Source organism: Trichomycterus rosablanca, chromosome 14 (genome assembly GCF_030014385.1).
Source record: "Trichomycterus rosablanca isolate fTriRos1 chromosome 14, fTriRos1.hap1, whole genome shotgun sequence".
In the NCBI taxonomy this organism is placed as follows: Eukaryota; Metazoa; Chordata; class Actinopteri; order Siluriformes; family Trichomycteridae; genus Trichomycterus; species Trichomycterus rosablanca.
Genome location: NC_086001.1, coordinates 2,357,644 through 2,501,822, shown reverse-complemented (window position 1 = coordinate 2,501,822; position 144,179 = coordinate 2,357,644). Strand labels below are relative to the sequence as shown.

Genomic DNA, 144,179 nt, shown 5'->3' with positions numbered 1-144,179 from the left:
ACAGCATTTAGTAGACGCTTTTATCCAAAGTGACTTTTGTGACAGTATACATTGCAAGCAATTTAGGGTTAAGGGCCATGCTCAAGGGCCCAACAGTGCAACCTGGCTAATGTGGGACTTGAACCAGTGACCTTCCAGTTACTAGTCCAGTACCTTAACCGCTGAGCTACCACTGCCCTGTTTGAACCTCAGTGGTGGCATCAGCGTGGCCGGGCACTCAACACACATTACAGGCGGTGTCTGAGGAACAGAAAGCTGGATAGGGTTACACACTTCCTTACCTCATTGCTTCTACAACAGTGTGGTCTGGTCCAGGCACTGGAACAAGAGCTGTAGGAATACAGAGAGCAGCTTGGTCCACTGTATGCACCGGGACTCTCTGTAAAAACTCACCCTGACCAGTTTAAAGAACCAGAAGGCAGTTTCATGTGGCCTTTTTTGACCAGCAAGGGTGATGTGCACAAGCACCTTTTTGGTATTTTCCTCTCAGCATGGGTTAACAGTTGGGATTTTCTTTCCAACCTTGGCAGGAGCTCACTGTTTCATGTACTTTTTAATAGGATTTGATTGGTGTGCTAAATAAGTATGTGGACACCTGACCATGAGCTTGTTATACATCTTGTTATTGTAAGGTGTCTGCGGCATCAGTGGAACCTACCACTCGTTCCTGACGTCGCAGGCTTTACAGAGCAATTAAGAGCTTGGCCTCAAATAGGCGGCCAGCTCGTTAGGGCGAACGACCTGCAGCTGCGGTTCCCCTATTTAAGGGGGCATCGCCAGGCTGCAGGCGCCGCACCTTTTGTTTCATTTCCTTATCTCTTGTTTTGTACTTTTGTTGTTTGTTTGATGACCGGCTGCACAGCGCCAGCCATTCCTTTTTTTTATCAGGGCAAGAACGGTTACCCCAGGCGCTTCGCAGAGCGATTGGGTGTGTAAGCTGAAAGGCTGAGGTAACTAGGTTTTTGTTTCAACTGATTAGGGAAAGCTGGTGCGATTTGGTGCAGTCCTCGAGCTGCAGTTGCTTTGGCTTTGCCGTTTATCCCCCGCTTGCAAAACTAGCAGCGGGTTAGCCTTGGGCTAATGGCCATTCTTTGCAGCCTTCTAAAGGTGTGTGTTTTTCCCCAGGGTATTCACTGTTGAGTTGGTTGAGCGGTAAGTCTCCGCTCCTCCACCTGGGAAACCCCAGTTCGAATCCACTTGTCTGAACTCTTTTGATAAATTATTCATCGATTTCTTCCCAGTCGCTTAAGGCTGGTGACACAACCGATTTAATAGCTGGTGCGATTGCGTCAGCATCCGGCTCCTTCCCAGCCAGATCGGGTTGGTGACATGGCCGGAGCGGCTTTTATAAGTCGATTTTTGCTTTTCTTTCATTGCATTACCCGGGTTTTAATTTCGAGGTTTTGTCTCGCTGTGCTATTTACAAGCGCACAGGCTTCAGGTAACTCTGGCCCCGCTACAGCGCAACGAGGCTAGCGAACACCTCGCTCCTGAGCGATCCGGGTTCGTGCCCTGCGCTTCCCTTTTTCCTTGTGTGTTTTTTCCTTTTCAGTTGCCTGCGGCGCCAGCGGCTTCATTCGGGGTTCACCGCCCCGTTCCCGTTATTTTTGTCCTTTTTTATGTTGTCATTTGTTAACTGTTATTTATTGTTTAATAAAAATTATAATTTATTCTCTGCATCTTTGCGTCCTTCCTTTCCCCACATAAGTTATACATCTATATATCCAATTTTATATATTCACTTTTTAAGGAAGACCTTCCACAAGGTCCTGTAGTGTGACAGCTCAGACAAGGTGAACAACAAGGTCTGGCTTGCAATTTGAATTCCAGTTCATCCTAATGATGTTTAATTAGGTTGAATTTAGGGCTATGTTGAGGCAACTGAAGTTCCTCCATGCCAAACTTGTCAAAGACACGCCATGTCTTTTTGAATCATTGCTACACATTTAGAGGAATATAAGATGGTAATGAAGTCATGTCCACTTAATTTTGTCCACATAACGTGTATTTTTACCCAGAATATAGACCTAGAAGAACATGAATATGTTTTGTTTGGAGTGGTCAAATCATTTAGTCTCAGAAAAAGAACAGTTGCAGCAATCACTGATATAAGTGTACGTAAGCATCTGACCTCAGTGAACTTGATTTAACCCATGCAGATGAAGTGTTTCTGAAGGGATGGATGAAGTTCAAGTCCAGCTGGTACTTTGTCCCTGACACCATGAAGAACTGGTCTGAGAGCAGACAGGACTGTAGAGACAGAGGAGCAGATCTGGTGATCATCAATAGCAGAGAGGAACAGGTGAGATCACGCCAAGTCATTTGCAAAATATGAGCAAATTCCCCCAATGTAACATATCCAATTATCCATGTACTAACCAAGGTCCTTGAACAGCATCAAAGACACCCCCCCCCCCCCCCTTTTTTTGTAATCTGGTCTTTTCCCATTCAGAAGACTAATGGCCTATTTTATACTAATTGTGCCTGCTAGGGGGCGCCCAGACGATCGGTAGCAGAGCAGAGATTAAAACTCGGAGAGCTCAGAATCCCAGTGCTGGCACCACACTGCTGGTTTTTGAGTAGGAAATGCTCATAGTTTTATCAGCTCTACTTGCCATAGAAGCACTTTGTATTTCTACAATTACTGGCTGTAGTCCATCTATTTCTCTACATACTTTTTTCCACCCTGTTCTTTAATGGTCAGGACCCCCACAGATCAGGTATTATTTAGGTGGTGGATCATTCTCAGCACTGCAGTGACACTGACATGGTGGTGGTGTGTTAGTGTGTGTTGTGCTGGTATGAGTGGATCAGACACAGCAGCGCTGCTGGAGTTTTTAAATACTGTGTCCACTCACTGTCCACTCTATTAGACACTCCTACCTAGTTGGTCCACCTTGTAGATGTAAAGTCAGAGATGGTCGCTCATCTATTGCTGCTGTTTGAGTCGGTCGTCTTCTAAACCTTCATCAGTGGTCACAGGACACTGCCCACAGGGCGCTGTTGGCTGAATATTTTTGGTTGGTGGACGATTCTCAGTCCAGCAGTGACAGTGAGGTGTTTAAAAACTCCAGCAGCGCTGCTGTGTCTGATCCACTCGTACCAGCACAACACACACTAACACACCACCACCATGTCAGTGTCACTGCCTAAATAATACCTGCTCTGTGGTGGTCCTGACCATTGAAGAACAGCATGAAAGGGGGTAACAAAGCATGTAGAGAAACAGATGGACTACAGTCAGTAATTGTAGAACTACAAAGTGCTTCTATATGGTAAGTAGAGGTGATAAAATGGACGGTGAGTGTAGAACAAGGGGGTGGTTTTAATGTTATGGCTGATCTGTGTATATTAAAACATAATGTACAGTATATTGCTTAAAGATTAATTCATGTTTTACCATCAGCACTTTGTTTCTGGACTTGGAAAGAGTTTATGGATTGGTCTGACTGACTCTGATGTTGAGGGACGGTGGAAATGGGTGGATAACACACCACTGCAAACTGGGTGAGAAACAGTCACTATTTATTTAGAGCTTTTAATTCAGAATAGACAAGCGACAAGTAACATCATTGTTTCATTCATCACTGTCACTGTTGTTTTTCAGGTACTGGAGGGCGGGTGAGCCTAACAATGTTAAATATGTATCAGTGGATGAGGACTGTGCCCAGGTGGTTGCTAATTCTATCCGTGGTAACACAATAGTCAGCTGGAATGATCATTCTTGCTCACAAACATGTAATTGGATTTGTGAAAAGCGTAACAAGTTGAGTCCAGAATAAAAGCCTCAAAAACATCACAGTGAATGTTTATTTTCAGATCCTCCTCTTGATCTTTTATATCCATGAAAAAGAAGGACACCAAACTTTTAAAATCACCTGTAGCTCACAGATTTTAGTTATTACTCACACAGGAATGTGCTCAGTTAAAACTCTGTATGATCAAAAGTATGTGAACACCTGGCAAAGTGCTGGTTGAACAGCCCATTTCAACCAAAACCGTACAAATGAGGTTGCTATGGAAGTAAATCTGTCTCATCAGATTTTGAAATTTAAAAGCCTTTGAATTTTGATTACTGAACTTTAAGCCTTTGAATTTTGATTACTGAACTTTTTTTGCCTTAGAATTCAACCCACACATTTTACAATAACTCATTTTCACTTTCATTTTTCGATGTTAACAAATTCAAAATCAAAAATTCAAGTTTATAAAATTCAAATAATATATTCAGGTTGCTCAAATTCGATAGGTCAAATTCAGATCACAAAATTCAGATTAAAAAATTCAGACTAAACATCCGGGACACGCAGGATGAGCAATCGATTCCAGAGCCGTAGAGAGAACAGAGCAGCGACACTCCCATAGAGAACCGCTGTGTATTTCTCTGCACAGCTCCGGGTGGAGCTCTGTTCATTTCCACTACTGAGCAGCTTTTTCAGCTGTATGTTGCTTTGTTTTAAAAAAATAATGAATTTGATGTCATTAATATACTTAATACTGTTATTGTTTAGCATTTGCTCAGCACTAAATGTTACATGTTTATCTTAATTAATAGGTATAACTGAATTTAGCTCAGTCAGTTAAACTAAATTAATGACACGAGTCTTTTCACCTTAAATGAGTTGATTAATCAAGAGTCTTGTTACAGAAATGATCATAAAACATCAGAGCCATAATAAATCATCATACTTTTACTTTCATACTTAAGTACATTTGAAGGTAAATACTTTAGTACTTGTACTCAGTGAAGTGGAGGTAAAGAGTATTTTACTTTTACTACTACTTTTACTGGAGTAATATTTTACCTTGGCTATCTCTACTTTAACTGACCTACATGGTTTGTGTACTTTGTCCACCACTTACATTAGACAAAATGAACTTGTGCATATTCATAATGAATTCATTAATGTATTACATGTAGGAATTAATTATTAATCACTCATGAAATAAGAGATGAATGAAGCTATGTCATGTACCTGCACTATAATGTTAAAGATACAGTAGTGTGTTTATTAATCTGTTCATTCAGTGCAGGTAAACCTTATGAATCCAGCCACATGGCTTAGTGTTTAACCAAAATGATTATTATTATTATGAATCCTCAGGAAAGTGAAGGGAGATTATAGTTTATGCAAAAAAATAAATAAAAATAAATAAAATCTCTGTACTGTATATTGTCTCTACTACTTAATGATATCGCATTATGTAATGTATGCTAATATAATGTACTGTGTTAACAAGAACGACCTAATAACACGTCATTATACATCAATCTTCCACTTCATATACCAAACTGACATTAAAGCAGATGCAGTAAATGTAAAGGTACTTGAAAATACCCAGAAATTGTACAAATGTTTATTATTTAGCGTTTAATATTTCATTCACTGCTGCTTGTCCCATCCCAGCTAGCCTTGTAATTGTGGCCCACTTCCGGCGCAGCTGGGCCAGAATTGCCCCCAAAACACTACGATACCATTTATTTCCCGTTTTCTTCTCCTTTCACATCCTCATAGATAAAATAATACATTTATTCTACAGATTAACTTCAGATTGTGCAGCAGAAAGTATTTTATTAAGATAATTGCAGCAAGTATAAAAATAATAATAATAATCAGAATATTAAAAATAAGACAAATTATAAAAGTGAAACAAAATTACAACTATATTAATATTATATATAGAAAATAACATATAATTGCATCTGTTCTCTCTACGGCTCTGCAATCAATTGCTCATCCTGCGTGTCCCGGATGTTTAGTCTGAATTTTTTAATCTGAATTTTGTGATCTGAATTTGACCTATCGAATTTGAGCAACCTGAATATATTATTTGAATTTTATAAACTTGAATTTTTGATTTTGAATTTGTTAACATCGAAAAATGAAAGTGAAAATGAGTTATTGTAAAATGTGTGGGTTGAATTCTAAGGCAAAAAAAGTTCAGTAATCAAAATTCAAAGGCTTAAAGTTCAGTAATCAAAATTCAAAGGCTTTTAAATTTCAAAATCTGATGAGACAGATTTACTTCCATAGGTTGCCCTCCTCTTTCTTGGCAGCTACACTTTGAGAATGCTAACGACATTATTGTTGTGGGAATTTGTGCCAAATTAGTCAAAAGAGCATTTAGAGGTCATGAAAAGTCTTTAAAGTCCATCCCAAATGCATAAAAATGTCTGACTGTCCTTTTAATAAATAAAGAAGTTGTGATGAAGCTGTGATGAAGTCGTGATATGACACCCATATTACCCTTATTAATAAGTTTATATAATCATGTAATTAGTAAACTGATTTAGCTAATTAAACACAGTAGAAGAAAAATCTCACTGTTCTTAAACCTCACATAACATCAAAACATTAGAACCTGCAGTTTGTGTATTTGTCCAACCATCAACCATAATCACATTTGTCATCGAGTCCCACCGGCATTCAGTCTCCACCCCGATTCAACCTCAGCTTCCTGAATCTATCACACTCATGAGTTCCTGCACTCGTTACAATATGAGGACGAGTTCTCAGACTCAGCGATGGAGTTTTATTTTCTTTTGTTTATTAGGTAAGAGTTTCTAAATATGCCTTCTGTTTTTCAGTACAGTTCAGTTTTTTTTATTAAAGAAGTTTAAAGATTCACACAAGCAGCCAAATTGAAACAGTTTTTAACTTTTAGTTCTAGATGGAAATGTTTCACTGTTCGCAGGGTCTGTTTTTGTAAACTGACTAAATAGGAAAAAAATTGAACTCATTTTAATTTCATGAATAATTGATTCTATTCAAACAAACTTTATTTGCTTAATACAAAAATGTAATGTATGACCATTTTATTTTTTTATGTTCAGTGCAGTGGAGCTGAGGTCTAAAGTTTAGAATTTAAGTCTGTGTGAAATCACACTATTAAGTTATAAAATAACAACATTAGTAGTTTAATGGTGAGAACTGGGTTAAGACAGTGCTGATACAGGATATCCTGTTACAGTGTGGTCAGTCTGTTTAAGCTGCAGCAGTGTCTCTGAGGTCAGAGGTGTTAGACAAATACTTAGCAGATTATCGTGACCCACATTGTATTGCATTACTAGCAGATATTCAGAACACAGTTTGGAGTGTGTCTGTGTTTATTCAATCAAGCAAGCATTAGTAAGGTCAGCCACTGAGGTTAAACAAGAAAGCCTGGTCTGCAATCAGTGTTCCAGTTCATCCCAGAGGTGTTCAGTAGGGTTGAGGACCAGGCTCTTAACAGGTCACCACACCAAATTCACCAAACCAAGTGATTTTATACACCTGTTAGCAATGAATGTGACACATGCTTTGTGAAGACTTTATTTTTAAGCAAAAGCAGCTACAGCACCCCAACACTGTTTTTTTTTTACATTAAATTGGGTTACTTCTGCTGATTGTCTATATTTACAAGTTTAATGTTTAATAATAATCAGACTAATTTTATACTAATATTAAAGGAGCACTGGCCAATATTTAACAGTTCATCCTATTACTAATAATATAAAAATATCTGAAAAATTTCATAAATCAGAATAAACCAAGTGTTTCTTAATTGTGTTGCTTTATTTAATAAAAAAATAAAGCAGATTGTGTAAGTTTAGATTCTTTCTTTTGTTCTTCCTTATATTTAAACATGCGGTAGGTGGATTGGCTGCTCTGAACATGTGAGTAAATATGTAAGTGCTTGATGCCTTACAATTGACTAATATGTTCTCCTTTTAGAGATCTTCAGCTTTATGGAAGGATCCACCACTTCAGGTCAGGAGGTGTTTGGCGCTGTAGGAGAGTCTTTTACATTCAAGACTGGGGTACCTGAATATGGCTCCATTTTATATGGAAAAGATATGATTGGTCAGCTGTTTAATAAACTGAGTGCTACAGAACAGGACGAGAGGTTTAAGAATCGTCTCCACTGGGACAGTCAGACTGGATTCTTTACTCTCACTCATCTGAGAATAAATGATTCAGGGATTTACACAATGCAGAGCACAAGAGGAGAGAAGAGAATACAAGAATATCAGCTGGAGATTTACGGTCAGTTTGTACTTATAAAAAAAAAATCATATAACTCTCTCAGAATGGAATTAAAACTTTGTTAACGTGATTATTTATATGCAGAGAGAGTATCGGCTCCTCAAGTGACAAAGACACCCTACAGTTCATCAGAGAATGAAGTGTGTACATTATCATGCTCAGTGAAGAATGTGAGTGGACTGAAGCTTTACTGGTATAAAGACAACGTCCTGTTCAATGAAACCAGTAGCTCCAGTTCTCTCATACTGGATCTTCCTCTGGAAATAAAGAAGACAGACAATCACGTTATCTGTGTGGCTTCCAACCCGGTCAGCAACCGGTCAACCACAGTTGACATTACAGAGTTCTGCCCTTATAACAAAGGTACAAAAATAAACATGTATTTAAAAGCATAAACACTCAGGTGCACAGCAGGTAATTACACTAACCTACGACTGCTGACATCTGGATTTGAATCTCAGTGGATGAAACTGAAATGAAAAACCAGCTGTTGAGATAAATAAACAGTAGAGCCACACTAAACCTCATGATGATAATTTCTCTTGGTTATGTTACGTTTCTGTTGTTGTGAGAATTCAGCCAAAAATACGTTTCGAACCCTGAATCTCAGCGGTGATGGGCTAGCGTAATACAGTCATCAGAGGAAAGCTAGACTGATTCTTCCTGCAGCTTGCTCTACTGTATACCAGTTTTCTTTTTATCATAAAAAGACTATAATGTATATTGTTACACATCTAGGATACAAGATGTTGTAGCAGATATATCCTGTGAAAACAGGAGAAATAAAGACACAGGAGAACAGTAGTTGTGCTTCGTTTAGTGTCTCTTCTGGAATCACCTGACATTCTCCTAACAGGAGTACAGTACATTTGTTATTTGTAAATGAAATAAATATTTGTGTATAAACTAATCAAATGTTTTAAATAACTTTTAAAGTTGACAATTCTTGTCTGAGTTACATTTGTGACATACACACTGCATTCTGGCTTCAGTAAGAATTACTAAGAAATACTACAAAAATACAAATTCAATATACTCAAAAATAACACTCTCTTTAACAAATACGTCAATCTCTGACTGAGGTTTATGTGATATACACATTTCATTTAGTGAGATGAAGAGACTAAAGACCACAAGCTTATAATTTACATGACAAATCAAATATGCCAGCTAAACAAAACATTTAAACTTTTAACTATAGCACTGGTTATCTAATATGAGGTTTAAATTAACCAGCTAGACTCTAGTAGTATGGAAAAATACTGATTATATATTTTTTTAGAACAGTGGAGCCATTAAATGCTCCCTTGTTTCTTAGAATCTAACTAACAGCTTCAAAATGAACTCTTACAGAAATATAAACATCAATTAGCCCTTTAGTCTAATGTGCTCAACCAAACAAATGAAATCCATTAATAACCCCTTAAACCCCTTTAGCATCTCATTCCGGTTAACAATTAGCATAAACCCATTCATTTCAATGGCTGAAGCTAGCATACATTTCACTCGGTTTAAACTCCACATTTCTCTCACCAAAATGGCAATGTAAAACCACATTTTACACCCTGAATGATGTATTTCACGATTATTAGGTTATTTGTGCACTTTTAATGTTTACCAAACTGTGAAAACAGGAGAAATAAAGACACAGGAGAACAGTAGTTGTGCTTCGTTTAGTGTCTCTTCTGGAATGAGCCAGAGAGAGCAACTTCCCGGTGAGCTAGAACATGTTCTCCTGTACAAGAGTGTCCTCTAACGGCCATAGCTGGAGTGAACTTACAAGGGTTTTTTTCTTTTAGATTTGAAGAATGAGTGACCCTAATAATTACATGCATAAAAAAAAGAATTATTGTGACCATGTATGAATTTCTTTATATAGGGGTCACAATATTATAAAAACAATTCTAGTAGAGAAAACTGTTTAGATTAAAATTTAACACACGATTACTTCTTGTTTTAGTCCCACTAGAATTTCACAATCATTTTTAAACTGAAATATCTTTTTTACAGCTGATGAAGTAAGAGTTTCTGTTGGCTGGATTAGGATTGTTGCTGTTGTGTGTGCTGTGATTGTGTTGGCAGTAATAATAATGGCTGTAAGTCTGATGTGCACAAAAGGTGAGTAAATCCTCACTACTGTTTGTAGTTTTTAACTTAAAGTGTTGCTCTTATTTAGCTTTGCACCGAGTGGCACACATACTACAGTATATACAGTATATACAGTATATATCATATGCAGAGAATGCAAAGAAATGCTAATTTGTACATTCTGTAGCACTGTAGTGTAGTGTAGAGTTTCAAACGTCTTAGTTGTTGCGATGTTTTACCAAAGAGGTAAAGGACCATCTCAAAGTTACCTGTCATGGTAAATTGCTCATCTGTAAAGCCACCATCCATAAGGGGGCACACAAGTATTTCAAAGCAACATATGCTGCCATCTAGAGGACACTGTGTTGCATCACACCAGCAGTTTGTACCATACCAGACACTTAAAACGACGATTAAAAGTGCAAACTAATAACATATTTTATACTCACTGTTTTGCAAAATGTGATGTTTCTGTTTCTTTTTACTCGTTTTTGTGATTTTTAATCTTCCTGGTCTGTTTGTGGTTGAACATGTTTCTGTGGTTTATGTGCATAAGCTGTTATGCTATTTCAAATATTTGCATTATGATATTTGTATTTTATTTCTGGAGTGTTATTTACACTGATCTTTATTTATTTCTCTTTACAGTCTGGTGTTCAGATGACGAACTGTTTACTGAAGTTCAATATTCAGGGATACCTTATAAAATCGTTTAAGCAGGTCAGTTATATCTGATGGACAGTAAAAAGCTTTTAGTGTTGCAAGAACACCACAGAATGCAGAAAGAGAATCTACAGTGTGCAACAAGATCCATGTATTATGGCAAAGTTTTGAAATATGTTGATTATTGAAGATGCTGTGTAATAAAAACATGACTTTTTATTTTCAGGTTGGCTGTGTGAGCGTAGAAAGAATTTTTTGTTTAATGTAAATGACATTTTGGCATTCATATATGTGTTAGTGTTTGTATTGTATATTAAATCTATATTCTGTTTTCAGTTTGCTTATTCCTTTTTACACACCAAACTGAAAGTGCCTTGTAATTTTGTAAAATATTAAAGTTTTGCTGTAGGCTAAATCTTTACTCATCCATTCTGTTGTACTTACTATGGGGATTTTGCTTGCACTGCTGAGTGAATGTGTTGTTTTTTGTTGATGGATTGACGAGAGTGGCAAAAGTGACAACCCACTCCCAGTGGTTCCAGAAGGTGGTGGACCTACCATGGCCCTGACCAGGACGTAGTGTTTATTAAAGATAAATAGTGAATTAGACTGAATCAGTTCCTTCTCAATAAAAAACACATTACAATTTTGTGAAATGTGTCTACATCTCATTTTAGTGATGTGTTTACAATGTCATAACAGCCGTTTGATCGGTGTAAATGTTTGATCTGTGGCTTTTTGATATAGGAGAGTCCACTTAACATAAAGGCCATCCCCGAACAGTTAGGTCGAAAGGTTGGAAACATAGTGCTGCTGTTATATTAGATGCCACACAGCTAAATTAGTATTGGGGACTTGAGTTGAGTACTCATCTTTGCTTGCTGTTTGTGAACCGTTTGGAAGGTTCTCCCTGTATCCGTGTGTTTGAGAGAGTTTTCCTGTGATGAATTAGTTCTATATCAAGAGTGTATTCTTTCCATGTTCCACGTGGATTCGAATGGTAATGAGCTCAATATGACCTTGACCAGGATTAACAAGTTATCTGTTTATTTGCTAAGTTATTTTATTCAACCTTCATTTTGTTCAAGGTCGTGGCGGGTCCAGTGCCACATTAACTAAATAGGAAACCCATAACATGACAAACTGCTTACAGACAGTGACCAGAGGTGAGACCAGGTCCCAAGGATCCATTTACTCTTATTATGGGGGTGCGGTTGTTAAATCCACCTTCTGCATGTTTTACAAGGTGGTAGGAAACTGGAGTACCTAAAAAACACTCGGAACAAGAAAACTGTCGGGAACGAGCTTTTTAGCTAATAGCTCCCGTTACAAATCAGCGCCATCACGTGTCACACAATTCAGTGGTCACACAGTTTCATGTAACACCTTCCCTTGAGCGTCGCTGTCTTTTTATTATGTAGTTGGACTGTTAGATAATAGCTTTGGAAGGGGAGTCGTATAAAGCGTATGCAATAACCGAATACAAACAAAACAAAGTGAGATCGTGCAGCGTTGAAACAATGTGTTTATAATAAAAAATACTCAGAAAAGCTCATATTTAATGTATTTGGGTTACAATTTATTAATGTATAACTAGTGTCTCCCCTTCTAAAAATGGTTCAGTCCATATATTGGTCCTCGCGGTAGATTGTTTGGATTTGAATTTCAGGTGTAACGGACGACAGAAGCTGACGACCGTTAGTGAGTGATGCGAAAGAACAATATTGGCTAAATAAACAATAATAATAATAATAAAAACTATGTATGTTTCCAGAGGCAAGAGAGAAAGCAAATGAGGATTCACGGTAATTCAGAAGTGTTTATGAGAAAAGTAGGTTTTATTTCAACTTTAGTCAAGCTAAACAAAGTAATATCAGATCACAGTGTTTTGTTTTATTCCATATATATCAGTGTTTACTATATATTTTCTGTTTGTCTTGCCATTACATGCATAATACGTGCATCTGCCCCCCCTGTAGTTACGCCACTGGTTTTTAATTGCCGATACACCTGAATGTTTTTTTTAAGGGGAACTGACCAAGAAAATAATAACTGACCAAGGGGTAGGATTCAACCTTGGACCCACGTTGCTTTGTGGGTCAAACAAGAATTTTTACAGTTGGATATTTAAAGATTTATAATCAGCTAAATGAAATGTAATCTCATTTTTATTAGCCCATAATAAATTGCACTTATAAAAATGACAAATAATAATAATAAAGATGAAAAAAATAAACATTTATGCCCTTTAGCCAATGCTTTTATTCAAAGCGACTTACACTTGTTACTAAATACAATCTAAGTAATAAAATAATTCATGTTAGGATAAAGGGCCTTGTTCAGGGGCCCACCAGTGCTACTGTACCGAGGCACTAGATGGCAGCAGAGGCTGTCAGTATTATTTAACTGTATGGTATGCCCAGAGCCGTAGATAGAGAGAGTTGCGACACTCCTTGATCTCGCCGCTACGCGGTCACGTGGTTCATGTAACCCTCCAATAGTTCCAAACAAACCCGGCGCTGTCATGTTCTCATATGGGACCGGCAGCAGTAAATGAAATATTAAACGGCAAATAATAAACATTTGTACAATTTCTGGGTATTTTGAACTGCGTTTACATTTACTGCATCTGCTTTAATGTCAATTTGGTATATAAAGTGTAAGATTGATGTTTATAATGACTTGTTAATAGGTCGTTCTTGTTAACACACAGTACATTATATTAACATACATTACATAATGCCATATCATTAAGTAGTAGAGACAATATACAGTACAGAGATTAAAGTTTTTTTATGTTTTGTTTTTTTACATAAACTAATCTCCCTTCACTTTCCTGAGGATTCATAATAATAATCATTTTGGCTAAACACTCATAGTAAGTAAGTAAGTAAACCTTTATTTATATAGCACTTTTTTAAGGCAATGCTACAAAGTGCTTCACAATCAATAAGATCAATAAGATATGGTCTAATTAAAAGAAATAAAACACATAAAATACATATAAAACAAGAAAAACAACCCAAATACATCCATGGGTGAACTAAAAACAGACATAAATTATCCAAACAGTGCAGCTTCCTCTAATAAACAATAAGACAGGAAACATCATTTAAAGTCCATTCTCAAAGTCTAGGGTATAAAGATATGTCTCATGTCACTCAGTCATGTGCTGGATTCATAAGGTTTACCTGCACTGAATGAACAGATTGATAAACACACTACCGTACCTTTAAGGTACATGAAAAAGCATTCATTCATCTCTTATTTCATGAGTGATTAATAAATGATTCCTACATGTAATACATGAATGAATTCATTATGAATATGCACTAGTTCATTTTGTCTAATGTAAGTGGTGGACAAGGTGCACAAACCATGTAGTTGAGTTAAAGTAGAGATATCCAGGGTAACATATTACTCCAGTAAAAGTAAAAATACTCTTTACCTCCACTAAAGTACTAAACTAAATTTACCTTCAAATGTACTTAAGTATGAAAGTAAAAGTATAATGAGTTATTGTGGTTCTAATGTTTTATGATCATTTCTGTAACAAGACTCTTGATTAATCAACTCATTTTAGGTGAAAAGACTCGTGTGTCATTAATTAAGCTAAACTGACTAAGCTAAATTCAGTTATACCTATTAATTAAGATAAACATGTAACATTTAGTGCTGAGCAAATGCTAAACAATAACAGTATTAAGTATATTAATGACATCAAATTCATAATTTTTTTTAAAACAAAGCAACAAACAGCTAAAAATGCTTGATAAGTGGTGGAAATGAATGGGGCTCTATGGGATGTTTGGAACTATACAGAGCTCCACAACCCGGAAGCTGCGCTCCAACAGTTCCCTATGGGAGTGTCTCTGTTCTCTCTACCGCTCTGGTTATGCCCTCCCCAACCCAATGTACTCTAAATTGCTCCTTGATGTGAATAAGTGAGTGTATAATGCCCTTTACTGTATTCTAGCCCGGTGCCAAGTGTTCCCAGAATACACTGCAGATCCTCTGGACCAGTAAAAGCATTTACTGAAGATGAATGATTTAGGTTCTTGAGCTGCACTGTGGGTGTTTTTCCTGTATTGACGTGATTTAATTGTTATTGCCCCTTGGTGAAAGTGAGTGTGAATAAATAAACTACTCAAGCAATAATTGTATAAAATTTAATTTCTAAAGTGCACACAAAGTTAAAAAATGTTTTATATGAACCACAACAATTAAACAGCCTTAACAAAATAATGTAACAAATTATAGATCATTTAAGGGCAGCAACTAAATGTTAAGATTAAAATCTGATGGTAGAGAGGAGCAGATTATATTAAATAAAATGTATTTTATAACACGCCTGGTGTTTGTCAATGCATTCAAATGTGAGATTGTGAGTCAATAATCTTAATTAGCTTGTGTATAATTACCGTTAGTAGTAGTTGTGAGTGTGACAGGACTATTAGATTGTAGAATAAAGCATGTTTGTACTTAAATTGCACACGCTGTGTCTGCTACATACTCAGATAAAGGAAGCTCTGAATCATTTGATTTGATAAAAATAACGTTGTACTTCAGAATGCTTTACAAAGTCCTCAATATTAATTAGAAGTAATATAATGATTAAAATATATGAATAGTAATTAAAGGAAGTGCAGTAATTCAGGAATAGAGCAAAGAGCAAGTTTACAATACTGTTCAATACAGTGCACCTTTTGTATGGAATGATTTACAGAAACATTTTAAATTGAAGCAGCTTATTTCTTTGACTGAATTTAAAGTAAAAGTCAAACATTTTTATACATATGCTTGTTCTTGTTAAACGTACACATGTGCATATATCCTCCTTATGTTGCTGATTGTGTCATTTTTGTGTTATATGCTGCTGTCTTGGCCAGGGCTCACTCATAAAAGAGAATGGTGATATTGGAGAATGGAGAATTTTTTTAATGTCAATGTGCATTCCCTGGTTAAATAAAGGTTAATAATAATAATAATAATAATAATAAATAATAATAATAATAATAATAAATAATAATAATAATAATAATAATAATAATAATAATAATAATAATAATAATAATAATAATAATAATAATAATAATAATAATAATAATAATAATAATAATAATAATAATAATAATAATAATAATAATAATAATAATAATAATAATAATAATAATAATAATAATAATAATAAATAAATAATTGGTTCTAATACCAGAAATCACTGTGTACGTTCATTACAAAATAAAACCAGAGGAACGTGAACCAGTGATGTCATAGTGTCACACAAATTCCACATATGGAAACACAATTAATCAGTGAAAATGTATAATTATAAACAATTAAGTACTTCCTTTGCTTTATACATGCATGATGAGTAACTATAAAACTACTTTCTGTGTGGAGTTTGCATGTTCTCCCTGTGTCCGAGTGGGTTTCCTCCAGATGCTGCAGTTTCAAGTGAGGTGAATTGGAGACACTAAATTGTCCATGACTGTGTTCTATATACCCTTGTAAACTGATTAACCTTGTGTAATGAGTAACTACCGTTCCTGTCATGAATGTAACCAAAGTGTAAAACATGACGTTATAATCCTAATAAACAAACAAACAAACTATAACACTACATGGTCCCTCTTTTTAACATTTATGTTTTTTTTTGTTTTTAATTTTTCTGAGGATGTGTGAAGCCCTGCAAAAGATTGGTGCCTTATCCGAGACGAATTTCTTTCTGTGCTGACTATAAACCTGACCAGAAGTTTGAAGCAAGGTAAAGTTACTCAATAGGAAAGCATTTTTCTGAGACCCCACATTCACTTATTTAAATAATCATTTTCAGTTAATTATGGGTTATTTAGTGAATAAAAACCATTAGAAGTCACAATTTGCCTGATTTACCCAATTAAAAACCTAATTTTATTTAAATTAAGTAAAAAAAGCAAAGCTCTGCAGTTCAGAACTAACATCAGTTTTAAAGAGTTTATAAATAACGTTATTAAATAATAAAATCATTCATGTAAAGCGTTCGTATGTTAATATAAAATAGAAAAGAGTGGGGAAATGTTGGTCTTGAGCAGAAAACATGTGACGTGCCGGATTATTACTATGTGGACAGTAATAGACCTCGTTCATATTTAATTTATATCTTTAGTGTCACCTGTTCAGTACACACCTGTCTATTTCATCTCTATAGAGGAACTGAACTATAACAGCAGCCGTTTATTGAACCCTCTGTTCTCACATATCAGATACCAGATAGACAAAGGAGCAGCTGCACTCAGGGTTGGTTATAAATGGTACTTTGCATACAGGTGTGTTTACAGTAGTAGCGCCCATTTAACCACATTAGAAAAAAAAAAAAAAAACTTGGAAAATAAAACCAACTGAAATGGTTTAGAGCATTTTTTAGTCTGTAAGCAAAGTGAGAATTTGCATATTTTTCCTTCAGCAATAAACTGCAAAACTTCAAAAGAAATGGATAAATTCCATCATATCAAACATTAGTCGCTGTTGCTGGGTGTGATACATTTAATTATTCAAATAATTAACTGACTTCATATCGGGGATTATTGAAATTAAGGACTTTGTATTTTATAAATACACACAAACACAAATGTATTAAAATAACTTAGTTATATACTGATGTCTTCATGCATGTAAAGACGAACAGTTTATATAAAACAGTGCAATAAAAAGCAATTTTCTTGAAATGTTTTAGGTTTTTGTGTTACTATTAACATTTACAAAGTTCCACTTTCCTGTTCGTGTCTACGCTGTTGCAACATCAGTGGAGTTTACATAATCTCGTGGTCGAATTTTGTCATAAATAGTTGTTAGCTGGTGCGTTTCCTCAGCTGCAGAACATTCTCGTATATTCGCCTGTTTATCAGAGAGAGAGAGAGAGAGAGAGAGAAGCAATAAGTGCATTTATCTGAGAATAAAGATGATACTGTTACTGGATACTGTAGCACTTCAGTAGGGACTTTCCTATCATGGCTGTGGACTGTAATACAAACGCTGACTTTCATCTTAGTTTCAAAGACAGTGCTATAAGGCGTGAGAGTTAGAACTAGCATTGCTTTCACACAGACCACAGCGTGTAAATCACATGTTGTACATGTGAAACCAGAGTGTCGTGTGAGGAACTGATCTTGTGGTGTTTCTGCACTGTAAAGTCTTTCACTGTCTGTCAGTCCATCAGATGTTACTGACCTGTGAATGTTTTTTATGAGTTATCTCAGAATAATGTACTTCATCGGTGGGTCCTTCAGTTGCAGAGAAGTCTGCAAACATAAACAAAGCAAACCAACCAATGAGACTGACAGACACTGAATAATACTGAATATTACACACATACAACTGTCTTACTGTTATAATGAATACAGAGTGTATCTACCCCAGATATTGTCTGACCATAAACTGGTCAGGCAGACAATGAAACAATAAATAAGGGATTGTTTTGTTTTACTAATAACTTTATCCTGGCCAGGTCACCCAAAAACACTACAGGGCAGAAAGACACCCTGAACAGGGTACTTGTCAGGGTGTCTTTCTGCCCTGTAGTGTTTTTGGGTGCTCGTCAATTCACTCACTCACCCCTTTTGGGCAATTTAAAGTAACCAGTACACCTTCCGCATGTTACTTGAGTGAAATAAAAGTACTCTGGGGAAACTTATGTGCACATGAGGAGAACATGTGAAACTCCTTACAGACAGTGTTCTGACTTCAAACCCTGGTCCTTAGGAGCCATGCTGTTTTGTGGCACCCACTTAAGCTGTAACAAGCTGTAAGCCATAATCATGCTGGAAATTAAAAGGGCCTTCCCAAACTCTTGTCACCAGATTGAAAGCATATAGTAGAATTCAGCCAAAGGTTTAGCTGTATTTAAAAATGAGGAGGATAAATACCTGCCTTCTGTACGTTGACTGGTGAGATTTTGCTGCCTTTTCTTGAGACACACAGCCATTATTAGTATCACCACAGTAAACAGCACAGCACACACAGGAATGATCCACACACTTAGTTTTGTACCTTCAGCTGGTGATTAATATGCAAAATAAAATTAATCAATCAGCTTAATTCCAATTTTTAACAAATACTAGTAACAATAGTACAAAGCACAAACTTTACAAAAACAAATGCACACAGCCAATGATATTTTATTGCTAGGATTTAGGTGTCTATGACCAGCTAATTGTAAATCAAAAAGTCCACTCACAATATGTTCTCTCTTTGTTATAAGGGCAGAACTCTGTAATGTCGACTGTGGTTGAGCGGTTCCTGACCGGGTTGGAAGCCACACAGATAACATGGTTGTCAGTCTTCTTTATTTCCAGAGGAAGATCCAGTATAAGAGAACTGGAGTTACTGGTTTCATTGAACAGGACATTGTTTTTATACCAGTAAAGCTTCAGTCCCCTCACATTCTTTACTGAGCACAATAACGTACACACTTCATTCTCTGATGAACTGAAGGATGTATTTCTCACCAGAGGAGCCGATACTCTCTCTGCATAAAATAATCATGTTAACAAAGTTTTAATTCCATTCTGAGAGAGTTATATAATTTTTTTTATGAGTACAAACTTACCGTAAATCTCCAGCGGATACTCTTGTTTTCTAATCTCTCCTTTGATGCTCTGCACTGTGTAAATCCCTGAATCATTTATTCTCAGATCAGTGAGAGTAAAGAATCCAGTCTGACTGTCCCAGTGGAGATGATTCTTAAACCTCTCATCCTGGTCTGTAGCACTCAGTTTATTTAACACTATTCCAATATTATCAGTTCCATAATTAATAGAGCCAGATTCAAGTACCCCAGTCTTGAATGTAAAAGACTCGCCTACAATGCCAAACACCTTCTGACCTGAAGTGGTGGATCCTCCTATAAAGCTGAAGATCTCTGAAAGGAAAAACAACAAATGTGACCCACCTGAGGAATCACCAATAAAGCACATTTATAGAAACAACATTTACAGTTGCAGCTTTACCAAAGCATATTTTTATTAGATTATTTTTTTTTAGGTTTTTATAGACTTATTGACAAGACGTTTAGTTTAAAGCTATGAAGTAAATATTGCAATTGTATATCAAAGGACAAAGTCAAACAGAGGACACAGGGATTGTATGATCTATGACAAAGATCTACTTTTTTTAAGTACTTTTCTTAAATGACCCTTTAACATTATGGCACATTTAATAATATATGTTCATCGAACTTCCACAATGCACAGCCACTTTCTATTATTCTATTATTATTATTATATTTTGGTCTACTTACCTACCTATCTATCTATTTATCTATCTGTCCACACCCCAGAAGCTTCCTGAGGCAAATTCTGGAAGCCTGGAATTAACTAATCAGAAGCAAAATCACTCTCACACACAATGTAGATGCCTATTTTATGGATTAAGCTATTTAAACTACACCTACTGCTAACTTAAATAAAATATAATGTACATATGTGTGTTTTATATACACACATGGAGTAATGAGGAGGGAAGTCAGGCTTTAGTGGATAAACAGGAAAACAATACATTTAGCTGTTACTGAGACAGTTTTACAGTTTGGTTTTGGAGGAATAACAATATGTGACTTAGAGAAAAAAGGAACCTGAATGCTGTACATTACAGACAAGTTCTAGTGAATTGTAGGGTGTTTTGTAAACAGTTTGGGACTTTTTCTTATTTGTGTGTATGAGTGAAAGTGAATTTATGTACTTAAGTTAAAAATGTAGGGGGAAATCCAGCAGAGTTGAGACTGATTAGTGATGTGTAAATTAGGTTGGACCAGGTTTTGAACATTAAACATTTTAGCCAAGATATTACATATTTTATTTAGTGGTTTATTAGCACGGACGTGTCGAGACCTGCTATTTTTAAAAACTCTTTCTCATCAAGCAGCTACAAGGTTTTTAGGTGCACTATACTGACAGAAGTATGTGGACACCTGACCTCGAGCTTGTTGGACGTCCCATTTCAAAACCGTGTGCATTTATATAGAATTACACCCCCCACACCCATTTTTCCTGCTGACTCTTCTTGGGTCAATATTACCTGAAATGGAAAAAATGAGCTGTGAAAATGCACATTGTGGTCTGATGATTCCACCTCTTAGATTGATTGTGGAAATAAAAGGTAACTTGTTCTCTGTGCCGGAAAAGAAAAAAAAACATCCAGATTGTTACAGTAGAAAGTTTTAAAGGTCAGGGTTTGTCATGGTATGAGGATGTTTAATTGTCCTGGTCATAAACAACTTGCACATCTGTGAGAGCAAAATCAACACCTGCAACATTAATGTCTTTTCAGAGACTTATATTTATTTTAGCACAATGATGCGAAGCCACATCCTGTACATGTTACAACAGCATCTGAGAGTGTTACATTAATGTTTTTGTTGAGACTGGATCATAGCTCCTGGTTATTTTTTTGTAATAATATCTTTTTATAACAACCCTGTAAAGTGGTGTCTATATCTTGTCAGTGAGCTTTTAGCATGTTCCTTGTTTCTATGTGCTAATTGTCTATTTTTAATATTAGTTGCCCAGCTTTCAGACCCTTGCAACATTCATTCATACATTTATTTACCGTAACTCTTTCGTCTTGTTCATGGTCGTGGTGGATCTGGTGCCACCCCAAAACACTAGACGCTACACAAAAATACGCCCTGAAACTCACACAGGCACACTAAGTGGTAAATATGAACAGACAATCTACTTTCTGCATATTTTTTGGAGATGGAAAGGAACAAATTCACCCGGAGGAAAGTTATTGGGAGAGCGTTGTGCCTGCCCAGTCACAGGTTCCTTATTTATTTTGCTTCTACTATAAATTTGTTTTGGAAAAACCCCAGTATCATCATCATCTACACCACAATGCTGTACAGAATTCCCCAGTCTTTTTTAAAACTGAATGTCAACAAATCTGGGTTTTTCAGCTACTTCAAACAAACCTAATTTTCCACCTAAGCTAATTACCAAACCCTTCATACGCTGTAACCTGTCTGTGATAGACAGCAGTTAAAACTTAAAATCCTTTATAAAACAAAATGTAATTGAATGTAATTGGCTGATACCATCTGTTTTTAAGCTCTTGTAAACCACCTTTATTTTAGTTAGAGTTTACCCATAGCAACTAGTCAGAATTGTTTTTTAAATGTTTTTCAAAAGATTTTTAAATGTATTATTTAACTAAACCAAACTTCATTATTTAAATAAGACTTAATGTAAAAAAATGATGTATTTTTTAGAATTAACAAATTAAGATGAAATGCTTTTAGAAACTTAATAACAGTGGTAAATTATCCCAGATGTAGTCAGTCTACCAGAATTCTGCCAAGAGCACATGAATGACAACTAATGAACTGCAGGTCCTGTTCACCACATATTCAAGCATTCAGGATTTCACTTCTAGAAGCAGAGTGGGCACAACATGATATCCATGGGGAGCCAGTGCAAGAACCTGTGCTAACAAAAGTGTAACATAAAGCCTTGTCTCAGATTTGTCTTGATGTTAACCAATAATGTATAATGTGCTGATGAGTCAAATGTGGTAATGTCTGGAAGACTTAATTCCCCTTTACAGCTGATGTAAAGCTAACACTGCATACCACAATAAGAACATCATACCAGCAGTCACATATGATGAGGGTTGCGTAATGGTCTGGAAATGCTTGGATATTTTTAGAGCCTGAATGACTTAATCAGCATAACCAGGAGTGACAGTAAATGCTTTTTGTGTGGATGGCTGCAGATGTTGCTGCCAAATGTGAGACAAACATTAATTGAGTTTAGGGGGCAAATACTTAATAACACTTATGTGTTATTATAAAAAAAAAGAGATAGTTATGTAAAAGCTGTTTTATGTTAGCTTGTGTTTTCCTCGTCTTATTGCATTTTGTATGAAGATATATTAAAAACAACAACAGAGGGAATCACAGAAGGGGGCACATACTTTTAAATGTCTCTTCTCCAAGTGTTTTGAGCATATTAGTAATGTTGCCTGAAATCTAGTTCAAATAGAAAATAATAGAACATTGGTGAAATTGTAAATACCTTAAAATGTCAGTGTGTGTGATTTTAAAATACTGTAAAATGTTCTGACTTTCTATTAAGTTGCCGCTCAGGCCATGCGAGCCTTCACTTACACCTCATTAGCTTCACATATTCTGTCCACCCCCTGTATAACGTCATGTGTTTGTATTGCTCTAATGTCTGAAACCATAAAATATAACCATTTTTAAATAAATAAAATATATTAACCGTGTTCCTAATTGCTTAACACTGTTCTGTTTCAGTTCAGATCACTCTGACCACTGGAAAATAGCATCTGTGCTTCCTTACATGATCACAATGCCTCTGCATGCAGAACAATAACTTCTGCAGCCGTTTTGTACTTCCGGAGTGGTTTACTGGTCAAAAGCCCCCATGTCTGCTCTCCTACTTGGTTTCCTCTAGAGCAAAAACCATAGTGCTCACTCACGCACAGTGCAACAGAAGCTTTTACTCAACTGTCCATTTTACAACATGCATGTTTAGAGACCGAATACGGTGAATTCAGAGAGTATTTCATCTCCACTATTTGAAACTTCATTAAAAATTAAACTAAAGCTAGCACAGTAGGAAGAATGTAAATAAAAAGAGCAGTTCTTAATGAAATACCTGTAAAACACAGAGTATAAATCATTGTTTGCCATTTTCAATTGCATTTTGTAGCAGTTGTAGCCTAGCGGTTAAGGTACTGGACTAGTAATTAAAAGGTTGCAGGTTCAAACTCCACCACTGCCAGGTTGTCACTATTGGGCCCTTGAGCATGGCCCTTAACACTGAATTGCTTTGACTGTATAATGTATGTCGCTTTGCATCAGGGGTGTCAAACTCATTTTCACCGAGGGCCACATCAGCATTATTGTGGCCCTCAAAGGGCCGATTGTAACGTATCCTGCTGTGATTGCAGTCTGCTGTTTTTCTTGGAGGCTGAATTCTGCATTTATATTGTTCTACTTTACCACAGACACGGCCTCATAACACAAGAGACGCACCGGTTTCTGTTCCTGAAGCACAAACTTGTTTTCACTTTCATTAGATTTCCTCCATATGCTTAATTTTCTTACTCATCATCTTGTACATTTTAGGATCATGTGTAAATATGTGTAACATCATCTACTGGCGGGATGCGTCACTTTGCAGGTCACAAAATCAGCCTGCATTGTGAGAGATGCAGTTTGTTTAGGATTTTACAGTGTATTTTAAGACAATTGTTCTGCCCTCACTAATAGTTTATCCCCCTTTCTCAGCTAGACAGACAGACAGACAGACAGACAGCTCTCCTCAGAATACAGTCGCTTTATTTGCTCCCCAGCTGTGTGATACACTGTGTGCACCAGAATGAAGTAAAAATACAAACAATAAAAACAATAAAGAACTTAATACAGTAAAAGCACACAGCTGTAGTCAAGTGTTACATCTGGTACAATATGAGATTTAACCAAACGTAAAATAGCGCTAAAAAGTTAGCATTTTGTGTAAAGATACTAATTGCTATAGTAACGGTAACGATTGTATTTAATTACGGTAAATTTGTAACTAAAACGCTGTGATATACTCACTAAACATTTACTAACAACTGAGAATATAAACGCCACGACTTACAGACGATGCTTCTGTATTATATTACGAGATAATTATTTATATTTATTATTATTGTTTACATTACTACCCGCGTTCTTTTGCCGTAAAAGTCACATGGCTTCTCAGCGAAGGTCAAAGTTAGTTGCCATGACTACCCATTAAATTATAAGTGCGTCTCTGTAACGACTCCATCACAACAATCATACAGTTGTTTAAGCTCTCGAATCTGGCCCGCGGGCCGGGAGTTTGACACCCCTGCTTTGGATAAAAGCATCTGCTAAATGCCAAAAAAGTACATTTTACATACTGTCCCAACTTTTTGGGAATTGGGTTAGTAAGGAAGTGTGAACAAATCATAAATTCATTTGCTAGGTCACAAAGCTAGTAAGTAACAGGTGTAGTTAGTCAGGTGAACACAAAAAACTCAATAAATTGCATTAAGAGGTTATAAAGAACATGTATTTGATAACAACAGTGCATGTGAGTGTAGGACTCTGGTAAGTACTTCCACATAGTTCATGTGTTGAATGTAGCTGATATATGCAGCATAAAGATCTAAGTAACTGATAAGGATCAAATCATCATGGCCAGACGACTAGATCAAAGTATCTCCAAAACAGTGATGGGTGGACATAGGATAGTGGTCAAGTAAGGGGCAAGCAAAAAATGCTGACGGTGCTGGGAGGCCAAGAACCGTTGATGCCAGGGAACAATAATCACTATGGCATCTGGCACGAACTGACAGAAGAGCTACTGGGGCTCAAATTACAGATTTGCATTTTAATCCTGGTGATGGAGTGACCGTCACAACACACAGTGCATCAAACCCTTCTGTTTACAAGGTTACGTAGTTACAGAGTGGTTATAGTGCGTACATGTCTTTTACATGCTGAGGAAGTGACACAAGGATGCACTGTAGGACGACCTACTTTAAAAACATACAGAAGTTTAATGACCTGCTGGTAATGTCCAGGTACCTGATACCACAGGACACCCTAGAAGGTCTTGAGGAGTCCATGTCTCCACAAGCCAGAACTGTTTTTACAGCCACTTAGGCAAGTGGGTATAATGTTTACATTTACATTTTCAGCATTTATCAGACGCTGTCAAGGGCCTTGCTAAAGGGCCCAACAGTGGCAACCTGGCAGTGGTGGGGCTTGAACCAGCAACCCTTGGATCACTAGTCCAGTATCTTAACCACTAAGCCACAACTAATGTTAATGTCTCAATGCCTTTAATAGGAAGGCGAAAACAGTCTCAGTCTTTAAAGTTAATGCTTCTAAAGCTTCAGAGCAAAATAGCCACTGTGTAGGATTATACACATTCATTATAAAGTCTTAAGTGGACAAAACAAAGTGCTAATGGCACAGTGTGACCACTGTACTGAACCAGTTTAATCCAGCCTCTCTCTCTCGAACACACTCGACAGGAGAAAGCTGCACTCTGGTTTTGCTATTAAATTTTTTTTCAATCATGTTCTATATGTGTTCTATATGTGTTCTATATGTGTTCTGTGCTTTTGCTTGTTTCGGTGGTAGATGGGGTTGATAGAGTACAGTTGTAACCCCATTTATTTGCTCTTGTTATATTTTCTATATCCAGAATGTGTAGTTAAGGTTGTGTGTTTAAGGATGAGTGAAGTGTCAACACAAGACCTGGGAACATTCCAAATTACACAACAGCATCCTGTTCATGTTGTTTACCTGCTTCTTATAAATAATTTTTATTTTATAAATTATTCTGTACCTAAAAACGCCAGCATGTACATAACTGGGGATGCTTTAAGTCATTTGGTAATTTATCCAGCACAACACACCGATCAGGCATAATATTATCACCACCTACCTAATATTGTGTTGGTTCCCCTTTTGCAGCCCTGACCCATCGAGGCATGGAGTCTGACACCTTTCTATCAGAACCAGCATGAACTTCTTCAGCAGTTTGAGCTACAGTAGCTTATCTGTTGGATCGGACCACACGGGTCAGCCTTCGCTCCCCACGTGCATTGATGAGCCTTGGCCGCCCATGACCCTGTCCGCCGGTTTACCACTGTTACTTCCTTGGATAACTTTTAATAGATACTAACCACTGCAGACACATCCCACAAGAGCTGCAGTTTTGGAGATGCTCTGACCCAGTCGTCTAGCATCACAATTCTCAAAAACTCACTCAAATCATCATACTCGCCCATTTTTCCTGCTTCTAACATCAGCTTTGGGGATAAAATGTTCACCTGCTGCCTAATATACCCCCCCCCCCCCCCCCCCCCACTAACAAAACGGTGCCGTGATGAAGAGATAATCAGTGTTATTCACTTCACCTGTCAGTGGTCATAATGTTATGCCTAGTCGGTGTAAATGTGTGTAACTATTACTATTTTAAACTTATATAACACGGATTGTAGACCATTATATACAGCTCTACTAGTTGTTGTTGTTACCTTTGCCCTCAAACAATAAGGTTTTATCATTTTATTAAGGTCACTGTGCTGTTTTTGTGTACGTTTCCTACATTCAAACAAGAATCCAAAAATTCATTTTAATCAGTATTTGTCTGGGCCTGAGGATCCTTTCTGTGTAGAGTTTGCATGTTCTCCCTGTGTCTGTGTGGGTTTTTGTGTGGGTAAAAAGACCTGCAGTCAGGTTAAATGGAGGTACTAAAATGGCCCCGAGTGTGTGTGTGTGTCTACCCTGTGATGGACTGGTGATCTTTCTAGTCTCTTCCGCAGTTCTGACCAGGATAGATTGGTGGTAAAATTAGACAGTGAGTAAGTAAAACATTTGACGTACTGGGCACCTTTTTACCACACGTTCACACAAGGTTGTGTTTAGGACCGAGCTTTCCTATTTTTAGTAGATTGATATAAAGTTTGAGATTCACTGATGTTTATGATGTAAAAGATAAATATTTTGGAGTTTTAAAGGTAAAGTGAAAGGCTTTAACTTACAATAGAAACCACAATGTGTATTTACCGCCCGCCTTTATTTATATAAAAACATAAAATATTTTCTCAAGGTCATTTCACATCATCATGATTAGGTAAACTAGTAATTATCATCAGCTCAACTACAGGATTCACAGGAAATGTTATGAAGACTCCAAACTATAATCTATTAAATATGTTGGTATTAAACTGGAGATTAGATTTATACCTGTTATTATCAGTGTAGCTTCAGAGCAAAACTAACATGTGAGGTCAGACATGCTGAGCTCAGTCAGTACAACATATTTTGCCAGCATGGTTTTATTTATTTTCAAAACAAACCAGGGGGATTTTATTATGAATATTTTTCCATTAAGAGGATGAATCATGGGTCATATTTGGATTTTGGAAAATGAAAGTACTGTAGTTTAATAAAAGTTTTAGAATAGTAGAATAGTTATTCATAAACATCGTATTGCAATTAAAATAAAATAAATTTTTTAATCTACAGCAAATTCATATTTGCTTTATGTTTAATGTAAGGCTTAATATCCCGGGGTCAGAACATGTCGCATTTTGAGTAAATAACCTTTGACTCTTAGTTTATTTTTTTCTTTATTATTTTGGTGAAGGCCCTGCAGTGGATTGACATCCTGTCTGGTGTGTGTTACTTTATTACTTTGTTACTTGACATTTTTATTTTACAGTTCACAATATATGTTTGAACAGAGAAGAGAGAAAATGGTTTTCTTTGTCTCCGGTTGTAAAACTGTTGGTAAATTGTTACCATGTGTTCCTTTGTTTGAAGAACATAAAACATAGAAACAGGTTTCAGAAGCAAACATTATAAAGCGCAGCGTGTTTTGTTACCTTGATCATGTTCCCTTGGCTTCTCCTGGTGACATTTGCATGTAATTTAAAAGTCAAACACAAATACACAAAGACAAAAAATCCCCTAAAAACCAGAAGCTTCTTCAACTGCTCTGCTGTAACCATATAATATAAAAGATACTTCATTTTATTCAGTAAATTCAGGCTAATGTAAATGCATCCTTTTTTATAAAGAGATTCAAACAGTTAACTGTTTTGCTCATATTTTGTTTTTTATTTAACTTTATTCTGTTTTTTTTACATCTAATTATGTGGTAGTGAATCAGAATGAGTTGATTATAAAGTATTTAAAGAAGCATTTACAGGATCTGTTTCACTGACTGATCACTCACATCAGTTCAGCAGATTTAATAGAGATGAATAAATAACACATGATGTAACATGTAATAAACTATAAACACTGTATAAAACAAGTCATGTGAGAAAAGCTTACCTGTTAAACACAAGAAAACCAGAATCCATTGCTGATGAAACCATGTCCTCATTTTTATTTAGTTCACCGAGTAAAACAAAAGCGTCGCATCTCTACTGTTTTTTTTTCTCCCCCCCCCTGTTTCAAAGCAGAGAGCCGATTGGTCTCAGAGTGTTTTACACACTCACACACACACACACAATGCAAATTCATCTGTTCATTGCTAGGCTAAAGAACTCTGCTTGCAGCTCTGAGTTCTCTGAAAATATAAAGCCAACTTATACTCCTGAATGTTTTGCCTAATCCCTCCTCTCATGTCACTCACATGTTTATATACACCAATTAGGCAAAACATTATGACCACCTTTCTAATATTGTGTTGGTCCCCCTCTTGCTGCCCCATACACAACAAACTGTGATGCTCTGTGTATTCTGACACCTTTCTATCAGAACCAGCATGAACTTCTTCAGCAGTTTGAGCTACAGGAGCTCGTCTGTTGGATCGGACCACACGGGCCGGCCTTCGCTCCCCATGTGCATCAGTGAGACTTGGCTGCCCATGACCCTGTCGCTGGTTTACCACTGTTCCTTCCTTGGAGCACTTTTGATAGATACTGACCACTGCAGACCGGGACACACCCCACAAGAGCTGCAGTTTTGGAGATGCTCTGACCATCACTTTGAGGATAAAACGTTTACTTGCTGGGCCCCCCCCCCCCCCCCCCCCCCACTAACAGGTGCCGTGATGAAGAGATAATCAGTGTTATTCACTTCACCTGTCAGTGGTCATAATGTTATGCCTTGTCGGTGTACATGTTAATGTGACATGTATATTATATGACCAAAAAGAATGTGGACACCTAACCCTAAGCTTGTTGGACATGCTATTCCAAAACCGCTCGCTTAAACTGTTGTTACATAGATGGAAGCATTTCAGTTATTTTATATGACAAGATGACACACACGCCTTACAAATGTGTGTAAACTTTAACTCTTAAGTGTGATTTTAAAGGGCTTCATGTGGTCAGACGTTAAAAACAGAGCCAGTAAATCACGTGATTAAACAGGAAGACTGTAATGAGGAGTCATGACGACCACCCTAGAGAGCTCATTAAACCAGGGCTCGGCCTAAACATTAAACAGAGTGGCGTCTGTCTGCAGACCTTATCATTAGGACAACATCATCAACACAAAACTCACACAGAAATCACTACAACAGCTCTCTAACAGGAACAGACTCTTCTTTACAGGGTCGTAACTAAATACACTAAACGTACACACAGAATTAAACAGACTAGTGGTGTGCGATACTGCAAAATTTGGAATCGATCCAATACCCAGTAAATACAGGGCCAGTATCGCCAATATCAATACTGATACCGATGCGTGGGTGGCACGGTGGCTAAGTGGGTAGCACTGTCGCCTCACAGCAAGAAGGTCCGGGTTCGATCCCCAGATGGAGCGGTCCAGGTCCATTCTGTGTGTGGTTTGCATGTTCTCCCCGTGTCTGTGTGGGTTTCCTCCGGGAGCTCCGGTTTCCTCCCACTGTCCAAAGACGTGCAAGTGAGGTGAATTGGAGACACTGAATTGTCCATGACTGTGTTCGATATAAACTTGTGTAATGAGTAACTACCGTTCCTGTCATGATTGTAACCAAAGTGTAAAACATGACGTTAAAATCCTAATAAACAAACATAATAATTAAGGTAGATGCATCATTAAATTGCTAAATCTGAATGAATTTTCATGACCTTTAAGTGTATTATTGTAATACATAAATTTTTTGTAAGTAGCTGCTCTCAGCAGGGTTGTAAATAAATTCTTTCTGCTGTACTTTCTCACAATGTTACCATCATGACCTATAACCACAAAGCAGCTAACTCATAACTCATATATACCACATAGTTGTGTTTGCTGGGTGAATAAATTTTTACATATTTAATAGTGACCGAATACATGTGTCCTTGTTAATGTAAAATAAAAAAATCGATGCTATTGTGTTTACATTTATAAGCACAAAGTAAAATGAAAAGAGCTCTCATTCACCCAAATACAAATAAAAGCCTCACTGCACATGCTCCAATTTATTTGCGTAGGGTGTGCAAGGTGCGTTTGTACTTTACGTACGTGTAATTTACACTATTATTTCCATAAAATTGAAATAATTTCTGTATCTGCAAAGCAAAGTATTCCAAACTTAAATCTTCCAATGGCTACCAATGTACTGATGTCTGTTAGGATTTTAACAACATAACAACGTGACAGTTCCACAACAAAACACAGCAGAGCAGGAGCGGAGGAGCGAGGTGAGCATGTAAGATGTGAGAGGAGCGAGTGTGTACACACATGGGGTGTGTTCGAAAAGCTAGCTCTGTCTCTACATAGACACATTTGACGTCATCCTGTGCTGCGCTCCCGAGAAGGAGGCTGTTCCAAATCCTAGATGCCTTAATATCCTCACTACTGAGGCATCTTAATATTTCATTGTTATTTTGACTCAGAAACGAGTGAGCATCCGATGCTGCCTTAGTGATCAAGGCAATCCCAGAATTCACTGCGGATCGGGTGCTCTTCTCTCACAGAAAAATAAACATGGCTGACGGAGTGGAGAAACGAATGGAGTTATTTTCAAACGTAAATAAAATATTACTGATTTTTAACTTGTATAAACTTGTACCGAGTGTTTTTATTTGCAAGTTCGGGCTTGTCAGGAAATGTAACCGTTATCGTTACATGAAGGGAGGTGTTATATTGACGTTAGCGTGCAAGATGCTAAATGCTAAACCCGATGGAATCGCTGTCTAAGTAGCGCGTTCGAATAACCTGACTTATAAGTCGATGACTTATTAGAATCCTCTCTTCTGAGGCAGCTGCCTATGTAGACAGTAAGACAGCAAGGCAGCTCCCTAGGTTTTCGAACACACCCCATGGTCTTTACTTTCTGCCGAAATTGGAGAAACTTGCTGAATGTAGCGGAGAAAAAGTAAAACTAAAGTATCAATCCGATACCAATACCAACGTTGGTATCGATAACATCGATATTTGGATTGATTTGCCCACCACTAAAACAGACACCTCTATCAGCCAGTCTTACTTCTGCATTTTCTAACTTCCTTCATTATCTTGTCAATCCCAGTTCCCCATTGCGATTCCTCTACCGGTGAGGAGAGTTGGCACTCGGTGGATTCTCACAGAGAGCTGTACAGTGCACAAGTCTTAACGTACTTGGCGCCGTGGAGGTGGCTGCCTGTTGCAACAGCTCCTGGTCAGGTATATGCTCACGTTTGAGTTTTTTCTTACTTTTTCCTTTCTTGTTGTGAATTTCCCCACTGTGGGACTAATAAAGGATTATCTTATCTTATTTTATCTTATCTTAAGTCATAAAGGCACACTACGCTGCAAGTGAACCCCCCAACACTTGTGCCGGTGCCTCGACCACAAGCGGAGGTCGCATTTGCAGCAGCTAGAAGGAAAATCCTATTCAAATTGTCCAGGGATAGTTTTGTTACAGCCAACTTACATGATCACTCTACTGTTCCTCTTTTATTTTTTAAGGAATTAAGACATGTTAATAGCAGGATCTTTCTGCCACATGGCGGCCATATTGGTACACGTTTTAATCCCAGACCATGTAGAATTAAAATGCTTATGTGTAACACATGGTTATAATTGAAAGTTGCTTTGGATGAAAGTGTCTTATACATGCCAAAAAGTAAAGCACCCATTTATTTATTTTACATTTAGTACACAATGTATACAGTGTTTTTAATAATGACACTTCTTGTAGCATTTGAGCCAAAAATCACTGGACACTGTAAAACCCTTTAAACTTTCCATGCTGGTTCAATTGAACTGTGGTCAGGTATATGAACACAATAAAGCTGCTGTGTTGTGTTTATAAATCCACACTGAGATGCAGAAACACTAAACACCGTCAATTTTATTAGTTTAAAATATTAAGTAAAAATGAAGATAAAAAAACCAAGCTTGAATATTTAATATGGTTTTAATCCTGTGTTGTTTTTGTTTTTGTGTTGGTTTGCAAACTAGTTTATTGTGCATTGCTGCCACCACCTGGTTTGGGTACCAATAAAAGCTTCTTTTTTTGAAACCCTTTTATTGTTACGAAGTTTAACAATACACTGTATAATTTAAATTACTCTGCGATTGATTTTTACACCCCCACTTTTCTTGTGGTTTCTGTTTTACTGTTTGAATTATTCATTTTTGGCTTTTTTTCTACTAATCTGAAAGGTAATTTTTAGGTGCTTTCTTCTAGGGCTCATCCAATGTCAGCGCTAGACCACATTAATGCACTTTTGATGAAATGGGTACAAATTCCCCCAGACGCAGTCTAAAATCATGTGTTTGGTCTTCCTTAGAAATAATTGACAAGAGTCATGGTTTAAAAAGAACCTTGGTACTCAGCCTGACTCAGGCTTCTCATAACACAAAACAAGTGGCCAGATGTTACACAGATATACAGGAAGGGGATGCACAGACAAACATGCAGAGAGGCAGGAACACACACACACAGGCAACAAAGGAGCATAATGGATACAAGCAGGCATTCTCTTTGGTCAGAAAATGGATTTGGTCCCCAGGCAGCATTGATTCATGTCTCACATTACTGAAAGACTAAAGAACAAAGTCTCCTCAGAAGCTAGAATGTCCGGCAGCATATCAGTTACAAAAATACTGTCTCCACTTTGCTAAAAAGGCTTGTCACAAGTTGTGGGAATTCAGCCCACGCAATCAGAGAACATATGTGAGATCAGGCACTAATGTAGGACAAGCTGGCCTGGCTCGCAATGGACGAGACACTTTATCCCAAAAGTTTTCATTAGGGTCGAGGTCATGGCTGATCCTAATGTCTCTAGTGATTTTACTTTAGCTAGAACTGCAAAATAACTCCCCAAAATGTTGTCACAGATTTAAAAGTGTATAATTTATGGCAAGTAAGTGATTTTATACACTTCTTATCATAGAGGTTGTTAAAATATCATTTTAGGCACATAGAATGGGGCACATACTTTTGGCCATATAGTTTAAGTTATCAAGGTCTCCTTTTATTTCTGCGTGTTTATATTACAGAGTTAAATGAGATCTAATATTTGCATACGGTTTTACTAGAGCCTAGATGATTCCATTGCAGACTGAAGTCAGAGAATTACTGTCTCGAAACGAATCCTCATTGACCAAGAGTAGTTACGTTGCTGGATGATTATAGTTATCAGACAGCTTACTCGTGTCTGCAAAAACAACTATTTACGTAACAGCTGTTGCACAAAGCTCAACTGCACCCACAACAGTGCAATAATGTCTGTGATGCAAACCTCTCAATCAAAATATCTCAATCTTATAATAATCTGTATTAGTTACCATTCAGTAATCATTCAGTGTAATAAATCTAGCAGTTATCTATAATTTAGTGTGAGTATGTTTGTTGACACTCTAGTGGTGCAGTGATAAAGAATGCTAGCTCACTACCTACTCACCAGTTGGGTGTCACATGAACATGATTGGTTAATTTCTGAGCAGGGGGGAATATTTTCCACATCAAAACATTTTCACTTGAACAGACCAAACTCTTCATCTCTGTGTTCATGTGGGATTCCTCCAGATATACTAGTTTCCCACCACGTCTCAAAAATATGCAGTAGGTGGACTGGCGACACTAAATTACTTCAAGGTGTATGTGGGAGAGCAAGTGTGTGTTCTGTTCTGTTCTGTTGCCCTGTGATACATTGGCACAGCTGTTGCACAAAGCTCAACTGCACCCACAACAGTGCAATAATGTCTGTGATGTAAACCTCTCCGTCAAAATATCTCAATCTTACAATAATCTGTATTAGTTAACATTCAGTAATCATCCAATTAAATACATCTAGCATTTATTTATAATAAAGAGTACGTTTGTTGGCGAAGCGATAATGTATGCTAGCTCACTACCTACTCGCCAGATGGGAGTACAAACATGATTTGTTCATTTCTGACCAGGGGGGAATATTTTCCACATCAAAACATTTTCACTTGAATGCACCGAACTTTAAAGGTACAAAATAGATGCCACAAAGTAGTGGGTGCCACAGAGTAGCTTGTGCCATGCAAACCAGGGTTTGTTCCTCTCCTCCAGCTACCTCTCCGTCTCTCTGTGTTCATGTGGTATTCCTACAAATATACTGGTTTCCCACCACGTCTCAAAAACATGCAGTAGGTGAACTGGCGATACTAAATCAGTCCAGGTGTGTGTTCTGATCTGTTCAGGGTGTGTTCTGGTTTTGCCAGTTTCCTCCCACTTCGTCAGTGAGCACAGATGTCATGATTTGATATTTTTAGTCTTGACTTAAAAACCATAATAATGGGAGCAGACCTGTCACTCAGGGGTCTTTTTCACAGCCATCAAAAATCAGGCATCACCGCTTACCTGTTCAGGTGCATTAACCTCTACACCCTCCAGAGGGGGACATTGGAGTTATTATACAGGTAAGATCAAATATTTTTATATTAATCATAAAATGACATAATTATCTGATGTTCTTACTGTGTCTACTTGAGGTTCCTCTGTTGTTTTATGCCACCTCCCAGGAGAGACACTTAATTGGCTACTTTTGGCTGTAAAACACAGTCGGAGTATTACTGATGATGCAAACATTCTGTTGTGATGTGCAGAATTTGGATAAGAACTGATGTTATCTCTAAGGCAGGATGTAACATGGGAAGTAGGCGGACTCTAGTCAATGTTAACCCTTTCATGCCAGTGATATTCCGGAATGACCCCTTTAACATTGGTTAGGAACACTGGCGAGGAACAGGACAAAGAGATTAAGGTGTTGACACAGACTCCAAAATCCCCACATCTGGCAGTGAGTGTTTTAACCAGAGACAGACAAGCTTGTGAGATTGTGTAGTCTACTGCTGTATGACTAAGCTGTTGTTGCTCCTAGATGTTTCCTAAAATAACCGATGGCAGTTTCATGTTGAAAGTCACTAAGTTCATGGCTGTCTAGATACCTGATGCCATGAAGTGTAATGTTACCTCGTGAACTTCACAGTTCTCCAGGTTAATTGAAGTCTGTATGTTGGCATTAACTAAGAGCTTTGGTAAAGTACTCTTGTTGCCTAACCTATAATTTCTCCACCATGTTTGTACTTTAGAAACCTTTACTTAAAAAAAAAAAAAAGGTTTCATGTACATACACGCAGTTAGCTTGGATACTTTTTAAACATCATCATGTTGACAGGTTATGTCACTGTAATGCTGGAACACAGAGGATTTTATATAATAGGTTTCATATATCTTTTAGCATTGTGTGTGAGTGTGTTTGTGTGTGTGTATGTGTATGTGTGAAAGGCAATAATTAGGAGGGGTGTCAACATTATTTTTGCCAAATTATGTATATACACCAGTCAGGCATAACATTATGACCACCTTCCTAATATTGTGTTGGTCCCCCTTTTGCTGCCAAAACAGCCCTGTAACTGTGATGCTCTGTGTATTCTGACACCTTTCTATCAGAACCAGCAAGAACTTTGGGCTACAGCAGCTCGTCTGTTGGATCGGACCACACGGGCCAGCCTTTGCATCCCACGTGCTTCAATGAGCCTTGGCCGCCCATGACCCTGTCGCTGGTTTACCACTGTTTCTTTCTTGGACCACTTTTGATAGATACTGACCCCACAAGAGCTGCAGTTTTAAAAATGCTCTGACCCAAAACTTCTGTGCTTCTAACATCAACTTATAAAAAATAAAATGTTAAAATGTTCTCTTGCTGCCTAATATATCCCCCCCACTAACAGGTGCTGTGATGACGAGATAATCAGTGTTATTCACTTCACCTGTCTGTGGTCATAATGTTATGCCTGTTCGGTGTACACAATCTTCTGTAATAATCACTGGCATCAGAATGGGTCAGACTGAGCTCTGTGACATTAACATAATACTGCTAAGTGATGCTACAGTTTTTAACCATGTAATACTCACCACTGAGTTCCAAACTCTGTTAACTCTCTGCAGCGTTGGCACAAGAACTGTCCATCAGAAGCTTAACAGAATGGCTGTCAGTGGCTGTGCAGCCTCTCAAAATCTGCAGATCATCATGGTCAATGTCAAGCATCAGCTGGAGTGGTGTAAAGTACCCACAACTGCACTCTGTGGCAGTGGAAACACTTTTACCTGTGGTAAACCATACTTCATCTGGGAGGCTGACAAACAAGAAGGATTCCATCTGAATGAATAGCACCACGTATGATGGAGGAGGAATAATGGTCTCGACTTTCAGTTTGAGTAATGGTATAAATAGATTTCACAGAGGTTTGACCCTAAACCCCTTACGTCCTAACATCTTTTGAATAGGTGTGCTGACTGACAGCTAAGCCTATATACTGCACATATTAGTGTCCTGTTATTGTTTTAGTTGCTAATAAGCAAATAAAGCTAATGACTTCTGTGCTGGTCTAAAACTTGGAAAATTCTGGAATTTACATCATTAATCAGATGGTACTCTTGTTTTCCTTCCAGTGACGATAACTCGCTGTCTGTTTTGTCTTAGGTGGTTTCCAGATTACCGCTCTTGGTTCTTTATTATCTATTAATGAGTGATTCATCCTGCTCAGGCTAACAGAAGGGGCTAGAGCATACACGAAAACACTGACCACAGTACCTGGACACACCTAGAACTCGGCACCAGTCTGTCACCGGGCATTAAACAATCAATTACTTTCCCACTAACACAAAGAGGCCACTTAGAGTAGCGTATCCACCTGGCAAATGATTAAAAGTTAGGAGGAAACAGGATTACCACCAGGAAACTAAAACAGACAAAGGGAGATCATGCCAAATTCTTCACAACCCTAGAGCTGTGCGGCACCCGTACTCCCTGCTGCGCCAGCTTGCTGCCCTCACTCCTGTTTCTGTTCTATTATTAATAGCTACTACTCATAGTTTCCAGGTGTAGCTGTGACACCAGCTGAGTTGTTGACCTTTTTTCTAGCTATAATGGCTGATTCTTCTGTTACTGTGGCTTGTTAGAAAGGAGAGCAGATCACGTCACATAAACTCAATACCCTCATTTTAGAATGACACTTTAAACCCGACGTTTCTTGCACAAATCTGAAGGATGTGGTAAGTAACTGGTGGCCAACATGCAAAAAATGTAATGAAGGTGTGAAAGAGGTGACACAGATGTGGTCAATATGAAGTTTGCTTTTGTTTATTTACTATTTAAAGGGTTCTGGCTCAGATTTATATGGTGCACAAATAACAGTTTATGCATCTTCTTCAGGTCCATATTAGAGCGGTAACAACATTCCCCCATCACAGATAGAAACCTGCAAACTACCGGCTTTGGGTTTTGTGTGAAAGAGCTCTAGAGTTTACATGCTAATTAAACTGACACAACGATTTACTGGCTCGAGACCTAGTACAATTACCAGGTAAATACAGGGTCTGTATAGGGCTCATAAATACGAAGGCTGGTACACGACTTTCCAAATGTCAGGTTGCTGGACAGTTCACACTACACGACTGGATCTCTTGTAGTCGGGAGTCTTTCAAGTCGATGTGGCTTGATCGGTAAAAGGGGGTTTCACACTACACCATCTATCACCAACTGGAATCACAGGCGAGCTTCTCTGGTCTCCCAAACTACATTTTGTCATAAAAACAAACACGAGAAGTGACGAGGGGTTTAATGATACCACGTCCAAAAATGCACGTCAACAAGTAGCGAGCGATCAAAGTTTGTGTGCTGATGTGCAGCGTAAAATCAAAGAGAAATAATAAATGAATCTGAGTGGATTTGGCAACGCGAGCAGTATGGATAGTTCTATAGTGAGTTGGAGATTAATAAATATTGTTTGCAATGCAGCGTGGGTGTTTTGTAGAGAACAATAAGATCAGAAATACTGAAAGGCTGTGTGTGTGCTGATGTATTCTGATATAAACAATATTACGCCCCTGTTCCACCTTTTTACACTCCTCTCCTGCGTTTCCCCTCACACCGTATCTTGCGTTCTGATTGGCTGTTCGACACTCATTGCCAGTCGGGCAACTCAGATCCAGGTATTTGACAAGCTAGAAAACTCTTTTTGGTTGCTGAGTGGATCGAGTTGTTGAGTAGTTCACACGTAGCGATTGAGAGCCGAGTTTCGATCGCCGAGCGAATGCCGAGTTGCTCCCGAGCCGGCAAATCTAGCGCCAACCAGTTGCCGAGCAAAAATCAGGGCAGAGATTGTGTAGTGTGAACTAGGCATTAGCAAAAACACCAGGAGTAGACATAAACACGAGCTGTTCAGGTGAGTTTTTTCAGGTGAGTATTTGTTCTTCTAGCTACATCATATCTGTATTTTAATATTAGTGTAATGATTATTATTATTATAATATTATTATTATTATTATTATTATACCTCTTTACCAAGTTACTGGCTCACAGCAAGAAGGTCCTGGGTTCAATCCCCAGGTAGGGCAGTCTGGGTCCTTTCTGTGTGGAGTTTGCATGTTCTCCCCATGTCCATGTGCGTTTCCTCCGGGTGCTCCAGTTTCCTCCCACAGTCCAAAGACATGCAAGTAAGGTGAACTGGAGACATTAAATTGTCCACGACTGTGTTCGATATAACCTTGTGAACTGATGGATCTTGTGTAATGAGTAACTACCAAAGTGTAAAACATGACGTTACAATCCTAATAGACAAACAAACAAACCAAGTTGCCACTACATGAACAACATGCAGGCTGAAACTTGATGTAAAAGCACTATATATATATATATATACTCCTCCTGATAATGCTTTTAAAAAGCCATTCATAATTTATTACTCTGCTGTTTAAACTCAGCCTTGTTCTGTTTATGAACAAAACAAAAAATACAGACAAATACCTTGAGTCTAGAGTTACCTGGAGTTTCTTTATGCTCAGAATACCACAAAAATCTTTACTAACTTACTTTACACAAAATATGTATTAGGATCGTATTTACTTATTTATCTTATTTTATATGTATTAGGATCATTACCTTATTTTATAAAAGGGAATAAAGGAAAAAGGTTGCTGTGACATTTATCCTTTCAGGCCCAGATCAACCCTGATCAGGATGAAGCAGTTACTGAAGGTTATCTTTTTATTGACCCCTCTGATTTAGATTTAGTTTGAGCCTGAACTGTTAGTACCTAGAACCTCTGGGGTGAGAGCGAGGGTAAGTGAAGTATATAACAGAAGACGAAAGCATGAGCCCTTAAATAAAGTAGGTGAGATAAGATTGCACGAGTGTACATGAGTAGGTAGTTACAGCGAGAATTATTGTCTGTGTGGTTTAACATGCATTTGCATGCACGGTGTAAAGGCCTTCAGCACAGTTTCTACTGCCACTCAATAGAACCTGTGGCTTTTTATCTAGGGCACGTATGGTAAAGATACCTACACATATTTAAAGATGCGGTTTGTGCTGTTCAGTGGAACGAGGGCACAAAAGTTTGCGGGTCAAACTGTGTGAAAGTTTTATGGGCTGCTTTTCTGCTGCAGCTTCTCATGCTACAAAATTAATCAAAAACTGACATATTGCCTAAACGCAAATATAATACAATTTCGTCCTGATGCGCAATACACCAGAACATCTTATATAAAAAATAAGTATTAGTCCCACACCAATCTCAAGGATTCAGAACACGACAGTAAGGATTTACTATGCAGCTATTATGGCATCATGGTTAAATGGTCACAACATTCATATTCATCTCAACAAACTAAAAAAGCCATTTCTTTTTAGTGAAATCACATAATCTAATCAAAACATATGTATCATTTCATTCTCTAGGACAGTGATGTACTGTATGTCTGAGCATTGAAATGTAACTTTACTGAAATGAAGGTGCCTGAACCATTAGAAAGAGTCCCAGGATGCTTCTTCACCACCAAACTGTAAGTTGATCTTGCGATAGCCCATATTCATATATTAGAGATATTCATTTCTCTAGCAAACCTGATTCTGCTTATCTAGAGTCCAACAGTTGTGTGCTTAATCACTTCATTCAAACCTAGACGTTGTCATAGGGTTTTTTGAGCCCAGGAAACCTGCTACATAAAGCTTTGAAAGAACACGTCCTGTGATGGTGTTGCTTCAAAAACTTAATATTTAGTGTTGAAACCAAGGACAGACAATTTTATGTACTGTGGTTCTGTTCCTGTACGTCTAGCACTTCTCATAGTTGACCTGTACAAGCTCGGTCAAGTGAATTTATCAACTGATTTGTTGAAAATGTGCTTTTGATGACAGCAGCACACTGCCATCGAGGTTCTCATATAATCCATTCACCTGCCTCTGTTTATACATGAGGATTCACCCTAGAAATACACCCTGGACTGGGATCAAGTCCAATTTTAGGCATCACAGTCTTTTATTTGTATTCATACCAAGAGGCATTGTCAGGTAAGATTAAAGGTTTTTCATCCCATGTAATCATGCATAGTCATCATAATCTTTGGGTCTTCTCCCAAAACCTAGTAAACTCTACATAAAAAGCCTAAGGCATGAACAGCTCAAGTAAGCTTAAACTACAGTGGTGAGCCAAGACAGCCGATGACGCAGTCACTGTCTTAACTACAGCTTCACAATAATCTGCCTTCTAGGATGTTGGTTAGAATCCTCTGTAATTAGCAAGGCAGCTCACTAGGTTTTGAGACAGACCCAATGTGAAGTCATCGTGTACTGACATGCCACTGACTATTCAGATTATGCAATATTTTTTTCTTTCACAGGTCGCATGCCACAGTCGTACAGCAGGTAGTGTGGGTGCTGCACGGTACCAGGTTACAGTTATTCAATATAAGAAGTTTGCTGTACTCTCCCAGTGTCTGTGTAAATATTCTCCTGTTCCTCCAGGTACCCAGCACCTCACAAAAACACGCAGAAGGCAGATCGGCTCCACTAAATTACTCCTAGGTGTAAGTAAGTGATTAAGTGAGTAAACAGGTGATTGTCTCGTATGCTGTAATGGACTGCTGCCCTGTCCGGGCTGTATTTCTGCCTCACACAGTTTTGGATAATAAGTATTGTTTTGGCAAAGAGTAACCTGAAATTTCAGTATGGTATCTAGTTCAGGCCTCTGAAATACACAGTATTATTACTCAGTAAACAGTAACTCACGTGATGATGGTTAACAGGATGTGTGGTGATGACTGATTTAGAATAAAGGGGCCTCACAGACAGAGAAACAGGAAGTAGCCGACCAATACTCAAAATATTAAAAAAAGAAACACATCAAGAAAGCAGGAATGATATTCTACAAAACAAAGCTGTGTTTAAAAGTGACTCACACATTTATGTACTTTTCATTTACAGTGTATCACAAAAGTGAGTACACCCCTCACATTTCTGCAGATATTTAAGTATATCTTTTCATGGGACAACACTGACAAAATGACACTTTGACACAATGAAAAGTAGTCTGTGTGCAGCTTATATAACAGTGTAAATTTATTCTTCCCTCAAAATAACTCAATATACAGCCATTAATGTCTAAACCACCGGCAACAAAAGTGAGTACACCCCTAAGAGACTACACCCCTAAATGTCCAAATTGAGCACTGCTTGTCATTTTCCCTCCAAAATGTCATGTGATTTGTTAGTGTTACTAGGTCTCAGGTGTGCATAGGGAGCAGGTGTGTTCAATTTAGTAGTACAGCTCTCACACTCTCTCATACTGGTCACTGAAAGTTCCAACATGGCACCTCATGGCAAAGAACTCTCTGAGGATCTTAAAAGACGAATTGTTGCGCTACATGAAGATGGCCAAGGCTACAAGAAGATTGCCAACACCCTGAAACTGAGCTGCAGCACAGTGGCCAAGATCATCCAGCGTTTTAAAAGAGCAGGGTCCACTCAGAACAGACCTCGCGTTGGTCGTCCAAAGAAGCTGAGTGCACGTGCTCAGCGTCACATCCAACTGCTGTCTTTGAAAGATAGGCGCAGGAGTGCTGTCAGCATTGCTGCAGAGATTGAAAAGGTGGGGGGTCAGCCTGTCAGTGCTCAGACCATACGCCGCACACTACATCAAATTGGTCTGCATGGCTGTCACCCCAGAAGGAAGCCTCTTCTGAAGTCTCTACACAAGAAAGCCCGCAAACAGTTTGCTGAAGACATGTCAACAAAGGACATGGATTACTGGAACCATGTCCTATGGTCTGATGAGACCAAGATTAATTTGTTTGGTTCAGATGGTCTCAAGCATGTGTGGCGGCAATCAGGTGAGGAGTACAAAGATAAGTGTGTCATGCCTACAGTCAAGCATGGTGGTGGGAATGCCATGGTCTGGGGCTGCATGAGTGCAGCAGGTGTTGGGCAGTTACATTTCATTGAGGGACACATGAACTCCAATATGTACTGTGAAATACTGAAGCAGAGCATGATCCCCTCCCTCCGGAAACTGGGTCGCAGAGCAGTGTTCCAGCATGATAATGACCCCAAACACACCTCTAAGACGACCACTGCTTTATTGAAGAGGCTGAGGGTAAAGGTGATGGACTGGCCAAGCATGTCTCCAGACCTAAACCCAATAGAACATCTTTGTGGCATCCTCAAGCGGAAGGTGGAGGAGCACAAAGTCTCGAATATCCGCCAGCTCCGTGATGTCGTCATGGAGGAGTGGAAAAGCATTCCAGTGGCAACCTGTGAAGCTCTGGTAAACTCCATGCCCAGGAGAGTTAAGGCAGTTCTGGGAAATAATGGTGGCCACACAAAATATTGACACTTCAGGAACTTTCACTAAGGGGTGTACTCACTTTTGTTGCCGGTGGTTTAGACATTAATGGCTGTATATTGAGTTATTTTGAGGGAAGAATAAATTTACACTGTTATATAAGCTGCACACAGACTACTTTTCATTGTGTCAAAGTGTCATTTTGTCAGTGTTGTCCCATGAAAAGATATACTTAAATATCTGCAGAAATGTGAGGGGTGTACTCACTTTTGTGATACACTGTATGTTTTTAGTAACCAAAATCATTCACTGTGTTTTCTATGAGATCCAGTCAGACGGCAAACAGCTGCTGTATTCACTGTAACATCACGCAGGGTTCAGAGTTTAGGCTTGTTCTAGATCACATTTAGGGTCTGAACAGACCTTTAATGATCATGACATTTTAGCTGATAATTTTTTCTATGCTTTGCTTTTTTCTGTACTTCGGGGTCATTACAGCATAGTTTTTACGCTGGATGCCCTATGATGCAGCCCTCGTTATTGTTATCTTGGCTTGGGACCAGCACTAAATGTACCTACCTAAGGCTAGGCTGTTCCAGCCACCTCCTCCTTCCAAGATATAGCCAATCATGTCAGCCAACACTGGAGCTCAGTGATACCGACACTTTACAGGCCGATTACTAAAAATCCCCAAAATTCACAAAAATACCAAGAGAATTAAATGATCTCCACTGTGAACTTGGTGTAACTCAGTCCCGATTCCCTGATGTCATTGTACCCAAAACTTGTATCACCTGTTTCACAAAGAAATCTGGACCCCTAAAAAGTAAATAAATAAAAAGTTAGTCTTCTGTCATCTGTGATGTTTACTTTCTGATAGATGTGCAGACACTTGCAGTGGAAAAATACAGTGGTACAGAGCTCTCTGTAAGAATCTACAGCTGGGTGTTATGTAACAGATAGAGGTTGCCAAAGTACACTGGGAATTAAGCATTTCCAAAAATAGGAGCAAAGGAGGAAAATATTTTAATGATATACTTTGTACACATTAAATTTGTTTTACAGTTTACAGACCCCTAAAAAATAAATAAATAAAAAGTTAGTCTTCTGTCATTGGGGGGTTGCTGGAGCCTATCCCAGCTTTTCAATGGGTGTAAGGCACACAGTAACACCCTGGACGGGACGCCAGTCCATCGCAGGGCACACACACACACACATACACACACATTCACCAATATGCCTGTCAAATTTTCCATCTTATATGGATGCAGTATCTGTACTGGCCACCATTAAGACCATTATTGACAAATCCCTAACTGATTACGTTTGGGCTCAGAGACTTTAGTTAGTATTAATGACCTTGTGATTGTGGTCCTGTTTAAGCAGGTCATAATTACTGAAACTCCACCTGGACCTAAAGGCAGCATTAAAGCACCAGACCCTGTGCGGAATTGAACCGCATCTCAGTTGAGAGTGCCACCACCAGAGTCGCTAGTAGGTCCAGTTGAATTGCAGCAGTAATGAATATAAGAGTCATTTTGAACATAAAAATGGGCAGGAACTCACCCTGGACAGACAGGAAGGAGACCAGAGTACCTAAAGTTTACCCTCAGAAAAAATATACAGCGCTCCTCACAGACAGTGACTGGGCGTGAGGATCAAACCTAGGCCTTCAAATTGACCCTTTCATGTTGAATGACATTGTATGAAGAAACTTACTGGTAGGCAGAATCATGGCTGCTTACTAGCATTAGCACACTAGCTGTGGGGGGAAAAGTCACGAAGCCTGGGTAAATGAGGATGTTGTGGTTAACACTTACAACCAAATGTAGCACGATGTGAGAGACACGAGTCTGTCGAGTCAGTGAGTCAAAAACCAGATGAAAAGTTTTACACTAAATTCTGTTTAACGATGGTCTGTTAGTACATAGTGCTGGAGGGCTAAAAGAACTTGTTATAAATATATAAAATGTTTCAGTAAAATGTTTATAACATACTGTATACAGGGGGATTCATTATGCTTTCTGTCATAACCATGAACAAAGGCTCTGTGGTTAGGAAACATCTGACACATTAAAAGCATTAAATACACAATCCAGTATGCAATTTTAGATCCAAAGAGACTAGAAATCAAGAGCACCTGGGTGGGGCAGCAGTGAAATACACTAACCCACCATCACATGGATGCTCGCAGACACTGTTGCGTCTGAGAGAGGGGGAAGTGTTTAAGGAATCACAACAGTGATGTTTCCTCTCTGATAGACTTGCAGACACTTGCAGTGGAAAAATACAGCGGTACAGTGCTCTCTGTAAGAATCTACAGCTGGGTGTTATGTAACAGATAGAGGTTGCCAAAGTACACTGAGAATTAAGCATTTCCAAATACGGGAGCAAAGGAGGAAAATATTTTGATGATTTACTTTGTACACATTAAATTATTTCTACAGTTTTAACATCTGTGATTTATGGTGCACATGCATGTAACTCACACCCAGTCCTTCACAACAGATAGATTTAAAACTCCTCCTTCAACGTTTCAAAGCGCGCTAAAACCCACCTTTCTTATCTTGAAAAAATGGCGGGAACTGGCTAAGATCCAGAATGTATTGTTGTTTTATTAGTCCTGCACAAAGGAAGGTTTTTTTAGACCTAAAGAAGGGCGGGATCTCCATGCGGGAAAATTTGAATTAGCCAACTGCCACCACAGCGTGGGTGCTCACTTTATACAAAGGGATTGTGTTTTACTTTCAGTTTCATCAACTGAAAAATTTAAACAATTCCAATCAAAACAATAAAATCAAACCTTAAATGAATAGTGAAATAAATAGAAATAAGTGCACAGCAACTGTGTACTACAGCAACAGGCGGCTTGGTGGGTAGCACTGTCGCCTCACAGCAAAAAGGTCCTGGGTTCGAATCCTAGGTGGAGTTTGTGTGGAGTTTGCATGTTCTCCCCGTGTCTGGGTGGGTTTCCTCCGGGAGCTCCGGTTTCCTCCCTGCTGGTGACTGGGAAAGAATGGACAGTACATTAATTGAATATTTTTACTACCTGCTTAACTCAGAACCCCATTGTGCTATTAAACTGACTCTTTAATGTTAAGACACTCATAAAATAGCAAGTTGGCAAAATTGTGGTTACTAGCATTAGCACATGTGCTATGGGGAAGAGTCACAAAGGCTGAGTAAATGAGGATGAGGATGTTGTGGTTGCACCATGTATGAGACATGAGTCTGTCAGTGAGTCAAAAACCAAAAGTTTTACACTCAATTCTGTTTAATGGTGGAAAAAGAACTTTTGTTTCTCACAATTTCCAACCATGTTACTGAGATAAATTTATGTAATGTCTCAGTTACATTTTTATAATATACTGTATACAGGGGGATTCATTATGCTTTCTGTCATAACCATGAACAAAGGCTCTGTGGTTAGGAAACATCTGACACATTAACTGCATTAAATGTCTAATCCAGTATGCATTTTTAGATCCAAAGAGACTAGAAATCAAGAGCACCTGGGTGGGGCTTATACACTAGCTTTCAGTTTTGTCTGAAAAGTTTAAATAATTCCAACCAAAACAATAAAATCTAAACTTTAATTCATAGCAAAATAAATAGAAATAAGTGAGCAATCTTTATTATGGTAAAGAGGAAAACATGGACCTGCTGGTGAATATAAATTAAAATGAATGTACTGTCCATGCTTAATACACCCTTAATACACCCTGGACTTTGCCATAAAATACATTCTTTAAAAGTGTATGTAAACTTTTGACTTGAACATTAAAGGAGATAAAGGTCCACACTAAAGGAGTGTTTGGTATATCAACATGTTCCAGCTTGACCTGTTTGCTTTTCCAGTTGAAACTCCTCCCTCACTGGCTCATCCCACAGTGTTTACTGTTATGTACTCATTTTCATCAACCGTTTATCCTAGTTTAGTTTCACATTTAGTCTGACGCCACCTAACAGCTCCACATGTATCTGTGTTTAGCTGGATTAACTTCACGTGTGTTTAGGCAGCTCGGGGTTCTGAATCAGCAAAAAGCTTCACCTAAATAAAGGGTAACGTGGCTTACACTGAACTTCTCTGTGTTCTTACTGGTAATAAGTGTCTCTGTTCTGCCCAAATTTATCAGTCATTGTTTTAAGCCACATTACGCTTTATTTTTCACGTTAAGCGTTTTTACTGTCCAAGTCACTTTTACCACGTCATATTACATACTGTAGTTCAGTGCTTTGAAAATATCCACGAAAATCAGCAACAAACTTGCTCAAATTTTAACCAGGTGAACTTAATCAGGTGGAAAAGGGGTATGAGTGACTGCACAAACCACATAGTAAATACACAATGTTTACTTACAGGTAACTGAACCATTTTGTTGCACAGAGCTCACAGTAATGGTGTCTGGCTGTTAATTTTAAATAAAAAATAGGTTTTAAAGGAACAATAAAAATGGTTTGTATGGTGTGGTGTGCACGGTGTTCCCAACTAAACCAAAATCTTTATTCAGTATGCATAAACAATCTTTTCAATCATTATCTCTGTCTCTACTGTGTTTACTATTTCGGCACCACTTGGCCTTAAAAGCAGAATTTCTGTAGAAGACATCATACCAGTCAGTGAATTGTGCAGATGACCACAGAGATTTTTGGCACCAACACTAACTGCTGTGCCACTGATCTGCTCTACATGTTACAGTCTACTTCTGGACATTAAAGTACTGTTCCTTTTTTTAAGAATTACTATTTTCATCTGGTTTCCAAGGTTCGTTTTGCTTACTGGACAAATACCTTCATCAGCATCTCTAGTAAGCTGGCTACATCCATGCAGAGCTCTGTTTTGGCTTTCGGGACTGAGGATGCATTAGACAGCAAAAGCACATTATATCCTGGACGTATTGATCTGTGGATTATGTGGTTTAAAGAGACGGTGCATTAGATGGTGATTTGGATCATCCAGCACACAGAGACTAGGGGGCTGCAGAAACACTGGGTGCAAGACACAAATACAAACTGGACACAAAGTACTACACAGTTGCATGTATTTATCTTATTATAAATAAAAAAAACCAATACAGAGTACAACACTCAGTATAAAAGTACACTTATTCCCAATTTGATGCCTGCAATACATTCCAAAAAGTTAGAGCCAGTAGTATTGAATGACTGGGAGGTTTGTCAAATAATCCAAAACAGCTCATTTACACAGGTCTGTAGGTCAGTAGGTAACAGGTGATTTTGTTATTGTCTTGTGTCCATGTGTGTTCCTGTGCTCCTGGCACTCACTGTGATTGGTCTCTGACTAATTACCCACAGCTATTTAAGAGGACAGCTGTGGGTCTGCCAGGTGGAGACTATTTTGCCTTGCACTCTGTCTTGAATCTTGCGTCGGTACTCTGTATTTTGATCTGGTTTGTCCTTGCTTTTGTCTTTTGCCCAAGTCTGTTTTGTCCTGTTTAGCCTTTGTCTCTGTTCATTAGCCTTTGTCTCTGTTCATTAGCCTTAGCCTTTTGTTCGTTTAGCCTTTGTCTGTTAGCCTTGTTTGTCTAACATGTTTGTCTTAATGTATGTTCAGGTTAGCATTAGCATTTCTTGTATGTTTAGATTAGCTTAGCTTAGGTTCTTGGTTCATGTTTAGATAAGCATTTAGCTTAGTTCATGTGTGTTTAGTTTAGTAGTTAGCTTGGCTGTTAGCCTTGTTCATGTTTATTTAGCATTTAGCTTGGCAAAGGTTACATGTGTTCATATCTGATATTGTCTTGTTATAATCTGATCTGTGTAATCCTGTTTCTCATCATAATTAAATACTTTTGTTAACATCTCTGCATGTGTCCGCCCCTCTTGTCTGTTATAGCCCACAGTGTTAGTTATTGGGTTTATGAGAAGCATTAACAATAAGTTTAGTCTTTTATGGGCAAAGAAAGGTTGAGAGAGTTCTTAAGAATTAAGGGATTTTGCCTTCTACAGTCCATAACATTATTAAAAGATACTCTGGTAGATTTTGAAGACAAAGTAAACTGTAAGGCTGGACCTCTAACAATGTTAAAATTTGGTCTTTTTAGATTATTGTAGGGTAGACTTGTTTTATTGCAGAAATATACATTTTTACAGTAAATTCGGTTTAATCTGACTCGGGTTAATCTGAGTAACTCGTGATCCGATTCACTTGAGATTCGGTACAAAGATTCAAATTAACCCGGGTGATTCAGGAACCGCCCAGTACTACTGTTGGGGCGCAGAAGTGCGGAACGTTTCGCGAATATTTTAAATAAAAATGGTGGAGGTTGCGGTGCTTGTTTATCTGTTTTGCTGTAAGTTTACTTTTCATTCTTGTTGTATTTAACCAAAACTGTGTAAATATGAATGAATTTAAGTATGAACATAAGTAGCTCATAACGCGGCTCGCTATAGGTTGTATTTACGGCGGATTAACTGAAAACATAATTATTCAATATTGTTTATCAGTCCCACAGAAAAATTAAATCAGAGATCCGATAAAATATAAAGTAAGGTAAAATGTTCATTTCTTAACCCTTTCCGCACAGTCTATTTGGCTTTAACTGGCTATGTACAGTTCAGTTCATGTTGTTCAGTTTATATTGTATTTGTTTTGTTATAATTTACATATACAAAACTAGAGGAAATTGAGTTACTTGGGCATAATATCCATGTCTTTATACACACATGGTATAGAAAATGTATTTGTATAGAAAATGTAAACAATAATCTCAAATCTACAGTGGTGGAAGTAAGCATTCTAAGTATGCATATTCTGCCACACATATATTTCAGATCATCAAACTACTTTTAATTTTAAGACCCAAGAAACACAAACACATTAAAAATGATTTTATTTTCTGAGGTAAAAATGGTCTCTTAGCTACTAAATCAATCAGTTAACTAAGTTCAATTGACAATGAAGTTTAATTTCACTAGTCACACTACTAACTGCCAGACTTACCTAAACAAAAAACTGTCTGGCATTGTGAAGCATGATAAAGGTTTTAAAAACCTGATGATGATGCCTTGTTTGAAAGGAATTCAAAAATCACCTTTTTCATAAGAATTACATATTTTGACCACTGAGTTTTAGATTAATACGAGTAAAAGTTTGTACTTTTTTCTTGTATTTATTATTATGTATTGTTTTTTTGTGTTGCCCTGCAGATCAAGTAATATGAACCTCAATTCTACATTGTAGCTTTACAGAGCGCTGATGTTTAGAACACTGTGAGTTTAAGATAGTTCATGGACTGCTTGATCAAAAGGGCAATTAATTCTGCTGTTGGTTTTATATCATTTGACACAAGTACTTTATTAAATTCTTATTTTGTATCATAAAAAGCTTATAAAAGTTTGGACAGTATAATAAATCATCTATTGTGTCAGCTCAGTTACTAAGTTATTAAGTTAATGTGATGCTGATCTGATCTCAATAACAATCACCCACAACTAAATCCTGATAAAACTGAAGTTTTGCTTGTTGGTCCCAAATCTTTTTCAGTATTACTGTGAATGTAGATTTGTGTATTTGTCAAACATTTTAGATCAGTTAAAAACCATCAGAATAACCAAACAATTAACATCCATCTCTAAGACTTCTATCACTTGTGCAGTATTGCACACCTTCACCATGTGCTAAATTGCTGGTTAACACCTTCATCTTTTCATGTCTGGATTATTGCACCTCCCTTTTTTAACTGTCTTGCTTGGTAAGCTGGTGAACCAGTTTCAGCTCATTCAGAATTTATCAGAATTCAAAAACAATTCCTTTCATGGCATACTAGAGTCTAAACTTGCCTCTGTAGATGTAGAGATGAACTTCACCCACAACAGTTTTCTGAAGTATTTTCAATATATGTGGTTACAATAATAAATCATGTTGGTATTTAATGCACTTAATGTTTTCTGAAGCATCACAGGCCGTGTGCATTCCATGTAGTTTTTTGCCCTTTGCCCTTTACACACATAGATGGCATTCGATTTTCTGAATCTTTTAGTAATGTTATGAACTCTAGACAGTAATACCCCATAATTCCATTTGAAGAAAAATGTTGTTCATAAAATGTTGATCTATTCGTACTTGTGCACTTCTTTGCAAGTGGCAAAACCAATCGTTCATAAACAACTGAGCTTTTGATAATACTTCTTGTATACCTAACCATGACATTTTACATTACATTTACATTTTACATTTAGCAGACGCCTTTATCCAAAGCGACTTACGTTACAGGTACAGTATACAGTCTGAGCAACTGAGGGTTAAGGACCTTTCTCAAGGGCCCAACAGCACCAACCTAGCAGTGGTGGGGCTTGAACCAGCAACCTTTGAATTACTAGTCCTGTGCCTTAACCACTAGGCTACGGTTTGCCATCATAACTTGTTAACCTGTGATTTTTAAATGGGTGTTTTTGATTATTTTACGAAATTCCCTTGAAATTCCACATTGTTTCTGTCCCAGTTTTTAATAAATGTATTAGAAGGCATCAAATTAGGAATAAGTGTATATCTACAATAATCAATAAATTTAAAGGTAAAACATCACATATTGTTTTTTTGCAGTCAGTTTTAATAAATATTTACTTTAATTTAAGAGTGACTAACTATGTGTGTTTAAATTTGTATTAAATTTGACTTTGAAGGACATTTTTCTGGAAACAGCAAACTTTACCTGTTGCTACATTACCTGTTGTAGCAAAGCGTTCAGGTCTAAAGTCAAATTCGATGCAAATTTCTGTCCTTCTGGAGCTGCCAGATCAATTAAAGTGCTGTAGGCCATACAAGCTAACATCACTAAGTGCTGAAACATGTACAGCGCTGTGGAAAATAATTCACTTGATTTCTTCTATTTTTGCTCATTGTTACATCAATTACTCTCAAAATAATTGTAATATTCGATAAAAACAACATGAGTTAACACAAAGTGTAACTTTTAAATAATCATTATTAAAGATAAACATTTATTTAAAATGGAGATTACTCATGTAAAAAAGTAACTGCCCCCTTAAACAAAATAACTAGTTGTGCCAGACTTGATAACTTGATAACTTGTGATGAGTCTTGTGATAACTCAGGGATGGCCAGAGGTGCACTTGTCAATCCTCTCTCAGTGCTGGTCCCAAACCCAGATATAGGGTTGTGTCAGGGAGGGCATCCAGCCTAAAGACTGTGCCAAACCAGGTATGTGGACCAGAGTGATCCACTGTGGTTGGCAGTTCGTCTTTCCACAGTATCTCGATTGTGTTTAAGTCAGGACTTCAAAACCTTCAGTTTGTTTCTTTTGAGCCATTCAGAAGTTGACTTGCTTGTGGGCTTCATTTCAACGTCCTGCCACGTAACCCAACTGCGCTTCAGATTTAAGGTTACAAACTGATGACTGGACACTCTCCTTCAGGATTTTCTGATGGAGAGCAGAATTCATGGTTCCATCAGTTATGATAAGCCTGGTCCTGTAAAAGCAAGGCAGCCCCTGACCGTCATACACCATCTCCAAGTTTGGCTCCTGGTTTGGTGTTCTTAGTGGAATGCATTGTCAGCATTACACCAGATGTAACAGGGCCCTTGGTTTCCAGAAAGTTCCACATTTGACTCATCGGTCCACAGAATATTATGCCAAAAGACTTTGGGGTCATCCAGATTTTTGGGAGATGTGAGTTGAGCCTGTAGGGTTCTTCTGTGGATGTAATTTGTGTCTTTCTTATTGTGGAATCATGTACATTGACCAGGCAAGTCAGGCCTGCAGGTCTTTAGCTTTCGTGACCTTCTGGATAAATCGTCAGTGTGTACTAGTGAAATTTTGGACGGCCGGTCACTCCTGAGAAGGTTCACCACTGTTCCAGGTTTTCTCTGTTTGTGAGTAATGGCTCCCACTGTGGTTTGCTGGAGTCCCAGAGCCTTAGCAATGGCTTTGTAATGCTTTTAAGACTGGTGGTTTTTAGTGACTTTGTTTTGCATCTGGATTTGAATCTCATTAGAATGTGACACCAGGTGCTGATTTTTTAGCAGTAGGTCTGTCAGTAATCATGACTTGGTGTGGCGTGTAAAACCCAACAGTCAATTAATTGAATTTGGTTAAATGGTTCAATTAGTAGAAAAGGGGCAATTACTCTTTTTACATTAAAAAATTATAAATAAAAATATGTTTTAGGCTTGTTTTTTTTTTTCAAATGTTTTGCTTTAAGTGAGCTTTTCTATCATCCAGAAATCAATGTATTCCCGGTCTGTTCTGCTATAATATAATATTATAGCAATATGTAATATAATATTATAGCAATATATAATATAATATTATAGCAATATATAATATAATGTTATAGGGTTCTAATATGCTTATGCACTCACACACAGGTTAGCTTTTTAAACAGACAAAATCAAAAAGGTAATTAAAACTAAAATGTGTGGTTATGTTTAATAATTATTATTTTTGCATAATTGGAACACCAACTGTGAACTAGTGTAATTGGCCACAGAAACATGCTCACATAATGCTCTTGACATGAGTCCCTTTTGGTCAATAAGTCTATTGTGGAAATCAAAATCAAATTCTTAACTGTTTGTGACTGATCTGATGAATCTGATCCTGATTTACCTGTTTTTCAGGTGTGCAGAATACAGCTGGAGATGAGAGCATCATCCTGCAGGAAGTGAAAGGATCTGATCTAACTATCAGTACTGGTATCACTGGTGTTAAGAGTAATGCTCGTATACAGTGGTTCTATGGACCTGAGAAAGTAAAAGAAGAAATATTGATTAGTCAGGTCTTTATGGGAATTGCTGGTACAGAAATCAGCAGTGAGAGATTTAAAGGTCGAGTTCAGCTGGACAGAAGCAGTGGAGATTTAACCATCAACAACATCAGCATCAGTGATTCTGGACTTTATACAACACACATCACTGCTGGACGTCTCATATCTAGAACTTTTAATCTCAGTGTTTATGGTGAGTGTGATTACAAGGCTTCCTTTCTTTATATGTCTGTTCTTATAACTTATTATTACTCAGAAGGCTGAGCAGAACTGAGTGTAATCAATCTGCATCAGAAATATGATTTATATTTATAAATCTTCTTTTTGTTGATATTTTTTAGATTTGCATGAATAATAATAATAATAATGTAAAAGTCTTTCTGTCTGTAATACTGTTTTAAATCGGCTGTATGTGATTAAATTTAAAATTTCACTCTTTCAAATTATTATACTCTCAGGCTCAAGAATTTTGGCACCTTTGGCATATTTTCATGTTATTTTCATTTAACATTTTGTTGATAATGAATCTTTTAATAGTCTTTTTCAGACTTTTTGCAACTTTAATTTACCAACATAACCGCATTAAGGACCTGATCAGCTATTAGCACCTGCATTGGCATTAACAAATGCCAATAAATCTATAATAAAGACACTGGTTATAAAATAAGTAAAAGGTGTTGAGGGAGTCACTATGATTGATAAACCGTTCACTTCAGGTAACTAATTTTATCCTGGTGAAAATAAACTCTTGTCATATAAAAGCTTGTTTTCTGGGGAAAAAATGGACCTCCAGTTCTCTGTGCCAAAGACAAAAAGAACCTCCAGACTGTTATCAGTGGAAGGTGCAAAAGCCAATTGTCATGGTATGAGAGTGTATCAGTGTGTGGACAGAGTGCATGTGCTTGACTGGCCTACCTGCAGTCCAAATCTGTCTCCTATTAAAAATATATGGCGCATCATGATGAGAATCAGATGACGGTTGAGCCGCTGAAGTCTCATATTAAACAAGAATGGAGAAAAATTCCACTCGCAAAGCAATTAGTGTCTTTTGTTCCCAAAGTATTAAAAAGTCTAATTAATAGGAAAGTTGATGGAAGACTTTCAGTACAGTTTCACTGAGAGTTTATTAATTAACAAACACTAAAGTTCAAGAGAAATTATTATAATTTTGACTTAAATTAGATGTTTGTACATGCAATTTTTTGCTTGAAAGAAAAGATTTAAAGATTTATGATTAAATTTTTTGAGTTTTTCACTCCTGCAGTATTTACATTGTTTACGGTTACGTGACGCCTTTCTTCTGAACTGATCGTTTTAAATCATTTTAATGTTTCTGTGTGTTTAGCTCCAGTATCTACTCCAGAAGTAACAAGAATGAATCAAACAAGAAATAATCAAACAAGAAATTATCAAAAAAAAGCTCGCACCATGATACTTGGAGAGTTTTGTTCCTTTATGTGCTCTGTGAGGAATGGAAGAGACGTGAACTTGTCCTGGTCTGAAGAGAACAAGATCATTAAGGTCACCAGTAACCCTGATCTCAGAGCCTCTCTTAATCTTCCACTTATAATTAATCCTGCAAACAGTAAAACGTTCATCTGTGTGGCTGCAAACCCAGTCAGTAAAGAAACAGTTTCTATTAACATTGCAGAGATCTGCTCTTCTAAACCAGGTACATTAGAGTCTAATTTACTCTTTATGTTTTTCTGAATAATAAATTTTCATGAGTTTTTTCTGGCCTGATGAGTGTAAAAGCATTTAAGAGACAAAATTAACAATACAGTTTGTTTGTTGGTGCTGCATAAATTATTAAAAACATAAAATAAGGTTTAATAAAACTTTGTGAACTTGTAATTTAGCAGTGAGAAGATTTTTATGTTGATTATAAACTAACAATCATTCCATCCCAAATAGGCACAAGATAATTATTTTTATGTTTTAACCTTAGATTAGAGACAGAGAAAAAATGAAGCACCGGACAGAATAATCAAAAGTAATAGTTATAATTAGTGTGATTGCAGTAGGCAAGCACACTATTGTTATCCGAAAGTCATATTATTATTTTTATTTTTATTTTTATTATTATTCTGCCCGTTTTTGTCCGCGTTTCTTCGTCCGCAGTTTTCGAGATATCAACCCCGTTCCAACGCCAGATCGTCCGGCCCATACGGGAATAGATCGCTTGTATACAGGTTTTCGATTCGCCCGCCCGGTCGCCCGCCACGCCCGTTTTTCCGGAAATTTTTTCCCATAGACTTCCATTCATTTTTGAAAAAATGTTGAGATATCGACGCCGTTCCAACTCTAAATCGTCCGGCCCGTTATTGACGTCACTTCTTGTTTTTTGCGTTTCGATCCGCCCGCCCGTTCACCCGCCACGCCCTCTTTTTTACAGTTTTTTGGTCCCATTGACTTCCATTCATTTTTTCTGAATGGTTGTTGAATGGTTACTTCTATAACCTTTATTTAACCTATAAGAGTCCCATTCACTTCCATTCATTTTTTGAAAGTTCGAGATATCAACGCCGTTCCAACTCTAAATCGTAAAGCTCACTGATGTAACCCCGACTCAGATACAGCATGGGGATTCGAACCCACGCCCACCTGCCACGCCCGGTTTTTGTCCCCATTCACTTCCATTCATTTTTTGAAAGTTCGAGATATCAACGCCGTTCCAACTCTATATCGTAAAGCCCACTGATGTAACCCCGACTCAGATACAGCATGGGGATTCGAACCCACACCCACCTGCCACGCCCGGTTTTTGTCCCCATTCACTTCCATTCATTTTTTGAAAGTTCGAGATATCAACGCCGTTCCAACTCTATATCGTAAAGCCCACTGATGTAACCCCGACTCAGATACAGCATGGGGATTCGAACCCACACCCACCTGCCACGCCCGGTTTTTGTCCCCATTCACTTCCATTCATTTTTTGAAAGTTCGAGATATCAACGCCGTTCCAACTCTATATCGTAAAGCTCACTGATGTAACCCCGACTCAGGTACAGCATGGGGATTCGAACCCACGCCCACCTGCCACGCCCGGTTTTTGTCCCCATTCACTTCCATTCATTTTTTGAAAGTTCGAGATATCAACGCCGTTCCAACTCTAAATCGTAAAGCTCACTGATGTAACCCCGACTCAGGTACAGCATGGGGATTCGAACTCACACCCACCTGCCACGCCCGGTTTTTGTCCCCATTCACTTCCATTCATTTTTTGAAAGTTCGAGATATCAACGCCGTTCCAACTCTATATTGTAAAGCCCACTGATGTAACCCCGACTCAGATACAGCATGGGGATTCGAACTCACACCCACCTGCCACGCCCGGTTTTTGTCCCCATTCACTTCCATTCATTTTTTGAAAGTTTGAGATATTGACGCCGTTCCAACTCTATATCGTAAAGCCCACTGATGTAACCCCGACTCAGATACAGCATGGGGATTCGACCCCACGCCCACCTGCCACGCCCGGTTTTTGTCCCCATTCACTTCCATTCATTTTTTGAAAGTTCGAGATATCGACGCCGTTCCAACTCTATATCGTGAAGCTCACTGATGTAACCCCGACTCAGATACAGCATGGGGATTCGACCCCACGCCCACCTGCCACGCCCGGTTTTTGTCCCCATTCACTTCCATTCATTTTTTGAAAGTTCGAGATATCGACGCCGTTCCAACTCTATATCGTGAAGCTCACTGATGTAACCCCGACTCAGATACAGCATGGGGATTCGAACCCACACCCACCTGCCACGCCCGGTTTTTGTCCCGATTCACTTCCATTCATTTTTTGAAAGTTCGAGATATCGACGCCGTTCCAATTCTAAATCGTAAAGCCCACTGATGACAGCCCGAGTTGGATACAGCATTAGAATACGCGCCCGCCCGACCGGCACACGGCAATCACACTCGCATTTTCTCCGGAAATGCACTCTCTAGTTTCTCTTATTCTGTGTGTTTATTGGTTTTGCCAAAAATCTAAATGATATTAGTTGTGTATCTAGATTCTTGCTGATGCATCAATAAATAAGTTCAATAAAAGATTGTACATATAATTTAATTAGTGGATATTTGTAGTTAATCTTGTTAATTTAAAGTTGTTTAGTGTGGTTAATTGTTAAGGTCTTCCCTAAGACCACCTATTAATTACACACAGTGTTTTTATAGAACATATTTACACTGCACCAGTATAAACTGGACTTTTATTTGAAGGTTGCAGTATTTATTATTATTACTGGATGAATATTATTTAGTTACTCTGGTGATTTTAGCATCTTAAAGTTACTGCAGATTTTTTTCTCTTGTAGAGAAAGTGATTTGAGATGTCATCTTTCACCTGCTGCTTTATTACTAATAAAAAACATTTTTATGTTTACAGATGTTCCAGATTACCGGTGGATTCCAATCCTACTATCAGTACTAATATTATTAATACTAGCTGCAGGTGCAGCTGGAGCTGGATTTTGGGTTTGGAGGAAAAAAAAGAAAAAGCAAGAAGGTAAGAAATTGTAATTACTTCAGTTTTTCTTTACTTTTCCAGTTCTATAAAAATGTGTGATGTGAAAAATACAGACAGAATTAAAAATAACACCAAGTGTATCACCAGAAATCCTGCAGTGCTACACTGTTATACCCTTGTGTTAATGATAACGATTTGTATTTTGGGCTGCTCTTATTAATTAATGCTTTTATTAATTAAGTGACGAGATGTTTTAATAGTTTTTAAAAAATCGAGGCTTTTGCATTTATTAAAGGTTTTAAAAAAACATTTTTCTTTCAGAACCTGAAACCACACACACACTGACTTATGCTGAGGTGAATTTACAATCTCATCAAGCAGTTAAAAAGGTAAAAGATCTGAATTTAACTGAGATTTAAAATCTTTCAAACTACCTTTAATGTTAAAGATAAATTTATTAATGATGATTTGATGTACTGAAGGAAAAATGCTGTTCAGCACTAGCTGCCCCTCTGTCCCGAATCTAAACATCACTTAAATAGAACCTGTCTGGCAATGTGAAGCAAGTTAGAAGGTCATTAAATGACCTAAAGCTCGAGCACAGTTGGGTTATACAGCAGGACGAGGAACCAAAGCAAACACCTCTGAATGACTCAAAAGAAGCAAAATCAGGGTTTTGGAGGTCGAGTAAAAGTCCTGACCTGAATTTGAGAGAGATGCTGTGACGAAACCTTAAACATGCTGGAAATACGTCCAATGTAGCCAAATTACAACAATTCTGCAATTCAGTTAGTAAGATTAGAGGGGCAGTTACTTTTTCACATGGGTGATATAGGTCTTGAATAAATTAAATGATCATTTAAAAGCATCATTTGTGTTTACTCGTGTCGTCTTTATCTTATATTACAATTAGTTGGATGAGCTGACATTTTAGCTTCAGTAATATTTAAATGTTGAACCTTTTAGATATTGTAAGTAAAAAAAACAGCCTTGTTAATGCTAACTGCTAACATTAGTCATGTCAGAGAGCAAGTGAGCAGGAAATACTTTCACAGGTTCCTTCTGCAGGATGTTTATTTACTTTATAGCATGGTCACAAAACATACTGGTTTCTGGTTTCAGGTATGTGTTATGTATGTTTACATTTGCAGCATTTAGCAGACATTTATCCACAGCGACTTATAATTATGATTGAACTAGATTTGAGCAATTAAGGGTTAAGGGCCGTGCTCGGGGCCCCAACAGTGGCAACTTGGTTTGTGTGCATGGTATAGTAAGTGTGTACAGTAGTAATATAATCGATTGTAATTACAATCTTTATCAGTTCATTTCTTACTGATATTACATGTCAATATTTCATCCTGCCTCTCATGTTGTAGCTCATTTAGTTTTTACTGTTTATATTACAGGAAGAAAATTCCAGTGTAACAGACCAAGAGCAACAAGTGCTGTATGCATCAGTGAAAAAATCTTCCTAATTTGGTAAATTTTTTCCACATCTGCCTGTTTAATGTAACAACTGATTATTTTAAACAGCGTTCATTTACAGCAGGGGTCACCAACCCGCACCAGGTCGCCGCAGGGCATGTTCTAAACACTAGTGACCGTAGAGCTCCATCTAAACATTATATGTGCATTGCTGATATTTTTTAATCAATAACACGACTTACAGGGGTTGGACAAAATAACTGAAACACCTAGTTTTAGACCACAATAATTTATTAGTATGGTGTAGGGCCTCCTTTTGCGGCCAATACAGCATCAATTGGTCTTGGAAATGACATATACAAGTCCTGCACAGTGGTCAGAGGGATTTTAAACAATTTTTCTTGCAGGATAGTGGCCAGGTCACTACGTGATGCTGGTGGAGGAAAACGTTTCCTGACTCGCTTCTCCAAAACACCCCAAAGTGGCTCAATAATATTTAGATCTGGTGACTGTGCAGGCCATGGAAGATGTTCAACTTCACTTTCATGTTCATCAAACCAATCTTTCACCAGTCTTGCTGTGTGTATTGGTGCATTGTCATCCTGATACACGGCACCGCCATTGGATGCACATGGTCCTCCAGAATGGTTCGGTAGTCCTTGGCAGTGACGCGCCCATCTAGCACGAGTATTGGGCCAAGGGAATGGCATGATATGGCAGCCCAAACCATCACTGATCCACCCCCATGCTTCACTCTGGGCATGCAACAGTCTGGGTGGTACGCTTCTTTGGGGCTTCTCCACACCGTAACTCTCCCGGATGTGGGGAAAACAGTAAAGGTGGACTCATCAGAGAACAATACCACATTGTCCACAGCCCAAGATTTGCGCTCCTTGCACCATTGAAACCGACGTTTGGCATTGGCACGAGTGACCAAAGGTTTGGCTATAGCAGCCCGGCCGTGTATATCGACCCTGTGGAGCTCCCGACGGACAGTTCTGGTGGAAACAGGAGAGTCGAGGTGCACATTTAATTCTGCCGTGATTTGGGCAGCCGTGGTTTTATGTTTTTAGGATACAATCCGGGTTAGCACCCGAACATCCCTTTCAGACAGCTTCCTCTTGCGTCCACAGTTAATCCTGTTGGATGTGGTTTGTCCTTCTTGGTGGTATGCTGACATTACCCTGGATACCGTGGCTCTTGATACATCACAAAGACTTGCTGTCTTGGTCACAGATGCGCCAGCAAGACGTGCACCAACAATTTGTCCTCTTTTGAACTCTGGTATGTCACCCATAATGTTGTGTGCATTGCAATATTTTGAGCAAAACTGTGCTCTTACCCTGCTAATTGAACCTTCACACTCTGCTCTTACTGGTGCAATGTGCAATTAATGAAGATTGGCCACCAGACTGGTCCAATTTAGCCATGAAACCTCCCACACTAAAATGACAGGTGTTTCAGTTATTTTGTCCAACCCCTGTATATTGATGTGGATTTGAAAAAGACAATACTGAATATAACATTTTAAAAACAAACATGTTTGATGTTTAAATGAGCTCTGATCTTGGTCTGGGTGCGGAGGTTTATATCCTGCGCATAACGCTGAGAAAAGCAAGTTATGCATGCGCAGCTATGATGGGGAGCGAGATGCGGGTTTTACCCCGAAAAATAATAATGAAAACATGTCAGAAAAGCGAAAGAAAATGTAATATTTTCACAATGATTGGGAGAAAAGTGTGTGTTTCATTCGCGGGGCGACTGGCGACGGTAGAGAGCGGCACAATGTGGAGAGAGGCTTCAGTGTCACAAAAACGTTCATTTAAGTTGTAGCTTTTTTCTCCCCTTTTTCTCCCTATTTAACTCAATTGCTCAATTGCATCATGCTTCCTCTCCGCCTATGCCGATCCCTGCTCTGACCGAGGAGATCGAAGCCAACCCACGCCCAGAGATCCCAGCTCTGGTTCCAGCGTGTGTTTTTACCGCGGCCTAAATCGCAGCTTTAAAAAAAATAAAAATCTTACTTAACTGATAATTTGTACAAACATGGGACAGAGTTTATGATTTGTTCTAAAACGTTACAAAGGTAGTGATAAGTACAAACGGGACATGATTTGTACAAACGGGATAAGTACAAACGGGACATGATTTGAAGATGTGACTGTTAATGATCCTAAAAAACATTGTGTGATTTTGATCAAAATGCTACAAATGTGCTCATTCATGCAAAACTGTCAGGAACAATATTTACAAAAATATCGGGGATGTAATGACTCTGACTTTCAAATATTGAAACTCATTGAGATGAACAGAAATAAATAATAAATAATAATAAATAAATAATAAACATGTCTGTGTTTCCTGCCATGGCAAATCATTGTTAATAATTATTGTGAGGAATGATTAACATGTGATCAGACCGTCTCTTCACATACATGAATATTTATTATTATTATTATTATTATTAATAATAATAATAATAATAATCATAATATTATCATTAAAGGTGAACCATGCCCTTCAGCGTACTCAGTACCCTTAAAGTAGCCCTCTGTTTCGAAGGTTGGTGACCCCTGATTTACAGTGTTCATTTACAGTTGGTAACAGATATTCAGTAAGATTCTAACTGGTTTCATGTTTTACTCAACTGGTTTCTGGACAATATATTTCTCAGGATTATTACTGATGTTTGAGATAAACTGGTGTGTGTTGTGCTTAAGAGTTAACAACCCCAAATCAGAAAAAGTTGGGACAGTATGGAAAATGCTAATAAAAAAACACAGTATCATCAGAGGATTTAATGAATCAGGAGGAATTTCAGTGTGTGAAGGGTAAAGAGCACAAGCTTAACCTGAACACTCATTATCTCTGATCCCTCAGACGTGCTGCATCAAGAACCATCATTCATCAATAACTGATATATTCACATACTGTAGGTGTTTACTTCGGCAAACAACTGTCAAGCACCAAAAGTATTCGGACACCACCAACTGCATGAGCAAAAGTATTCAACCCCCTCATACTGTACCACTACTGAGCTGCAATCACTCCTCTCTAGTTTAGTTTGCATTTTCCATACGGTCCCAACTGTTTCTGATTTGGGGTTGTAGTTTGCAAACTGATTGTTGATGGAGTTGGGAAACCTGAACTGGTTGTCATCAGTCATTGATGTTCTGCAGACTCAGTTTTTCTGTTGCATTTATGTTTATGGTATTTAGCCAAATACAGCTTAAACAATTGAGTGTTAAGGGTTTTGCTCAGAAGTCTACCAGTGGCAACTTGGCAGGAGGGCTTAAACTGGAACCATTCTGATCACTAGTCCAGTATTTTAACCACTAAACCAATGCTGCCCTTTTATTGCCATTACTAATGTAGCAAGCTTTATTGTGGTATTTAGTTAAATACTAGTATTATTCAGGAAGCTCTGTACTTGCTTGTTTTTAAAATGAGATCAGTTATTAATAAATCATTAAAACCAGTAACAGTGCAGCAGTTTAACATTTTCTGCCGTAGAGTGTTTCTACATCACACATTTCAAGAAACTGTCCAGACATTGGGGGATGAATTTGAGGGTTAATTAGAGATTACACCTGCACAAGGTATTTACTTTGTTTATTTAACCCAGTTTTGTTCTCTCTTTGGGGGCTTCCTCTTGAGCAGAGCTAAGTGTTATCGTTTTGTTGTCAGTATGGTGCACCAGGGTTTTCCTTACAGGCTCAAAGTTATTATACAGGCAGTTCAATCATATTTTTATGCCCAAAATGCACGATATACTGAATTTCTGCCTAGTGTTTTGTGTTACACTTTTAGGTGCTTTATCTGAGCTTGTATTGTTTTTTTGCACCAGGTTTTGCTGTTTTTTAAATGTGGAATTGTAAACTTTTTTGTGTTATTGTTGTATTTGGTTATTGTGTATAGAAGAGATGAGAATATGCAATGAGCAGACGAGGTTTAGTCCACTTGAATGAACTTATATATTTTCACTGAAGAAAAACTACTAGTTTAATGTTCCTTTATGTAGTTGACGCTGTAACTGTATTTATGTAACAAAATGTGACATCACTGTGGATGTTTAAGGGAACATTAAACTGCTGTATTTCGAAAAAAGCTAAAAACCCAACTGTTGTCATTAATCACTTCAATATTTGTACACTCCATATTTTTATTATTATTGTTCATGCTTTATCATGGTATTCCGTTTAGCTTATTATTCACAAAAGTAGATCAGAGAATAAAAGACTAAAACTGTACATTCAGAAAGTAAATAAGATATTTCAGTTTCAATTCTAAAAACATGTTTTCACTTATCATGGGTAATGAATGTAGATTCATGATAAAAAAAAATGTATTACATCAATTTGAATAAAATGTGCAAATGTGAATCTACTGTGTATCAAAATGTTAAATAAAAATGTAATAATTTTAACCTTTTGTCCTAAATTTGATCAGTGTTATCCATCTTAAAATAGAAACATAAAGGAGTTCACCTACCATAATGCACGAGCTCCATACACGTAGCAGGTGGAATAATGTTAAAACTATCCTCACTGACTGGTCTATAGAGCAGGATGACATTTTTATTTTTAGGTTTGACCGGATTGTGTACATTGTTTTGAATGCGACACTAACAGAGGCTACACCCAGAAACATGTGATTCTGTTTGCTCTTTCAACATGGTGGCACAACAAAATAATAGACATAGTAGACCAAGATGCTAATGCTAAATTCAAGATGATACAATTATATCGGGACGGTCAAAGAATCAAAAGTAAAGAGCTAAACAGAGTTGCACCTCATTTTGCAGCAATCTTCACCAATATGAGTATTATAATATTTTATAAAAAATTAATTTGTTTATGAAGTTTATTGTTTAATGAAGCCAAAATGTTTCACTCACCACTTGGTTTCACTTTGTCGACCTTGTACAGAATTGACGACAGGAGTCCTGTTTTCAGATCTCACATAAATAATCAATTTAAATTAAAATAAAACTGATTACAAGTTAAAAGTTGATCAGCTATTTGTTTTATTTCCTTATGATATGACTCTACGCTGTATTCCTTTACACCTTACTCAAACAACAAACAGAACAGGAAGAGTTTCGCTGTAGACCTTTGCATACGTTGTGTGTTGGCTTTAATATACAAATACTGGGTTGGACTTCATTGGTTTTCAGAACAGCCCTAATTCTTCACATTCTTTTATGATTTCAGTCTAAGTTAACATAATTGTATAATGTAATCACTGCACATTTGAGAAGAATGTTGCTGTGTGGCATTCATCTAGCTGTGCCATGTTACCATTCCACAAATCACATAAGTACATTTTGACATTTAAAAAGTTGGTGTGACTTTCTGACTGTATATGCGAATAAAGGTTTTAGATTTGTGTCTAAATACATTGTAAAATGGGACAAGTGTTAAGTTCCTATTATTGTCACATGGATCAACCAAAGAAAACTCATTCTGGTATTTATTTTTAACTTTTTAAATGAAAGGTTTAGCATGTTTCTGTGTTGGTAAATAAAAGTTTGGTTGTGGTTGTTTTAAAAATAAATTATATGTTATAAGATTAATACAGAACTCCAAACCCCAAAAATGTATCTAAGTGTACTTTAAAACTTATGGATGGATGGACGGATGAATTCATAGCCATAGACTTTATTTATTCATTCATTCATTCATCCCAAGTCTTAAACCTTTTTGGAACGTGTTCCAGGCATCAATTTCGGAAAGTATACCAGGAAATTGCAAATACAGAATAACAAAGATGAAGCCAAAAACAATTTTTTTTTATTTTCATACATAAAATCTGAGCATAAATGACAACATTTGTATAGATTTCATGGAAATGTTAGAAACTGGGAGATGGGGAAACAATACATTTTACATTTTTTTTTACATTTTCAGCATTTAGCAGACACCTTTATCCAAAGCGACTTACATTACTGTGACAGTATACAGTCTGAGCAATTGAGGGTTAAGGGCCTTGCTCAAGGGCCCAACAGCAGCAACCTGGCAATAGTGAGGCTTGAACCAGTGACCCTCGGTTCACTGGTCCAGTACCCTAACCACTAGGCTACAGCTTGAACACAAGAAATAATAACATGGCTTAAAGCCGGACAGGGGGGAAAAAATAATAGCCGTAACAAGGCAGAACAAACTTTGGCCCTCTGGTGTCACAGTTTGAACTCAAGTTCAGGTCTCAGCAGTGCTACAGACCTGGTCAGGCATTGAATACACACAATTGGTCATGTTGGAAGAAGGTAAGTTTGGATTGTATTTTTTCCCCACTTTGCTGTTGTGAAAATGCAACCTCCACATCTGGCTGAGGCGCTGGTCTAGGAGTGTTGGGGGATTTACACAGAGCATAGCAAGACTCTCCACAATACGGCTCTGTGTTAGAACCCATTGTTCGTGAAGAGACGTGGCCGGTGACTGCATGTGTGTGGTGGAAGTGGAAGTATATAAACATATTCCACTCAAAACCCCCTTTCATGTCCAGTACATGGTTACGGCCTTAAATTAAGTAAATACATTAATAGGGACTTTAAAGGTCCTACAGTTCTATAATGGGTCCTAGAGATGTATAATGTAAAAGTATTATTAGTTTAAATGGACATTAGGGTGTCCATACATCCTCTATTCACCGGACAATGTCGTTTTAGAGTTAAAAACGTGTCTGGAGGGTTTAAAAGGTCCTGGATTTGAGTTTCGCTTTCATTTTTCCAGTCACCATATTGTGTTAGAGTTGTTGTTATGCTTTTCCCTCTCTGTAGGTCCCGCCTTCTCTAACATGATGATTGGTCGATCAGGTACAGCTCTACACAACTATAGGTCAAACTGCTTGTCAATCATTCACCTCAGCGCCCATCAGCTTAGTGACAGTAGTACATGGTGAAGGAAGAAATGGCCAAACGGGAATGTAAATAACCAATTTAATTACATAAAGTTAAAAACAGGAGGACTGTGACCAACAACACCACCACTCCTCCTGACCACATACAAACACACAGAATACCATGGTACCAAATTAATTTAATTATCCACTTCAGTTCATAATATAATTCATAATAATTCAGTTCAGTAGGTGGAGGTAAAACACCTTAAGCTGATCTGCTAACCGCCATTAAACACAGAGGAAAATACCAAAAAAGACTAAAACGATGAGAAACTGTGTAAAATAATAACAGTACAGTCTTTATAAATGATGTGATGGTTTAAAATAACATGTTTAGCTTCCTGTAGTTAAAGTTCCTTCAGTATATCAGACATGATTCATGTTAATGAGTTCTGACTGGCGAATGCTAATGAAGGTTATTTTAAATAAATATTAATTGTGATTCTTAATGTTTCTGTTACTTTACTTTCTTTATTCTACTTCTTATAAGTCATGTTAATATAATGATTTAAATAAAAGGACGGATGGCGGTTAAACTACATTTATCTGTTTTATCTTTTTTACTCCCAATTCCACCATCTTATTGATTAGCTTTTTATAAGCTTCAAATAATACAGTTTAAATAATCAGGTAAGTTAAAAGCAGAAAGAATCTGTAAGTATTTGGGTTAGGTAGCCTACATTAGCACTGTGTAATGTTTTCCATTTCTTTTTGATGTCTGATGGAGGTTTTATAATAAAACCCTGCTGTAATAGATGCTGTTTACTCTTTGCTTGCTAATATTTGTTCACCTTTTATCCTTGTGTTTATGAATGTACATCGATTATGCATAACATTATGACCACATTCCCAATATTGTGTTGGTCCCCCTTTTGCTGCCAAAACAGTCCTGACCCGTCGAGGCATGGAGTCTGACATCTTTCTATCAGAACCAGCATTAAGTTCTTCAGCAGTTTGAGCTACAGTAGCTTGTCTGTTGGATCGGACCACACAGGCCAGCCTTCAGCCCCCACCTGCATCAATGAGCCTTGGCCGCCCATGACCCTGTCGCCGGTTTACCACTGTTCCTTCCTTGGAGCACTTTTGATAGATACTGACCACTGCAGACCTGAACACCCCACAAGAGCTGCAGTTTTGGAGATGCTCTGACCCAGTCGTCTAGCCATCACAATCTGGCCCTCGTCAAACTGGCGTTTTTTCTGCTTCTAACATCAACCTTGAGGATAAAATGTTCACTTGCTGCCTAATATATCCCCCCCACTAACAGGTGCCGTGATGAAGAGATAATCAGTGTTATTCACTTCACCTGTCAGTGGTCATAATGTTATGCCTTGTCGGTGTATTTGTCTTATATAACAGACTATTAATGCAAAGATCCAGGTCATTACAGTGTTTACAACCAAACATCTAGTTTCTATCTTTATAGTCTAATAAGTATAATATGTTTTAATAGAAGAGAAGAACGTCATTTAAAACTGTCCTGCAAATTATGAAATGTTTGAAAAATTATACTGAATTACAACTATCTGCCTCCATCTGCTGGTGGATTTCACCTAAAAACCAACTATCGTAATCAGTGTTTCTTCCTCACTGAAGCTTCTTTTCAGATCTACTGATTCTGGTCCACACACTGAACCCACTGTTCCACTGTACAGCTTTCAGAGAGTCTTCAGTATCCTCCATCATGAAGAGTTTCGTTCTTCTCTGGTTCTTCATCTGTGCTACAGGTAACATCTTTTACTCTGAGATATTAGATTCATCTTTACATTAGATCCGTCTTTATATAAATATAGTAGTTTTAGTGTAAGGGTCTTTAGCAAAAGATACTACAAATAATTTTGTTGTTAAACAATTTATTTGTTTGTTGTTAACGACCGCCTAGCAAAATCTTTGGTAAAATAATAAAATGAAAAAGTAGCTGTAACTGGGTTTAATTAAGTTTACAGTTATTAAACATATAAGAGGACTTCATGTAGAAATACATAATAACTAATATTTATTTTGTAATGCAGTTGAAGATATTTGTAAAATGTGTTTAATGACAATAAGAGATGAAATAAAGAGAATGCTGCTTCCTAAAGCTACTGGTCTTTTCCTGTGTGGGTTCTGTGGTTCATGCACTAACAGTAAAGCCTGAACAATACTTCCTTATATTCAACTCATCTACTGCTAGATAAAGTTACTAGCTGATTTGAGATTTGAGACTAGTGAGGAAAAGTTCATATATACTTACCGTACAGTGAAAAAAGTATTTGCCTCTTTTTGGTTCTGTTGTTGTTTTAAATAGATTTTTTGGAAGATCTAAAACACTTATGATATTAACACTCATGATATTATAGGAGTGAACAAAATTGTTTGGCTAGAAGTGTTTGCAGCTCTTCCATGGATATTATTTTTGTCCAGTCTTCTCCTTATGCAGGAGTACTGAACACTGTACAAGTACATGATGTGGCACTGTAGCAGCAAATACAAACCAGCAGCATATTCATGAAGAATGATTGCCATTTTTAGTTGGGTGAAAATCTTTTCCTCTCAAATTAAGCTCTGATTGAGATTTTTGGGTTTGTAACTGACCTGATGAATCGGGTCCTAATTTACCTGTTTTTCAGGTGTGCAGAATACAGCTGGAGATGAGAGCATCATCCAGCAGGAAGGATCTGATCTAACTATCTGTACTGGTATCACTGGTGTTCAGAGTGATGCTCGTATACAGTGGACCTGAGAAAGTGAAAGAAGAAATATTGTTTAGTCAGATCATTGATGGAGGAACTCGTACAGACATCAGCAGTGAGAGATTTAAAGGTCGAGTTCAGTGGAAATGTAACCATCAACAACATCTACATCAATGATTCTGGACTTTATACAACACACATCACTGCTGGACGTCTCATATCTAAAACTTTTAATCTCAGTGTTTATGGTGTGTGATTACAAAGCTTCCTTTCTTTATATGTCTGTTCTCTTAGTATTACAATGGATTGGCACATGGTCCAGGGTATTTCTGTCTTACACCCAGTGTTCCTGGTGGGAAAATGATAAAAATGAAATACAATTTCATAACTATAGCCACTAATAAGCCAGCTTAAACAAGTCTATGTGTTTAGGGTGTAGTTACGGTCACTTTAGAACAGGCCACATATGGGAACAAGTATTTGAGTGCACTTTTTCCTTGTGCAGTATTTGCATTATCTACAGTCATGTGGCTTTTTCTGTAATGTTTGTTTCTATTCATGTTTTTATATTGTTGAATGTTTTAGCTCCAGTTTCTACTCCAGAAGTAACAAGACATAACCAAACAGCAACTCGTACCAGGACGCTTGGAGAGTTTTGTTTCTTTATGTGCTCTGTAAGGAATGGAAGAGACGTGAACTTGTCCTGGTATGAAGAGGAAAAGATCATTAAGGTCACCAGTAACCCTGATCTCAGAGCCTCTCTTAATCTTTCACTTATAATTAATCCTCCAAACAATAAAACGTTCATCTGTGTGGCTGAAAACCCAGTCAGTAAAGAAACAGTTTCTATTAACATTGCAGAGATCTGCTCTTCTAAACCAGGTACTTATGATTTATACTGCAATGTAAGAAGCAACATTTATTTGTGTTGGCTGCAAAATATTAACTAACAATAGTTTATAGTAAGTGACTGGTTATCTTTTTAATCTCATATTTAAACCAACCAACATTGTTTTAAAAAGAGTCTGATAATTTATTTACTGTAACATAAAATACAGAGAAAACTTCAGAATTGGATTTTTAGTTGCTCACATATTTAGTATTGAAATACCTAACACTAAATTATATGACTGAAGTGAAGTGTACTTGAGCTTTGTTGTATATATTTTACCTGCTGCTTTATCACTAAAGAAATTTTGTTTTTTTTGTGTTTACAGATGTTACAGATAAGCGGATGGTTCCAGTCATAATATTAGCTGCACTATTTTTCTTATTCTTTGTTATTATTATTAGCTGTTCTAACTTTATTAAATGTCAGTGAAATGTGAGTTTAGGTTACACACAGACCTACAAACATGATAGATAGACCTACAAACAGATACATTAAATAAAAACAGACACAGTTTATTGATTCAGTACAATAATGACAAATCATTTTGTTGAACTGTATTTACCACTTGCAACCATATGTAGCACAATGTGAGAGACACGAGTCTGTCGAGTCAGAGAGTCAAAAACCAGATGAAAAGTTTTACACTAAATTCTGTTTAACGATGGTCTGTTAGTACATAGTGCTCGAGGCCAAAAAGAATGTGTTATAAATATATAAAATGTTTCAGTTACATTTTTGTAAACACACCTTGTTTTTTTTTTAAGAAATGGTGGGAACTGGCTGAGATCCAGAATGTATTGTTGTTTAGTCCTGCACAAAGGAAGGTTCATTCAAGTCGGCTACCTTATCATCTATCACAGGGATTTATTATCACATTACTTGATCACATTACTAAATTGCAAAGCATTTTCCAGCTGTCTGTGGGTTCTTAATCTTCGCTCTTTCCTAATAAGTCAGTAATAAATCCAGACTCTGTGGTCTTTGATGCCAAAACTATATTCTATTTGCACTGCATTCATTCACTGCCTGTGTTACAAACGCTTTATCCCTGCCAGGTCACCATCATGCTGGGTCTGATTCATTGGGGAGGAAAACAGAAAACAGGCTGGATCAGCTAACTGTCACCGCTTGGGTGCTCACATTTCACAAAGGGATTGTGCTTTACTTTCAGTTTTGTCAAATGAAAAGTTAAAATAATTCCAACCAAATAAAAACCAATAAAAAACCCAAAACTTAAATGAATAGTGAAATAAATAGAAATAAGTAAGCAGTCTATATTATGGTAAAGGGGAAAACATGGACCTGCTGGTGACCAGAAAGTCAATTACAATAAATGTACTGTTTATGCTTAATCCAATAATTTGGGTATGAGGCAGAAATACACCCTGGATCCTGCCATTAAAATAAGTTCTTGTGAGTGTATGTAAACTTTTGACTTGAACAGTAGAGGAGGAAAAGGTCACACTAAAGGTGGAGTGTTTGGTATCTATCAACATGTTCCAGCTCGCCTGTTTGCTTGTTGAAACACATTTTTCAGTGGCTACAGCATTTCCCATCAACCTTTATTCTGGTTTAACGGTTAGTCTGCCGCCTGCAAGTGGAATGAGGAAAAAATCAAGAATAAGGGAAAAAGAAACTGTTAGGGTGTGTTTCTGAGAACATTGTTTACAGATAATTTCTTGTCAATCCCAAATGGATTAAAAAAATACACTTAATAGAAAAACTATTTATACAGTATCATGTAATTTGGGACACAGCCACTTCTTTGAGTTTTGCCTTCAGGAGGCTTATACAGTTCAGAATGACTTTGTTCCCTTTCAAATGAGGCTTTGTTTACACCCATCTTTAGATTAACATGGAAAGGCAAGAAAAGAAGCACTGATCTGCTCTACATGTTACAGTCTACTTCTGGATAAAGTACTGTTCCTTTTTTTAAGAATTACTATCTTCATCTGGTTTCCAAGGTTCCTTTTGCTTACTTTCTGCATTTAGCAGACACTCTTATCCAGAGCAACGTACAGAAGAGCTTCTATAGTAAAACATTTCATAACTCTAGTTTAAGTAAACAACAGTCCAAGAACACAAATCTGCTAAAACCTGTTAGAATCAAAGTTCTAGTAGAGGTACCCTTCCTTAATATTTGGTTACTAGAGCTTTGCGGTTCCTGAATCACCCGGGTTAATGATTCGAATCTTTGTACTGAATCAGGAATCACGAGTCCAAAATCTCAATTAAACTGGATCCTATGAGTCCTCTAAGCCATGGGTGTAACTACCGGGGGTGAACTGGGGCCCAAGCCGTGTTATTATATTACAATATTGTAGCGGCGTTATGATGCGGTTGTTCAGCGTGCAGGGCATGGTACATGTTGAAACCATCGCTCCAGATCTCTTCAGCTCAGCCCGAAGCTCTTTGGATGTTTGGCCAGCATGGTATCAGTGGGAGGTTTGTAAAATGACCAAAAACACCTGATTTGGAACTTTTCACTGGTCTATAGGTCATTTGGTAATTGGGTTTTTAAGAAGAATTAACAATAAGTTTAGTCATTCATGGACAAAGAAGGGTTGAGGATTGAGAGATTTCTCAAACAACAAAGGTAAGGAATTTATTTTATCATCTACAGTCCATATCATTATTAAGCATATATACCCAGGTACTCAGAATTCATTTAGCTGTGCAGGCTTCGATAACTGATTCACTTGGAATTCACTAAGGGAGACAGTTCAAACAAACAAACAATATAATACAAAACAATGTAATTATGAGTGATGGAGTCTGTAGTGATGTTTATGGCATCACTATTTGTGTTATTATATAGTAGTATGTAATTTAGGATGCAGCAAAAAATGGTCCTGATTTATTTTATGTTATTAACTCTGCATACGTTGCCAAATTTACCTTTTTTGGCATTATTGTACAAATTAATCTAAATATAACAATGAATGTGATATTTAGCAGTATGACGTCACACAAGCTCGCTTCCTGTACGTTTTTGTTCAGTTCGTGAGAACAGGCTAAACCGTCAACTGTGATCTTTAGGTCCCAAACAATTGAGACTGTGTCTGTTTACCGTGTCAGTTGTAAGCAAAAACAATGTATTTAACAATAGTAAAGTTAAACTAAAGATAGGACTATTAAACATTAAATTGCTTGCGTGTAAAACTGTAATTGTAAATGAGATTAGCACACATAACTGTGTTAGTGCACTTTGTTTAACTGAGACCTGGGCTAGACCTGATGAGTATCTAAGTTTAAATGAAGCAGCTCCTCTGGGATACAGTTATAAACATAATAGTCTTCGTGTAGGAGGAGTAACCACAGTTTATGACACAGCCTTACTGTAAAACAAACTTGTATAACTAACTCATTTGAAGTCCTTGTTTCTGACATAGCCAATAAATCTTTGTTTGATTAAACTGCTATGTTTAAGCTGGTTACTATTTATCGACGCCCTGGTCCTTATTCTGCATTTCTTTATGCATTTGCTGATTTTTTCTCCAAATTAGTCTTATCAACTGAAAAGGCTTTAATTGTTGGAGATTTTAATATTCCTTAGGAAAACAAGCATGATCCGCTTTAACTGTGTTTGATTCTATTTTAGAATCTATAGGTATTACCCAAAATGTAACAGGACTCACTCGCCGCGTAATCATACCTTTGACTTAATACTAACTTACGATATTGGCAGGGTGGCACAATGGCTCAGTGGGTAGCACTGTCGCCTCACAGCAAGAAGGTCCTGGGTTCGATCCCCAGGTGGGGCGGTCCGCGTCCTTTCTGTGTGGAGTTTGCATGTTCTCCCCGTGTCTGCGTGGATTTCCTCCGGGAGCTCCGGTTTCCTCCCACAGTCCAAAGACATGCAAGCGAGGTGAATTGGAGATACAAAATTGTCCATGACTGTGTTCGATATAATCTTGTGAACTGATGAATCTTGTGTAATGAGTAACTACCGTTGCTGTCATGAATGTAACCAAAGTGTGAAACATGACGTTAAAATCCCAATAAAACAAAAACAAAAACGGTGTTGACATTCTACCACAGAAAGACTTGATTTCCGATCACTCCCTACTAATGTATGAAGTGTCCCTATCTAATAATATACAGTGACCACATTGTTTTAAATCTAAGCACACTATTACGTCTGCAACTGCAGCAGCTTTTATAAACTTTATGTCACCATCAGAGCCCAAAGAGCTACAACAGGCAACTAAACATTTAGAGTCCGTATTCCGCACAACTTTAGACAGTGTAGCCCCGGTTAAAACTAAAGTGATTAGGGAGAAAAAGCTGCTCCATGGTACAATGACAACACGTGTCCTGTAGATCATATCATTTTACTGGATAGGCTAGAAGTAGGGGCTACAAGTGTTAAAGAACTCACACTATCTTCATTTAAATCCTATTTGACTGATCACTCTCAATTTGTCTATAATAATAATGATAAATAATGATAAAAATAAAATAAAATGCACAGAAACTACAAAAGTAAAGTATGGTGTTCCACAGGGGTCAGTATTGTGATTTCTATTCTATTTTTTACACTCTATATGCTACCACTAGGAAAAATGATTCATAAGCATGCATCAATTTTCACTGCTATGCAGAGGACACACAGCTGTATATATCAGCCAAACCAAATGATACTGACACAATCAGTAAGATTGAAGATTGTGTAAACGACATAAAAGACTGGATATTGTGTAATTTTCTTTTACTTAATTCAGATAAAACAAAGGTATTACCTTGGATCTTTGGATCTAAGTCTGCGAGAGACAAGTTGTCTAGCCTGGTGCTAAACCTAAACACTTTCTCTGTTACTCCCAGCTCAGATAGTATAGTATATGTAGAATAGATTTAGCAGTCTGGTGCTCTCATGTTTGTCTCTCATGTTTGCCAGATTTGCTGGTGCTGTGTGTTGGCTTCTGGCTGCGCCTGATCTCTGACCCCTAGGACCCGAGCTGCCCACCCTGAATATAGACAAAGGCGCAGAGTTTGGAGGTTCTTGGTCATAGAAACTTGTGTTGATCAGGGAGGTTGGGTTGCTGTCGTTCTGCCTCTCTTGTCCGATCACTCAGGTTTGATGACGGTGGGGGAGGTGGGCGCTGATGTCCTGTGAAAGCCGTCATGACCTTGTTACCTGCTTGCTCTCCCTTTTAGTTATGCTGTAATAATCAGGGCTGCCGGAGTCTAAAGCTACTCTCTGTAAAACTGATATTTTACTCTTAATTATTCACATTTTAATTCCATTTTCTGTTGTTTTACCCCGAGGTGGTTCTGACGGAAACCTGCTTCCCCACCTAAAGTTGAAGCCTGCAAGTCGAGACTGCCATGCCAACAATGCTGCTCCTGCTAGATGTGATGGGTACCTGACGTGTTTGCACCAAAATTGTCCAGAACTCACTACAGACTTTCATTACAGACTGGACTGAATAATGAACTTTAATTGTTTACATTATTATTTTTTTTATTTTTTTTGATAGTTATACCTTTTAGTTCAATTTAATTTCGTTTATTTAGGATTTGTATAAATTTGTTTTTGTGCCACTGTTGCCCTTGGCTTGCTCAACAAGAGGTTTTTATTCTGTCGGTCCTGGATTCTTAAAGTTGCTTTAAGACAATTGTAAAATTGTAAAAAGTGCTCTAAAAATAAATTTGACTTGACAAACAAACAATTAAATAAATAAATACAAATTCTAGTCTAAATATAAAAAATACACAGATTAGCTATAGAGTTTGTACTGATGGTTATGTCATCACTGTTAGTGTTATTATATAGTAGTATGTAATTTAGGATGCAGCAAAAAATGGTCCTGATTTATTTTATGTTATTAGATCTGAATATGTTGCTAAATTTACCTTTTTGCATTATTATATACAGTATATTACAATGAGTGTGATCAATCAATTTCCTCTGCTTCTTCCCGTTAGGGGTCGAACCCAGGACCTTCTTGTTGTGAGGTGACAGTGCCTACGTCACACGAGGTCTCTTCCTGTAAGTTTTCATTCAGATCGGGTGAGACCGCCGAACGTGTCGGATGTGATTATGATGATAAACAAGCATGAGGATTATTGTAATTAATCATGGTGGTGGTCGCGGTGTTTCTTTACCTGGTTTGCTGTAAGTTTACTTCTTTTCTTGTTGTACTGAAGTTAAACCGTGTAAACAGGAATGATTTTAATCCATTTAATCGGGCTGGCAAAAACACAGACAGTATTGTTCAGTGTGTTTTTATCAGTCTGGTAGAATAATAAAATAAGAGATCAGATGCATCTTCACATTTGTAAAAATATTTATTTCTTAATCGTTATTTGAACAGAAATTCTGCACGGATGTGTTTTAGGCTGGAACTGACCCGGTTCATTTACACGTTCTGTAGTTCAGTAACTAATGTTGTAATGCGTTACTTGGGCATAACACGGTTCATACCCAAGTTTTATATGTTTAGACAAAGACCCAAGTAAACACAAAAAAATGAGAGGCTTCCAGAACCACTGCTAATGCTCTGGGTCTCCAGCTGAACCACAGTAAGAGCCATTACCTACATATGGAGATAAACTGGATCAGTGGTGAACCTTCACAAAGTTTCACCAATAACTCATCCAGAGGGTCACAAAAGAACCCAGATGAACTTACTTATTCAGTGGTTAAAGAACTGGAGTAGTGATCAGAATCAGGCTTTATTGGCCAAGTTTGCTTACACATACAAGGAATTTGTTTTTGGTTACACACATGCTCACAGTGCATGAAAAATACAATAAAGAAAGAAAGTCTTATACACTCACATTCATACCTGTAAACATTACATGTGCAATTAACATTATGCGTTAAAAGGTGCAGTGTTTATGCAATATAGAAAGTACCTTAATAAAAAAATATATAAATAAGAAATGATAGTGAACATGAGATCCAGCATATGCAATGTTGTGTGCCATCATATAAATTTGAAAGTCACTGGTTTAAGCCCCACCACTACCAGGTTGCCAGTTTTGGGCCCCGTAACCCTCAGTTGCTTGGATTGTATTTAGATAAAAGTGCCTGCAAAATGCCATAAACAAAGTGTGACACAGGTACTTAAATTGTACTTTTGTATCATAAAAAAGCTTGGGACAGTATAAATGCAGTGTTTCTGACTTTGACTTTTATTTAATGTCAGACAGCATGAACCTGAGATATTTCATGTTTTATCTGTTCAACTTCATTTCATTTGTTAATAAACATCCATTCCTGCATTTCATTTCAACACATTTCAGTAAAAGTTGGGACAGGAGCAATTTATGAGTCTTAACTGTTTATTACTCAGCTGATGAATCTGATCCTGATTTACCTGTTTTTCAGGTGTGCAGAATACAGCTGGAGATGAGAGCATCATCCTGCAGGAAGTGGAAGGATCTGATCTAACTATCCGTACTGGTATCACTGGTGTTCAGAGTGATGCTCGTATACAGTGGTTCTATGGACCTGAGAAAGTAAAAGAAGAAATATTGATTAGTCAGGTCTTTATGGGAAACTCTGGTACAGAAATCAGCAGTGAGAGATTTAAAGGTCGAGTTCTGCTGGACAGAATCAGTGGAGATTTAACCATCAACAACATCAGCATCAGTGATTCTGGACTTTATACAACACAGATCACTACTGGACGTCTCATATCTAGAACTTTTAATCTCAGTGTTTATGGTGAGTGTGATTACAAAGCTTCCTTTCTTTATATGTCTGTTCTCTTAACTTATTACACAAAAGGCCGAGCAGAAGTGTAATCAGTAATTCAGCTCAGCCAATCAGAATGCAGCACCCGGTTTATACACGCGCGTTCGGACGTTCTGCAGTAAGTTTAGTTTTGTATATGAGACTTGCCGAATGTCCCCAGAATGGAAGTTCGGGTTCTGGAGCTCGGCGGTGTAAAGTGTTGTAACGCTCACTGAAGTCCTGACTAAACAGTTAAAGTGACTCTACCCTGTCGTGTGCCTTTATTCCCACACCTCCACCACCGCACAGCAAAAGACCCGCAGCATCCCCACCGGACAGCGGCTAGGTGAGCCGACCCTCTACAGTAGCAAGGGGCTAATGCTAGCGGTAAAGTGCGGCGATAGTAAAGGAAGTAAAAACACGACAATATTTTCGTTAAGTAAAATATAAAAATAACTAAAAGACCAAAATATATTACAATACATGTAGTCAAAATACACAGTGAGTGCACCGCAAGCGATTTTGGGAATCTGTGTAAAAGATCCAGTAAAGCCGATAATATAATGCACTGCATTTAAGATTACACTCTAACACACACACAAACATATACATATAATTTTAAATATACACACACATATAAATAGATATACACACATACATACATATTTACTGTATTATTATTTTTATAATTTTTATAAGTGTACTATAATTAGACTATAATACTATAATTAACTGTAAAGAGCATGGGAAGACCATGGCCGGCAATAGTATATTTGTAACTGTTTCTAATACATTTCAAATTGAAAGGCTGAAAAAGCCCAATGCATCTATAAAACACATTACATGCCGCGATAAATGCACTGCCCGAGTGTCCCCCCCCCCCCCCCCTCTCCCCACTGCCTTTCAGCGGCAGGCAGCAGCAAACAGATCATCAGACGAGGCCATGTTGACCAGATTGTTAGTTATTTACAAGTCAATATTGCCTGTATGGACAGTGATAAAAAAAAAAAAAAGTGAACCTGTAAAACTGCGGTGTTAAATGCGATGCGGTCGAAAATTTGGGTGCACCTAACTTTTGTGCCTAAGTTCTCTGTCAAAGTCATTGGTCGTCCTTGGTGACTTTAATATTCATATTGACTCTGTATCTCCTGGTTCGACTGGTTTTTTGTCACTCTTAAACTGCTTTGACTTGTATCAACATGTGGATTTTTCAACTCATAAACATGGTCACATTTTAGACCTGATTTGCTCCTCAGCCGGAACTATCACTAATGTATCAGGTCATGATATTGGCATATCCGATCATCTGTTTATTACATCATGCATTTCACTACACACTGCTAACCCCCCCCCTCTAGGACCCTTCTCTCTTACCGTAATATCTCCTCTGTTGATCCATTAGCTTTCTCCTCTGTCCTGGAATCTTCCAGTTTACCTCTTATTACCTCACTATGCGACATTGATGAGGCCATCTTTGTTTACAATCAGTCTATGGCCGATACCCTTAACACCCTTGCTCCAGTTATAACTCGGTCTGTGCCCTCCTTGCATTCCTCACCCTGGTTTACTGCAGAACTTCGTGGTTTAAAAACAGCTGGTAGGCGTCTTGAACGTCTATATAGGAAAACAAGCTTATAAGCTTATTTAATCACCATGGGTTAAATTTTCACTGCTATGCTGACGACACCCAGGTTTATCTAAACCTTATACCATCTGATCCTTTTCCACCCCCATCCCTCACCGAGTGCATCTGTGATCTCAACTCATGGCTGTGTGCAAACTTTCTTCTATTGAATGCCCATAAGACGGAGTATCTCATTATTGGCTCCAAATTGGCTGTCTCTTCTCTCACTAACACATCCCTCACTATTGCTGGTATCTCTGTTCAGTCTTCGGCTAAGGCACGTAATCTCGGGGTGCTGCTCGACCCTCCCCTGTCATTGGAGCCACATATCAATTCATTGGCAAAGTCTGCCTTCTTCCAGCTTCGAAAGGTCACCCGTTTGCGTCCGTTCCTTTCGTTTAAAGCTGCTGAGACCCTGGTACATGCCTTTGTCACTTCAAAACTTGACTATTGCAATTCTCTCCTTTATGGACTCCCTTCAAAATCCCTCCGACCCTTGCAGATTGCTCAGAATGCTGCTGCCCGAGTACTGACCCGGTCAAAAAAACATGAACATATCACCCCGGCACTTGAACAACTCCACTGGCTCCCTGTCAAAAAACGTATCCAATATAAAATTTTAGTGCTCGCTTTCAAGGCACTTCATGGTCTGGCTCCCTTGTATCTGGCTGATCTTTTACATCGCTATGTCCCTTCCCGCAGGCTAAGATCGTTTGATGCTGGTCTCCTTGTTAGACTCAGGTTTAGGTTGACCATCATGGGTGGTAGATCATTTAGTGTTGCTGCCCCGACACTGTGGAACTCTCTTCCTCTCCCTCTTCGTCTCTCTTCCTCTCTCTCTGAGTTTAAATCTCTTCTTAAAACGTTTTTGTTTACTTAACACTTTCATTCTCGTGTTTTTATTTGATTGTTGTTCTTGACTGTAACTACTATGTAAAGCGTCCTTGGGTATTATGAAAGGCACTATATAAGTTGAATGTATTATTATTATTATTATTATTCTCTCACTCCCAGCCAACACCCCCTTTTTCATTGGTCCTTTTGGCTAATTAGCTCCAGCTGCTGGAGAACAGACATTGGAGACCATTGCTTGTGACTCTGTTTGTTTGCTTAGGATTCCTGGTAACGCTGTCTGTTTGGTTTGGATTTTCCTTGCACTCTGCTTGTCTTTTGCCCTTGTCTTTTGCCCTTGTCTTTTGCCCTTGTCTTTTGCCCTTGTCAGGTTCCTGTTCAGTGTTAGCATTTAGCTTAGGTCTTGTGTTTGTTTGTCTTGTTTTGTGTGATATGTTTTGTCTTTATTGTTAATAAATATATAGTTGGCCGCTCAGGTGGCGCAGCGGTAAAGTACGCTAGTGCACCAGAGTTGGGTTTCTAGATGCATCGTATCGAAACTCAGCTCTACCTTTCTGACTGGGTTGGGCGGCAGTATGAACAACGTTTGGCTGTTGTTCATGGGCTTAGCGGGTAGAGTCGGAGCATAGGTCCTCATAACTGGTAAAACTGCGGCCCCTGCTGGTTGGCTGACGGCGCCTGCACAGGGCTGAGGAATAACATTGAGGGGGGTGTGACCCTCCGTGCGCAGTGTCTCTCGGTGTATGAACTCGGCTCGTGCGGGTGTAAAATGCAAGTCTGTACCGATTGCGTGCCGGAGGGGGCGCAATTCGGTTGAGTGGCGTCCTCAGTCAGCGGCAAGGGGTTGAACCAGTATAGAGTACATAATCAGGGTAATTGGATATGACTAGAATGGGGATAAAAAATTGGGGGAAAAAAGTGGGAAAAAATATAAATGATTAAAAAAAATATATATATATAGTTCATTACATCTCTGTGAGTGTGTCCGCCCCTCTTGTCCTGTCTTAGCCCAATAGCGTTACATGTTGCTTCTGAACTGATTGCTTCTAATCATGTTTTAATGTTTCTGTGTGTTTTAGCTCCAGTATCTACGCCAGCAGTAACAATAATTAATCAAACAAGAAATAATGAAACAAAAACTGACACCAGGACACTCGGAGAGTTTTGTTCCCTTCTGTGCTCTGTGAGGAATGGAAGAGATGTAAACTTGACCTGGTATGAAGATGACAAGATCATCAGTGTCACCAGTAACCCTGATCTCAGTGTCTCTCTTAATCTTTCACTTGAAATTAATCCTACAAACAGTAAAACGTTCATCTGTGTGGCTGCAAACCCAGTCAGTAAAGAAACGGTTTCTATTAACATTGCAGAGATCTGCTCTTCTAAACCAGGTACGTTAGAGTCTAATTTACTCTTTATTTATTACTTAATGATAAATTACTTAATACTACATTTTCATGCCTTTTCTGGCCTGATGAGTGTAAATGCCAAAAAGCTTTTAAATTGCAGAAGTATCAAATGTTTTTCTGCAGTGTAATGAGGAACATTTAAGAGACACAATTAACATTATAATTGGGGTGACACGGTGGCTCGGTGGGTAGCACTGTCGCCTCACAGCAAGAAGGTCCTGGGTTCGATCCCCAGGCGGAGCGGTCCGGTTCCTTTCTGTGCAGATTTTGCATGTTCTCCCCATGTCTGTGGGTTTCCTCCGGGAGCTCCAGTTTCCTCCCACAGTCCAAAAACATGGTCAGGTTAATTGGAGACAATGAATGTGTGTCAGAGTCAGAGTCAGAGAGGTTTTATTGTCATTTCAGCTACATACAAGTACATATTGAAACGAAACAGCGTTCCTCTAGGATCACGGTGTAACACGGTACAAAAAGTGCAAGACAATACAAAACAGTGCAATTACAACAATAATACAAAAAATCTATAATAAATAACTACAAAAGATATTCCTAATTATCCCTAATCTAAACAAGTAATTAGAAGACAGGACTAAAGACAAGTGTTAGTACATGATGGTGAATAGATGGTACAATGGTTCATGAGGTAGTGACATGTTGTACATTAGCAGCGTAAAATTGGCAATGCCGATAAGGTGCCTAAAAAGTAAATAAGGTGCAAAAATACAAGTAAGGTGCAGAAATTGCTAGTTCAGTTCCAGGAGGTGTGCAAAAAAATGCCAGTAACATAGTCAATACAGTTCAGTGTGTGGCAGCAGACTTGTTATAGTATTGTATATAGTATATAGTATTGTTATAGAGTGTGTCTGTCTCCCCCCGTGCGTCCCTAATTGGATAAGCGGATAAGAAAATCAATGAATGACTTAACAATTAGTTTGTTTGTGGGTGCTGCATAAAAAATATATATATATATAAGGTTTTTAAAAATTGTGAGCATGCATTATAACAGTGGGAGGATCCTTATGTTGGTTGTAAACTATCAACTATTCCATCCCACCTCGGCACAAATTATTATTTTCATGTTTTAACTTTAGATTAGATACAGAGAAAAAAAATGAAAGACAGAATAATCAAAATTATTTAATATTTCTTGTATTCTGTGCGTTTACTGGTTTTGATGCTCTGTTAAAGCCAAACATCTGAATGCTATTAGTTGTGTATTTAGATTCTTGATGATGGTTTAATAAACAAGTTCAATAAAAGATTGTACACATGTACATTGTGGTAAATCCTGTTAATTTACATTTTACATTTACATTTTCAGCATTTAGCAGATGCTTTTATCCAAAGCGACTTACACAATGAGCTGAACACAATGAGCAATTGAGGGTTAAGGGCCTTGCTCAGGGACCCAACAGTGGCAACTTGGTGGTGGCGGGGCTTGAACCGGCAACCTTCTGTTTACTAGTCCAGTACCTTAACCACTGAGCTATCGCTGGCCCAATTTAAAGCTGTTTAAAGCATCATAATGTTTAGGACTTCCTTACAATCACCTTTTAACTATACACAGTGTTTTAAAGTATTTACACTGCATTGGTATAAACTGGACTTTTATTTGAAGGTTGCCGTATTTATTAATATTACTGGATGAATATTATTGTTATTTTTGCATCTTAAAGTTCTGTATAATTTGTTCTACTGTAGAGAAAGTGATTTGAGATGTGTCGTCTTTCACCTGCTGCTGTATTACTGAAGAAATTAATCTTTATGTTTACAGCTGTTCCAGTTTACCGGTGGATTCCAATCCTAGTATCATTACTAATATTATTAATAGTAGCGGGAGCTGGATTTTGGGTTTGGAAAGAAAACACAAGAAGGTAAGATTGTAATTACTTCAGTTTTCTTTACTTTTCCAGTTCTATAAAAATGTGTGATGTGAAGGATACAGACAGAATTAAAAATAACACCAAGTGTATCACCAGAAATCCTGCAGTGCTACATTGTTATACCCTCGTGTTAATGATAATGAATTGTCTCTTGTCTGCTCTTATCAATTAAGTGACAATATGTTTTAATAGTTTGATATCGAGGCTTTTGCATTTATTAAAGGTTTTAAAGATTTTTTTTCTTTCAGAACCGACACAAGGTGAATTTACAATTTCATCATGCAGATAAAAAGGTGAAAGTTCTAAATTTAACTGAGATTTAAAATATATTTAAAACTACCTTTAATGTTAAAGACCAATTTATTAATGATTTCATGTACTGAAGTTAAAATGCTGTTCAGCTCTAGCTGTTTCTCTGTCCCAAATCTAAACATGACTTAAATAGAACCTGTCTGGCAATGTGAAGCAAGTTATAAGTTGGGTTATACAGCAGGATGAGGAACCAAAGCACAAAAGCAAACCCACCTCTGAATGGCTCAAAAGAAGAAAAATCAGGGTTTTGGAGGTCGAGTAAAAGTCCTGACCTGAATCTTATTGAGTTGTTGTGACAAAACATTAAACATGCTGGAAATACGTCCAATGTAGCCCAGTTACAATAATTCTGCAAATAAGAGTGGGACAGAATTCCTCCACACTGCAATTTATTACAAATAGTGATTGTAGTTGGCACTGCCAAGGGAGGCACAACCAGTAGATTTGAGCAGTTGAGGTTTAGGGGTCTTGCTCGGGGCCCCAACAGTGGCAACTTGGTTTGTGTGCATGGTATAGTGAGTGTGTACAGTAGTAATACAACCCCTGGCAAAAATTATGGAATCACTCTTGGAAGATGTTCTGTCAATTGTTTAATTTTGTAGAAAAAAAATTAATCACAGACATGCCACAAAACTATAATTTTTCAAAATGTCAACCTTCTGGCATTAAGAAACAATAAAAAAAAGAAACAAATATAATAGTTGTGGTCAGTCACAATTGCTTTTTTTAGATCAAGTAGAGGAAAAAAATATGGAATCACTCAAATCTGAGGAAAGAATTATGGAATCACTCTGTAATTTGCAGTTTAAAAACAAAACATCTGCAGCAGATTAGATTTGCTAATTATTCTTCAGTTTAAAAAGAGTGCTTACACCTCGGAGAGCTGTTGCACAAAGCAGATTGTCATGAATCATGGTTCCAACACAAGATATGTCAGTTGAAACAAATGAGAGGATTATAAAACTCCTTCAAGAAGATAAATCATTGTGGAATGTCACAAAAGATGTTGGTTGTTCCCAGTAAGCTGTGTTTAAAATCTGGACCAAGTACAAACAAAATGGGAAGGTTGTAAAAGGGAAGCACTGGTAGACCAAGTAAGACATCAAAGCATCAAGATAGAAAACTTAAAGCAATATGTCTTGAAAACAGAAAATGCACAACAAAACAAATGAGAAACAAGTGGCCGGAAAGTGGAGTCAATGTCTGTGACTGAACTGTAAGAAATCACCTAAAAGAAATGGGATTTACATACAGAAAAGCCAAACAAAAGCCATCATTAACACCTAAAAAGAAAAGAACAAGGTTAAAGTAGGCTAAAGAAAAGCAATCGTGGACTGTGGGTGACTGGATAAAAGTGATCTTCAGTGATGAATCGCGAATCTGCATTGGGCAAGGTGATGATGCTGGAACTTTAGTTTGGTGTCTGTCCAATGAAATTTATGAAGATAACTGCCTAAAGAAAACATGTTAATTTCCACAGTTGTTGATGATATGGGCCTGCATGTCGGGTAAAGGCACAGGGGAGATGGTCTTCAATAAATGCCAAAGTCCACATTGAAATTTTGGACGCTTTTCTTATTCCATCAGTTGAAAGGATGTTTGGTGATGATGACTTCATTTTTCAAGATGATAATGCATCTTGCCATAGGGCAAAGGACGTGAAAACTTTCCTTCAAGAAAACATATAATGTCAATGGCGTGGCCTGCAAATAGTCCGGATCTCAATCCATTTGAAAATCTCTGGTGGAAATTGAAGAAAATGGTCAATGACAAGGTTCCAACCTGCAAAGCTGATCTGGCAACAGCAAGAGACAGTTGAAGGCAGATTGATGAAGAATACTGTTTGTCATTAGTTAACTCCATGCCTCAGAGAGTTTAAACCATTATAAAAGCCAGAGGTGGTGCAACAAAGTAATAATGGTGCAGTGTTTTCTAATGATTCCATAATTTTTTCCTCAGATTTGAGTGATTCCATATTTTTTTCCTCTACTTGATCTAAAAAAAAGCAATTGTGACTGACCACAACTATTATATTTGTTTCTTTTTTTATTGTTTCTTAATGCCAGAGGGTTGACAGTTTGAGAAATGATAGTTTTGTGGCATGTCTGTGATTTATTTTTTTTCTACAAAATTAAACAATTGAAAGAACATCTTCCAAGAGTGGTGATTCCATAATTTTTGCCAGGGGTTGTATAATCGATTGTAATTACAATCTTTATCATTTCAATTCATACCAACATCACATGTTAATGTTTCATCCTGTTTCTCATGTTGTATCTGAGGGACAGATATGGCCTAGTGGTTAAGGTACTGGACTAGTAAGCGAAAGGTCCTTGGTTCAAGCCCCACCACTGCCAGGCTGACACTGTTGGGCCCCTGAGCAAGGCCCTTAACCCTCAATTGCTTAGACTGTATACTGTGACAGTACTGTAAGTCGCTTTGGATAAAAGCGTCTGCTGTTAATGTTAAAATGTAGCTCATTTAGTTTTTACTGTTTATATTACAGGAAGATAATTCCAGTGTAACAGACCAAGAGGAACCAGTGGTGTATTCAGTCGTGAACCACAAAAAATCTTCCTAATGTGGTACATTTTCTACACATCTGCCTGTTTTAATCTGTCACCACTCAGTGTTCATTTACAGCTGGTAACAGATATTCAGTAAGATTCTAACTAGTTTAATGTTTCACTTAGCACTGAATTCTAAAATATATTTATCAGCATTATTACTGATGATTGAGATAAACTGTTGTGTTGTGTCAATTCAAGAACTAACAACCCCAAATCTGAAAGTTTGGAAGTGCAAATAAAAAAACTGGAGGAATTTCAGTGTGTAAAGGGTAAAGGGCACAAGCTTAAGCTGAACACTGATCTCTCTCTGATCCCTCTGGCTGCACTGCAAGAACTGTCATTCATCAACAGCTGATAAAACCACATGGGTGTTTAAATCGGCAAACATTTATCAAGCACCAAAAGCTGACACCACCACCAATTGCATGACAAAGTATTTGAACACCAACAGCATGAGCAGAAGTATTCGCACACCCCCAACCACATGAGCAGAAGTGAGCAAGTACTCAACCCCCTCATACTGTACCACTCCTGAGCTGCAATCACACTCACATTTTCATCAGGAATTGCACTTCTCTAGTTTAGTTTGCATTTTCCATACTGTCCCAACTTTTTCTGATTGGGGTTGTAGTTTGTAAACTGATTGTTGATGGAGTTGGGAAACCTCCCCTGGTTGTCTGATTATTATTTAATATCTGCAAGCTCAGTATTTCTGTTGCCTTTATGTTTATAGTATTGAGCAGACATTTTTATTTACAGTGACTAACAAATGAGTTAAATAAGTGCAGTTTAAGCATTTGAGGGTTAAGGGTCACTTGCTCAGAAGTCTGACAGTGGTAACTTGGCAGGAGGGCTTAAACTAGAACCATTCTGATTACTGAGTACCGTAACCACTGAGCTACTTGTATAAATGCTAGTATTATTTAGGAAGTTCTGTGCTAACTTGTCTTTACAAAATTAGATCAGTTATCAAAACGACCATTAGAACCACCAACAGTGTAGAAGTTCCACATTTTCTGATGTTTCTTCATCACACTTCATAAAACTGTCCAGATAAGGAATCACATACAAACTGTTTCCTCAGTTTGTGCACGGTATACTGAATTTCTGCCTAGTGATTTGTTTTCCATTTTTATGTGCTTTATCTGAGGTTGTATTGTTTTTATTGGGTTTTTGTTTTGTTTTGCTGTTTTTTAAATAAATGGGGAATTGTAAACTTGTTTTGTGTTGTATTTGGTTATTGTGTATAGAAAAGATGAGAATTTGCAATGAGCAGATGAGATTTAGTCAACAGACCAACTACAAATGAACTTTCACAGTTTTCACTGCAGAAAAATGTACAACTAGTTTAATCTTCCTTTATGAAGCCTTAGCTTATTAGCTTATTTGACTAGTATTAAACAAGAAGCTCTGTTTTATAGTCGTCACAAAAGTAGATCAGAAAATGAAAGGCTAATAATATACATTCAGAAATTATTCAGTGTTGATAGCAAATGACCTGAATAATGGTTGTAAATAAGAGATTTCAGTTGTAATTGTCTATCTTAAAACAAACATAAAGGAGTTCACCTACCATAGTACATGAGCTCAATTAACGTAGCAGGTGGAATTAATCAGGCGACTTGTTTGTGTCATGTTGAAAGTATCCTGACTGACTGGTCTATGGAGGATGACCTTTTTATTTTAAATTTAAAGTTTGACCAGATTCTCTACACTGACACTGATAAAGGCTTCACCCAGATCCATGTGACTTTGTTTGCTCTTGGTGGCACAACAATGTTCATTTCTCTTTCACTCAGAGAATTAATAATGGAGGATTCATGTTGAATATGTAATAAACCTAAAGTACTGTACATTTTACCTGGTCATTTTAAACCATTAAAATCATGTAGAATGACCATCATTTCTTAAATGACCTAAAAAATAATAGACATATAAAATACCAAGATGCTAATGCTATATTCAAGATGATACGATTATATCGGGACGGAAAAAGAAACAAGTGCAAAGAGCTAAACAGAGTTGCACCTCAATTTGCAGCAATCTACACCAATATGAGTATTATAATATTTCATAAAAAATTTATTTGTTTATGAAGTATAAACAATGACCAATTTAAACCTAATTTTAGTTTAAACCTGTTTTACTCACCACTTGGTTTCACTTTGTCGACCTTGTACAGAATTGACGACAGGAATCCTGGTTTCAGATCTCACATAAATATTCAATTTAAATTAAAATAAAACTGATTACAAGTTAAAAGTTGATCAACTATTTGTTTTATTTCCTTATGATATGACTATTCGCTGTATTCTGTACACACCTTACTCAAACAACAAACAGGTACAAGAAGTGCATATGTTGTGTGTTTGCCTTAATATACAAATACTGGGTTGGACTTCATTGGTTTTCAGAACAGCCCTAATTCTTCACATTCTTTCATGATTTCAGTCTAAGTTAACGTAATTGTATAATGTAATCACTGCACAGTTGAGAAGAATGTTGCTAAGTGACATTCATCTAGCTGTGCCATGTTACCATTCCACAAATCACATAAGTACATTTTGGCATTTTAAAAAGGTGGTGTGACTCCAACTGTACGAAAATAAAGGTTTTGTGTCTAAAATCAACCAAAGAAAACTCATTCTGGTATTATTTTTAACTTTAAATAAAAGATTAAACATGTTTTTGTAGTGGTAAAAGGTTGGCTGGACCTGTTTTTACCATGAAGCTGTCAAAGAAAGATTGATACAGAACTCTGAACCCAAAAATCATGGGATGAATTCTTCAGCCATTTTCAGTGTTTAATTCTTAGTCTTAACTCTTTTTGGAATGTGTTCCAGGCATCAATTTTAGAGAAAATATACCAAGAAATTGCAAATACAGATTAACAAAGCAGACTCCAAAACATTTTGACACAAAATCTTTCTGGCAAGAACTGAGCATAAATGACAACATTTGTATAGTTTTGTTAGAAATGGAGAGATGGGGAAACAATAGAAGACAAGAAATAATAATAACATGGCTTGAAGCAGGACAGGGATAAATGAATAGCCATACAAGACAGTACAAACTTGGGGATAACTGTCCATGTTGGAGGGATGGAAGTTTGGATTGTATTTTTTCCCCACTTTGCTGTTGAGAAAATGCAACCTCCACATCTGGCAGAGGCGCTGGTCAAGGTGTGGTGGAGGATTTACACAGAGCATAGCAAGACTCTCCACAATACTGCTCTGTGTTAGAACTAGGGTTGGGCGGTATGACAGTTATTTATAAATGGTGAAGCGCCAAATTTCTGCTTCAGGTCTACCTTGAAAACTGAGACCTTAAGACATTCGTGCATCCACAGGGAGGGGTGGGAGTGGTAGGCAGTTGGAGCACACTGACTGGTTGTGGGGGTGCTCACTGTTTGAGGTGATAACACAGAGAGGCAAGTAGTGTTGCCAACTTAGCGACTTTGTCCAAGTATGTATCTCTGCAGACTGGAGAACGGTAAGTAGGAGGGGCTTATACCGCAAGTGGGAGGGTACCCACAAGTGGGAGGGGCTTATACAAAAAGTGGGTGGATATCAGCAAAAGAACGTCTTTGCAAGCCAGGGTCCTAAAGGAGCAGTATTAGATGATTTTCCGGTCTTAACCCACTACTTAATATGCAACTTTGACACTGTATATCTTTTCATTTGTTAAACTTTTTTATTTACAGACATAATAAAAATACAATAAAAATAGTATGTATTACCTGTTATTGTTCATTGTCAGGTACAAGTTACAGGTACAAGTTAAATAAAATGCATTTAAATTCTGATTTTGGATAAGAGGTATTACTAAACAATATTTAGTAATTAATAATAGCATACACCAATCAGGCATAACATTATACCCCCCCCCCCCCTTGTAAATCTAAAACCCAAATAATTAAGTTGGACTAGGGTTTGCAGTGTGTTAAATTATTATATAACTTTTGTATAAATAATAGATTATTATATCTCTACTTGATATTAAATAGTGAGTCCAGTGTGCTTTCATTAGAGAAAACAAGTGTTCACTGTTACACTTCCACATAAATTCCCATGGGTTCCTCACTACCCATATTAACTTTCAGATCTTTTTATAGATCTGAAAGTGCTTGTAACTTCCATTGTGTTCATTTGTATTCCTGAGTAAGGTAGGCTTCTGGTTGAAGTATATACTTTGTTGTAACTTGTTTTAGAATCTATCTTTGTAACTTTGACCATTAACTTGCTTAACTGTGCTAGAATTCAACTATTTGTAAGAAGCTATAGCTAGTCTGTTGCTGCATTAATCTGTGTTTTGCTGATTGGTTAAAGTGGTTCCAGGTGTCTGTTGTTAGAGGCCTAGGTGTGAATTGAGGGGCAGGGCTAAGCTTAGTATAAAATTAAATCTCGCGGCCAGTCTTTACTGTCACCAGGTTTTTATGTCTGTCTGAACTGTTTAATCTATCTAACTTTTACTACTAATCTAAACTAAACTAACTTTGGGTAAGTACTATCAGTCTCTGACATTGTTTCATTTACCAAACTTTTCTCAGCATGTGCTACTCAATTATTCCTGTGCTCCAGTGGCGATTTCTCTAAGACTGCAAGGGAAGCTCCGCTTCCCCTAAAATGTCAAAAATTAAATGGTCAAATATGTACAGTGATTTAACATTTCATTGACTACAAATGCGTTAGAACACGTTCATCTTAAAGACGAGTTCGTTCAGAATCAGCTACTTATCACAAATCGACTCGATTTTGTTAACTTAACTCATACATTCCCGGAGTGTCAATGCATTTACCCGCAGACGCTGAGCGTCTCTTTGCTTCTATGGGGCTGCATGGGCGGGACTTCGAAACTCGCCGGTCATTGGATAAATGCCACGATTTTGTCCCGCCCCCGGACGCTGAGCGTCTCTGGGGGTCAATGGGGCTGTGGGCGGGTCTGGACGCTGAGCTTCTGCAAGATGATTGGAGGATCAGTCGAAAGACTGAATCCTGTTTTGATTGACAGCTGTCACTGGGAGCTTCAGTACCATCGCGGATTTTGCGAGTGAAGTCGGAAGACAAACTGCAACCCATTTCATGCCATTTTCTTGAAAACTAACAAAGGGGAGAATTTATACATTTATATATAAATAAATTGACAAATTTTATGATGTAAGCCGACAATGAGCTTCCCCTCTTTGAAAGACCAGCAGCCGCCACTGCTGTGCTCATATCTCACAGACCCTGCAGACATCAGAAGTCACATTACAGGAGCAGCAACGCCAGCAACCTCATCTACCCCCAACTGTTGCAACAGTCTCAAACAGTGTTGGTAGGTGGGGTCTGGAACTGTCAATCAGCCGTCCAAAAAGCTGACTTCATCTCAGCTTTTGCACTTTCTCACAGCCTTGACTTCCTGGCACTGACTGAGACGTGGATCACCACCGAGAACTCAGCAACACCAGCAGCCTTATCCTCTGCCTACACCTTCTCTCATACACCGAGAGGATCTGGTAGGGGTGGTGGTACAGGTTTGCTCTTGACCAGGAAATGGCACTTCACTCCTGTGAATGTTTCTCACCTGAACATTTCATCCTTTGAATTTCATGCTATTACTGTTACTTTTCCAATTACTCTTCATATCGTTGTCATCTACAGACCACCAGGCTCATTCGGAGACTTCATAGAAGAGCTGGATGTTCTTCTGAGTTTCTTCCCTTCAGATGGAACTCCTCTGACTCTTCTTGGTGACTTTAATTTCCCTACACTTCAGTCCTCCTGTCTTCTTCCTCTTCTTTCATCTTTCGACCTCCTCTTTAACCACAGCCCTCAGACACACAAAAGAGGCAATCTTCTGGACCTGGTCTTCAGCCGTCCAGCTTCTGTTCTGGACCTCACCGTCACCCCACTTCACCTCTCCGACCATCACTTTGTGTCCTTCTCTCTCCATCTCCCAATTTTATCTACCTCCAACCACACATACACCCTTAAAACACGCCCCAATCTTCACTCTTTATCTTCCTCCCAGCTGATCTCCAACATCCTAACTTCACTACCTAACCCTGACATGCTTGCTACCTTTCCACTCAACTCCGCAACTAATACTCTACTCTCTTCTCTTTCAACATCCCTCGATCAGCTCTGTCCTCTTACTCTCAAACGAGGAAATGCATAGGAGGAATTAAGGGCAGCTGAGAGAAAGTGGAGGAAATCTAAGCTCAGTGTTGATCTCCACTCCTACCACGATCTGCTGTCCAGGTTCTCATCCGGCGTGACTGCTGCAAAAACATCTTTTTACAAAGCCAAGCTTGAACAATCTGCTGCTGACCCACGTAAGCTTCATGCTATCTTTTCCTCTCTTCTGAACCCTCCTCCTCCTCCCCCTTCTGCCTCTCTCACTGCTACTGACTTTGCAACATTCTTTCAGGACAAGATCGACAAAATCAATCAATCCTTCTCTCCGACTGACCCACTTTCAACTGACCCTCAACCCACCAACACACTTACCAGCTTCACCCCACTCACCATGGATGAGGTTACACAGCTCCTCTCATCCAGCAATCCCACCACATGCACACTCGACCCTATACCATCCACCATCCTCAAAGACATCTCACAGGACCTAATCCCCTTCATCACACCCATCATCAACAACTCATCTGACATCTGCTTTTAAGAAGGCTCAGGTCATTCCCCTTCTTAAGAAACCTACACTAGACACTACAGACATTAACAACTACAGACCTGTCTCACTCCTCTCTTTTCTATCCAAAATTCTTGAATGTACTGTCTATAACCAACTATCTGCCTTTCTTACTCAGAATGACCTCCACGATCCGTACCAGTCTGGCTTCAAGGCAGCACATTCTACGGAAACAGCACTTGTAGCGGTTACTGAGAAGCTTCATGCAGCCAAAGCAGCCAAACTGTCATCGGTCCTCATTCTTCTTGACCTCTCTGCAGCCTTCGACACAGTGAATCACAGCATTCTCTTGTCCACTCTCTCCAACCTTGGAGTAACAGGTTCAGCATGGCAATGGATGACCTCCTACCTTGAAGGGCGCTCCTACCAAGTGTCATGGAGGGGATCCATATCTCCCCCATGCACTCTCTCAACCGGTGTTCCTCAGGGCTCTGTACTTGGCCCACTTCTTTTCTCTATCTACACCCGCTCTCTGGGCAAGGTCATAGCCTCCCATGGCTTCTCCTACCACTCCTATGCAGATGACACTCAGCTCCTTCTGTCATTTCCTCCTTCAGACACACAAGTCTCAGCTCGCATCTCAGCATGTCTGCGAGATATCTCACAATGGATGTCAGCTCATCATCTGAAACTTAATCCCAGCAAGACAGAGATGTTGCTCATTCCCGGAGATCAGTCTCCAACCCAGGACCTAGTCATTTCTCTTGATGACTTCCAGATCAGACCATCTGATAAGGTAAGAAGCCTTGGTGTTGTCCTGGATAACCAGCTGACCTTCTCTCCTTATATAGCCCACATGACAAGATCGTGCCGGTTCCTCCTGTACAACATCAGGAAGATTCAACCATTTCTCTCCAGGGAAGCTACCCAGATTCTGGTCCAATCACTTGTAATCTCACGGTTGGACTACTGCAACTCCCTCCTGGCAGGAGCTCCCATGTCCACGATTAAACCCTTGCAGCTCATTCAAAATGCAGCTGCTCGCCTGGTTTTTAACCAGCCCAAACACTGCCACATCACCCCACTGCTGCGTTCTCTTCACTGGCTTCATGTAGCTGCACGCATTCAGTTTAAAACACGGATGCTCGCCTACAAAGCCAAAAATGGACCAGCCCCAAGCTACCTTCGAAACCTAATCAAACCCCGCTCTGTACCATGCAACCTCCGAGCCACTAGTCTTGCTCGACTTGAGCCTCCACCCAGGACTAAAGGAAGACAAGCATCAAGGCTCTTCTCTGTTCTAGCACCCAAGTGGTGGAACGAACTTCCTCTGTCTGTCCGAGCATCTGAGTCTCTTGCTGTCTTTAAAAAACTATTAAAAACCCACCTTTTTACTAAACACTTAAGCTGACTTGTACCTATTTACTAAAATGTTTTTACTATGGAAGAACTTCTGTAAGTCGCTCTGGATAAGAGCGTCTGCTAAGTGCAGAAAATGTAAAATGTAAAATTATAGAAAGGGAGCAGTAGCCTATATGTATTCAGACATTTTCCCCCTTGTAGGACACATTTTATGTGGTCTCAATTAAAAATGTTTATCTTGTTTATTTTATGATCACACACAGACAGTTTTGAATCAAACTGTATAACATAACATTGAAATATTTTGTAACAAAATATTATAATTTAACAATAAACTTACTGGTAAAACTATGTAAATTCAAAGCTGAAAGAATGACTGACAAGAGATTAATTTACATTAATTAAATTTTTTTTTTTTTTGGGTGAGGGGCACTGCGTGAGGGGCAATGTGTAAACATTGTATTGACCCGGAGTCCCTGCTCATCATGACAGGCTTGCAAAAACAGCTCCATATCCTCTCTGTGCTCCAAAACAAACAAAAAAGGTTCTTTAGCCTCTGGGTCATCACTGTGCAGGACCTCACAGATAGCCTTCATGCGGTCATTGACAAAAATCTTGAGCCAGTAACATGCCCATATTTCTTCTGTCTGTTGCTATTACTCTGCAATTTCACCTTTAAAGTTACTTTACGGTGCTTCTCAAACACCGTGAAGGGTAAACACTCCCTGTACGCCACTTGTGGAACGGTTTTGTAACGCCCGTTTGGAGTTGTACCACCCACTTGGAGCTGCTCCACCATTTAGCGAGTTTTCAGACCCCTTTAGCGACTTTTTCTGGTGTTATTGGAGACTTTTGGAGACTCGGACATGAAAGCACTTATCGTTCTGCAGTTACTGTCCTCAACAAGCAGCGTGTGCTGCCGTGAGCCCCGTCCCAAAGCACTCACAAGCGGTCAGCCTTCCTATCCGTTGGTATGAAAATCGGCAATACCGCCCAACCCTAATTAGAACCCATTGTTTGTGAAATGAAGTGGTATAATAATGCCAAAAAATTTACCTTTTTGGAATTATTATTTAAATTACTCTAAATATAACAATGAATGTGATATTTAGCAGTATTACGTCACAAGACCTCGCTTCCTGTAAGTTTTCATTCAGATCGGGTGAGACCCCCGAACGTGTCGTGTGTTATTATGATGAACAAGCATGAGGATTATTTTAAATAGTCATGGTGGTGGTCGCGGTGCTTCTGTACCTGTTTTGCTGTAAGTTTACTTTTCTTTCCTGTTGAAGTGAAGTGAGCTGTTTAATTACAAATATTGTAATGAAAGTTTCACGGAATCAGTTCTCAGGTGGTTCTTATATTCAACAATTGTCTGATATTCGTAATTATACACTTTAACACTTTACCTATTAATGACCTCATAATAATATTAATAATCTTTAATGAGTTTAAATGCAGGCTTTATCTTTATCTATCTGTATAACTTTACTATTTATACGTCATAAAACTATCAGAAAACGTAGGAAACATTTACTCTGCACTCATTACACACAAATAAATCCATTAAAGTCTTGTAATAATTTAATGGATTAATGTCAAACTATTTTTATACAAACACATCAATGTTTCTCATCTACTACAAACCTTATTTTCTACAAAAAAAGGGAATTTTTATTTAATATTATTTCTAAATGATCAGTAAATTTGTGATAATTTTATATTGGAGATGAATAAATCTATTAAAATCTTGTAATTGTAATATAATAAGTGTATATAAAAGATAAAGTCTGATATGGTTTGATGAATTAATGTCAAACTATTTTTTATAAACACATATTAATGTTCCTCACATTCTGTTTTATAGATAGTACTTTTATTTTTATTTTATTTTTATTTATAGTTAAGATTAGTAAATCCATAATGATTTTATATTGGAGATAAATAAATCTATTAAACTTTGTTTGATTTAATATAATAAACCCAAACTATTTTTTATTAACACATCTTACTAAAGCAATAAGCCACGAGAGGCCGTGCATTACTGTGATTTTAGCACGGGGATGACGTTTTGGCACGACGCGAAGCGGAGTGCCTAAAACTTCTTTCCCGTGCTAAAATCATAACAGTAACGCACGGTCTCGAGTGGCTTATTGCTTTTATAAAATGGCGGTCAACATAAAATATAATAAATACAACAATGTTTAATTCATAAATGTATTTATCGTGTATAAACTTACAATAAAGCATTCTTCCGCGACGCAAAATAGTTCGATTAACAGTGTTGCTAGGCAACATGAGGGCGAAAATAACTAACTTTTTCTATTCAGTGGCGTATTAATATGGAATGATGTGAGGTGGTCGTAGGTGTGCGTTTATCGGGGATTTTACAACGGCTTCGAACGCGGCTCAGCCAATCAGATTTTAGGACCGGAACTATCCGTTTTATAATCTGTATTTTTATTTGGTTCTTACTTTTTTAACATAATGTTGTGTATGCTTGTTCGATGTACAGCACTTTGGTCAACGTAAGTTGTTTTAAGAGTGCTTTATAAATCAAATTTACTTACTTACTTACTTACATATTAATGTCCCTCACAACCTACAAACCTTGTTTTATAGATACTGCTTTTATTTTACATTTTAGGATGTGAGGGACATTAATATGTGTTCATACATTTTTTTTTAACTTTATTATATTAAATCATAGAGTTTAATAGATGTATCTCCGATACACACTTATTATGGATTTAATGATCTTAACTATAAATTTAAATAAATTAAAAATAAAAGCAGTATCTATAAAACAAGATTTGTAGGATGTGAGGGACACTAATATATGTTTATAAAAAATAGTTTGGGTTTATTATATTAAATCATATCAGAGTTCAATAGATTTATCTCCGATATACACTTGTTACTACTTACAATTTAACTATAAATTAAAATAAAATAAAAATAAAAACAGTATCTAATATAAACATATAAACAGTTTGTAGTAGATGAGAAACATTGATGTGTTTGTATAAAAATAGTTTGACATGAATCCATCAATACATTACAAGACTTTATTTGTGTGTAATGAGTGCAGAGTAAATGTTTCCTACGTTTTCTGTTAGTTTTATGACGCTCCCTAACGCGTTAGCTGAGGTGATCAGCGGTTTCATTTTAATCTTTCTTTAAATAAATACATGTCATCTTAAAATTACCATAAAATAGTTCTTGTAGTGTGTTGCCTGCTTTCATCTGTGTAAGAAATCATAAATAAAGTAGGTGTTAGGTGTTTCTTCAACCATTTATATAGATCGGAATGGCGAATGTCAAATATGTTGTCGAATATTAAACTAACTTTGCCGCAGTTGGGAAACGCATATATTTGAAGTTAATGTAAAATAATGAGGTTGTTTTTGACACGTATACACAGAAAATAACAAAAAAATAATATAAAAACACTAAATACAATAAAAACTGCACGTTTCCTTTACTTCTTTATTGTTTCCTTACACTTTTTAATTGTGAAGATGTTTGATCTTGGAATACCGTATTCCGTTCAGTACCAGCGCATTCACACCAGAAGTGGTAAAATAGCTTTTTCGCTGGCTGTACCTTTATTCTCTATGGAGTGTGACGGCGGTGCACAAAACGTGACTTACTGTACTAAAACAGCAAGTGAGGAATTTCATTAGTGGAGGAACTTATGAGCAGTAATAATGAAGAGAAGTTTAGTGCTCCTGTCTCCTTCTTTTACTAAATACAAAAACTGAACTTGTTGAGGTACTACTGTAAGTGGCAACTCAAATGAAACAAACAAATAATAAACTATACAAGATACACTCCAATCTCAGAAACAAACCAAAAATTTTACAAAATGTCACAACTTTTCTGGTAATGGTGTTTGTACAAAGAAGCTCTGATTGTATGTGATTATTTCATCACTGATATGATGAATCTGATCCTGATTTACCTGTTTTTCAGGTGTGCAGAATACAGCTGAAGACGAGAGCATCATCCTGCAGGAAGTGGAAGGGTCTAATCTAACTATCTGTACTGGTGTCACTGGTGTTCAGAGTGATGCTCGTATACAGTGGTTCTATGGACCAGAGGAACAAATATTGATAAGTCTGATCATTAAAGGAGAAACTCTTACAGAAATCAGCAGTGAGAGATTTAAAGGTCGAGTTCAGCTGGACAGAATCAGTGGAGATTTAACCATCAACAACATCAACATCAATGATTCTGGACTTTATACAACACACATCACTGCTGAACGTCTCATATCTAGAACTTTTAATCTCAGTGTTTATGGTGAGTGTGATTAACAGTATTTTTTTGTTCTAGTCTGGTCAAAGATCTTTATAATTACCCAGAAATCTGAGCTGAACTGAGTGTAACCATGCTGCATCAGAAACATACGTAAACATGTGAAATCAGTCACAATGATTTAAACTGACTAAACTTTTAAATTCCACTACTATTATACTCTCGGATATATCAGGAATTATTGACATTCCTGGTAAAGATGATAGAAAATCCAAACTTTTATTTGTGTAAGTTTGTAAGTAAGTTTGTCATGAAAAAAAAAAATAGAAAAACAAAAAGAAAAACAAAACATTTTGCAACCTTGTTGTGTGACCAGCATAATTATACGGTGGCCGAGAAGTGCAAAACAAATTTACATTTCAGAAAACAAAATTACAAAAAAACAAAAACAAATTTACAACAAAAGCAAAAACAAATTTACAAGTGCTCGGGTACCCAGTGTTTGTAAATTTGTTTTGCCATATGTAAAAGTGTTTCAGCACTTGTAAATTTATTTTCGGCATATGTAATTTTGTTTTCTAAAATGTATATTTGTTTTGCACTTCCCGGCCGCACATTTCTGACGGAAAAGGCAGGGACAATAAACCGGAAGTGCGTGTTGCTTACCTGCTGTCAATCAAACTGTTTCTCAGCGATAAAGTGAACGGAGTTTGTGATGGTGACGATAAACAAGGTTTTGTCTAGTTTGTGGAAATCATTTTATCCAGTTGACCCGCTATTGTTTTTCTTGTGGAAAGTTTTGTGCAGATGTTTAGACGTGGCGTGTGCATCTCTATTTACCGTCCGCTCTTCTAAACATCTAAGGAATTCCCACAAGAACAACAAAAGCGAAATAATGAAAATCATTAACACAAAATGGACAAAACATTGTTTATTAGGGACGGAACATTTGATACCGAGGCTTTAAAACTTGTTTCACTTTTGTAACACTGGACTCAGTGTATCGGAGCTTATATTAAAGCAGCATGTGCGGGACTGATGAAGCTTTGTGCTGAGTTTTATCTCACTCACTATATAAGAGACAATCAAACCAGGGTTACCCACCGTCCTGTAACATACACAATCCTGCTTTATCTGGAGACTAAACACCGCGTTCAGTACTGAACTGATACAGGACGCTTTGTTCCGTATTTTTATCAGTGGGAGACGGTGGGAATTATATTAAGTAGTGTTCACTTTTATTCTTAGTAACGGTGTGTGTGCGCTGGTTATAGCAGCAGGGGGGGACCTTACACAGTCATGAGAACAAAGGTTTTATTTATGGTGTTTAACATTTATTATTTTCATTCTTTATAATAATAAGTCAGAACCATATTTTAGGCAAAACAACGCACTCCGCCCACTGTGCTACTCATACAGCGGTTTATTAAACAGGTTATGTCACGTTACTAAGAATAAAAGTGAACACTACTTAATATAATGAATTAAGCAGCAGTTTCCTTCTGTTTTATACACCACACCGTCTCCCATTGATAAAAATACGGAACAAAGCGTCCTGTATCAGTTCAGTACTGAACGCGGCGTTTGGTCTCCAGATAAAGCAGGATTCTGTATGTTACAGGACGGTGGGTAACCCTGGTTTGATTGTCTCTTATATAGTGAGTGAGATAAAACACAGCACCAAAGCTTTGAATCAATCCGCACATTCCTGCTGCTTTAATATAAGCTCCGATACACTGAGTCCAGTGTTACAAAAGTGAAACAAGTTTTAAAGCCTCGGTATCAAATGTTCCGTCCCTAATAAACAATGTTTTGTCCATTTTGTGTTAATGATTTTCATTATTTCGCTTTTGTTGTTCTTGTGGGAATTCCTTAGATGTTTAGAAGAGCGGACGGTAAATAGAGATGCACACGCCACGTCTAAACATCTGCACAAAACTTTCCACAAGAAAAACAATAGCGGGTCAACTGGATGAAATGATTTCCACAAACTAGACAAAACCTTGTTTATCGTCACCATCACAAACTCCGTTCACTTTATCGCTGAGAAACAGTTTGATTGACAGCAGGTAAGCAACACGCACTTCCGGTTTATTGTCCCTGCCTTTTCCGTCAAATATGTGCGGCCGGGAAGTGCAAAACAAATATACATTTTAGAAAACAAAATTACATATGCCGAAAATAAATTTACAAGTGCTGAAACACTTTTACATATGCCAAAACAAATTTACAAACACTGGGTACCCGAGCACTTGTAAATTTGTTTTTGCTTTTGTTGTAAATTTGTTTTTGTTTTTTTGTAATTTTGTTTTCTGAAATGTAAATTTGTTTTGCACTTCTCGGCCACCGTATAATTATGTACAAAAGACACAAGCCCTGCATTAGCATTTGCTTTTGAATTGGCATTAGAATTTAATGTCTTAAACAAATTGTGTCTGCACTGAGTTTAAAAGTTACTGAACAGTTTGTGATCAACTATAGAGACACATTGATGGGTTAAATTAGTTTATATAAAAAAAAATGTGTGAAGAGAATTAGAGAATCCATCCATCATCCATCCTCCATCTATCCATCCTCCATCCATCCATCCATCATCCATCCATCCATCATCCATTCGTCCATCCATCATCCATCCATCCATCCATCCATCCATCCTTCATCCATCATCAATCCATCCATCCATCCTCCATCCATGCATCCTCCATCCATCCATCCTCCATCCATCCATCCTCCATCAATCCATCCTTCATCCATCCATCCTCCATCAATCCATCTATCCATCCTCCATCCATCCATCCATCCTCCATCAATCCATCCATCCATCCTCTATCCATCCATCCTCCATCAATCCATCCATCCATCCTCTATCCATGCATCCTCCATCCATCCATCCTCCATCCATCCATCCTCCATCAATCCATCCTTCATCCATCCATCCTCCATCAATCCATCTATCCATCCTCCATCCATCCATCCTCCATCAATCCATCCATCCATCCTCCATCCATGCATCCTCCATCCATCCATCCTCCATCCATCCATCCTCCATCAATCCATCCTTCATCCATCCATCCTCCATCAATCCATCTATCCATCCTCCATCCATCCATCCTCCATCAATCCATCCATCCATCCTCCATCCATCCATCCTCCATCCATCCATCCATCATCCATCCATCCATCATCCATTCGTCCATCCATCATCCATCCATCATCCATCCATCCATCCTTCATCCATCATCAATCCATCCATCCATCCTCCATCCATGCATCCTCCATCCATCCATCCTCCATCCATCCATCCTCCATCAATCCATCCTTCATCCATCCATCCTCCATCAATCCATCTATCCATCCTCCATCCATCCATCCTCCATCAATCCATCCATCCATCCTCTATCCATGCATCCTCCATCTATACATCCTCCATCCATCCATCCTCCATCCGTCCATCCTCCATCTATCCATCTATCCATCTATCCATCCTCCATCCATCCGTCCATCCTCCATCTATCCATCCTCCATCAATCCATCCATCCATCCTTCCGTCCTTCATCAATTCATCCTCCATCCATCCATCATCCATCCTCCATCTATCCATCCTTCATCCAGCCGTCCATCCATCATCCATCCATCCATTCATCCATCCATTATCCATCCATCATCCATCCATCCACCCTCCATCCATCCATCCTCCATCAATCCATCCATCTATCCATCCATTCATCCGTCCATCCATCCATCCTCTATCCATGCATCCTCCATCCATCCATCCTCCATCAATCCATCCATCTATCCATCCATTCATCCGTCCATCCATCCATTCTCTATCCATGCATCCTCCATCTATCCATCCATCCATCCTCCATCCATCCATCCTCTATCCATGCATCCTCCATCAATCCATCCTTCATCCATCCATCCTCCATCAATCCATCTATCCATCCTCCATCCATCCATCCTCCATCAATCCATCCATCCATCCTCCATCCTCTATCCATGCATCCTCCATCCATCCATCCATCCTCTATCCATCCATCCATCCTCCATCCATCATCCATCCATCCATCCATCCTCTATCCATGCATCCTCCATCCATCCATCCATCCTCCATCCATCCATCCATCATCCATCCATCCATCCATCCTCTATCCATGCATCCTCCATCCATCCATCCATCATCCATCCTCCATCCATCCATCCTCCATCCATCCATCCATCCATCCATCCATCATCCATCCATCCATCCTCCATCCATCCATCCATCCATCCATCCTCTATCCATGCATCCTCCATCCATCCATCCATCATCTATCCATCCCCCATCAATCCATCCATCCATCCTCCATTCATCCATCCATCCATGTATGTTCTGGTAGTTTGTTTTATTTATGTAGCCTAACAAGTAAATGCTGCTGTACCATGGTCAGTTTGGAATCTGGCCTCTCTAAGCTGACCTGAGTCCATAAATTTAAGAGACCTGCTTTGTTTATATTTTTAAACATATCAGCGATCACATATTCAGGGTCTAAACCGTTCATTAATTTATAGCTTAGTACCAGCACATTAAAATCTGTTCTGTAACTAACTGGACGTCAATGTGAAGATTTCAGAACTGGAGTAAAATTTGGGGTAAAACATTAGCAGCAGCATTTGAAATTAGCTGCCAGCTGTTTTTTTTGGTATTTTTTGGAAAGTTTAGGAGAGCATTACAGTAGTCAGTGGATCAGCTTTAACTTGATTCTGGCTATGTTGTCAAGATGTCGTTTTGACCATCACTTTAATATGGCAGAATTAATCATTCTGTTTCATCAATGTAAAATTTTTTTTTGTAAATATTACGTAAAATCTTTTAATTATTAATAATCTTTTGCATAGTTTTATTTTGTAAAAAGTAGCTCAGTTTATGTTTTATGCAGCCTATAAGCTGCAGCCACATCAGATTTTTGTGATATACTGAGACACATTTCTTCTGAACTGATTGTTTCTAATCATGTTTTTATGTTTCTGTGTGTTTAGCTCCAGTATCAACTCCAAAAGTAACAAGACATAATCAAACACAGACTTACATCTGTAGGGCTGCAAACCCAGTCAGTAAAAAAAAAGTTACAGAGATCTGCTCTTCTAAACCAGGTACGTGAGAATCTAATACTGAAGAATAAATTACTGAATACATTTTCATGCTTGAGTTTTTATTTTGGCCTGATGAGTGTAAATGCCAAAAAGATTTTAAATTACAAAAATATCAAATGTGTTTCTGCAGTGTAAAGGACACAATTAACAACAGTTTGTTTGTGGGTGCTGCATACATTATTAAAAACAGAGCCGCTCAGATGGCGCAGCAGTAAAAAGACACGCTGCAACCAGGGCTGGATTCTGAGTACCTCGTATCGAATCCAGCTCTACCTCACCGGTTCGAGGCTGAGTGGCTGTATGAGCAACGATTGGCCGGTTGCTCAGTTGGGGGGGTGGGACAAAGAACCGGATGTGGGTCTCTCTCTGTCAGAATGCGATTACGACCTCTGCCGGCTGATTAGAGGCGCCTGCACAGAGATGAGGAACAGTGCCCTTAGGGTGTGTCTCTCCGCATGCAACGCTAGGCGGCGCCAAACTTATCGATGTGTGGGTGGCAACAATGCATCTGGCTGCTGCTCATGTTTCGGAGGGGTTAGCTTCGATCTCCTCGGTCAGGGTAGGGTTCGGCATAGACAGAGAGGAAGCACGATGCAAATTGAACAATTGGATGCGCTAAAAGGGGGAAAAAACAAACAAAAAACCAACCATAAAATACGGTTTAATAAAACTTTGTGAACTTGTAATTTAGCAGTGAGAAGATTTTTATGTTTATTGTGAACTATCAACCATTCCATCCCACCTTGGCACAGATTATTATTTTCATGTTTTAACCTTAGATTAGGTACAGAGAAAAAATGAAGCCAAAAACAGAATAATAAAAAGTAATAACACCATAATTTAGGGTTATAATAGTAACTTATTCTGTGTGTTTATTAGTATCTAAATGATATTAGATATTATTGGAAATTTGTGGTAAATCCTGTCAATTTAAAGCTGTTTACAGCATCAGAATGTTTAGAACTTCCTTACAATCACCTTTCAACTATACACAGTGTTTTTATAGAACATATTTACACTGCACAAGTATAAACTGGACTTTTATTTGAAGGTTGCCGTGTTTATTATTATTACTGGATGAATATTATTCAGTTACTCTTGTTATTTTTGCATCTTAAAGTTACTTCTGCAGAATTTGTTCTACTGTAGAGAAAGTGATTTGAGATGTGTCGTCTTTCACCTGCTGCTGTATTACTGAAGAAATGAATCTTTATGTTTACAGCTGTTCCAGTTTACCGGTGGATTCCAATCCTAGTATCAGTACTAATATTATTAATAGTTGCTTGAGCTGCAGCTGGATTCTGGTTTTGGAGAGAAAAAAAGAAAAAGAAAGTAAGAAATTGTAATGATTTTAGTTCCATTTACTTCTATTAATTCTATAAAATGTGAAGAATACAGACAGAATTAAAAATAACTTTTAGTGAACACCAGTGTTTCCAAAAAATCCTGCAGTGTTTTTACTACCTCGTGCTAATGATAATTAATTGTCTCTGGGCTGCTCTTATTAATTAATGTTTTAAGTGACGAGATATTTTAATAGTTTAATATCGAGGCTTTTGCATTTATTAAAGGTTTTAAAGATTTTTGAAAGCACAGACACAATGAGGTGAATTTACAATTTCATCATGCAGATAAAATTTAACTGAGATTTAAAATATATTTAAAACTACCTTTAATGTTAAAGACCAATTTATTAATGATTTCATGTACTGAAGTTAAAATGCTGTTCAGCACTGTTTCTCTGTCCCAAATCTAAACATCACTTAAATAGAACCTGTCGAGTTCGAGTAAAAAAGTCGAGTAAAAGTCCAGACCTGAATCTTATTGAGTTGTTGTGACAAAACCTTAAACATGCTGAAAATACTGTACGTCCAATGTAGCCCAATTACAACAATTCTGCAAATAAAAGTGGGACAGAATTCCTCCACACTGCAATTTATTACAAATAGTGATTGTAGTTGGCACTGCCAAGGGAGGCACAACCAGTAGATTTGAGCAGTTGAGGTTTAGGGGTCTTGCTCGGGGCCCCAACAGTGGCAACTTGGTTTGTGTGCATGGTATAGTAAGTGTGTACAGTAGTAATATAATCGATTGTAATTACAATCTTTATCAGTTCATTTCATACCAACATCACATGTTAATATTTCATCCTGTTTCTCATGTTGTAGCTCATTTAGTTTTTACTGTTTATATTACAGGAAGAAAATTCCAGTGTAACAGACCAAGAGGAACCATGTGGTGTATTCAGCAGTGAACCACAAAAAATCTTCCTAATGTGGTAAATTTTCTACACATCTGCCTGTTTTAATCTGTCACCACTCAGTGTCCATTTACAGTGTCCATTTACAGTGTCCATTTACAGTGTCCATTTACAGTGTACATTTACAGTTGGTAACAGATATTCAGTACATGGTGAAGGAACAAACGGCCAAATTTAATTACATAAAGTTAAAAACAGGAGGACTGTGACCAACACCACCAACCTAACCGCCATTAAACACAGAGGAAATACCAAAAAAGACTAAAAAGATGAGAAACTGTGTAAAATAATAACAGTACAGTCTTTATAAATGATGTGATGGTTTAAAATAACATGTTTAGCTTCCTGTAGTTAAAGTTCCTTCAGTATATCAGACATGATTCATGTTAATGAGTTCTGACTGGCGAATGCTAATGAAGGTTATTTTAAATAAATATTATAATGTTTCTGTAATTTTACTTTTCTTTCTTCTACTTCGTAGAAGTTCTATTAATATAATTATTTAAATAAAAGTAAGGATGGTAGGTAAACTACATCACATTTATCTGTTTTATCTTGGAAGTCTGTTGAAGGTTTTATAACAAAACCCTGCTGTAATAGATGCCGTTTCCTCTCTGCTTGCTAATATATGTTTTTTTTATCCTTTTGTTTATGAATGTATTTGACTTTTATAACAGACCATTAATGCAAAGATCCATGTCATTACAGTGTTTACAACAACCAAACATCTAGTTTCTATCTTTATCGTTTAATAAGTATAACATGTTTTAATAGAAGAGAACGACCTCATTTAAAGAAAATGAAAAACGACAGGAAAACTGTCCTGCAAATTATAAAATGCTTGAAAACGACAAAAAAAAGTATTACTTTGAACTGCTCCATCTGCTGGTGGATTTCACCTAAAAACAATTATCGTGTCAGAGTTCCTTCCTCACTGTAAAGCTTCAGTTCAGATCTACTGATTCTGGTCCACACCCTGAACCCACTGTTCCACTGTACAGCTTTCAGAGAGTCTTCTGTATCCTCCATCATGAAGAGTTTAGTTCTTCTTTGGATCTTCACCTGTGCTACAGGTAACATCTTTTACTATGAAATATTATAGATTTATCTTTACATTAGATATGTCTATATACAATTTATTTGTTTGTTGTTAAAAACTGAAGGTAATAACGACCGCCTAGTAAAATCTTTGGTAAAATAATACAATGAAAAAGTAGCTGTAACTGGGTTTAATAAAGATTACAGTTATAATTCTTATAAGAGGACTTTATGTAGACAAACAGTTTAAGATAGTTCTAAAATGTGTTTAATGACAATAAGAGATGAAATAAAGAGAATGCTGCTTCCTGGTGCTAAATTGGTCTTTTCCTGTGTGGGTTCTGTGGTTCATGCACTAACAGTAAAGCCTGAACAATACTTCCTTATATTCAACTCATCTACTGCTAGATAAAGTTACTAGTTGATCAGTGAGACTGACTAGTGAGGTAATGTTCATATATACCTATCGTACATTGAAAAAGTATTTGCCTCTTTTTTATTTGTTCTGTTATTGTTTTAAATAGTTTCTTTTGAAGATCTTCAACAACAAGCCATGACATAAGCAAAGAATTGACAAAAAATTTTAAATCATTATTTTATTCATTAAAACTACTGTAAATTAGTAGTCCAGCACCTCCATATTCTCCAAACCCATCTTGAGAAACAAGGTATGTACTTGTGGGTTATTTGTGCACTTGAGCATCACTTTTAAAACTGTCATCCTGGCCAGCACTCCTCCAGACTTCCCCACCAGGGCCACATCTCATCACTGTGCAACTATACCCTAAACCTCCTTTCAGATCGTCCTCAAGCAGTGGGACTGGGACCACACATTGGTCCTTTATTACTCTAAGTTCAGGCAAACCACAGACTGATAGTGAAACATTTTTCTCAGGATTTTTTGGTAAAGAACAGAACTAATAGCTTTGTGAGTTATGGCATCTAACCTTGGCTTTAAAGCAGCAAAGCTCTGGCAGACCATCATACTACAACCAATGTTTGAGTGGCAAGATGTTGTTATTGTGAAATGCTGTATTAGCTTTAAACCAGATGTAACTGAGTATGTGTCTTCCAAAAAGTTTTTGCAAAAAGCTTGGGGTCTCTTTCTAATGGTAGAATTACGAACATTAACCCTAAAGAGGCTTTAAGAGGCTAGCTAATGACCGAACATTCTCCTTCAGGATGTGGTACTGTAGCAGCAAATAGGAACAATGATGTGTTTTAATTGGGTGAAAATCTTTTCCTCTCAAATTAATCTCTGATTGAGATTTTTGGGTTTGTGACTGACCTGATGAATCTGATCCTGATTTACCTGTTTTTCAGGTGTGCAGAATACAGCTGGAGATGAGAGCATCATCCTGCAGGAAGTGGAAGGATCTGATCTAACTATCAGTACTGGTATCACTGGTGTTCAGAGTGATGCTCGTATACAGTGGTTCTATGGACCTGAGAAAGTGAAAGAAGAAATATTGATTAGTCAGGTCTTTATGGGAATTGCTGGTACAGAAATCAGCAGTGAGAGATTTAAAGGTCGACTTCAGCTGGACAGAATCAGTGGAGATTTAACCATCAACAACATCAGCATCAGTGATTCTGGACTTTATACAACACAGATCTCTGCTGGACGTCTCATATCTAAAACTTTTAATCTCAGTGTTTATGGTGAGTGTGATTACAAGGCTTCCTTTCTTTATATGTCTGTTCTCAAAACTTCATAACTTCATATCCACCAGAAATGTATCACAAGTTTTCTTAAGAAGTCAAACACAATACAAATATAATAAACTGGCCGGGTGCTTATACTTCCTGGTGGGGAAATGCTAAAAATTAAATGGAATTTGATAACTAGAGCTATTAATAAGCCAGTTTAAACAAGTTTGAGTGTTAAGGATGTAGTTATCGTCACTTTAGAACTGCTCACATTATGAAACAAGTGATTTTTGTTTTTCTGAACTGATTGTTTGTAACCGAGTTTTAATGTTTCTGTGTGTTTAGCTCCAGTATCGACTCCAGAAGTAACAAGAAATTATCAAACACGACAGTATGTTAAAGAAACTCACACTATGATACTTGGAGAGTTTTGTTTTCTTCTGTGCTCTGTGAGGAATGGAAGAGACGTGAACTTGTCCTTGTCCTGGTATGAAGAGGACACAATCATTAAGGTCACCAGTAACCCTGATCTCAGAGCCTCTCTTAATCTTCCACTTATAATTAATCCTGCAAACAGTAAAACGTTTATCTGTGTGGCTGAAAACCCAGTCAGTAAAGAAACAGTTTCTATTACTGAGATCTGCTCTTCTAAACCAGGTACATTAGAGTCTTATTTACTATTGATTTATTTTGATTAATAATGTAAGAAGCATTTATTTGTCTTGACTGCATAAGAATAACCAACAGTAGTTTATAAAAAGTGACTTTTTAAACTAGGATTTAAACATGTTTTAGTTCATGGTTTCTTTACTTCATGCAACCAGAGTGGATATAAAATATACAAATATAAAAGTGAGAGATTTGTGGTGATTGTAAACCAACCAACATTGTTTTAAAAAAGAGTCTGATCCTTTATTTACTGTAATATACACTGATCAGCCATAACATTAAAACCACCTCATTGTTTCTACACTCACTGTCTATTTTATCAGCTCCACTTACCATATAGAAGCACTTTGTAATTCTACAATTACTGACTGTAGTCCATCTGTTTTTTTGTATGCTTTGTTAGCTCCCTTTCACCCTGTTCTTCAATGGTCAGGACCCCCACAGGACCACCACAGAGCAGGTATTATTTAGGTGGTGGATGATTCTCAGCACTGCAGTGACACTGACATGGAGGTGGTGTGTTAATGTGTGTTGTGCTGGTATAAGTGGATCAGACACAGCAGCGCTGCTGGAGTTTTTAAATATCGTGTCCACTCACTGTCCACTCTATTAGACACTCCTACCTAGTCGGTCCACCTTGTAGATGTAAAGTCAGAGACGATCGCTCATCTATTGCTGCTGTTTGAGTTGGTCATCTTCTAGACCTTCATCAGTGGTCACAGGACGCTGCCCACGGGGCGCTGTTGGCTGGATATTTTTGGTTGGTGGACGATTCTCAGTCCAGCAGTGACAGTGAGGTGTTTAAAAACTCCATTAGCATTGCTGTGCCTGATCCACTTATACCAGCACAACACACCCTAACACACCACCACCATGTCAGTGTCACTGCAGTGCTGACAATGATCCACCACTCAAATAATACCTGCTCTGTGGTGGTCCTGTGGGGGTCCTGACCATTGAAGAACAGGGTGAAAGGGGGCTAACAAAGCATGTAGAGAAACAGATGGACTACAGTCAGTAATTGTAGAACTACAAAGTGCTTCTATATGGTGGAGCTGATAAAATGGACAGTGATACAGAGGAAACCTTTGATCCAACATCTTCAGAATTGGATTTTTAGTTGCTCACATATTTAGTATTGAAATACCTAACACTAAATTATACGACTGAAGTGAAGTGTACTTGAGCTTTGTTGTATATATTTTACCTGCTGCTTTATTACTAAAGACATTTTGTTTTTTCGTGTTTACAGATGTTCCAGTTAACCGTATGGTTCTAATCGTAATATTAGCTGCACTATTTTTCTTCTTCTTGTTATTACTATTAGCTGGAGTTGGATTTCAGATTTGTAGAAAGAAGAATAAACAACAGGGTAAGACGTTTATCCTGAGTTACTTCTGTTACAGGCATAACATTATGAGCACTGACAGGTGAAGTGAATAACACTGATTATCTCTTCATCACGGCACCTGTTAGTGGGGGGGGATATATTAGGCAGCAAGTGAACATTTTATCCTCAAAGTTGATGTTAGAAGCAGGAAAAATGGGTGAGCATGAGGATCTGAGCGAGTTTGATGAGGGCCAGATTGTGATGGCTAGATGACTGGGTCAGAGCATCTCCAGAACTGCAGCTCTTGTGGGGTGTGTCCCGGTCTGCAGTGGTCAGTATCTGTCAAAAGTGGTCCGAGAAAGGAACAGTGGTAAACCGGCGACAGGGTTATGGGCGGCCAAGGCTCTTTGATACCCGTGGGGAGTGAAGGCTCATCCGTGTGGTCCGATCCAACAGACGAGCTACTGTAGCTCAAACTGCTGAAGAAGTTCTTGCTGGTTCTGATAGAAAGGTGTCAGAATACACAGAGCATCACAGTTACAGGGCTGTTTTGGCAGCAAAAGGAGGACCAACACAATATTAGGAAGGTGGTCATAATGTTATGCCTCAGTTACAAACATGATGCATATAAACAGATCTTAATTTAAAGGTAAAGTAATTCATTTAATAACAAAACAGACACAATTTAATGATTCAAGATGATAAAATGAAATGTTTTGAATGGCATCGAATTTAAAATAAAAGTAGTAATACAAGAACACTGAACTGAAGCTTAATAACTAAAATACATTTCATTTTTTGTACAGTTAAATTAAAAACAGTTAAAAAAATAATCTGCAAGTCATGGCTGTTTTTGTTGACATTATTTTTTTCCTTCCTAAAGTTTCCTAGATTGAGGATTTACATTTCATGACACCAGCAGCAATAAGTGTTTAACAAAAGTAGAAATCAATATGACAGTGCAGGACACGTTCAAGATGCAGGATGAACAATAAAGAAAAAAAGCAAGAGAATAAATTATATAAACTGTTTTATAAGGAAATGAAAGCTGGTTTGGTAACAGACTTTTCTACGTCCCTAAATATCACATGGTTGGGGATGCGGTGGCTGAAGCCCTGCGATGGATTGGTGCTTTGTCCAGGGTATTCCTGCTTTGTGGCCAGTGTTTCCAAGTCTAACCTGATCCACTATGACTCTGACCAGGATAGTGGATGAAAGTGGAAAAAGAAATAAAAATATGTTTATTTTATTATAGTACGTATTATGATCACTGGTATGTGTGTATAGTTCTATAAGGTAATACCAGACTTAATAAAGGAAACTGGACTTTTCGCACTTTTACTTTTATCCTCATCTATTATTTCTCGATAACAGTACGGTTTAGTGGCGGCACGGTGGCTCGGTGGGTAGCACTGTCGTCTCACAGCAAGAAGGTCCTGGGTTCGATCCCCAGGTGGGTCCTTTCTGTGCGGAGTTTGCATGTTCTCCCCGTGTCTGTGTGGGTTTCCTCCGGGAGCTCCGGTTTCCCCCCACAGTCCAAAAACATGCAGTCAGGTTAATTGGAGACACTGAATTGCCCTATATGAATGAGTGTGTGTATGTGTGTGCCCTGCGATGGACTGGTGTCTCATCCAGGGTGTTACTGTGTGCCTTGCACCCATTGAAAAGCTAGGATAGGCTCCAGCACCCGTCCCCCCCGGGACTCTAATTGGATAAGCGGTTAAGAAAGTGAGTGAGTAAGTGAGTATGGTTTAGTAAATTAAGTAAATTAAAGCTTATTATGAGTATTAAATATAATGGTTGTTAGTTTGTTGACTATATTGTTGCTATTTTACTCTCCTCTGGTTTAACTCGGTGCTCTGACTGTAAGAATAAATGGAACTCTGAACCCACAACAATGTAAATTACAGTAAAATCTGCTACAAATGTAAAATAAAAAAAGATTTTAGATCTTAACAGTGTGTACATGAGAAATATAAGGGATTATAAGTATAATCTTTTATCTGTAAATATAAAAGCTTATATTATTATACGTTTTATCCTGTTTCTTATGTTGTGGCTCATTTTGTTGAATTGCTTCTACTGTTTGTGTTACAGAAAGTAAATCCCGCAGTACTGGATCCTGGACCTCAGTGACGTACACGCTAGTGAAGACGTGCTGATACCTGCACGTACACAAACATCACTGTGTCCTTCTTAAGTCTGACTTGTTTTCTATGTTATTAATATGAAGTTAATAACATATATTCAGGGTGATAATTAATACAGTACTTTTATTTCATTTTCATATTTGACCACCGTTTTATCTTTGTCACTGTTGTGGTGGGTCCAGCTTACCCAGAATCACTGGGCGCAAACCAGTTACCAAGTAATAGTGGACTTGCACAACCCAGTCATATAAACACCTCAGGAACACAGGACTTCCATCATTACTGCTTAAAGGTTCCTAGACAGCCTGATCAACCTAAAAATTTAAAATGTAAAGAATGTTGTTTGTAAGAATTTCTAAGAAGTTTTGTGGTACATGTGGTTTTGTTAAATATAATTATTTCTTTATTAGGGATTTTTTCATAATAAATTCACTTTAATTAAAGATTTTTCCAAACTTATCCAGTCATGTGATATGATGTTATGTGTGTATATTGTGGTACATGATTGTATATTTTATGATACATGTTATATAAGTATATGAAATTAATTTTATGGGACTGAGAACAAGAATATAGTTAAATTTATTTATTTATTAGGACTTCATGCTTCATTATGTCATGTTTTCCACTTTGGTTCCATTTATAACAGGACAGGTAGTTACAGGATCACATAATTCCCTTCCAATTCACCTCACCCACACAGACACAGGGAGAACATGCAAATTCCACACACAAAGAACCTAGACCATTCCACCTGGAAATCGATCCCAGGACTTCTCTGTGTAAAGCGACAGTCGAGCCACAATGATACATTTACTGACCATTATGGGCCCAACAGTGGGAACATGGCGAACCAGTTTCCTCGTACGCAAAACAACTTATGCAAAAGAGCCGTGTACACAAACGAAGTGGAAAAACAGCAAAAACAACAACATTTAAACACAGTTCTAGGTTTTACAAATGTGTCATTAAAACTCATTACTGCTGTATTTAATCCACAATCCAATCTGTAAAAGATCACGTCACATCACTGTTGTGTTCTCCAGCACGATGTCCACAAACTTTTAGCCTTGGTTTATTTTCGACTGTTAGTAAGTATGGATGGTTACTGACTCAGTACCTGTGAGGGTTTTGTGATTTTGTTTAAGACCTGCAGTGGTTAAAGTGTCGTTTAAATTCAGGTGTGCTAATGTTCTGACATGAAGCACCTCAGAAACCTTACTTTTTATTTGCTTTCAACAAAAAGGAGCAGTTGGCGCTGTAGTATTTTACATGTCCAAATTTATCACACTAGTGCTTTGCATCCGACACACTGCGAGTCCTTCCTCATTTGTCTGTCTCCGTCTTTTAGACTAATATATTTATTTTGGTGTTTATTTCTGTATTTCTGGCTTGTTGGTGCTCTTAGTACCGCTCTCAAGCCTGAATAGAAATAGCAGTGTAGCGCCAGGATGGGCATCCAGTGTAAAAATTCTGGCAGACCAATGTAACAATTAACAATTAATAATAAAAATAAATAATATAAATAATAAATTGTCATCGCCTTGATGGCAGCATGTATTTCCCTGAAATGACATGTATTGACTTTTGCACTGTTCACTGGTAACAGTCTGGATGGATCTTTTCTTTCGCAGGTAGAACGTGACACCCATTGTTTCCAGCTGAAACATGAACTGACATCAGCACATGTTTTTACTGTCTTTTAATCTGTCTCAGGCAGCACAGTGTTGATGTTCGACTTTCTCTTTGAATTGTAGAGTTTCAGGTTGCATTTATTAATGCAGTGGTGGACTGTGTAAGGTAAAAACGGTTTTCCTGAACTCCCAAGTAAATGTGGCTACATCTGTCACACTAAGTGGTGAGGCATGTTCCACCTTAAAATGCAAAAATTGAGCCTTTATTTTGCTAAATTCTCCTTTTATACCCAAGCATCGAATCCTAAATGTTTGTTTACAGAATGCAGTTACTGTAAGGAATTTTATATTCAGCACAATTGCGCTACATTTCTGAGCTCTCTGGTTTGTGTAAATGAAAATTGTTTTCAATTACAGGTGGTTTGCATGTGACCTTTAGTATAAACTGAATTCAGCAGACACGTCCATTCTGTTCAGAGCTGTGACTTAATCTTCTAACACATCTCACACATCTCACTCATCTCAGGTACGTTTTCATCTTAATTGTTTTATTAAAAGGATTTTTTCTGTTCAAACAGTCCAGAATTGTGAAAAAATATCTTGTGTGATGGTCTTAAATCTCCATAAATGAATGTTTGTAAAGTTTTTCTTAAATAATTTTTGAGTTACTGCACGATTTAACTTACATTGTTTATTGGCTGTGTTTACTGTTGTTGTAAAGGCAAAAATGCTTTCATTACAGTTTTAAATGCTGTACATGTAAATCAGACATTGTTTACTTACAGAGCTTATTAGGTGTTTGGAGACTTAAAAAGTTCATTAATTATCTCAGCCCTTCGACTAAGACACAATATTTATAAGACTGCTCAAAAAAGTACTTTACCCAATAAAAATAAGTAAAATTAGGATGTGATAAATCAGTGTGGCTCTTTACAACATTCAGGTTTGAATTCAAGTCTGTTTAAGGTTATTATTTCTCTAATGTTAGAAATGCGAAGGGTTTTGAAAACTACTTACATTTTTAATAATTTAGTAGGGCGGCACAGTGGGTAGCCGCAACGTCTCACAGCGAGAAGGTCCTGGGTTCGATTCCCAAGTGGAATGGTTTGGGCTTTCCGTGTGGAGAATTTAGTAAATAGTTCAGGTTTTTTTTGGCCATTTTGTTTTATTGGATTTTACTAGACATGGAATGTTCATGCTAAGAAGCAAAAATATAAAGTTAATGTCAAATGTATTGAGGAGGTGAAACTTTACACAGGCAGAACAATCTGGACAGAACAGACTGTTTTCCTTTATTTACTCAGTCACTCAAATCAAATTGTTTGTAGTAACAACAAAAGGTTTATGAATTTTAATTTTACAAACTAAATTCCAAAAAGTTGGAAAGATTTAAATATTAGATATAAACCTTATTTCCAAAATACTTGGGACATTGTGTAAAATGTAATAAAATATTTAGAATCTTGACTTAACAGACGAAAGTAGAAACAATGTTTTCACTGATCAACTTTATTGTATTTTGTAAATATAAACACATTAAGAGTTTGACGTCTACAAGACAATAAAAAAATGGGGACAAGGGTGTGTATAGCACTGTGGTTCCTCACCTTTCCCACTGAAGTCACTGTGCTGTAGTGATTCTTTCTTTTTTTTAATGTCAGTTCACAATTTGCATCACCGACTTGCCTTCACACTGACAGGGACATGACGTGACTCTTCTTCAGCCATCTTAAAATCAGACTGGAATTGATTGTTTGCATCTTGTCGCCTCGTGTTCACGCTAAAAGCTTCATCATTGCCTGTGGGTGTCCTGGAGGGAAATGTCCTACTCATTGTAGTCCAGCAGTGTCATGAAAACCGTGTTTGTTCTTTGTGATCTCTGCGTTGCATAAAGTTAAAGTTTGCTAAAGTTTGATAGAACTTTGGCCCACAGAGGTCTGAATTTTTGTTAACACTCACCTAGAGTTTGAGAACAGGCTTTTATAATCATCTCCCAAATAACTCGCTCTTACACTGTCCCTGTCTCAATCATTTTCTTCATGTGTTGCAGGCTTTAAAGTTGATAAGCTAAAACATGAAATATTTCTTCTGTTTTGCTGTTTTCAAATAAATATCTGTAAAAGATAAAACATCTGCTGTTTTGTTTTTATTTGCATTTTACTCCCAATTTTTGTGCAATTGGGATTGTAATGCTTATTGTACTTAAGTTCATATTTTATTTTATTTAGTTTTAAATGTTACAAGAATTTTACTTTTCTTTTTAATTCCCCAGATAATCAGTCATGAAGCTGAATCTTTTTCTCCTCCTGTGTCTGACTGGTAAGAACTCATTTCTAAACCTTTTATTTATTTATTTATTTATTCATTTCTAAACTAGAATGTTTAATGATACACATTTTATTAGCTATTTATTTTAAAACATTCATTCTTATATGTGCAATATTGGCACAATTAAGTTCACTTGCACTCTATGTATTAGATTAAACCATAATAAACCATTAATGATTCTTAGGTAATAAATAAATAAAATACAGAAATCAATAATCAATAAATAATAATAATAAAACAAATACTGAGCTTTTAACACTTCCAACATTGTCATTTATATCACTACACCAAACAAACGCAGAGTTTCCACATTAAAATGGGTGGATAAATGTAAACAAACAAGTAGCTCTATCAGATTAAGTTAAAATAAAGTATCAATTAAATTCTTTAAATGAGCAGGTAGTGCCTCCATTGGGTAAATGATTCATACCTTGAGATTAAATACATTATATGATGTTATTGTACAGATCATATCGTACCCACTTGTGATACAGAGATGTGATTTTTAAATATTTAGTAGGAGTCATTTGGTTTCAGTTTCTATTGTAAAAGACTCGTCTGATTTTAACATCCTGAAGGCTTTTACTGCCCCTGTGTGGTGGCTCCCTCTGCTGGCTGATCGAGGTAATTTACAGGAAGTGGCAAAACAAGGAAACTGGCTAGGATGAGATTAGGAGATAAATTATAAATTTGATAAATTAACTTCAGATTCTGAATTCTTGTTTTTTAATTCTTGCTTTTAAGAGGCTTTGTTTCTGTGCCACCCTATGAGCAATAAGTAAACCCTGCTTGACTGTGTGCAGTGCCATCCATTTCTGTTTAGCTGTTTCTAATCCATTTCAGACCTGTTTTCTGTGGCTCTTGGGGAGCTCATGATCTTCCAAACTTCCTCTAAGCATGAGGTTCCAGTTGGCGTTTTTCTCCTGATATTTCTAAGAGACCACATGTTTCATCTTTTTTCTTTTGCATTTTCCCCAACTTTCCTCCCAATCTAGACGTATCCAAATCCCCGATTGCATTTATCTTTCTCTTCACTGCTGCAGATCTCCCTTTCTAACACACCTAACTCCACCCCCCCCCCCCATTCGATCAGCCAGCAGAGGTCATAATTGCATCAGTTATGAGGAATCTTTAGCTAATGACAGCTTTATCATGAGCTGAATTCTGGTGGTAGATTTATTATTTTGAATTTATTTGAATAGCTTTTGAACAACTGGTCATATTGCTCCAAAACAAACTGTGTTTTATAAAAATACACATTTTACATACTTCAATTCTTATATTGACTGTCACCTTTTATAACACATTTTTAGAATGCTTAGAATGCTTGGAATAATTTCAATAACTTTTAAACAAGTTGTATTTAACAAGTATATAAGAGTTGTATTTTATCAAGAGTAACCCACATTACATACTACAACTCTCATACTGACACGGTCACCATTTATTACAACAATTTTTTTATAAAATAACTTCAATAACTTTTAAACCAGTGGTCCAAAACAAGTTGTATTTTATCAAGTGTAACCCACATTACATACTACAACTCTTCTATTGATACTGTCATTAATTATACAACTTGTTTTGGATGTGACCATTCGTTCAAAAGTTATCGAAATTATTTAATATAAATCTTTTATTACTATGAAATAAAGGGTGACAGTATCAATATAAGAGTTGTATTATGTAATGTGGGTTACCCTTGATAATATATAACTGGTATTGGAGCAATATGACGAATACTTTAAAACCTATTGAAATTATTTCATAAAACTCAGTTATTACTTTGTAATAAAGGGTGACAGTGTTAATATAGCAGGTGTAGTTTGTCTTCTGGCTTACAATTGATGAAGTTAAACTTGTTGTGGAGAGTTTTGAAGAATTGTTTGGAAGGTATTGATTTTTTTTTATTATTACATTCTGTCAGCTTAATAAGGCAGTAATTAAGTTGCCAATTGAAGAGGTGAAGAGGTCAAAAACCTCACAAAAATAAACTAATAACATGTAGTCTGTAAATATAGTGTAAAGCCTGTTTATTTATTCTATCATAATTCAAAGCAATGAGCTGTTAAAAAGCTATTAAAAGTATTTCCTAAAACAAAAAATGGTTTTAGTGCTTGGACCTCTATGATTTCTATCTGCTGCTGTTTCTGTGTTATGTGAGAGTTTAGACTCCCAGAGCTCTCGTAGCGGTTACTGCACACATTGAAAGCAATAATGTATTGTTTACATGTTGAAAAGCATCTGTTACTGTAGTAAACTGAGATGTAGTTGATTGTCTTGATTGTCAACAATGAGCAGTTACACAGATTAGCCTTTTTGGACACATGTTTTAAAAGCTATTGAAGAAAGAAATCCGAATATGAAACCAACTTTACAGTCAAAAGTACTGTGGTGATCTGGATTACCTGACGCGCTCCACTGATGTAAACAGCTCACCATTTTGCCAGCAGAAATGTAAATGAAGTAATATATAAGAAATATTTGGTAGGTGATCTCTTTTATTAGACAAATTGAACCATGAGTGTAACATGCTCACTGTTGAGTTTGTGAATTATTCACCATTAAATGTAATTATGAACCCTGCCCCATTTTTGCATACATTCAGCTTCGGTTGAGTCGGTTCTATTTCAAAAAAGCAAAATGATTCCTTTCGACTCATCAAAAATTTTTGTTCTCAAAGAGTTTACAGTTAGTGAAGCCTATTCACCGTCTGCTTCTCATTTAATATTAATATTTCATCTCCAGGCATTGTTCAGTTCATCCTGTCGTTTGACGACGTCCCACGTCTGTTTCTCATCAAGCAGCTGTTGACATGGTCAGATGCAAGAAGCTACTGCGGGCAGAAAAATGGTGACCTGGCTACTGTGAAGAATTTTAGTGACGTGTTAAAGCTAAGGAATATGACTACACTTAAGGGTGTAACGAGCGCTGTCTGGATTGGACTGTACAATGATGTTAACTCATGGCGCTTTTCCTTGAATGACCTCCGGTTAACTCTAAATAAGTGGTTTCCAGGAGAACCTGATAATTGGCAAGCAGCAGAATCGTGTGCTTTAATGCAACCATCAGGAGTATGGGCAGATACTTCATGCACGTCATTAAGAGCTTTTATATGCTACAATGGTGAGTAAACATCCTGATTCATGCTTGTTTTCTTTTATCTGCGCTTAGAATGCTCTTAAAATGTCTACAGATTTAAACTGAGGTACTAATCTCACCCCTTGCTTTTTATAGCCATGCTCAGTGGAAACAGCAGGTACATTGGAATCTCTAGTTCTTCGTTGATATGGACCGATGCTCAGACTTACTGTCGAACTCATTACACAGATTTGGCCTCTGTGTTTGCTGAAAGTGAAAACAGCGCCTTAGCTCAGATAGCATCAGCCCAGGGTTCTTCTTGGTTCGGTCTGTACAGGGATACTTGGAAGTGGGTGGACGGCACCTACGCTTCTTCGCTGTCATGGAATTCCGGACAGCCCAATAATTATTATGGTAATGAGGCATGTGGGAGGTTTGTTAATGGACTGCTTGATGATGAAAGATGCTCTAATCTACACTACTTCTTTTGCCACAGCTGTAAGTTTTGTTTCATATTTACTTCTACTGATTCATAAGATTGTGGAATTTGTGGTCCAGGTTCTTATTCAATCAGATTAAACCAGTTTGTACTAGTTTCCACACTTTTATATTTTGGTTGGAAACGGTGAGGGTGGGAGGAGAAGTAATCGGTCATATCTAAGAGACTGTAAACTTACAGTAGATTAACAGGTCAAAGTTTGGTCTTACTCTAGTGCTTCCAAAACCAACATTAATTACACACAGAAATGTAGAAATAATAAAAAAAAAATGTAAATGTATTAAAGTTGGAACAAATGCATGTTTACCCCTGTTTACTTCACTTTTTAATAATGTAGTAACTCAGCATTGTGTGGATTCTGCAAATGAATTTCTCCAGATTTCTTAAAACTTTTCATGGAAAGATCAGAATGGTTTGGAAGTACACCACCTACAGTGTAAATATCATTAAAAGATTCACAGAATCTGGAGAAGGGGCACGGTTAGAAAGAAATCACAATTGATCCTGTTCTCTGGGTGAGAACGTTTCTGGTTGTCACCACCTGGTCTCTTGTGTCTGAGAGCTTAAGTGTCCAATATTGAACAGTCAGCACCAACCCTCAGATAGATCCAAGCTCATTGATTCATCCAGTAACTGAACATGAGCTACTGTTTAAAAATGTGGTTTACCACAATAATTGTAAGCCTTCATCCTCTCAGACATGAAGCTGTCATGTGACCTGGGATTAGCAGGGACTTTATTGGAGAAAATGAATAAATCAGGTTTGATAGAAGGACAGAATCTAAAAAAAGAATCAGCTAAATCTTCTGTTTGTATTTTTATGTATTTTACAGATCCACCAAGGAGACAAATAATGAAGCTGAAGTTGAGGTCTGATCAGAGCGTGTTCGGTCCAGTTGTGCAGTCAGCCATTCTGGCCCTGGTGAGTCAATCCAAAGTGCACCAAAAAATGCTTTACTTGATTTTTTGTGTTTGTATGTGTTTTCCTCTGATGTACATTAGCTTTCAACAGAAAATTCCACTTATTTCCACTTCTCCTGCTATGAGAATGGGAACTGGCGGCAGCATCTAACATCTGCCTATTAAATCACTGAGAATTAAAAGATAATTTAAGACTCCAGTTGTGACTCCAGTTGTGCACTTGTGACCTGGTGGTTATCTGGTGGACATGCTAAGTTTCTAGAGACAAAAGCAGACTGGCTGTGTTTACATAATGTACACTACATAGTGTACCAATAACAGCATGGACAAGTGAATTAATTTGACATACAACAGTAGATAGTAAGAGTTTTGAGGTTTGTGGTTTGGGACACAGCCAAAATAGTGGATATTTAGTATCTTTCATTGATGATTAGGGGTGTTGGGGTTGTTTAATATTCAGAGGGGGACGAGAACCTGTTTAGAAAGGTTCTGTGGTTAAGTATTACTGAAATGAGCACCGCTGTCGTAACACAGAGGTAAGAGGAGAAGGACAGTTTATGGACACCTTGATATTTTATCTAACACATACACTCTGCTCAAAAGGATGTGGACACGTCTCCTAATTATTCATTTCAGATGTTTTAGCCACAGAGCCCTGACCTCACAAATGCTCTTTTTAATGAATGGCCACAGATTTCCCCAGTCACACTCCAAAATAATTTGGTTAGATTTCCCCAGAACATTAAAGGCTTCATAGTAATGTCTTTAGTTTTTAATTGTGATTGCTCACAATCACATGAGTCATGGTCAGGTGTCTACATATTTCTGGCCATATATTTGGTCAGTATTCCTTATTATTGATTTAATATTAAGTTCACATACGTTTTTAAAATCAGTTTTATTGAATTCAAATGAATTCTGGTTCTGTTCTTTAGCTCAACCAGAAGCTGAAGGAACACAGCATGTTGCAGAACGTCACAGTAACGTGGAGGGCCGGCTCAGACGGAAACATCTTTAAGAAAATCAACAACCCATAACCTGTAGATCACGGATGTCCAAACTGTGGCCCGTTAACATTTTTTAAGCCAAGCGTATCTGTGAGGGGTGCCTGGTTGATCGATAGCACGGATGAGAACTACTAATTAGCTTGATAACTGGAAGCAATTTCTACAAATAACTTTTGTCTATTTTAATATTAGTTGTTTATGTCTCTGTAGAGGACTTTAGCTCTTCTCTTCTTGCTTCTTGCTTCAAAATAGAAGCACTGCAGGTTTTATGATGTGATACTATTTTTAGTTATTGATTTTCAATAATTTAATGTGATTAATAGGGAATCAAAAAGGAGACAGTTACTTTTTTTTTTACCTCACTGTATAACTTTTAACTCTCATTGACATACTACTCTGGTGTCTTTAACTAAATAAAAGTGTATTATTATAATTACATTTTGCGCTTTGTGTTTTTATTTTGCCATATCCAGGTCATTTGATAATTTGATAAAGTAATTTGATGAATTTGATAGCAGTCTTGGTGGTAGAACATCAAAAAATCTTGGTGCTCTGATCTTCTAACTAGGTGTCATTTTTCACTGTGAGTCCCTGCAAAACCTGAGTGTGCACAGGAAGAACCTCAGTAACACCGACACTCGGAGAAAGCTTCCAGTTTATTACAGGGAGGATGGAGTTTATGTAGAGGAGAAAACATGTGCACATGAGAATGTGAGTCTCAGTCCAAGCTTAGTTGCTGGGACCAAAGAGAATTATTTACAAGCAGAACCGAGTTAATGGTTAGAGGTTCAGAGGGGAGACAGCTTCTGTGGGTAACTATTACTGAAATGAGCATCGCTGTTGTAACACAGAGGTAACATCAGTTATGAGGAATCCCCTCCGACACCCTCCCTGCGAACAGGCCAATCATTGTTCGCGTAGGCGCCCAGCCTGCCGGTAGCAGAGCTGAGATTCAACCTGTTTCATGTTTTCTGTTTGCAGATTAAAAAATCTCACATATCAAAGTGCTAATTATTAATGTTTTTTAATACATGACTCACTGGTTGACTTGGCCATCCACAAGAGCGTCTAAATTCTTTAAATGCGAATCAAGGAGGCAGGAGGTTTCTTAAGCAAGGATACAACAGCGTATCCTTTTCACCTCCGCCATCTCACCCAGAGCAATTTGCAAGAGACTTGACCAAATTAGCATACACTAAGAGACATTCAAAACATTCAAAACATCAAGATTTAATGCAATAATTTATGCCCCTCCTGATGCAAAGAATCAAGCAGCTCAGCTTTGTTTGATGGTTTGAGACCTTCCATATTCCTCCTGATCACATTTCAGATGTTTCTGATGAGGTTCAGGTCTGGAGATTGATCTGGCCATGACAGGATCTTGATGTTGGTCATCCTCCATCCACATGGTCATTGACCTCTTGGTGAAACATTTTCCTGCTGGAAAAAAGATGTTTGTTGCGTGATTCATGCATCGATCACAAAGAACAAACTGATGAGCAGCTGAAGTCTCATATTAAGCAAAAATATAAAAAAGTGCCTCTGCATCTAGTGTCCTCAGTTCCCAAACCATTAAAAGGTTCATAAGAAGAAAGCTGAGGGATGGGGTAAACACGCCTCTGTCCAAACATTTTTGGAGTGTGTCGCAGACATCAAACTTTAAGTTTGTTTACAAATGAAAAATCTAATTGATTTTGTCAGAGAAATCTTTGTAGCTGCATCAGTTAAATAAAAGTTGAAGAAAATTAGCTGGTCACAGATTTTGGGTTTGTGTCAGGATGGAAATGAGGCTCAGAAATGGAAATTTCCCCCCTTAACAGCTGGTTTGCATAGGTTAGCTTAGGTTCAGAAGAAACATCAACTCAGTTCAGATATCTTAAGGAAACTGATCTTTAAGCTTTGGATCTTCTCATCACAGGTATGTTTTATATCGAATATTGAAGTCTTTATTAGGCATCAACAGTCCAGAATTCTGACACAAATCTGATTAAGTGAAGTGAAGACACTAACAAAGTGCTTAGGAAGGAGTTTTTTAAGACTACTGGATGAGTAGCTCAGGTGATGGTCATTAAGTTTATGAAAAGAATGCAACGTTCTTAATTTGTTTATTTGTAGTTGCTTTATTCCACACGTTATTTTATAGTTCTGATGAATTCACTGTTATTAAGTACAAACCCTTTATAACTCGGCATGTCTAAACTTTTGGTGATGTGTGAACTGAAGTTTTATAGTTTCGCTTTGATTTATTGGTTTAATGTTATTTGTTTTAGATAAATTAAGTGTATGTTGAAGATTTACACACATTTATCTTTGTGTTTGGGAAGGCAAGAGTTACCTAAAAAAAAGACAAAGCGGCAGAAAAGTTTTATAAACAGTTTGTATTGAAATTTGTGCAAATAAATCTAACTTTTAAGACTTTTTTTAATAATAATTTTAATAAAGTTTTTATATGGAGCATTGGAACATAGTTAAAATGAAAATCAGAGAGTTTTATATTTAGCTTTCACTATAAACCCCCTTTATAAAGAGGCCTAATGAGCAGACTGAACAGAGCAGATTTCAACAGTTACAATTAAATACTATTTTGTAAGTATTTATCTGCCTATTTGTGGTTTTAATGCATTATGTTTGTTTAACATGTTACAAAAGATATTTTTTGCATAACTTTCATTTGAATAAACTATGAACGTCTGGAGATTTCAGCCACTGCTCTCAGACGCACCAGAACAACTCTAATGCTTTAACGTCTGGAATTTACATTTACATTTCAAATGTAAACAAATTTTTTTCTTGAAAAGAAGATTCTTTGCCTGTACCTGGATCTTTAAACTCAAAGTTCATGCATCTAGCTTAGTTTTACTGTGGCGTCTGTAAAAGAGGGAAAGTTTATTTAAATCATGTTACACATGGTTCACTTGGCTCTTACTTGGTGGCACAAACCTTTAGTACCAATCTCGCTGCTCTATTTGCTATCACTGGTGGACGGTTCTGAAATCTATATAGAGAAGATGTGAATTCTGAGTGGATGGTGAAAGGAGGAGAACACATCAACACTATAATAAGTTCTGGAATAAAATACTGGGATGTTATTTATGATCAGAACTAAAAACACCCTAAAATAAAGGTTTATAAAAATGTTTAAAACAACAAACAGAAAGCAGGAACTCCCAGCTGGCTACAAAAACGCTTTCGTTAGCTGTGATATCTGCTGAAAAGTATCTGTACATTACTGTTTGATTTGTCATAAATAAACCCTAAGCCACCTTACAGACACACTCGCCAACAGCCAGCAGACAAAATGTAGACGTAAAAATGAATGACTGATAAAATAAGAAATTAAAGTGTTTGCATGTTTGTTTTATTGAAACTAGCCAAATGACTTGAATACTGTGCTGTCAAATAAATGCTTTTAATTTCACATAATTTAATTCTTTTTTTCCTCCACAGCTTCTCATCAGTCATGAAGCTGAATCTTTTATCAGTTCTTGTACTAAACGGTAAGAAATTCTGTAGTAGACGTGATTTTACATCACAACCAACCCAGCACAACTCATGCAAACAGTTTATATCCAAAAGTATATAGACAACTGACCATGTGCTTATTGGTAATTAATTCTAAAACCCTGGGCAGTAATAAAGATTTGCCCCTAACTCACTCTGTCCACAAGATTATGAAGTGTGTCCTCACTGGGTAAACTGGTGTTCCATTTTACCAGTTCACCAAAATGTAAGCTTGTAAGAAGAGAAGGAGCGTGTGTCAGGCAAATATGTCCTCCTTATACGCCATCGAGATCCCCAGCTGCGTAAGATTGAAATGGCTATGCTAAAGCTGTGAGAAAAGGGAAAAATGCATAAATAAAATGGTCAAAAATGTTTATAGCCACTATTAACCTAAATCCTGAAGATTTACATTCAGTTACATCATGGCAAACTGGACACTATAAGCAGCTTTTTACATCCTTAAAATTGGTCCCTCATTTAAGAAGCTTTGAGCTGCACTTTTCATTCCATCGTTCATCCTTCATCTCATGATACGTGCTGGCACATTGCTGGGGTTTGATTTTTACAACATTTTGCTTCAAAATCTCAGAAAAATCAGTTAAATATTATTATTACGTCTGTTGTGGTTTTGTGTTTTAAAATTTCGATAACAGGTTTTACTCCGATCGTCCTGTCTGTCCAGCCTGTTGCTTCAACTTTCTATTTGGTTAATCAAACCATGACATGGCCAAATGCAAGAAGCTACTGCAAAGTGATGTACACCGACTTGGCTCCAGTCAAGACCTACGATGATTTGTTGAAGATTGGGCAAATAGCTGCAGTCCACAACTGGACTTCGTACATTTGGATTGGTCTGTACAATGACATCAACAGCTGGCGCTGGTCCTTTCATGACCTCTCACTGTCTGCTATAACTCTCCGAAAATGGAACACAGAAGAGCCTAACAATGAACTTGGAATTGAACAATGTGCTTTAATAAAAACTTCAGGAGTTTGGAATGATTGCCCATGTAGCATACGTAAGTCCTTCATCTGCTACGATGGTGAGTCAAATTCTTTTGATTTTATGATTCTGACATCATTTATCAGACTTTGATTTTTCCGTATTTAGAGTTTCTATAAATTTTACATGCCCAGGTTGCCAGTTTACAGCTCAATAAAAAGTTCAAGTGAAAAGTTTTCTTTATATTAGTGATTGACGTGTTTCATGTCACTGATTTCAGTTTCCTGATTTGTGTCATTTCACAGCTGTTCTATGTCTGTGACTGAATGATTATAGCACATACATTATATTACAGAATTATCATCAGTATATGGCCAAAGTATTATTTCTTTCTATCAAATGACCACATCTTTGTTTTTACAGCTGAGTACCCTGGAGATAGCAGGTTTGTTGGCATCGCCAGTCCCAAATTAAACTGGGCCGATGCTCAGACCTACTGCCGAAGTTTTCACACAGATTTGGCCACAGCGCTCGACGAAACAGAAAACAATCTTTTACAGCAGGTGGCATCAGGTCAAGGCGACTCTTGGTTTGGACTTTACAGGGACGGTTAGACTTGGTCTGATCACACCAAAGCTTAGAACATCTACTGGGCATCTGGACAGCCTGATAATTATTATACAACTGAGAACTGTGGAAGGTTTTATGGAGGATTGCTCGATGATAGGAGCTGCACTAGTCAGCACGTTTTCATCTGTCATTACAGTGAGTTTCTAGGGTTTTTTTCTTGTTACTGCTGCAAATCCTTTGTGGGATCTTTCATGAATCAACTAAAATGCTAAAAAAAAAACTTCTATGCATCTGATTGGTGTAAAACATTGGCTTGACAAAGTGTTGGAGAGTGTAAACCCTTAGCTCATTAATGCTTTTGGTTTTACTATTATGAATAAATAAGTTCAAAAGTTTGTCAAATATATAAACATTACAAATAACTTAATGACACACATTTTCAAAAACAAATGGTATTTGGTAAAATGGTATTTTATGTAATTTCAGGTCATAAATATTAAAAAAAAACATCTAAATAATTTGTGTCTATATTTTTCCTTCCTCAGTTCCACCAATAAAGAGAAAAATGGTGAAGCTGCAGGTGATGTCTGATCAGAAAGTGTTTGATGCTGCTGTACAGTCGTCAATTTTGGCAAAGGTGAGTCTCATCATGACTCTAAAACATTGTGTGTTTTATTTTACACCTCATATTTATTAAATCACAATTGTGGGTGCTTACAGCAATATGTGAGCTGAAGAACAAAAGACAGATCTGTGGCCTTCCTTTTATATTACTGTAGTCACATCACTGTTTTAACACTTGGGTGTTGGACTTTGAAACCTCTATTCTGTGATAACGGTTGCCCCTTATCTGTTTACAACATTTTACAGCTTAACGACAGACACGTTGCTTATCTCTGTACTGTAGACTCCCAGTCACACCTTAAGCACAGTATAACTGAGGATTGAATGCACAAAACAGCATACTACTAACACTTAAGTAATAGTAAGCATAACATCCTAGCCGACATAGCTAGTTCCAGAGAACTAATATTAATAGTGTTGAAAGACAGAGTTCTAACAAACGTGCAAAACTGTAAATAGTTCTCTTTAAACTACAGATTTCTGTTGTGACCAGTCTATAAAGCAAACACAGCGTTAATGAATTAGGCTTTAACTCAGGATTAGCAATATAGATGGAATTATCAGTAATACATTTCTGGTCTATTTGTTTAGATTGTGCAGAAGCTGGAGGAACATGGCATGTTGAAGAACACCACAGTGACATGGAGGGTTCAGCCTGATGGAAACATTTTCTACAAGAAAAATGATCATCTGTAACTCGTACATTTCTTTATGTAACGCTGGTACATAACTGACCTTTATGTAGAACACATCCATATCATGTGGATTTTTATTTAAGATAAGACTGAGTGCACTGTGATTAAAGGTAGATTTAGAAACTTAGAAACGTCTAACAAATAAAAACGTGTTTAATCGAACAGTCTGTCTGTGATTGTGCACACGTCTTGTAAACACTATGTGGCCGAAAATGACCAAGTCTACCTTCCATTTCATCCCAATAATGTTCTGTTGTGTCGAGGTCTGGTCTTTGTTTAGGCCACTGGATTTCTGAACATCAGATTTATTGAACCATGACTTTACAGACTCTGCTTTGTGCCCAGGGGTACAGAGTCGTGCTGGCACAGAAAACCCGCTGCCACAAAGTTGGAAGCATACAAACCATACTAAAATAATGGTTCTGTCCTTCTGTCATCAACATTCAACATGCTTTTTTTATTTTATTTTGATGGGTTTTATAAGAAAAGCAACTTTTTATTGAGCTGTTTAGCATGACAGACAGCAGTCTGTAAAACTTGGCTGTAAAAATTGGCTACTCTGAATGATTGATAACGTTCTTATAATGAGATTTAAAGTGAGTGCACAATTATTTAAAAAAAAAAGCAATTTTACTGTGATTAAATAAAGGTAATATTTTGGACATTCTAATTTTAGTAAATATTTAAGTATTTACTAACTATTTAAGAATATATGTTTAGTAAATATTTATGTTTAGTAAATATTTATGTTTAAGTAAATGTTCAAGTGTATATGTTTAGTAAATATTTATGTTTAGTATACAGTGAAACAATTATAATAAATATCCTATAAAATCTTATGTACTCATAGTTTGTCTACACTTCTCATCTTCTATCCAGTATCTTTTACTTCTGATCCACATATTTGATCTGGTACAGTGTTTACACTGGATGCTCTTTTTGATGCAACCCTCCTTATTTACTGAGACTAAGGGTGTACCGATACCTTCATCCCCTTTCCTGCATCCCCAAACCATCCCCAAACTCGGTTTGTCAGACCCACCACAGGTACGTTTTAAAATTTGCATTTTCTTTTTTTATTTTCAAAAGTATATTATTATGTGTAAAACAGGCTAGCAATGCTTTATCAGTGCAGTAGATTAACCACAGGATGGCGACAAAGTACATCAACTAATCTCCTAAACGTCCTTCTCTGTATATGTTTGATTATATTCAAAGAAAACTGTCGTTATAATATTTTATAATAGTTTTTGTTTAAAGATCAGACGTTATTAAGGGTAGTTTAAGTGTAATTTACCACAGGTAAAACTTGGATAGCATTTAGAAACGAATTAGACATTAGTATAGTGTAATGGAGCGAGTTTCATGCTGTGTAATAAGTAATAATATCCATTTAATGGGTTTAAAGAGCTTCTATCGTTCTGAGTCTTTACAACTTATCTGTGTTTGCAGTAAAGTTGCTTGGTGTATTGTTTTCATAAACCATGAAACAGAACCTCAAGCCTAATATTTAAATAGAAATCCTGATACTTTAACCTGTATATTTGTGTTGGTGATGTTGGGTGAGGTTCTTATTCCCCACCAGCAGGTGCCACTAGTTTCCAGCACATAAGCTGCACGGGAAAGCACAAGCTCTCATTACATGTTATGTGTTGTGAAAGTAGAGTACTCTGATTATTTTCTATCAATAATCTCTCTTTTGTAAACCATCCGTGTTCAGATTTCAGCTAGTTTGTGATTATTTTATGACAGGTGATAAATGTGCTACTTTTATGCTGGTTGTCTAAATGTTATTACGTTTACATTAAGCAGCATGGTCACAGTTGACTAATGTTTGAGTTTTATACAGTGTGACTGTGCATATGTGCTATGTTTAACGTTATACTGTGCAGTTCATGTTACTTTTAAATGATGAATTGTTTATTGGTGAAGGGGAGGAAACACGTGTGTAAATGTGTGAAGCTGCTGTACTGAGGTCTGTCATTAAAGTTCCTGAAGTGTTTGCACTGGAATATTGTAGAATTAACTGGTACTGCTGTGCTGCAGAAACGAACGTTCATGGGGTCCAGTCTCATTCCTGTTTTAACATCAACAAAATAACACAAAGCAGATGAAGAATACCTCAGACAGGAGGCAGCATCACACCTGACACTGAACACGGGTTACAGTAAAGCCAGTATTCTGTAACACATGAAAGATACTAAGCTCAAATGAATTATGGTTATTGCTAAAGTGTTATCTTAACTTTTTAAGTTAGTTGACCACGACTCTGTACCCCTGGGCACAAAGCAGAGTCTGTAAAGTCATGGTTCAATAAACCCGATGTTCAGAAATCCAGTGGCCTAAACAAAGACCAGACCTCGACACAACAGAACATTATTGGGATGAAATGGAAGGTAGACTTGGTCATTTTCGGCCATATAGTGTTTACAAGACGTGTGCACAATCACAGACAGACTGTTCGATTAAACACGTTTTTATTTGTTAGATGTTTCTAAGTTTACTTTAATTTACCTTTAATCACGGTGCACTCAGGCTTATCTTCCACAAAAATCCACATGGCATGATTGATGTGTTCTATATAAAGGTCAGTTATGTACCAGCGTTACATTACTACTCGGATTTCGAATAAAAGTACATTCTTGTACAGCTTTTGAGTTTGTGTCAAGATGGAAATCAGGATCAGAAACGAAAGTTTTTCCTACGTACAGGTTTGCATTTAAAGTTTAGCATAAGTTCTGAACAAATGAAAACTCGGTTCAGAGATCTTAAAGAAACTGTGGCACCTTCGAATCTTCTCATCACAGGTATGTTTTATATTGAATATTGAAGTCTTTATTAGGCATCAACAGTCCAGAATTCGGACACAAGTCTTCAAGTTTTTTAAGACTACGGGACGAGTGGCTCAGGTGATTGTCATTAAGTTTATGAAAAGAATGATTAGAGTTTGCAAATGTCCTATCAAGGCAAAAAACCTGACTAATCTAATACAATACGTTTTATTTGTTTATAATTTTTACTTGCTTTATTCCACATGTTATTTTATAGTTTTGATAAATTCACTGTTAATAAGTACAAACCCTAAACTGTTGTGTGAACTGAAATGTTGTAGTTTTGCTTTGATTATATATTTTATTGAATCAGTTTTATGTAAATTAGTATATTAAAGCATTACACACATTTATCTTTGTGTTACCTGAAAAAAACTTGAGCTGCAAGAAAGTTTGTATAGAATTTTTTTTTTCAAAATAATAGTTAAGTTTTTCAAAGGCTATTTAATTAATTTGAGCTGGTCTGATGAGAAAAGTATTGGCTACTTGAACATTACTAACAAATTTTTACCTTCACATGGCCCCTGTTTTACATTTTTACAACTCCTCACCTGCGTTTCCCCTCACCCCGTATCTTTCGTTCTCATTGGCTGTTCGACAACGCACTCATTGCCAGTCGGGCAACTCGGATTCAGATATTTGGCAAGCTAGATATCTCCCTTCAGTCGCCGAGTAAAAATCAGGGCAAAAATCGTGTAGTGTGAACTAGGCATAAGACAACAGTATTCAGTACACTGCCTTAAAAAGTTTTACTATTATTTTTATAATTTATTATTATTAAATGAGAGTTTCAAGTAAAGCATTTTGCTAAAATGAGGGAAACTGGTACTTTGCATGATCTTTCAATTCAGTGACCGAGGACGATAAAGAAAAAGTTTTTATTATTGATTTGCAGAAAAAAAGAAGTTTGTATTTTAGTACATTACCACAAATATGTGTTTGTTCCACAGAATTAAGTACTGAACATCAGTGTTTGGCTGAATAATATTGGTGCACATGCAGAACAAAGTTTGTGAGCACCTCTGGCCAAATACAGTATAAGTAAATATCAGTAAATATTTATGCGTATTAAGTAAAAGTAAAATTGTTTATTAAGTGTACTTTCATTTTCCTGATGTCCAGCCATGGCATTCAGTGAATTCTGAGCGAACTTACTAATGAGTTTTATTTCATTTTCATCAACCACTTTATCCTGGTCAGGGTTGTGGTGGACACAATTTCACAGTCATACCCAATCATGTCTGTGTAGATGCCCGGCCGACCAGTAGCAGCACTGACGCTTATACACAGATCCCAGCGGTGTCTGGCTTTGTTTTCCCTGTGCCATGTGGTTTTCCTTACGCATCTTCCTAAAACATGCAGAAGGTGGATTAACTTTAATTATTCAGCTGTGTATATGTAAAACAGAAAACAAATTCCTGCATATTTGTTTAATTGAAATTCTACACAGTTTGTAAATAAATTAACCAAATGACCTGAATTCACTGTTTTTTTTTACTGCGTAACAAATACAGTGTAATACTGTGCTGTCCAATAAAAACTTTACATTTTATTTAACTATTTCTTTTTCCTATGCAGCTTCTCATCAGTCATGAAGCTTTTTGGAGTGTGTTGCAGGCATCAAATTTTTGATTATTGATTTTGACAGTGTAAACATTGAAAAACTTTTTTGTAGTTTTGTCTGATAAATAATAAAATCTGGAAATGAGGTTTGTAAAGGAAATTATCTAAAGCTTTGCACAGATTTCAAAGAAAATGCAAAATTCAGATCAGTTCGGATTTTTAAGCTTTTGGGTTTGTGTCAAAATGGAAATCAGCATCAGAGATGGAAATTTTTCCCAAGTAAAAAGGTGGTTTGCATTTAAAGTTTAGCATAAGTTCTGAAGACACGTCAACACAGTTTAGAGATCTTAAAGAAACTGTGACACGGTCTTTAACTTTCAGATCTTCTCATCACAGGTATGTTCTTATATTAAATATTAACGTTTTTATTATGCATTAGCAGTGAAGTAAAGACATTCAGCATATGAAGGAATTGTTTTAAGACTACTGAAAAAGTAGCTTAGGTGATTAATTTGTTTATTTTGAGTTGCATTATTTTATAGTTTTGATGAATTTACTAATAAGTACAAATGCTTCAACTCAGCATGTCTACTTTTAAGTAGTAGTGAGTGTAAACTGAAATTTTGTAGGTTTGCTATGAATAATGTTAGGTAGATTTAGTGTATATTAAAGCTTTACACACGTTTATCTTTGTATTAGGGAAGGTCAGTGTTACCTTAAAACAAGATGAAGTGGCATGAAAACTAGGAAAAATCTTACTTAAAATTATTTTTATTATTTACTTTTAAAGTTTTATTATCTTAGGCTATTTAATTCATTTGGAACTGGTCTGATGATAAAAGTATCAGCTACATAAACACATTTTTACCTGAGGAAATCACTTGTCGACTCTGTAAAAGCTGAGAGGTAAAGATGTGATGGAGTCGCACCACTTTGAGCTCTTTAAATGGGGTCACTGGCCAAACAAGCTCGAAACCCCCAGTTTCATTCTATTGGCATTTAATTCGGCTTCTACTGTTCAAAAAAATGATTTGAGGACAGAAAATTCTAGCTTTAGGATCTTACACATATTATTCAGCTGCCTTTGATTGTAGTGCAGCTTTAATATATCCATGAGAATGACATTTTCATATACACACGCTGTATTTTTTATCATTCATTATGTTATGATATCTAGTCATACACTATTTTACATTTAATTATTGATTCATGTTAAAGTAATAACATTATCAAAATGTAAACCAGCGAATTTTATGTAAAGCTTTCACTGTAGAACCCCACTTTATAAAACAGGCTTAATGAGCAGCCTGAACAGAGAAAAATTCAAGTTATGATTAAAAATACTCTTAATTTTTTTGGCTATTAAGCTTGTGGTTTTGGTTTGTTATTTTATATATTTTTTATATTTAAATTGTCACAAAATATATTTTCTGCCATAACTGCTATTTAAATAAACTATGAATGCCTGAAGTTTTCAGACGCTGCTCACAGATGGACCTTAGAACAATTCTTATTGTACTCATCTCCAGTGCTACCTAGAATTTATACTAAAATTTAAAATGTTAACGTAGTTTCTCTTGAAATGAAGGAGCCAGGTACATTACATGTTGTTTAAATTAAAAGTTTTTTTTTTTTTTTTTTTCAGCTCTTCTCACGTGTGCAGGCTTAGTTTTACTGTGGTGTCTATAAAAGAGGGAAGGTTTATTTAAATCATGTTACACGTGGCACACAAACCTTTGGTACAAGTGTCACTGATCTCTCTTTTCACTCGTTAATGATATACTAAGGTGGGGCGGTCCGGGTTCTTTCTGTGTGGAGTTTGCATGTTCTCCCCGTGGGTTTCCTCTGAGTGCTCCGGTTTCCTCCCACAGTCCAAAGACATGCAAGTGAGGTAAATTGGTGATATAAACTTGTGAACTGATGAATCTTGTGTAATGAGTAACTACCGTTCCTGTCATGAATGTAACCAAAGTGTAAAACATGACGTTAAAATCCTAATAAACAAACAATGATACACTATTTGATTTGTCATAAATAAACCCGAAGAAACCCTACAGACACACCCGCCAGCAGACAAAATGTAGGTGTGGGCATAAACAAATTACCTTCACCTGCCCAGAATTTTACATCCCCCAGTATATACATTGTGATTACGGCCTTGCATTACTGCTTTGTGCCAAGTGTTTAAGTAGGCTTGGGACAAACTACAGTCATGGTCAGGGATAAATGCTTCTTTAACTTCATTTCATTAATTTTTTTCTCCGCAGCTTCTCATCAGTCATGAAGCTGAATCTTTTATCAATCCTCCTACTGAATGGTAAGAACATTGTAAACAAATTCAGTATTAGACGTGCTTTTCAGTTTATATCCAAAAGTATATAGACACCTGTCCTTGTGCTTATTAGTCATTCATTTTAAAATCTTGGGTGATAATATAGAGTTGCCCCCAGGCCTTTGTGGCTGTAACAGACTCCACTCTTTCCACATGAATATGGAGTGTTTATGTGGTAATGTGTAACCATTTATTATAAAAATAAAAATAAATGAAAACAAAACAACCCCCCATCCCATTTCACCAGGTCACCCAGATGTATTAAGTAGGTTTGAGTTCAGGATACCTCCTCCTATTTAACTGTAATTATTAACCTCACTTTGTGCACAGTCAAGTTGGAACAGTAAAGAACCATCCCCAAACTTTTGTCATAAAGCAAGCATGTCATTTACTTTAAATTTATGATTATGGTGCTCTGGTGGTGCAGCAATTACTTATTCTAGTCCACTTTTACAGCAGGTGGCATCAGGTCAAGGCGACTCTTGGTTTGGACTTTACAGGGACGCTTGGACTTGGTCTGATCACACCAAAGCTCAGAACATCTACTGGACTCCTGGACAGCCTGATAATTATTATAAAGATGAGAACTGTGGAAGATTTGTGGGAGGATTGCTTGGTGATATGAGTTCTGCTTATCAGCACAAATTCATCCGTCACTACAGTGAGTTTTTTTAGTTTTGTTGTTACTGCTGCAGATCAGATCAGCTAAAAACACCTAAAAAAACTCTCTGCATCTGATCGGTGTATAAATCCGCTTGACAAAGTGTTGGAGAGTATAAACTCTTAGCTCATTACTGCTTTTACTTTTATTATGAAGAAATCCAATTTAAATAATAGTATTTTATTTTATTCTTCAGACGTAATTAAGGAATAATAATGATTAAAGAAAAATAATGTAGTTGGTTTTAAAAGGAACATCTGAGCATAAGCAGCTGCATAAAGATTTTGTGGATCTTTAAGTTTGACATTTATTAACAAGTTAAACAATCATAATCCATAATCCAGAGAATCATCTTATTTGTGTGATATATCATATAACCATAATGACCAAACTATGGCTTTATCAAAAATATAAACATTACAAATAAATTCATTGTTTACTATATGGCCAAAAGTATTCAGACACCTGACCATGATATTGTTGGACATGCAAACAAATATTATTTACTTACTTCTGCCTCAGACACTTCGGCCCAAGTCTTCGGAATGTAAATGAGCCACCAGTGGTGGTTTAGTGATCTCACATGAACCTCAGTCATTTCTTACTAGAGTCTTTTACAAGGTGTCTGGTGGGATTACACATCCCAGTAGGTTTGCTCACTGGTGGAGCACACAACATACCCAGGACCCACATAAATCTTACAGTAAGCTTGGTTTGTTTTTGAACCGGAGCTCTTTTTAGGATGACAATGGGTCTGTCTCAACTCCTAGTTAGCTGCCTTGTCATTTAAGATTTTAAAAATGACTGAATGATTTGTGTCTATATTCTTTCCTTCCTCAGTTCCACCAATAAAGAGAAAAATGGTGAAGCTGCAGGTGACGTCTGATCAGAACGTGTTTGATGCTGCTGTACAGTCGTCACTTTTGAGTTTTATCAGGGATCTAAAACATTGTGTGTTTTGTATTACATCTTTGTAAAGTGACCATAAGTATAAGAAAGGCATTATTTAAACAGAGCTTATTATTATTATTATTGTTATTTCATAGCTTTGTGGACTGCAGCATTTTGAGGTTTACTAAATCTTTGTAGTGTGATTTTGGCAAAAGATTTTTGTCTTTTCAATAAAACAGCCAATATATAAATAATTAATAATTAAAAAAATTCTGTTCTTTAGATTATGAGGAAGCTGGAGAAACATGGCATGTTGAAGAACACCACAGTGACATGGAGGGTTCAGCCTGATGGAAACATTTTCTACAAGAAAAATGATGATGTGTAACTTGTACATTTCTTTTATATCTAACGTTGGTACATAATTGACCTTTATGTAGAACACGTCCATCATGTGGATTTTTATATAGTGCAGTAATTAAAATGTTCTTAATACTAAAAAACAAATACTAATACTACATGAATACTAATACACTGTCGAGTCACATGATTATGCGCACCAGCTAATATCCAGAGTAACCGTCGTGCTGTGTGTAGCACGGACAGCAGCTGGACAGGCTGGGAGTGACCCAATAGAGTCCTGGTAGGTTGTCACAGATATGCAAAGCCATGCTGACTGCAGTGCATCCCACAGCTGCTGGAGGGGGCATTGGTGGAGGATCCATAGAGTGAACACGATTGAGACAGCATTTCAAAAGGACTGAAGCATGCTTTGGCTTTCTCTCATCCTCGTCTGCATGAGAACTTTTGCATGGGCCTTTGTTCACTGCATGTTTGCTTCAGTGCAGCACTTAGCCAATTTGTTTTTCAGGGTGTCATGTTCCCTCTCCACAGCTCCTACACTAGCTGGGTGGTAGAATTATACGACATGACAGGTATGTGTCAAATGTGTCAAGAGGAACAGACGGATGTTATTAAATGAGAATATTTTAGATGTTTTTTGGCAATAAAACTGAAATAAATTGATTTATTCTTTCTGTGTGACCCGGTAATAAATGATCCGCAGATCGGGACCAGTCCATGGCCTGGTGGTTGGGTACCACTGCTCTAAAGGATGCTCATTCACAGCTTCCAAGCTCTAATACAAACAGGAAGGGCTTCTTCTGTTCCTGTTGCTGTAAACACTGCACCATGTTAGATCCAGACTCTTAAAAAAGTAGCAAAACGAGATCAAATAAACAAACTATGGTTAGAAGCATTGAAAAGATATATGAATTATCGTTAGTGATATTGCGGTTTAATGTATTTAACTCTTTGGTCACACTTACAAAAGTAGCGTTAACTACAGTAGCTTCTAAAATCGTGTTTCACAGCTTAGCTAGCTTTTGTTATATTGGCCACATATTACTTAAAATAACTTAGCGAGCTTTTTATCTTGGGTTAGCTAGCCAGCAGGCATGCAGGCAGACAGCAAGCTACAATATCCATTCGCTCTAATGATATTATATCTATCGCTGATGTTGGCTAGTTCATTATCTCCTTGGAAACTTATATTCATGACTTAAAGAGGCAAACATTTAGAGAATAACACTAAACGTAGTGTTAGTAATATTTTAAACATCTATTTTATTAGCATTTAAAATATTAAAATAAACTAGAAACACTTACCTCAAATACACCGCTGCAGCAAATCTCCCACCTGCCATTTCTGTGCATATTTCAACGTATTTCAAAATACGCCAAAATAAATGGAAATCCGCCCAAACATACTGCTGTTCTATTATAGATCATTAATTATAAATTATTAGTGACATTTGAAATATTTTATTTGCAATGTCATGATACCTTGAAACCTGCCAATTTCCCTGCCAGTTTTAAATAAAATCCGCCCAATCTGGCAACACTGTCCGTTACAAATGTACATTTATATTCTTAAAGAAATTTAGAGAAATAACCCAGCAAGGTGACCCAACTGCCTCAACCCAGCGTTTGGGTAGGAACAATAACCCAGCATTTTTTAGTGTATAAGTGCAGTATATTAATCACAAGAGAGCGACAAAGTAAATCAACTGATTTTCTAAACGCAGCGCTTCTCTGTACATGTTTATCATATTAAAAGAAAATATGGTATAATAGTTTTTTTAAAAGTCAGACGTTATTATGGGTAGTTTAATTATAATCTACCACATGTAAAATAGCATTTAGAAACGAATTAGACATTAGTATAAAGTGTAAAGGAGAAAAAATACTTAGGTAGAACAGAATGTCATGCTTTGTAAAGTAATAATACGTATTTACATTTTCGTCATTTAGCAGACGCCTTTATCCAAAGCGACTTACAGTAGTGACAGTATACCGTGTGAGCAATTGAGGGTTAAGGGCCTTGCTCAAGGGCCCAGCAACTGCAACCTGGGCAGTGGTGGGGCTTGAACCAGTGACCTTCTGATTACTAGTCCAGTACCTTAACCGCTAGGCTACACCTGCCCTATTTAATGGGTTTAAAGACCTTGGATTGTTTAAAGAACATCTTAGCTGATCATTTTAAATCTTTATAATTGCGGTAACTAATCTAATCTTTGTTTTGTAGTAAAATTGTTTATATAGAAATCCTGATATTTTAACATTTTTTGGTAAAGCCAGTATTCTGTCACAAAGGAAACATACTAAGCACAAATAAATTATGATTATTGCTAAAGTGTTATTATAACTTTTTCTCTCTCAGTCGTTGTTTCATAAATGTTAAGTTAATAAAATGTTATAATCTAAGTTTGCTAAACTTGGTGTCAACACAGTAACTTTATCTTTAACTAATGTTGCCAAATTCTTTACGTTTCAGCTTTTGTAAATAACGTCAGATATGTAAAATGCTGTAAAATCCTAAAACATCTAATGCAGCACAAAAGTCTGGCATGTTCTCCTTTTTTTAATGGGTCAGAATACCACTGACCACCAGTCACATCTCACAATGGCCAGCAAACGTTAGCCAGAGCTCTGTCTCAAGGGTTCTAATGTTAGCCAGCGTGCTAACCGCAGCTAACGGCTAATCATGCTAATCACGTCACTCATCTGAACCACGTTCTATGGCTGAACGTTCTTTTAACCATGGTTACCAAGCTACCTACTGGCAAGCTTGCTCACTGAGGCAACAGACTGAATGACAACCAAAACAACTCTAGTGACAGGACAGATCCATAGATGGTGATATATCACAGAAATATACAGTACTTAGGGACAATGATTTCTCCAGTCCAGTCAGAGATCGTGAGGAACAATAACACAAACTTAATGTTCAGAAAAATATTTGGTGCTTCTGAGAAAACATCCAGGGTTTGAGCCCCATAAGCCACCCTCTCCCGACCCAACTTTTTATAAAACATTGTTTGTAATTCCCTTTCAACAAGAATGAGCAGCTGGCATAGTAGTTTTTTTCATGTCCAAATTTGTCACACTGGTGCTTTGCATCAATGACACCATCAAAGCCATGAACTGAACGTTGTGGGGGGGCCAAATCTACCTTGGTGTGGGATGAATTGGGGTTTCTTGCCATTCTAAAACATTCCTGCCACCAACAACTGGTGTGAACACTGATGGATCCTAATATTATGCAACGCTAAGTCCCTTTATCTCCCAATGTAGTCCTATCCATACAGAGTTCTATCTCCCCTAGTGCTGCCATCCGCTACCCTGACCAAGGAGGGCAGAACCTAACACACCCCCTCCGACACGTGTGCAGTTGCCCATCGCTTCTTTTCACCTGCATAGTGTTGGTCTACACAGTGATCATGATTGAGAAGAGTGATTCACACACTGCTCTCAATTATTCACCGTCTTTGTTTAGAAACAATCGACCAGCCAACAGAGAACATAGGTGAAGCAGCAATGAGGAATCCCTTCGGCCTGAATTCAGTAGACACACCCATTCTTTTATATATATGTATATACAGTATGTGTATATATATATATACAGTGTATCACAAAAGTGAGTACACCCTTCACATTTCTGCAGATATTTAAGTATATCTTTTCATGGGACAACACTGACAAAATGACACTTTGACACAATGAAAAGTAGTCTGTGTGCAGCTTATATAACAGTGTAAATTTATTCTTCCCTCAAAATAACTCAATATACAGCCATTAATGTCTAAACCACCGGCAACAAAAGTGAGTACACCCCTAAGAGACTACACCCCTAAATGTCCAAATTGAGCACTGCTTGTCATTTTCCCTCCAAAATGTCATGTGATTTGTTAGTGTTACTAGGTCTCAGGTGTGCATATGGAGCAGGTGTGTTCAATTTAGTAGTACAGCTCTCACACTCTCTCATACTGGTCACTGAAAGTTCCAACATGGCACCTCATGGCAAAGAACTCTCTGAGGATCTTAAAAGACGAATTGTTGCACTACATGAAGATGGCCAAGGCTACAAGAAGATTGCCAACACCCTGAAACTGAGCTGCAGCACAGTGGCCAAGATCATCCAGCGTTTTAAAAGAGCAGGGTCCACTCAGAACAGACCTCGCGTTGGTCGTCCAAAGAAGCTGAGTGCACGTGCTCAGCGTCACATCCAACTGCTGTCTTTGAAAGATAGGCACAGGAGTGCTGTCAGCGTTGCTGCAGAGATTGAAAAGGTGGGGGGTCAGCCTGTCAGTGCTCAGACCATACGCCGCACACTACATCAAATTGGTCTGCATGGCTGTCACCCCAGAAGGAAGCCTCTTCTGAAGTCTCTACACAAAAAAGCCCGCAAACAGTTTGCTGAAGACATGTCAACAAAGGACATGGATTACTGGAACCATGTCCTATGGTCTGATGAGACCAAGATTAATTTATTTGGTTCAGATGGTCTCAAGCATGTGTGGCGGCAATCAGGTGAGGAGTACAAAGATAAGTGTGTCATGCCTACAGTCAAGCATGGTGGTGGGAATGCCATGGTCTGGGGCTGCATGAGTGCAGCAGGTGTTGGGGAGTTACATTTCATTGAGGGACACATGAACTCCAATATGTACTGTGAAATACTGAAGCAGAGCATGATCCCCTCCCTCCGGAAACTGGGTCGCAGGGCAGTGTTCCAGCATGATAATGACCCCAAACACACCTCTAAGACGACCACTGCTTTATTGAAGAGGCTGAGGGTAAAGGTGATGGACTGGCCAAGCATGTCTCCAGACCTAAACCCAATAGAACATCTTTGGGGCATCCTCAAGCGGAAGGTGGAGGAGCGCAAAGTCTCGAATATCCGCCAGCTCCGTGATGTCGTCATGGAGGAGTGGAAAAGCATTCCAGTGGCAACCTGTGAAGCTCTGGTAAACTCCATGCCCAGGAGAGTTAAGGCAGTTCTGGGAAATGGTGGCCACACAAAATATTGACACTTCAGGAACTTTCACTAAGGGGTGTACTCACTTTTGTTGCCAGTGGTTTAGACATTAATGGCTGTATATTGAGTTATTTTGAGGCAAGAATAAATTTACACTGTTATATAAGCTGCACACAGACTACTTTTCATTGTGTCAAAGTGTCATTTTGTCAGTGTTGTCCCATGAAAAGATATACTTAAATATCTGCAGAAATGTGAGGGGTGTACTCACTTTTGTGATACACTGTATATATATATATATATACTGTATATATCTATACATATTTTTTTATTATTATGTATGCATTTTCTCCCTTTTAGCGCGTCCAATTGCCCAATTGCATCATGCTTACTCTCCACTAATGCAGATCCCTGCTCTGATTGAGGAGAACGAAGCTAACTCACGCCCCCTCCGACACGTGGGCAGCAGCCTTATACATCTTATCACCTACATTTTGAGGAGTGCAGTGCAGCTCAGCGTTGTGTACGGACAGACACACCCTGAGAGCACCCCTTTGTCGTCTCTGTGCCATCAATCAGCCAGCAGAGTCGTAATTGCACCAGTCATGAGAGAGAGACCCTATCCGGCTTAGTCCCGCCCATATCTGAACAACAGGCCAATCGTTGGTTTTTAATGTGGCCGCTCAGTCTTAGCCAGCAGGCAGAGCTGAGATTCGACACGATGTATTCAAGATCCCAGATCTGGTTCCAGCGTGTGTTTTTACCACTGCGCCACCTGAGCGTCCGACACACCCATTCTGTACACAGGTGCAGCACGATCTTTAACCTTCTAACTTATTTAATTAAAAGAACAGCAGTGTGTCCTACAACGAATTGTCCTGTCCTAGTACATAATGTAGCTTACACTGTTTTATGTAAATTCCACCCCGCCCTTGCATCCAGAGTAATTTGCAAGACAGACTGGACCAAATGAACTGTGTTTAGGTCATATTAGGTAAAATATCAAGGTGTCCATAGACCTTTGGTAACTTGTCCTTTTCCTCTGACCTCTGTGTTGGAACAGCAACACCCCTAACCATTAACTTGGTTCTACTTGTAGATAAACTGTCAAGTCACCGCCGTGTGCAGCATGAACAGCAGCTAGACGGGCTTGAGTGACTCAGTAAGGTCCTGGTATAATAAATATATTTATTATATCATTACATTTATTACAATATCATCAAATTTTTAAGAAAACAGTACTAATGTAAGTCCAGGAATTAAAATTGTGCAATTAAAAAAAAATTCTATTTAATTTTGAAGTGCCACTAGCACTGTTTTGTTACCCAGCTGGTCCTATAACAGGAGGATTATGATGACCGCAGCAACAGTGTGGCTTCATAAACACGGAGTGTGTGTGCTTGACTGGCCTGTCTGCATTAGTTTCATATCAAGCAGGAATCCACTTGAAAAACTGCAACAATTAGCGTCCTCAGTTCTCAAACTCATTAATAGGTACGCTGATGAAACACAGTGATAAACATCCCTCTGTCCCAACATTTT

General features: G+C 37.5%; 3 protein-coding genes and 2 long non-coding RNA genes across 7 annotated transcripts; 3 read left to right on the top strand and 2 right to left on the bottom strand.

The window, feature by feature from the left end:
* The first annotated feature begins 12,453 nt into the window (after positions 1–12,453).
* LOC134326526 (uncharacterized) lies at positions 12,454–37,095 on the top strand. Its single transcript, XR_010014520.1, has 6 exons — positions 12,454–12,479; positions 12,553–12,609; positions 14,755–14,902; positions 16,455–16,545; positions 35,029–35,115; positions 36,647–37,095. It is a non-coding gene; the product is annotated as an uncharacterized LOC134326526 (long non-coding RNA).
* LOC134326515 (uncharacterized) lies at positions 16,753–28,839 on the bottom strand. Of its 3 annotated transcripts, none has more exons than XM_063008693.1 (6): positions 28,651–28,839; positions 19,366–19,677; positions 18,994–19,284; positions 18,687–18,812; positions 17,988–18,058; positions 16,753–17,654 (listed from the first exon to the last, which is right to left on the bottom strand). In XM_063008693.1, exons 1-6 carry the CDS (start codon positions 28,700–28,702, stop codon positions 17,544–17,546), a joined length of 963 nt encoding a protein of 320 aa, XP_062864763.1. In that variant the 5' UTR covers positions 28,703–28,839; the 3' UTR covers positions 16,753–17,543. The 3 variants fall into 3 exon arrangements, 2 of the variants coding, with proteins under 2 accessions (XP_062864763.1, XP_062864764.1); XR_010014518.1 differs by having other exon boundaries at positions 17,568–17,654; positions 18,683–18,812; XM_063008694.1 differs by lacking the exon at positions 17,988–18,058 and having other exon boundaries at positions 18,683–18,812.
* Positions 37,096–49,594: 12,499 nt separating the features above from the next.
* LOC134327082 (SLAM family member 9-like) lies at positions 49,595–60,012 on the top strand. Its single transcript, XM_063009164.1, has 6 exons — positions 49,595–49,631; positions 53,921–54,259; positions 55,412–55,738; positions 58,454–58,573; positions 58,856–58,923; positions 59,944–60,012. Exons 1-6 carry the CDS (start codon positions 49,595–49,597, stop codon positions 60,010–60,012), a joined length of 960 nt encoding a protein of 319 aa, XP_062865234.1.
* Positions 60,013–76,490: 16,478 nt separating this feature from the next.
* On the top strand, positions 76,491–113,251 carry LOC134327081 (uncharacterized). Its single transcript, XM_063009163.1, has 10 exons — positions 76,491–76,544; positions 77,763–78,101; positions 81,666–81,977; positions 83,770–83,869; positions 90,242–90,252; positions 98,725–99,054; positions 108,764–109,102; positions 109,436–109,747; positions 111,012–111,131; positions 113,187–113,251. The coding sequence occupies exons 1-10, from the start codon at positions 76,508–76,510 to the stop codon at positions 113,249–113,251; spliced, it is 1,965 nt and encodes a 654-aa protein (XP_062865233.1). The 5' UTR covers positions 76,491–76,507.
* Positions 113,252–123,352: 10,101 nt separating this feature from the next.
* Positions 123,353–139,084, bottom strand: LOC134326525 (uncharacterized). Its single transcript, XR_010014519.1, has 3 exons — positions 138,989–139,084; positions 126,366–126,538; positions 123,353–124,149 (listed from the first exon to the last, which is right to left on the bottom strand). It is a non-coding gene; the product is annotated as an uncharacterized LOC134326525 (long non-coding RNA).
* Between the last annotated feature and the right edge of the window lie 5,095 nt (positions 139,085–144,179).

What these genes read in the sequence shown, in the direction of transcription:
- LOC134327081 (XM_063009163.1), top strand. Translation starts at nt 76,508, where the DNA reads ATGGTGGTGGTCGCGGTGTTTCTTTACCTGGTTTGCT. An exon ending in TTTTAATCTCAGTGTTTATG is followed by an intron (nt 99,055 to 108,763) that starts GTGAGTGTGATT and finishes CCTGTTTTTCAG; the next exon opens with GTGTGCAGAATACAGCTGGA. An exon ending in TTTTAATCTCAGTGTTTATG is followed by an intron (nt 109,103 to 109,435) that starts GTGAGTGTGATT and finishes CTGTGTGTTTAG; the next exon opens with CTCCAGTATCGACTCCAGAA.
- LOC134327082 (XM_063009164.1), top strand. Translation starts at nt 49,595, where the DNA reads ATGGTGGAGGTTGCGGTGCTTGTTTATCTGTTTTGCT. An exon ending in GCTTGTTTATCTGTTTTGCT is followed by an intron (nt 49,632 to 53,920) that starts GTAAGTTTACTT and finishes CCTGTTTTTCAG; the next exon opens with GTGTGCAGAATACAGCTGGA. An exon ending in GATCTGCTCTTCTAAACCAG is followed by an intron (nt 55,739 to 58,453) that starts GTACATTAGAGT and finishes TTATGTTTACAG; the next exon opens with ATGTTCCAGATTACCGGTGG.
- LOC134326515 (XM_063008693.1), bottom strand. Translation starts at nt 28,702, where the DNA reads ATGAGGACATGGTTTCATCAGCAATGGATTCTGGTTTTCTTGTGTTTA. An exon ending in GGTTTTCTTGTGTTTAACAG is followed by an intron (nt 19,678 to 28,650) that starts GTAAGCTTTTCT and finishes TTTTCCTTTCAG; the next exon opens with AGATCTTCAGCTTTATAGGA. An exon ending in CTCATAAAAAACATTCACAG is followed by an intron (nt 17,655 to 17,987) that starts GTCAGTAACATC and finishes TCTGATAAACAG; the next exon opens with GCGAATATACGAGAATGTTC.